The 110,100-nt window shown below is 40.4% G+C and overlaps 1 protein-coding gene across 3 annotated transcripts; it reads right to left on the minus strand.

Moving 5' to 3' along the window:
* Positions 1-28,641: 28,641 nt before the first annotated feature.
* On the minus strand, positions 28,642-101,023 carry SPATA18 (spermatogenesis associated 18). Of its 3 annotated transcripts, none has more exons than XR_012131736.1 (13): positions 100,693-101,020; positions 67,685-67,790; positions 67,450-67,565; positions 65,028-65,140; positions 58,375-58,644; positions 56,564-56,831; positions 54,832-54,990; positions 53,822-53,997; positions 51,172-51,295; positions 49,262-49,345; positions 46,878-46,923; positions 46,453-46,561; positions 28,642-28,834 (listed from the first exon to the last, which is right to left on the minus strand). XR_012131736.1 is itself a non-coding variant. In XM_036998744.2 (12 exons), exons 1-12 carry the CDS (start codon positions 100,777-100,779, stop codon positions 46,554-46,556), a joined length of 1,557 nt encoding a protein of 518 aa, XP_036854639.2. In that variant the 5' UTR covers positions 100,780-101,020; the 3' UTR covers positions 44,266-46,553. The 3 variants fall into 3 exon arrangements, 1 of the variants encoding a protein (XP_036854639.2); XR_012131737.1 differs by lacking the exon at positions 28,642-28,834 and adding an exon at positions 47,814-47,902 and having other exon boundaries at positions 44,266-46,561; positions 100,693-101,023; XM_036998744.2 differs by lacking the exon at positions 28,642-28,834 and having other exon boundaries at positions 44,266-46,561.
* Positions 101,024-110,100: the final 9,077 nt, after the last annotated feature.

Below are 110,100 nucleotides of genomic sequence, written 5' to 3' on the forward strand. Positions count from 1 at the left end.
ACAGAGCCACAGACCAGTGGAACAGATTAGAGACGCCAGACATTAACCCAAACATATATGGTCAATTAATATATGATAAAGGAGCCCTGGACATACAATGGGGAAATGACAGCCTCTTCAACAGTTGGTGCTAGCAAAACTGGACAGTTACATGTAAGAGAATGAAACTGGATCATTGTCTAACCCCATACACAAAAATAAACTCAAAATGGATTGAAGACCTTAATGTAAGTCATGAAACCATGGAAGTCTTAGAACATAGGCAAAAATCTCTTGGACCTAAACATGAGTGACTTCTTCATGAACATATCCTCCCGAGGAAGGGAAACAAAAGTGAAAATGAACAAGTGGGACTATATCAAGCTGAAAAGCTTCTGTACAGCAAAGGACACCATCAATAGACCAAGAAGGCATCCTACAGTATGGGAGAATATGTTCATAAATGACAGATCTGATAAAGGGTTGACATCCAAAATATATAAAGAGCTCATGCACCTCAACAAACAAAAAGCACACAATCCAATTTAAAAATGGGCAGAAGAGCTGAACAGACAGTTCTCCAAAGAAGAAATTCAGATGGCCGACAGACACATGAAAAGATGCTCCACATTGCTTGTCATTGGAGAAATGCAAATTAAAACCGCAATGAGATATCACCTCACACCAGTAAGGATCGCCACCATCCAAAAGACAAACAACAACAAATGTTGGCGTGATTGTGGAGAAAAGGGAACCCTCCTACATTACTGGTGGGAATGTAAATTTGAAGAAATAATTGCTGAAAACTTCCCCAAACTCGGGGAGGAAATAGTTGCTCAGACCATGGAAGCACACAGAACTCCCAACAGAAGGGACTCAAGGAGGACAACACCAAGACACACAATAATTAAAATGGCAAAGATCAACCATTGTGGAAAGCAATATGGAGGTTCCTCAAAAAGCTCAAAATAGAAATACCATTTGACCCAGGAATTCCACTTCTAGGAATTTACCCTAAGAATACAGCAGCCCAGTTTGAAAAAGACATATGCACCCCTGTGTTTATTGCAGCGCTATTTACAATAGCCAAGAAATGGAAACAACCCAAGTGTCCATCGGTAGATGAATGGATAAAGAAGATGTGGTACATATACACAATGGAATATTATTCAGCCATAAGAAGAAAACAAATCCTATCATTTGCAACAACATGGATGGAGCTGGAGGGTATTATGCTCAGTGAAATAAGCCAGGCAGAGAAAGACAAGTACCAAATGATTTCACTCATATGTGGAGTATAAGAACAAAGAAAAACTGAAGGGACAAAACAGCAGACTCACAGAACCCAAGAATGGACTAACAGTTACCAAAGGGAAAGGAACTGGGGAGGATGGGTGGGTAGGGAGGGATAAGGGTGGGGAGGAAGAAGGGGGGTATTAAGGTTAGCATGCATAATGGGGGGGTGGGAGAAAGGGGAGGGCTGTACAACACAGAGAAGATAAGTAGCGATTCTACAACATTTTGCTAGGCTGATGGACAGTGACTGTAAAGGGGTTGATAGGGGGGACTTGGTATAGGGGAGAGCCTAGTAAACATAATGTTCTTCATGTAATTGTAGATTAATGATATCAAAATAAATAAAAAAAGGAGACAGCTGAAATAATAATTTTAGAATGGGGAGAGACTTTTAAGTAGGATATCAATGTCAGAAACAACTAAATATTGCTAGTTTTGATTATACAAAACAATTTCAATGTCAAATTTCTAGACACATAAAAGACCAAAAATAAAACAAAATTAAAATCAAAGGGAAAATATCCAGATATAGGATAGAAAAAAGGGTTACTACTTCTAGTATGTAAAGAGCCCTTAAAAATTCATGTTGGTACACCTCCACTTTCAGCTAGGAGGGAGTAACAAGGGTTAGATTTATCTTCCTACATGAAACAAATGAAAACCTGGACAAATATGAAGCAACAGTTTTCAAGACATTGGACCATGTAACTGTGGGGTAGATGACAGAATTTCCATAATCTCCTGCCTAGCCTTACTTCATTTACATATCAATTGGTGTTTACCACTGCAGAGCCTCTTGTTGATCTGGGGCAAGGGGTGGAGAGAAAAAGGCCATTCTCTCCTCCCCTCCATTCCTGGTATGTAATTGGTCTGATGTCTGTCCATCACCAAGGATGCCGCCAATGGAGTTCCTTCTGGGAGGGGCGGGCAGGAAGTAGAGAGCAAGCTGTGGCTTCAGAGTGCAAGCCTGCTGGTGAAGAGGATGGCACTGAGCCTAGCCAGCAAATTTGAGCAAGTTGTGAGCAATAAAAACGTTTTCTCCCAACCTCTCTTATACCTTGACTCATTTCAGTTTCACCAGTTTATAAGAGATTCGCCCCAGGCTGGGAACACCCTCCCCTCTCTCCTCCCCCAGAGCTACAGGAGCAAAGGCCAGTGATCCCTGGGAGACAAGGAACAAGATAAGCCTTAAAATTTCCGTTGATGGAGTCTCCAGGCTGCAGCAGGGCAGGGGAAAGCAAGGGAGCCCAGAGGATTCTCTGAGTGGAGGAGGCAGCAATGTGGAGCCAGGGACACCAAGGAAGCTGGGGTTTACAGGGGAGAAACCCTGGGAAAAGAGAGGTACACAGGGAAGTCCAGAGGGATGTAGAGATCCCTATTGAGTATGTAGCAGAGGGCTGATCAGTGTATGTCCTTGAGGAAGCTACCTGAGGTTGGAGAAAGAACCACCCAAAAGGTTTCTAAGAAAGAGTACCCAGGGCTCACAGAGGCAATTGTGATCCTTCTTGCCAGCTAGATTGAAAAAGCTCGTAATTCATGGAGTACTGGATAGATTTCTCCCAAAGGTCTTGCCTCAGTAATAAGAATTATATGATGCTATGGTCCTGCCTAACAAATCGTACAAGCAAGACCAAAAGGATCAAACTGCTTCCAATTAACTGCATCTCAAAACAGAGTTCAGGAATGCTTATGTGGGTAAAATTGAAACATTTCCAGAATATCTCGCCTGGCTTTGGTACATCTGCATATCAACAGGGGTTCAGAGGTGGAGAGAAGTATGGCTTTAGTGTATTTGCATCTTTCCTCAGGGTTGGAGAAGTTCATCTCCATATCAATGGGTAATTACCTGGGCAACAGAGGGCTTATCTGTACCTGAGAGGTGATGGGGAAGACAGGTGCGGTTGCTGCTTGAGCAGAGAAGAAAGATGGCCTGGGACTGCAGTTTGTGAGCAATAAAAGGGTTTTAAACTTTATTTCTCCCTTTGACAGTTTTTAGGGGCATTTTGCCCCACGATTTCCTTTCCCCAGACTTACAGCTTTTAAGAATATAAAAATATCCATCACTAATGAGTTAAAATTCAAAAAGTATGTGGCATCTAATAAAATAACTAAGAATGCAGAGGCAGAAAAATATAACCCATGGTGAGGAAAAAAAAAATCAGTCAATCAAAACTGACTCAGAACAGACACAGACAAATGAAATAGCCAAAACAGTTATTATAACTGTATTCCACATGTTCAAACAGCCAAAGGAAAGACACAATATGTTAAGTGGAAACACGGAAGGTGATTTTAGAAAATAAAAATCCTAGAGACGAAAACTAAAATGTCTGAGATAGAAAAATACAGTGGATGGGATTAATGGCATATTAGACATTGCAGATGAAAAAATTAGTAGCCATGAAGACACTATTCAAGGAAAACTATAAACCCACCAATATGAAGTTCAATAAACCTTAAGGTTAAGAAAGAAAACTATACCAAGACACGTCATAATACAATTACTTAAAACTAGTTATAAAGAGCAAATCTTAAAGTAGACTTGACCCTTCAGGGCAGCACCCCAAAGGAGTCTGCCTCCCAGCCTGACAGGTTCAAAAATGTTATTCTATTTGGGTCCCACAAGTCTAGGAACCAGAGTAGGAATGACATTAGCCAAGCTTCCTTTAAGTAAACTAGATGCTCAGAGCAGAACATCTTGTGTAGTTCATCCTGAATAAGCACTGATGGATACATGCTCAAAAATAGCAAGCCTTTGATGTGGGCTGATTTTGACTTTATATTTTGTCAAAATACTAGATCCAGGATTGTACTTAGGTAAATGAATTCTGTGGTCACTTTTCAGATAATCTTTTTTTTAATTCAGTTTGTGAAAAGTCGTTCAGAGGAGCCAGTGGCAAGAATGGTAAACACAGATCCTAAGAGAGTGTAATGTGGTTCCCTGTCCCTTGTTGTAAGTCCCCTTAAAGCACAAAAGAGTTTTCCTCCCTTCTTTAAGAAGGCTAATTGGGCTTGGCAGTATCTGGAGTGGAAGAATTTTCATTTCTTCTGGTGATGCCAAAAGAAGATGGCAGATGCTCCCAAAGTCTCAGTTATTGCAATTAAAGCCTCTCTCCATGGCTAAGGCAGCAGCTGAGTTGACTTTGGCCTGGACTTGGCCCCAGGACTTGAGCCAGGGAACCAGGATAGAGTCACACCCTCTGTCTGCAGGTGGTTCTGCCAGGCCCAGACGAGGTAACGCTGCCAGGTCTTTCCGGCCTGGTGGAGACCCACATGGCCCTCCTGCCCCTGCCACTGCTGTCCTTCCTCAGCCTCCAGCCAAAGTGAGGGAAAAGAAAGAGCCAGAGAAGGGCCTCCGCAGGAACAGAGCCACACACACTCCCATTCCCATGAGGTGGAAAGGATACCTGGTTAACACAGGGCCCGAGAACAACCAATAAACACTCTTACAAATATTCTTCCTTGGCCTTCAGTCTCTCACTGATTTCTACATGAAAGCAAAGCTAGCTCTAAATAGAAGCAGTAGCTACTTCACCTTGATTTTTCATTCATTTATCCCTTCAACAAATATTTATTGAGTGCTTATGAATCAAGAACTCTATTGGGAAGTCAAAGTGTGCAAAACTAAATGTGCTCTCTTCCCTCGTGGAACTTGTAGTCTAATGCAAGAGAAACACATGAATCAAACTACTGCACAAAATGGCAACAGCGATGGGTACAGTGCAAATGGGCATGCAGTGTGGGTGGGGTTGAACAAGTGTGAGTGGGGATAGGACCGATCTCAGTGTTCTCACTTACTGCACACATGAATATTTTATAATACATGTGGAAATAGTGTCTCATGTGATTCACCTAAAACCTTTTAACTTTTAATTGTTTGTTCATGAGATGATATAATACGAGAATTGTAGTCAGCAGTCCTGAATGTGTGTTCTAGTTAGCTGTGTAGATAAGTACTCACAGACAAGTTTTGAGCTCCTTCCTCCCTATGTATAAAGTATAAACACTAATACTATCTGTCCTATCTGTTCCTCCAAAATTACAGATTTGTTGAATAAATAAGATTGCCTTTGTAAAACCACCTATAACTTCTTCATGGTTATGGAAAGATTCTTTTATTCAATGAACATATTTTTAATAACATACGATCATACGATACATAACATTTTGCACTTGTTTTCACATTACACGTTTTCACTTAATAGTATAGGGTGAACATAATACATATCTAAAACTGCATCAATAATATATTTTGGTCAGAACTTCAGAATTTCATTGTTTCATAGAAAGATTCATTTTTATCTTTATCAGTGATGCTTACGTCCCTTGGCTTTGTTATTTTCTAGGAACATAAAGGACAACATGTTCAGGGGATAAATTAGGACTTCTCTCTTCCAGACTGGAGGAACCAATACCAACTCAGTGTGTTCTTTAAACTGAATCTGCTTTTTCTTTATTTGGCTCATAAAATCTGCATCCTTGGGGAAGGCTTGACTTTACTGCATGGAAAGAAACCAAAAGAGGGGGAGAACTGGGCTAAATGCAGCCAGAAGGCTTTGAGACCTGCTGTCCCTTTGCAGTCTCGCTCCCTGCCAAGAGGGCAGGTGTGGGGACCCTTGGGGCCCGAGAGAGCAGCCTGAAACTCCAGGAGAGGAGATGCAGGAGTGTTCCCCTCGAATATGAACCCCACACTGGTCCCAGCTGGGAAATAAAGTGGGTCAAACAAAGAGCGCTGCTCACTCACAAACCAAAGGAAAATTCTCACTGGGGATGTCATCAGGAGCAACCTGGACACCAGCCAAAGAAAAAACAGAGAGGATTTAAACTTCCATCAAAATAAATACACACAAGTAAACAGATCCACTTTCCCTGATAAGAAGATGGGGATAGCAGTACTGCCTGGGCACATTCAGGGCCATATCACTCATTCTAGCACATTTTCCAGGGCAATGATACCTCATCACATGTGCCTTGCAGCACCAAGCATAACAGCTCACTATTTGTTGTACGAATTTAATTGAATCAAACAATTAAGGTCAACAAAAAGAAACCAGTTAATAACTATTTTCTGAGCACATGCCATGCACCATGAACTCTGCTTGGTGTGTACAGGGTATGGCTGTAAATCAAAGAGGCATCCTTGTGCGATTGGTAGGAGCAGACCAGTTACACTATAGTTTCATTTAATGCTTTATCCACACCAAGTCCGTTTTTGTTATAAGAGCTGGAGACCTTACTGGAAGGCAAAATGCCCAAGGCATCAGGAGCCCTTCTCAACCACCTTGGCCTCTATTTCCTGTTCCAGGCTAAAGGTCATCCTACTTTACAAAAGAGGAACTGAGGCATTGTAGCTATGTGAAAGAACTAGGATTCAAACTCAAGTGCATTGCCTCCCAGGGTTATACTGACCACCAGCAAGTCTCTGCCCTAGAAAGCAGAGGGCCTGGGAAGGAGGCCTATGGAGTCCTTTGGCCTGAGAACTCCATCTAAAAAGATCTGAGCACACAGAAGGACAAGTGCTCTGACCACTAGAAAGTGGGACCCAGGTCTCTTGGCTCTGACTTAGTGATGAAGCTGAGGGACCTGCCCATGCACGTCTGGGCTCTGGGGAGTATCTGCTAGTGACCCACTTCTCATACCCACTGCCTCCAACAGAAGTTTCTCCTTCTTGAATATCTCCTTAAGTATCTACAGGTCAGGAATGGCTCCAGCTATGCTCCAGCTATTCCAACATCCAGGAACCAATGACTATTTACCTGGACTGTGTAATCTGATCAGTCAGAGTAATGGGTCACACAGCATCCCTGGAACCAAGGCTTGGTCTGTACTACCCAAATCATAAAAGGGAGGGGCAGGGAGGGGGAGGGGAGGGAGAGGGGGGAAGGAGAAAGGGAAGAAAGGGGATGAGGGAGGGGAGGGGGGAGAGGAGGGGAGGGGAGGGGAGGGCTAAACAGTAACAGCCAAACCACTGGAAGCCATTACTAATGTTCACTACACTGGCTGGTGACTCAGGTATACACAGTCTCACTCTCAGCCTGGGGGAAGATAGCCCAGGCCTAGAAATAGGAATAAAATGAACAGAAACAACAAACTTCCTCATTGGCTTCCACTAGAAGCTAATTCTATCTTTCTTTTCTTTTTTGACTACCTTCAACACTAATAATCCCACTTTTTTTCCTAAAATAATTGTGCAGATTCTGGATTGAAGGTTTAGAGTAGAACACATTTAAAAGTGGCCCATTCCATCTGGGGATAGTGGGCGTTTTCCATTTTAATCAGGTTTGGTTTTCTGTTGCTTCGCATCTGCGACTCGACCCCCGCGGCTGAGGCTGGATGTACTTCCCTGAGCCCACCCCAGCTGGGGTACTGGAGCACAGGCGTGACTGTGTTCTTGGTGGTGGTCACCCATACTCAGCTCACAGGGCAGCAGGAGCTCATGGGGCAGTGCTGCCCTTACACTGGAGCAAATGGAACTCTATTGCAAGCCCAGTTTGTGGGACTCGGTCCTGGTGATTGTTTTCCTGTGCCCCTCCCCGTGGGGCAGGGAACCTCTGAGTCTACCGGTAGATGCCCAATCAGAACCTGAACTACAGCCCCGCTTGTCAGCTGCACTCCCAGCGCCCAGATCCCCAGAACTCCCTGCCCGAATGACTCCAAGGGCATTTACAAAACCTGTGTGGTCCCGTCCTTTCATCCATCCCCCTGAAAGGAGACCACTAGACCCAAAGGGTGGTCAAGACAAGGCTTTGCAGGGGATGTGCATGGTGCTTATATATTCAGACTGATGCAGGAGGAAAAGAGGGATGTGCTGGGGGATCAGGAGCTGTGGCTAAGAGCTACATTTCACTCTATAGAATTCTAACGAGTCAAGAATTCTAAGTTTGAACTTGATCATCCAGCTGATTGTGAAAGCATATTTGTCAAGGAAAGAGGATTTAATGCATTTTATTCGATAGATTATTCATTTGACTTACAATTTATTTACAATTTAAAATTTAAACATGGTTCTGGGCTGTCATCTCTACTCTTGGCCTTTGATGCCAGAGGCAGGGTGGCGAGTAAACCCTCACCAGATTGTTCCTGGGCATGATTTTGCTAACATTTCCTGCCTGTCTCTTTCCTCTGCTGCCTATCTTGTAAACCTCATTCCGTCCAGGACCTCCTTTCGCTGTGCCAGTAATTGCCTTTCAGTGATGTTATTACTTGCTTAAATCACTCACAGTCTACTTCTGTTGAAGGCAACTCTGTATACCCAACAAAATAAAAAACATCTTCAATGGCCTGTGAATTAGCTGAGTGGCATGGAACCTTCTGAAGTAAACTCTCCTCTCCCATTAGCTGCCTCTCTCTAGGATCCTTACTCTCAGTTTTTGAAAAATCTAGCTTTTCTAGCACTCATGTGATCCAGGGAGAGCAAACTGCTCTCAATAATCACAACCACAGTTGCAGGGCCTCTGGGGATTGTAACCCGCACAGCTGTGGGTCTGGGAAATATCGTTCTGACTATTTCCAGTCCAAGTCTTTAGCCTGAGTCACCTTTGGGACTGTTATGCACAGGATCACTCTCCAGTCACAGATCTCTGTGGACATCTCAAAGGTAAAAGTTGAAGAGAGAGATTCTGAAGAAAAAACAATGTATTAGTGCATACCTTGTCTTGGCAGGGACCCCTCCAGCTCAGATTTCAACTAAGGTATAAGGCTTTCCCCATCTTGTGCCACGATACCAAACACATTAAGAATCTCTGTCTTCTGGCATTATAAACAATTCTAGAATTGTACATTATACACGCACACACATTGCATCATATACACACAAACACATACATACTTTATTTATACAGGGGAAAGACAAAGACCATCGGGATAGCTGCCTATATATTCATTGTGATTATTGATTAGTGGTAAGATTACAGGTGATTTTTTTTCTTTATTTTTATATTTTCTACTTTTTCAACAGTGAACAGGTATTATTTGTATAATTAAAATCCAAGAAGCTTGAAAAAGAGAAAAGGAAAACTGGGGTCAGGGGAGTTCAAATCCTAAAACTGAGAGGTTAGATTTTATACATTAAGTACTAGATTAAGGCTTATGCATCTCTACTACTGATAAAACTCAGCCCAAATTTTAGTAGCATTATCTGCTGAGAACCTCAGAATTAGACTCCAAGTTGCCCTGGAATCACCTCCTTAATTATGTGTTAATATTCCCCCAAAAAGATACTTAGTGAGTGTGTCTCTATTTTTGTGTCAAATGTGTTGGCATGAGTGTCTTTGCATTCTGTGGAGTTTCACTGAAGATTCCGGGGCCACTATAAACATGCATCAGTGGATCTCCCAGTAGAGAAGCCTTCCTGCCTGTTCTCACGTATAGGCTGGAGGCTGACTTTTAATATGGACCTCTTTTTCCCTTCTGCTCAAACTTTAGAAATATCCTCCCAAAGAGCTATTTTTTTTCTTTTTCCCTTCCTATTTCAAAGAATTTGTAATCTTTTGATAACAAAACTAGTATGTTTATTATGAAAATTAAGTTTTTTTTATAAATTCTCAACCTAAATTTGCATCATTGTATGCAGTGACAAAAAGGATCCCAAATAAGTGGGTTTTCTGTACAAAAGGAAAATCTGAAAGCAGTCTCTAATTTTATGGAGCCCATAGAGTTCTCTATGTAGTACTACTTATAGGGAGAATGAAAAGTCCAGAAGAATAGATACCTGCAGAGGATGGACATTAGAGAAGGCAAGTCATTTTCCACAGACTCCTTTAAGCAACAGGAGCTGATGGAGAAGGTGTAGGAAGAGACTGGTTAAGACCTGACTTTTGGAAATCAAATAGATCTAAAGGCAAATTCCATTCCCACCATATATTAGTCTTATCATTGTGAAGAAATTATTTAATCCCTCTATGTCCTGAGTCCCTCTTCCATAAAAAGTAATAATAATAGTACCTGTTTTACAGGTTTTTTGTACTCTGTTTGCTCTTACATTTTTTTTGTTGTTCTGTTTTGTTTTTGAGGATTAGCTAAACTATAGCAAGTTGAATACCAAGCACTGTGTCTAGAATGTAGTTCTCAATAAACACTGGCTTTTCAAAGTCTACCTGGGGAATACTTCCAGCCAAAACAGAGTAACAGAAACTAGATTTACCATCCTGCTTAGACAACTTAAAAACTAGACAAACTATAGCAAAACTAGAAGCAAAAATTTTCAAGATATTGGACATCAGGCAACAAAGGACAATGATCCCTAACAGATGAAAAACAAATGAGCTGAACCTTTTAATTTCCCCAGTTTACTAACTGGAAAGTTTCCAGAACACAGAGCAGGGACAGGGAACCTGAGTGCAACCTGGCAATTTCTCTGTGTTGAGGAGATAGCACTGAGTTTCTGGGGAGGTCAAGGAGTCTAAAGGTTCAGGGCCAGTACTAAAGAGGAGACAGCTACACAGAGTAAGAACTCTGGAGGTCTGCAGAGGGTCCCTCAGTGTCCAGGTGAATACTGATCAGCACATGCAATTGAGGAAGCTCCCCACAGCCAGGAAAAGAACCACCTGGAAGAGTTAATGCAAACAGACACTGAAGATCACACCAGGCCAGGAATTACTCTTGTTCCTACTAGCCAGAGTGCAAAAACTTAAAAATTCATGGGCATTAGGTAGGATATGTAGAAAGCTTGTGCCTTGATAAGCAGATAAAATTATCCCTACACTAAATTCTGCTTTGGTATCACCTAACAAAGCTTAAAAGCAAGCCCCAGGAGGATCAACTGTTTACCCAGTAACTTAATTCACATTTAGCTTTCTATTGCTGTATTAAAAATTACCCCAAAACTCGGTAGATTGAAACAAAATCAAATCATCATCTCACAGTTTCTTTGGGTCAGGAATCCAAGAGAAGCCTAGCTAGGTGGTTTCTGTTCAGGCTTGCTCAAGGCTGTAGACAAACTGTCAGCTGGGGCTGCAGTACCTGAAGGCCTGACTGGACATGGACATCTCCCTCCAAGATGACTCAACAGGCTTCTTGGCTGGCGGCCTCAACTTCTTCCTGGCTGTTAGCAAGAGGACTCACTTCCTCACCACATGAACCTCTCCATAAGTTTGCTTAACTGACCTAATGATATGATAAATTTATGCATACTGATTAGGAATATAAAAGAGAAGACACAGATTTCCAATATGAAGAATGAAAGCAGTGATGTCACCAAAGATGCTACAGCTGCACAAGGAATAAAAAGCCTCTAGCCAAGGAATTGAGGCAGTCAGCCAAGAGGCATGTTGAATCATCTAAATAACCATGTCCAGTCAGGCCTTCAGGTTCTGCAGCCCAGCAGACAGCTTCACTACAGCCTCCTGAGCAAGCCCCAGCAGAAACCACCCAGCTAAGCTGCTTCTAGGTTCCTGACCCAAAGAAACCATGTGAGATAATGATGATTTGTTTTTGTTTTAAGCCACTAAGTTTTGGGGTAATTTTTAGCAATGAACACTATACCAACAAACTCAACAACTTAGACGTAAGAGACAAATTCCTTGAGAGGAACAAACTACCAGTGTTCCCCAGGAAGAAATAGAACACCTAAACATCCCTATAGCTATTCAAGAAATTGAATTTTTAATTTAAAAAATCTTCTTAAGAAAACTCTAGGGCCAGATGGCTTCACTGAAGAATCTACCAAACATTTAAGGAATAAATAATTCTGATTCTATGCAAACATTTCCTGAAAATTTAAAGGGAGAGAAAATATCGCAACTAATTCTATGAGACCAACAGTACTCTATTACCAAAAACAAAGATATATTAAGAAAAAAACTACAGATAAACATTCCACAGGAACACAGGTGTAAGATTTCAGGAAATAAAAACTAAAAATGTGTAAAAATAATACTATATCACGACAAAGTGGGATTTATCACAAGAATGAAGATTGTTTTGACATTCAAAATCAATCCATGTAATTCACTGTTCTTTCAAACTGGAATGAAAAAGCATATGATCATTTCAACTGATGAAGAAAGAGCATTTGGCAAAATCCAACATATTCATTCTTGATAAAAACTTTCAGCAAGCTAGAAATTCAAAGAAACTTCTTCAACCTGATAAAGGTCATCTACAAAAAGCTACAACTAACATCATACTTAATGGTGAAAGACTGAATCGTTTCCCTCCAAGATCAGGAACAAAATGAGGATGTATGCAACTTATATTCAACAATTGTACTGGAGGTTCTAGCCAAGACAATCAGGCAAGAAAAATAAATAAACAGCATCCAGATAGAAAATAAAGAAGTAAAATTATTTTTATACATAGGCAACATGATTATGGTCATCTATGTTAAAAAATTCTATGAAATATTTTGAAAAGATATACCCATAGCTCATTTTATTGTTCTTCATCTTAATGTGCTTTGCAGATACTGCATTTTTTACAAATTGAAGGTTGTAGTAACCCTGCATCAAGCAAATCTGTTGGTGCCATTTGCCCAAAAGCATTTGTTCACTTCATGTTTCTGTGTCACATTTTGGTAATTCTTACAAAATTTCAAATGTTTTGATTATTATTCTATTTGTTATGGTTATCCGTGATCGGCGACTATAACTAACTGAAAGCTCAGATGATGGTTACTATTTTTTAGCAATAAGATTTTTTAAATTAAGATATGCATATTGTTTGTTTAGACTATTAATAACAATGATGCTATTACACACTTAATAGATGACAGTACTGTGTAAACATAACTTTTATATGTACCAGGAAACCAAAAAATTCATTTGACTTGCTTTATTGCAATAGTCACTTTATTGTGATGGTCCAGAACCAGACCTGCATTATCACAAAAGTATGCCTGTACTAGAAGGGACAAGGGGTTTTTGCATGGTTGTAGGATTCAAGGTCAATATTAAAAATCAATTTTTTTCTATATACTAGTAAGAAATAATTGGAAATTGACATTGAAATAATTGGAATTGATGTACAATAATATCAATGACCTTTTTTTGAGAACTTTCTCCTAGTTTTTTAGACCTTTTGCTGAATTTCATAAGGCTTACTTCAGTTCCAGTTTTCTAATGTATCCTGATGAATATTTTGTCTTGTAATCCCTTCATAATATTGATTAAAACTGTTGATAACTTCATAATGTATATTCAAATTCTTTTTATTGGTGTATTCCTAATGGATAATGATCAACTATTCAAGACATTTGTGGGACATTTACCTATTCCTCTCTTTCTCTGCTTCTCTCCCTCTTTCCAGCCCCTGTCCTCTTTCCTCTGAGGTCAAATATTAAAGACTGAATGTAAAAAGTCACTGGCAGGAAATTAAAGAAATAAAATAATTGTTATTTCAAACAATAACTGTTTAGTGCCAAAATCCATTTGAAAATGAATGATTAACTGTGCTAATATTATTAAGTTAAAAAAGAAAGGCTATTGAAAGCATCATACACACAAAAATAAAGTGATTATTAAATCTCATTTACAGTAAAATGAAATCTACACAATTCAGCTGAAAAATATTTGCCCACAGAAGGCTGCCTCATTGTGAGCAGATGTTGCTTTCAAAGAATTTTAGACAAATGGGTGAAGAGCATTCTAAATATAATTTAAATGCATATATGTGATTTTTATATTTACATTTATGTAATACCCAATGGTCTAGTGGCATAGATCCATTTTTTAACTGGGATTCAATTTTCTCTTGATTGCCTTGATTTGTCTATAAATTTCAAGTAATTGTGACCTTCACCATATCCCCAAACTGAATGAGTTTGGCAAGAGATAAATAGAACTTTGATTTTCTCTTATTTCACTCATCAAGGTTATTATTTGCTATTTGGTTCTGTATTCCTCTGGCTCAAAATCTGTTTCACTGGAAAGACATGTATCATGTGGAGGAATTTAAGCCAGAATTACCCCTAGCAATCAGCAACCAAAAGAAAGTATTAAATTTGTCTGTTGTTGATGCCTTAAAGAGCATTTGGGGAAAAGAGCCATTTCTTTGTCTTATTTGCAATAGAAAATGTAAAAGTGGACCCTGAAAGAATCATCTCCTATTGAGATTTAAGTTTTAATTTCTCTGTGAATCTGGTAGAGATTGCTATATTTCAGCTGAGATGGCCAAATACACAGCATTGTGAAAGACAATTCTGAGTTTATTTTCTTAAATGGGTTTATTCTTCATAAATAGTCCCCTCTTTCTTTTTTTTTATTTTTTTACTTTTTTTACTTTGGTATCATTAATCTACAATTACATGAAGAATATTATGTTTACTAGGTTCCCCCCTTCACCAAGTCCCTCCCACACACCTCTTCACAGTCACTGTTCATCAGCGTAGTAAGATGCTGTAAAAGGTCTTCTCTGTGTTGCACAGCCCTTCCTGTGCCCCCCACACACTATACATGCTAATCATAATGCCCTTTTTCTTTTTCCCCTCCCTTGTCCCTCCATTCCCACCCATCCTCTCCAGTCCCTTTCCCTTTGGTAACTATTAGTCCATTCTTGGGTTCTGTGATTCTGCTGCTGTTTTGTTCCTACAGTTTTCCTTTGTTCTTATACTCCACATATGAGTGAAATCATTTGGTTCTTGTCTTTCTCCACCTGGCTTATTTCACTGAGCATAATACCCTCTAGCTCCATCCATGTTGTTGCAAATGGTAGGATCTGTTTCTTTCTTATGGCTGAATAGTATTCCATTGTGTATATGTACCACCTCTTCTTTATCCATTCATCTACTGATGGACATTTAGGTTGCTTCCATATCTTGGCTATTGTAAATAGTGCAGCGATAAACATAGGGATGCATCTGTCTTTTTCAAACTGGAGTGCTGCATTCCTAGGGTAAATTCCTAGAAGTAGAATTCCTGGGTCAAATGGTATTTCTATTTTGAGCATTTTGAGGAACCTCCATACTGCTTTCCACAATGGTTGAACTAATTTACATTCCCACCAGCAGTGTAGGAGGGTTCCCCTTTCTCGACAACCTCACCAACATTTGTTGTTGATTGTCTTTTCAATGATGGCGATCCTTACTGGTGTGAGGTGATATCTCATTGTGGTTTTAATTTGCATTTCTCTGATAACAAGCGATGTGGAGCATCTTTTCATGTGTCTGTTGGCCATCTAAATTTCTTCTTTAGAGAACTATCTTTTCAGCTCCTCTGCCCATTTTTTAATTAGATTATTTGCTTTTTGTTTGTTGAGGTGTGTGAGCTCTTTATATATTTTGAATGTCAGCCCTTTATTGGATCTGTCATTTATGAATATATTCTCCCATACTCTAGGGTACCTTTTTGTTCTATTGACGGTGTCCTTTGCTGTACAGAAGCTTTTTAGCTTGATATAGTCCCACTTGTTCACTTTTGTTTTTGTTTTCCTTGCCCTGGGAGATATGTTCATGAAGAAGTCACTCATGTTTATGTCCATGAGATTTTTGCCTATGTTTTTTCTAAGAGTTTTATGGTTTCATGACTTACATTCAGGTCTTTGATCCATTTTGAATTTACTTTCATGTATGGGGTTAGACAGTGATCCAGTTTCATTCTCTTACATGTAGCTGTCCAGTTTTGCCAGCCCCATCTGTTGAAGAGACTGTCATTTCCCCATTGTATGTCCATGGCTCCTTTATCATATATTAATTGGCCATATATGTTTGGGTTAATGTTTGGAGTCTCTATTCTGTTCCACTGGTCTGTGGCTCTGTTCTTGTGCCAATACCAAATTGTCCTGATTAGTGTGTCTTTGTAGTAGAGCTTGAAGTTGGGGAGCGAGATTTCCCCCCACTTTATTCTTCCTTCTCAGGATTGCTTTGGCTATTCAGGGTCTTTGGTGGTTCCATATGAATTTTTGAACTCTTTTTTCCAGTTCATTGAAGAATGCTGTTGGTAATTTGATAGGGATTATATCAAATCTGTATATTGCTTTGGGCAGGATGGCCATTTTGACTATATTAATTCTTCTTAGCTGAGAGCATGGGATGAGTTTCCATTTGTTAGTGTCCTCTTTAATTTCTCTTAAGAGTGTCTTATAGTTTTCAGGGTATAGGTCTTTCACTTCCTTGGTTAGGTCCCTTCTTTCTTTTAAAAAACAAATTTCATTGGCTTTTCCAGATGCAAGAAATTGTAGCAATATAATTGTACATGGATTCTTCCTAAAATTTGTTAGTTTCTGTAAATTGGTTCCAGGGCTGTCTTCATGGAGGTGTGATCTATGCAGTAGCATCAGGCCTCCATGCTGTAGGGCTCAAGGCTTGGTTTAATGCTCTGCTTTTATCATCTTGAAATTCTTAAAAATTACTGAACAAGGGAACCCACATTTTCATTTTGTATGGGGCTCCCCAAATTATGTAGCAGGTTCTGTTCAGTTCATGTAATCAATCATCCAAGTTCAAGTAGAAGAGTATCATGGGCCTTACAGATATAATAATAATAGAGAACATTTGTTGAACATTATGTACTATTCTAAGAACTTTATTAGTCTTACCTCATTTGAGTCTTAAGAAAACCAATACAAGATAAGTATTATCATTTGTCTCATTTTACAGAAGTTAGTGAAATTAATCACTGACTCAGTTAATTGAAGCTTCCAGAATTAGATCCCAGACAGCCTGACTCCAGCTCTTGCTGTGTTAAAAGTAGTGAGAAATTTCTGAAGAAAACTTCAGAATCACCTGGCTTCCATAATAACGTCTCTACCCTCATAAACCGTAAAGCCAATCTTGTTTTGTGCCTCTATTACCTTTGTCTTCCCTACCCCTACAGTTTCAGACTTTATCTGGGTAACCTGTACATGGCAGGCACTTTAATTAGCAGAATTTATAGGATTCCCCCATATCTTTGATCCATGAAGTATCCCATCTGGAGTATATCCATGGACCAAAGGATCACATTTTAATTCTTCTGGGAGCATCTGCCATTACCTTCAATGCATCAGGGGGCTCAAAGTTGATTTCCTCCATGTATTTGCTGACCCAGGAGACACTCTTACTTTTTACTTCTTATATAAAATGGGCTCAGTTCCTTGGCTGAACTAAAAATGCATTTTGCCCCATAAAACTTGCTCCAGCAGACTTCTAACTAGTTTGCCTTCTGTCAGCAATGGGGAAACTGGCTTCTGGACACTAATATTTTTCAGGCAGGGAAGGTAATAAAGTCTGGCAGTCAGCATTTATGAATAAAAACAAAGAAAGCAGAAAGGAATTCCCAGTTTGTGAGACATGGTAATAACTCAAGGCCAGAACATCTATGTAGTAAGTGATTTATTTAAAAGTATTTTTAAACAAAGAAAAAAAGGTGTAGCATAAATGCCTCATTGGAAAGAACATGGCAGATGATAGGATTATCGACATATGCCCAGTAAATACAGAGAGAAGAGTTCAGCCTGGTGGCTATGAGTTCTGTAGCCTGAAAACTTAACTTTAAGTCCTGGTTCTACTTACTAGAGAACAAACTATTAGGCAGTTTTCTCATATATAAAATGAATACCTACTATATGCCAACTGTTATGCTAAACTCTGGATACATAGAAGTGTCTGAAAATAAACCAACAAGACACCTGCCTTCAAGGCACTCATGGTCTAAAAGGATGCTGTAGTGGAATACTACTATTTTCCATGTATACCATAAGTATAGAAGACATACAGTGGGTTCTAGTATCACTCAAAATGTTACCTTTCTGAGGAACAGGTTATAAGCCTTCACCTAAGGCTGCAGAATGATCTGCACTGGGATGTCAATTCTGGCTTCTGAGACCCTCCTTCCAATGAAAGAGATCTCTTTGCTTAGGCACTTTTCAGGAAGGAAGTCTTCACTTCTTTCCAATATGCTCTGCAAAATATTCACTATGGCTTTATGGTGCTACAACTCACTGTGCCTCTAACTTCAGTGTTATTGTGTCTGTGTTCTCTGAGCAGGGAGCAGCTCAAGTGACCTATAGAAATGGAAAGGTACACTTAAATGCCTTTGTTGACAAAAGTCACTTTCCAATGAGAGTCCAAGCTAAAAAATGATGCTGCATTGTGAAAACACATGTCACTTCTGTTCAATGTCATCCCCTCATATGTGCACACTGCCTTAGCAACTGTACATATGATACCCAATATCAGGCAGACACATACCCTCTAGGAATTTAAGGTGTACCATGAAGACATGAAGCCCCAAGAAGACATCTCCCTGAAGTATCAATTCACTCAAAGATCTGGGAGGGGAACGTGCATTTGGCAATCTTTTCTTCTTATATATACAAACCTTGATTATCAAATTCTGACATCAAGACAATACAAAAAACACCAAATGCTGACCTGATGGGCAGTGTTGGTTCACTTCGATTCAGCCCAGTTGCCCAGATTCATACATTTAATATACTATCTCATCCACTAACCAGCAGGACAAGTAGGAATTGTTTTGGGGATCTGAAGATACAGCTGGAGCTCTCAAAGTTTCATGCTTGTAAAAGTATGCTTTCAGCTACTTTTCCAGACTGGGTAGGCATGAGATGGTAGGATAACATGTTAAATCTTTCTTATGCCATTAGATGTTTCCACAAAAAATATGAGAAAAAAACTGATCCAGTTTATCTTCATGCACTTTGGGGATTTTTGATTCTCGTAACACCAAAGAAGTTAACAAGTAGAATTTTTGATCTACAGGAAACTTTAGAAACCATCTCATGGTCTTCAAACTGTACTTAAGGGCCACAGCCAAAGTATAATAGAGAGAAGACAAGTAGTGACTCTATAGCATCTTACCACACTGATGGACAGTGACTGCAATGGGGTATATGGTGGGGACTTGATAATAGGGGGAGTCTAGTAACCATAATATTGTTCATGTAATTGTACATTAATGATAGTAAAATGAAAAAAAATTTTTTTTAAAGATAAGATGGCCCAACAACAACAACAAAATGAACCACAGCCAAGGCTTAGTTAGGTGAGGTCAAGAGGGAACAGCTCAACCTTCTCCCATCTCAATCCCTCTGTCATTGCCCCATTCCCTGTCAGCCACGTCAACAGGATTCACTTGGATACAATTTCTATTTGTCTATGATTTCTAAGTAAGATTTCATTTAAGGAAAAGATTTCATTTCTGGGGGAAAAAAAGGTTGAAAGTAGCTGATCTGATCAACTCTCTTATTTTTGTTAATATTGTTAAAGTTACCAAATGTCCCAGTTCTGTCCTTCCCATCCTGAACTGAAGCCAGTAAGCACCAAACTCTAGGGATCCAGAGTAAACCCTGCTTCAGAGGCTGAGCAAGAATCTCCAATTTCATTTATGTAGCTCTCACTAGGACTCTTTGAGCAAGCATATGGCCAGTTAGCAAATTGAGTGAATTTAAGAAAGTATTGCTTCCACTGTTATAGATGGATATGGGGGGAAAGGCTATCAGAGTGAAAGATAACTATCCCCAAAATATATTCAGGGATGGGAGAGATATACACAGTATATCTGATGTATAACAAAGTATTGCTTCCTGTTCATTTGTTCAGTCGATGTATAATTTTTCAGCATCAGGGAAAGAATAGGTTTGGCCCTTTTTTCCTTTAAAAAGCAGCCAACACCTTCCTACCCCTCCCAGGCTCCATCCAACTTCAGAGCTTAGACTCAGAAAGGATACAATAAGCTGAGTGTTTTTCATAACTCCAGTCATTCACAGCCCCTTCTTAGGATTTTCATTATATCAACATACCAATTGCTTTTTCATTTACTTAATTTTTTAAAAAATCAGTTCACATTTTAGTGTTAGCCATGCTCTAAAACAATAATAGCCATTAAATCATGAAAAAGTTTGTTTTATTAATATACCTTAAGATAAATCCAAAATCATTAAAATAAAAATGTCGATTTTCTGGGCCAAATCATCTCGTGTAACATTTTTTTGGAAAACACTGATCTAATTCAGTCATTCAGCAAAAAGTCCCTGCATCCCTGTTCTCTGCCTGACAGCGTGCTGGGAGTGAGATATACAGAAATCAGTAAGGGACTGTGCCAAGTTTGTTTTTCCTGGCTAAAGTGATGTAAATGGTGCTGAGGTCCCAGGGCCTAGAGAGGCCATTTGACCCCACTTTATGGCCAGATGAAAACCCGTGCCCTTGAAAGAATCCTTTGCAGTGTTGTGTGTGTGCTGCTTTGTGGATCAGTTTGGTTTGGTCAGGTTTGGGTTTGGGCCAAGGCATGTTTCCATCATCCACAGCAAAGAGCCATTGGCATCAGAGTCCCCTGCTCAAAACGAGAAGGGTTTACACTCCCTGAAAGCACTTTTGCAGAGAAAGTGATGCCCAACCCATAAGACAATATAAGTGGTTGTTATGGGTTGAATGTTTGTGTCCCCACAAGACTCATATATTGAAATCTAAATGCTGAATGTGATGGGGTTAGGAGGTGGGCCTTTGGGAGGTAATTAGGTCATAAGGACAGAGCCCTTATGAGTGGCATTAGTGTCCTTATAAAAAAAGACTCCAGAGAGCACTCTCATCTCTTCCTCCCTGTGAAGAGCCAGCAAGAGGATGGCCATCTATGAACAGAAATCTGGCCCCACCAGACAGAATCTTCTGGCATCTGATCTGGGACTTCCCACCCTACAGAACTGTGAGAAATGAATGTTGCTAAGCCACCAGTCTGTCTATGGTGTTTCTGTTATAGCAGCCCAAATGGAATATGACTATGGCCAAAATGCCCTGTACTGGCCCTACTTTGATGTACAATAGCATTTACCAAACTGTTCAAAATATTAGATAAAATAATAATAATAATAATAATAATAATAATAATGTATTATTGCTATTAAAAAGATTCTCTGCATAAACAAAAATGGGAAACACTACATTATAAAACAAAATAAATGTATTTCTTTACTGGGAGCTTTTATTTGCTCTCATGCATTGCAGTTTTCTGAGAAAGGAATACGGTTTGCATTGTTTCTCAGAGCTACCTGATAATAGAACCCTTCTTGACAATCATTTCATCAGACTTGTGTTCCATGGAACATACTTTGGGAAAATGTCATTCTAGGAGCATCTTGCCATGTAAATCAGCCCAGACGGAAAGACTCAGGAGAAGAGAGGCAGCAGCTTTAGCACTGGTCCCATCGCCCTTTCCACCAGCTGGCAGACAACCTTCCTATAGCTGGAGACAGAACTTTGTTAAGAGTTAACCCCCAACCCTGGTAGAACTTACGAGAGGGGATAAGGTAAGGGAAGAAATGCTAATGTACACAACATACCCAGAAGCACCTGGGAGAGAGAGCTTAGCTCCCTGCAAGGACTCTCTCAGAGGCTGAGTCATGTGAGGAGAGATGCACGGAGGTCAGCCACACACTGGCAGCTGTAGACTCAGCGCTTGCCTTCAGTAGCTGCTGGTGTTTGGGTTTCTTCCACTAGAACGTTTAAAGCACTGAGTCAATGAAGATGATTCTAAATATTTTCTTAGGACTAAGACTATAAATTCAACTACAAAACTGGAAATTGTTCAGCTCTGTTTCCCCATACTGTGGGTGTTTAGGGTTTTTCAAAAATGCTTTTCCAGTAAATTGCACACTGCTTGCAGCAGCCCAAGGGCAGATGGTGAAATCAATGGCCCTCCATGCCCCAATTTTAAGAACATTGCTCCCTCAAACGTCACTGAATTTCAGCAACCAAGTAAAGCACAATATGTGTGTCATATTTAATCCCAGGGTGGCTCTTATACTTATTCCCACCAGCAAAGGTTATGAGTCAGATTTAGGTGTCCTAAAGCTTCGTAAATTGTTGTAAACAGAGTCAAATTTTCTTTTTCCAATGTAATTGAGCAGCAAAAATCATTGCTCTTGATAACACACAATTAGAGTTGTTGACATATGCTCATAGGGCACATGACAGATTTCTGGGTCCCTTTCACAAGATTTCACATATTTTAAGGTCTATGTTTTTCCAGTGCAGACTTCGGTGCTGAGTTGAATAATTTTTGTATTCCTTTGTCTCTCCTTCAAAATCCTAGACTCTGGTCAAGTTCAACTTTACAATCCAAACCTCCAACTAGATAAAATAAAAAGTGCCAGTATGGGCAACCAAATCTGGATGAAGACTGACCTAACAGGGATGGATCAGAGGACAGCTTCCATTATCATCAGTTTGGTAACATGGTCTGGCAAACAAAATGGTTTCGATTATTCCTCTTCCTGTACCCGTGTACCTTGCAAGGCAGTAGTACAGCTCCAAAATCAAGAGATGCAGCATGTTTCCCCAGTCCTTGGATCGGGGGTGGCCTGGAGACTTGCTTTGGCCAACAGAATGTGGAAGAGTCAGTGTACAAGTTCTTGCACACTTCCCCTCACTTTGACCCTTGACTCCACCCCGTGATCGAGCTTGGGCTAGCCTGCTGGAGAATGAGAGAACACATGGCCTGTGGTCAGTCATCCTGATTATACCAATCATGATCCCCAATGATCTGTGGAACACTGGTACATGGTCCAAGAGTCCCATGTGATAAAGTCTAGCCCCGATGAGCTTATTGATCTGCAGCCAACTGTAGATGCATGAGCAAGCCCAGCTGAGATCAACTCACACTGATCCAGATCACCAGAACCACCCAGCTGTCCCACTGACTTGTGAGCCATAATATATAGTTACTGACTTAAGCCACTGAAATTTTGGGTGGTATGGTATGGGTGCAGCAGTAACTAACTAATACAAGCATAATCATCATAAATATCTTCACCATCAATAACCCTCCTTTAATTGAACATTTTTTCCATATGTCCTTTTCCCTACCCTCAGTTTCCCCTATTATTAATACTTTGCATTAGTGTGGTAATTTTGTTACAATTGATGAGCTAACATTGACACATTATCATTAATTAAAGTCCATAGTTATATTAGGGTTCACTATGTTTGACAAATGTATGAAATGCATCTACCATTACAGCATCATACAGAATGGTTTTACTGCCTTAAAAATCCCCTGTGCTCCATCTATTCATCCCTCCTTCCCTGCGGCTGAACTTCTGGAAACCACTAACCTTTTTATTGTCCCTATAGTTTTGTCTTTTCCAGAATGTCATGTAGTTGGAATCAAAAAGCATGTATCCTTTTCCGACTGGCTCATTTTAACATTTTCTGTGTGTCTAGCACTGTGCTAGTTTTCCTAAATCATCTCATTTAACCTCATAGGCTGCTACTTTTATGCTCAGTTCACAGATGAAAGAACTGAACTCAGAAGAGATCAATTCATCGGCCCAAGGGCACACAGCTCCTAAGTGCTGGAGCTCTGAAGCCAGGCCTTTCTCACTTTGGAGATAGAACTCTTAGTTACCACAGGAAAAACTGCAAAGTGGTGACCAGAGGCCACAATCAGCCTACAGCTTTGTTTCATTTGGCTCACCTACTGTTTTAAATACAAGAAAATTTTAGCTTTTCTTTAGAAAATTGTGGAACACAGCCACTGCAGACCTGTGTTCTCACACAGCAGTTGTCTTAGTCAGCTCAGGCTGCTGTAATGAAATACCATTGACAGGGTGGTTTAAGCAAGATGTTTTATTTCTGACAGTTCTGGAGGCTGGAAGTCTCAGACTAAGGTACCTGCAGATTCTGTTCTTACTGAGAGCTTTCTTCCTGGGCTGGAGATAGCAGCCACCTTCTCACTATGTTCTCACATGGCATAGAGAGGGACTCTGATGTCTTTTCCTCTTATAAAGACTAAGTACACGGTGGGGCTCCACTCTCATGACCTCATCTAAACCTAATCACTTCCCGAAGGCCCTGGACTCCAAATATCATCACACTGTAGCCTAAAACTTCAGCATATGAATGGGGAGGGGATTTGGGGGGCAAACATTCAGTCCCTAACAGCAATAACTGACTAAAGCTAAATAGTAGCCATCTGTTGAGGGCATGAAATTTCACTTTTCCAAACTTCACCTCTCCCTATTGTGGACCTCATCCTGCTCACTTATTGACATACCTGTCTGGCTTCTGTAGTGATTGAGTTTTCACTGCACTCTCCCCAAGAGATGCCATTGGCTCTGGCTGGGTCCTGTAGCACAGTGTAAACTTCAACAGTAAATATAAAGTAAGCTCATCTGGGACTTGGAATAAAATCTTGGCTATCTTGTTGACACAGCACAGTGCTGAACACATGGGAAGTCCTGACCAGGAGCATGGAGGACTTGAAGCTAAATAACTGATCAGCTGGACTTTCTTATATGAAAAACTCCTTTTCTGCAAAGACAATATCAAGAGACTGAGAAGACAAACCCCAGAGTGGGAGAAAATATTTGCAAAAGATGCATATGACAGGACTCCTATTCAAAATATACAAAGAACTCTTCACACTCAACAATAAGAAAACAAACAACCTGATTTTGACAAAGACCTTAACAGACCCCTCACCAAAGAAGATATACAGATGGCAAATAAGCACATGAAAAGATGCTCCACATCACATCATTGGGGAAATGCCAATTAAAACAATAGTGATATACTACTACATACTTATTATAGTAGCCAAAATCCAGAAAACTGACAACACCAAATGCTGGTGAGTATGTGGAGCAGCAGGAATTGTCACTCACTGCTGGTGAGAATGCACAGTGGTACAGCCAATTTAGAAGGCGATTTGACAGTTTATTATAAAACAAAGCATAACCTTACCATATGATCCTGTAAGTGCTCTCATTGGTATTAACCCAAAGAAGATGAAAACTTATGTCCACACCAAACCTGCACATGAAGTTTATAACAGCTTTATTCATAACTGCCCAAACTTGGAAGCAACCAAGATGTCTTTTAGTAGGTGAGTGGATCCAGACAATGGATTATTATTCAGTGCTTAAAAACAGAAATGAACTATTAAGACATGAAAAGACATAGAGGAGCCTTAAATGCATATCACTATGTGAAAGAAGCCAATCTGAAAAGGCTACTTGCTATCTGATTCCAAGTGTATGACATTCTGAAAAAAACAAAACAATGGAGACAATAAAAAATCAGTGGTTGCCAAGGGCAGGGGAAATATCAGTGGTTGCCAAGGGCTGGGAAAGGCAAGATGAATACACAGAGAATAGAGGATCTTCAGGGCAATGAACATGCTCTGTATGATATTCTAATGATGGATACATGTCATCAAACATTTCTCCAAACCTATAGAATGTCCACCACCAAGCGTGAACCCTAAGGTGAACTATGGACTTTGGGTGATTGTAATGTGTCAGTGTAGGTTCATCTTTGGTAACAAATGTGCCATTCTGGTGAGTGATATTGGGTAGACTCTGCATGTGTGGGGATACAAAGTACATGGGAAATCTCTGGACATCCCTCTCAATTTTGTTGCAAGCTTAAGACTGCTCTAAAAAATTATCTTAAAAATCATTTAAAAATACAAATAAATAGAAACTTAGCACTAGGGCAGGTCACCAGACTGATGTTTTGGGCCTGAAGATTCCTCCCAAATGGGTGTGGGTTTATAGGACATGTCTACTCTGACCATCAGCAAGGTCAACAGATCACCTTGACTCTGACCTAATGCAGAGGCCAAGGGGCTGGCATAGACAAGCTCTGGTCTCTGAAAGGTCACCTCAAATGACCTGTCTACCTGCTCCTAATCCAGAGAGAAGTCTCTTCTTAAAAACCTCCTGGGAAGTAATTTTCTGAGCTTTGCTTCAGAATATACTCCAATATTCAAGAGTCCCTTCACTTTCATCACATCTGCTGCCATTTCTAGTTTTCAGTGGTCCTGGGATAATGACCCATCAGATCCTAATTGCTGTTGGTTTTGAACATGAAAATGTTAATCAGATTCATTCTTGATTCCTTAGGAATTGCTGTCATCTGTGACCTCTTTCAGGTACATCAGAAGAAAGAAATGCTCTTAAAAATTCTCAGCTGCCTTGTAAGGAGGATGCTTCAGCTAAAGGAGTGACACTTGTACTCATTCACCTGGATGGATTCTGTACCTGAGAAGGTGAGAATCTGAAGTTGGGTTTGGAATAAGGGTTAGAGAGAAATGGAGTCCCTGGGAGCAATTCAGGAGACATGTGGGTGAAGGGTAAAGAAAGAAAATTAAGAGAGAAGAAGAGCTGGCAGGATGGCAAGAGGCTGGGGCTTGATATGGTGTGGCAGAGCTAGTGAGAGATGCTGGTGGCCACAGGTGTCTTAAAACAATATTTAAGGATATGTGTTGGGCAGGATGTGGAGAAACTAGAACCCTTGCACACTGTTGGTGGATATGTAGAACTAGGTAGCCATCATGGAAAACAATACAGATGCTTTCAAAAATTAAAATAGACTATTATGTGATCCTGTTACAGAAAACCGGAAAACCTGGACTGGATAGATGATGGAAGAACCAAGCAGCCCTGGGAGGTCTTGGAAGGTGAAGGTTTATTTTATGCTGGTGGGCTCAGAGGAGAGTGATCTCCAAAGGTCTGAATTCTGAGTACAGCAGGGTCATGCCTTTTATACATTTACTACAAAGCTAAGGAGGGAGTCAGCACCCAGAAACTGTTGCAGTAGGAGCCATTAGGTTACTATAGGTGTATTCAGGATGCTAGTTATATTTTAATCCATTTCTGCAAAGGTTACCCAGATATCATATTATAAACTAACGGGCTTCCATGACTATGATTAACAAGCTGTTCCATACCACTAAGTCCCAGTGGGGGTGGGGGCATACATTATTGCATTGTTTCAATCCCAAGCACTCAAACACCTTGTGATTCTTCTACATTCCTGAAGCCTCAATAGAAACCCTGTTTCCTTGGCTTTCTTGGCTTCTCACCATACCTGCTAAGAGGGGGAGGGATTTGAGAACTTTCTGACTATTTCCTCATCAATCCAGCAATCCCACTCTTGGGTATACAAAAATCTTGAAACTGAACATGGAAAATATCTACACCCCATGTTCACTGCAGCAGTATTCACAATAGCCAAGATATGGAGACAAACTAAATGTCCACTGACAGATGAATGGATATAGAAAACATGGTATATATGTACAATGGAATATTATTCAGCCTTTAAGAAAAATAGGAGGAAAACCCTGCCATGAGCAACAACATGGATGAGCCTAGGGGACATTATGCTAAGTGAAATAAGCCAGTTACAGGAAAAATATGGCATGATACCACCTATATGAGGTTCCTAAAAATAGTCAAACTCATAGAAGCAAAGAATGAGTGGTAATTGCCAGGGGCTGTGGGAGGGGAAATGGAGAATTGTTTTTCAATAGGCATAAAATTTCTGTTCTACCAGATGGATTAATCCTAGAGATATGCTGGACAGCATGGTACCTATAGTTAACCATATGGTATTTTGCACTCTAAAATACGTTAATAGGATAGATCTCACGTTAAGTGTTTTTACAAAAAAAGAAAAACACAAAATCCCAGAAACACAAAAGAACACAAGGAAATTTGTGAGGTGATGGATCTATTTGGTACTTTGTTGTGGTAATATCACAAGTGTATGCCTATGTCCAAGTTCATCAAGATGTATATATTAAATGCATACAATTTTTTGTGTATCATTTATACCTCAGTAAAGTTTGAAAAGTGAAACTAATACATAATTTTACGGTGATTACTATTCAGTGCTGTGATATGAATCTCCCCTGTGGTAATCCATAGACTTTTAATAAATCCTCCCATAGTCTGCAGCTGTGTATTCAGTCTGGAGAGAAAGACCAAGAAGACCTAGGTCTGGAGTAATATAGGGCAGAGAAAAATGAAACAGCACTGAGATATGAAGTACAAGACTTTAGAGGACAGAGGAAATCAGAGAGAGCCAGAGGGATAGCGAATTTCAGAATCTTGGGTGACACTAAACTTTATTTGAGATTTGTATTTTGAGGCCTAGGCCACCCTCATTCAGATCATTAGGGTCCAGGAGACCCAGGTGATATCTGAGTTACACAGCCATTGTGCTTAGTCAAGAATTTCCCACTGAAATCTCTCATCTGTTCCCTTCACCCTGCCCCAGGGAAATGCAAACCACACATATTTAACCAGAGTTGAGGAACAAGGTGTCCAGACAGGATGAATGTGTGAGCCATGGTGTATGTATTTTCCCAGCAGCCTCTGCAATTAGAGCATTTGTAACTCAAGATCTGTGTGAGTAGCTGTATGAGAGAAAATGGAATCTGCTCAAGGTTTCTAGATGAGGTAACATAAATCCTCAACTTGCACTGAGCTTTTGACTTTTAAAAGTATGTGTTCAGAGTGCAGGACATTTTGCCATCTTGACCTCATGGAAACTTTGATCTCAAAGGAGTTGACACTAAGGATTTATACAGTTTAATCAGAATGATATCAACACTGATGAATTTTCATAAACCAATTTTCAGAGCAAACATAGTTAAGCCAGCAAATCAGTTAGGAATTATAATCAGCTGTGAGTAAAGGGAGACCTGAAAAAAATGGCATATTGATCACACAAGGGTTAATTCTCTCATGTAAAAGAAGTCTGGAGATAGGCACCCCTAAGGGTGATGCTGGGTTCTATGACATCATCAGGACCCATACGTCTCTTGTTCTTCTACTCTTCCATCTGCAGCCTGTGGCTTCCATCTTGAAGGACCCATTCTGGTCTGAAGGTTTCTGGGAATTACTATGATGGGAGGAAAAAGGAAGAAGAGGAGCTGGTTTCCTCTTCTTAATGAACCAATTCAGAAATCCCACCCATAGCTTTGCTTACACATCACCGGTCAGATCACAGACTTACGGCTACACCTAATAGCCAGGAAAAGTAGGAAATGGAGTTTTTCAGCAAGGCACCTCACCCAGTGTTCTGCTGAGAAAGTGTGGAAAATAGATACCAAAAGCAATCCTCACTCTGATGACATCACTTCAATTTCTTGATGAATTTTCTATTTGGCACAGTTCAGAACTTCCATTTTTTTCCTTTTTCATTTTACTGGAATTATTTAATTAGTATTAATTGCTTTTTATTTAAAATTTACCATAGAGATTTCAGTCCATATCAAATTTACCAATATATAGTTTTATGCCATTGTGAGATTTCTTTTATGTATATTATTTTGACTGAAGTTAAATTTTCTGACATCAATTATTGAACCTTTAAATTGTCTCAAGAAAATTTTATTCTAACCCTATTGATATTGCAGAAAGAGTAAATATAGTATTTCCTATGATTTGGAAATTCAGACAGCCCAGAATGTTTAAAATTAAAATTCTCACACCTAAATGCTTTCCTCAGAGGTAACCACTATTAAACATTTCTTGTGTGTCTTTCCACAAAAAAAAAAAACCATAATGAACATTACATTTATTTCTTAGCTAATTCAGGAGAAAATAGAGAACTTGGCAAATGAGAACATTATAGAAGTAGAGAAGAAGAGACTGCAGAAGTAAACACAAGGAAGCCCAAGCAGACAAGAGGGTAAGTAAAAGAAAAGCTTAGAAGGATTCTGAGATAAGGCCTGTAAGACTGTGCCTGGGAAGACAGGAGGTCAAAAATGTACCCATCTCCCTGCTCCTGACTTGGGGAAAGGTGAGTGGCCCAGTTGGGAGGAACTCTTAGTTTGTAGGCTATTTGCAACTAGCTGCTGACCACTATGCAAGTTAACCCTATACCTAGTGTGGCCTACAAGACAACAGAGTAGAAGTTTCAGGCAGACAGGATTCAGTTTGCACTCCTGAGCCCCCCTCGTTTTCTGTGTTTCATGAATGCTCTGTTGAAACCAGCTGGCCTGCCATTGTGTCCACTCTCCTATGGGAAACAAGTACATCACCTGGACCAGAAGGGTGCAGACCCATGGCAGGGACTCCCACAAGAGGGTAGGGGCAGGGGGAGACAGGGAGGAGCCTCTAGACGCTGACCTGTCTGAGAAAGACCAGAGCACACATGTAGAACCCGCAAACAGAGATGCCTGCAGAATATGCACAGACAGGACCAGACTAGCCACAGCTTAGGGAACACCAGCTGTGCACACCACAAGTCTGGCACAAGGTCAAAGACCCCTTTCCTATAAGACTGTGAGGAAGCCACCACATTTGGGCACCATGTTGGAGGAAAGTAGGGGGGAAAAGAAGAAATCTGAAAACAGGGGGAAATTATTCCCCTAGATACTGGATTAAACCTGAATAGCTTTAAAATATGCAATCAGACCAAGTTTTAAACTGGACTGGGCTAAACTCGTTCCCACTCCCCAAGGGAACTAGAGGTGAGAGGAGTTCTGAGGCAGAGCCTCAGTTATACATAAACACAAAGGTTTCTTTGCATGTTGCATTAGAGAGAGATCGTTGTTACTTCACCAGAATGGCTAAATTCTTTGATAACTTAAGGGTCAGAATGTTCTGTTTCTTTCCATAACTGCTGTCTCATGCAAGGTCTCTCTTGAGATAGGTCTGAAGACTTTATTACCCCCATTGCACCAAGAAGGAAAGAGAAAAGGTGTGGAACATTAACTAGGAAGTGGCAGGACTGGAGGAAAGGATCCAGTTACTCCAGCTAGTTCTCTTTCCGTTGAACAAAGGAAGGCGAGAGGCTCTGGATTCACAAAAGACAAAAAACAGCTTTTCGGGGACAATGGGCACTGCTTTCTAGACATACTGAGGTTTCTGCCTCCAGCCAAAGAGTACATTTTTGGACAGTAAAGGCCCCACACGCCACTGGATAAACAACCCAGCTGTGTTCTGTCTCCATGCCGCATGCTCCCTAAGCATCCACAAAACCCTGTTCAGTCTCCAGACTCCATTTCTCATTTCATTTTGTGCCAAGGACAATTTATTTGCAGAGTTCCCAACTCCCACGAGGCTTTACTGTAGCTGTGTTGATCTGATTTAGTTAAAATCAAGTCTTGAAATAGCTCACACACAGGACTTGGCTTATAACAATCAGTGTTTTCCCTGCTAATTTACCGGTCCCATAAACCCCGATGAACCAATCTGACTGCAGACCCAACCACATGATTATCTACAAGCTCACCTCTCAGTTCCTAAACTAGAAATACAGCCAGATTCAGATTCACATGAAGCCCCAAAATCTCATACAACCTTTTCAGGGTCTAAAGATTTGAGCTGTGCTCCCTTTAAAATGGACTGGCAATCTAGCATTGAAATGATGTTTCTGTCTCTCAGGCAGGCTATGGGCTCCAGCGGCTCAAATTTCATGAGGATGACTTCTCAGGGCCTTCAGATCTTATTTCACAACAAGCTAAGTCTGGTCTTGATTAGAGTTGCAGTCAGGAAGCATATGGCAGGCAGAGATGCTGAGGCTGGCTCATAAGCCCCTGCAGGTTCGTGCTGAAGAAAAGTACAAGCCCATAAACTGTCGGCCGTTCCCTGGGGTTCGGCTCTAAATGAAACGCGAACCTGCACATTCCCTGTTTGTATATTTTAGTTAACTGAGTTTTTAATTATTCAAAGTGAGTCAAGCCAGGCAAGGGATTTAGTGAACCAAGTATTAAAATAACACATCACTGAGGCGAATTTTCTCCAAAGGCCTCCTAAGACACTGAGTGTCCTGTATGCTGTAACAGGCAAGTGGGGGAGACATGAGACCATTCCCATTTTACTGAGCTTTTACATCTGCAGAGTGGAAGGGATAACAGCACTAGCTTTTGGTTCCTGTCAGGACTAGACAAAACACATCTTCTCGGAAGCATTTCCACTTGCTGCAAGGACTAGCCAAACAAAGAGGAAATGGGACATGTCTCCCTGCCATCAAAGCCCCAGGCCAGACCAGAGCAGAAATTACACCAGCTGCCTCTATAGCATAGCATGGGGATAGTCTTTGCAGAGAGGTCTCATTGCAGAAGGAATCAGTTCACCGTGTTTGTCCTAAATGTTCAGTTCTTTATGCTGTAGTGGAAAACCTTTAGAGGTCAAGTTACCCTACTTTATAAATGCTTTGCTTTTTTACAACAGTATCTAATATTTCAAAATTGATGCTAGTAATGCTGCAGGGTGCTCCTGTTTTTAAGATGTCTGCTTCCTTTTCTGTTAAAACAATGTTCTAGTCTGTCCTTTTTCTTATGGACAATTCTTAACTACTACTTTTCAAAAATATTAATTCTTTCTGAAGAAACAGCAGTGATGCGTTTCCACCACAGCCCGTAAGGGAACCAAACTTGACCTGGTGACCCATATGCTCTATAAGAGGCTTTCTTGGCTAACATAGCATCCCACCTTCACCAGCAGCTTCTCCCAAGTAAAATCACAGATTCCTAGAAGTGCCCACAATGAACCATGCCTAGGAGAAAAAGGCTGGAAACCTGAGAGCCTGGGAATCGGAGAAAGGAGCTGTGGCACTGTGAGAGGAAGGGAGCCGTGCAGAGAAGTAAAATGCTCAGCTTCTGGAGCAAGGGCCAGCTTAAACTTTACAGCTATTTCTTTGATGTTCTATGTAGATTCGGGTTCTCAGTATATTTACTTAGCACCTGCTCTGCATTGTTTCATATTAGTTCTCACAAACATTCCATTTTATCCATCAACAAAGTGAGCTGCTAGGAAGTTAACTGACTTGCTCAAGTTCACAAAGGAACTGCAGGCAGAGTGGGGATCCCCACCCCAGGGTCCTGAGGCCAAGTCCTGGGCTCTAGTTCCACAGGTCAAACAGCCTGATAATGCTGCCCAGAGGGTTAAGATTTGGTTCTCCTTGAGTGATGGAGCTCTTCAGGGCTCAGCAGTTCTCAGGAGCAGGTGTTGGGGAAGAAGACAGGAGGAAGCAGACAACTGGCTGCTGCCTCCTAGGTAGAAGCAAACAGTGAGACCCCCAGGCCTACCCAGTTATTTGGTAGGTACTAACCACTCCTTTTATCTTCTATTTCCACTCCTACCAATCTTTCTCTCAGACTGACACCATATTACATTCAAGATGGTACCTCAGCAGGAATCAGAGGATCATTCCCAGTCTTCCCCCTATACCTGGTGATCCTGAAACATCTCCCTATGAGGCCCTGAGCCCCTCTACAGAAACTAGGCCCTGCAGAGCCCTTGCTCGTGATGGTGCCCTAGCCCCAACCCAAATGGAGGCAAAGCCGTGTGGATAAGGGTGCCCCTCCAACCAGACAGCCCCTGTGGGACAATGGGAGAAGCTCTCACCACCTAAATGTGTCTGGGGGTGGAGATTCAGGGACTTGGGGTGAAATCTCCCAACCCTCTGAGATGTGGGACTGCCCATCAGAAACCTCCCAAACTCCATACTGGGCTGCCTGCATACAAACCAGCTCCTGAGCAAACTTGTACTGGCAGGCATGTGAAGCCCAGTCTCACTTTTCTCCTGGGAGGAAATGAACCATCAGATCACCCTGAGAAAGCCGGAACACCCCCGGCCCTTCATTTGACATGGAGGGGGCAAACCCCAGGAAGATTTTTTTCTCTCCCAGGAATCACTGCATCCCCCTTCTGAAGTTTCTGGCCTGAGGGTTATTGTAAAACTGGCATCAGGTTAACTCTAATACCACTCTGAGAAGGAGCAAATATTTTACTTCATGAGCCATGAGTGATTTTTGTTCAAAGACTCATGGCCCAAGGAGAGTCTCTGCGGCTGATCTGCAGCTGGGAGACTTTTACATATGCTGAGTAACACTACCCACAGCCACGTCTCCAGCCTTTATCAGCACATCCTTGTATTTGGTACAGAATGTGCATCTGTGTACTTGTGTGGGATGGTCGGCATCTCCCACGCAGGTGGGTGCTGGAAAGCCTGTGTGTTGGTCAGAAACAGACAGGGCAGCAGCTGGGGAAGAAGCAGTGTCTTTGCACCAGCTGTGCCTCCCTCCTAACTTGAGCCCTGCATTTTGCAGAGAACATCAGCCATCCACTGCTCTCAAAGTCAGAGGAAAAGCAATGAAGTGATTATCTTCTCTCAATAAAACCTGGAGTTTTGTTTATGGAGACAGCACCACACACGTTTCTCCTTCGCCTTGCCCATGTGTGGTGTGGCCTCCCATGGCTCTGGGACACCAGGGGAAGCTGCCTCTGCCAGAGGCCATGGAGCTGGGGCTGGCTCAGGGGCAGGAATGGGCAGGAGACAAGGGCAGCCACAGGACACCAGGACCTCTTTTCTAGCCAGAGGGTAATAAAAAGTAGGACACCTATAGGAAATTCTTAAAAGAGATGAGCACAAGGAGGTGGGGCCCATGCTGGCTGATCATTTTCTCTAAAGGCCTCAGCTGACAAGCTAGTTTCATGTTCTGCACCTGTACATGTTGTTTCACCTTCAAAGACCTTAAGTCTTGAAGAAATTATGACGCCGCACCCCCGCGTCCATTTACAATTATGTTTGTTTTCAGTCTAAAGGCTTAAGGCGGTCTGACAAAATTCACATTTTTCCTAAAGCTGTTTTTTAAAAATAACAGACTTTTTTAAGTACTTCGTAGAAAGAACAGACACTAAGTTGTTTATTTGGGAGTGACCTTGCTGTGCTGATGATACCCTACTTCATGTCCAGTCTGACCAGAAGCAGCCGGGGATTGGTTCTGGTTCTCTTTACCCAATTTTGAAAATCAAAGCAGAGCATTACTGCTTGTCTTCTGGGTTACACGCATATGTAAATCTTCATGTTCACGTGAAAATGAAAAATAAGCCTTCTTCTGTTTTCAATAACAATTAAGAATATTTAGAGATTAACAACTTCGTTTAAATGTATATACTGTTTTTGGAAAGGGGTGCTCCCAGAGAGGAGACTTATAGGACATCAGGGTGATCTCTAAGAGGAATGCCTTTCCGACGTCTCTTCACAAAGTTCTTCCAGAGATCACCCAAGTGCTAGTGGAACACTACACCATCCTGGGGTTGCTAGAAGGTTAACTCTTCCTGAGACAACTCTCCAGTGTATGGAGACTAAACAAGACACGTATTGCAGAAAGCTGCATCAACAAAAGCACAGTGGAATCACATCCAGTAATTAGCAAAGCCTCATTAACTTAGGCTTTCCAGAGAAAATGTCCATTTTACTGACACAAGATATTCTACTTCAGTTGTCAGTCTTCTCTCTCAGAATGTCAGAGATTTTATTTTGCTCAAATAAAACCATGCCTGTGTTGTTGAATCTGTTTAACTTTTTATTCACTATACTCTTGATTGAAAGCGCTTTTTAGGTCAGCCCTTATATCCACTCATCAGACTGGCAATTCCATCCCATAGGCCACCTTGGTCTGAAACACTTCTAAGAATAAAAAGGAAGTGTGCTGATCAGATCTGTGTAACACAGCTCATGTGAACAGTAACTGAAATTGGGCAAATCCTCATCATTTCTTAGATTAAGCATTTTTCAATTTTGTGACTACAGAGAAAAGTCACTGACAAATGCAATTTCATCTGCTACAAGAAACTTGCTACCTTGGGATTTGTTTTTTTCCGGTCTGCTTTACTGAAAAGATACAGATCACAATGAGACTCTGTCATCAAAGCCCAGTGATAACAGTCAAATTGAGCTAGTTTGCAGACAATTCAGAGCATGGATTCAGAACCCAGAAGAGTGTGTTATTAGGATCATCCTTTCTTTATTTAAAATGCTGACACTGTTCATTATGGATTTTTTTCATTAACTTTGATTTTTTTTAATATTGCATTAAAATATTATTTTATTACTGAGTTTTTTGTACCCACTACCCACTACCCACTTCACTCTAGAACAGATCCTGGCACATGCTTTTTTTCCTAAAGAATCTCAGAAGAAAGGCAGAATTCCTTTTTGAAGAATGTGGTTTATATTCCTTCAGCAGGAAAATAGCAAAAATGGTTCTGATCATCTTTTCTTATATAAGGTTACCAAGAACTTTGAAGATTCCACTAACCCAGTACTAAAGCCTCCTCCTCTTATGCAGGTCCACTGCATGCTATTGGACAATGAACATTTTCAGGGACACTGTTCTCACATCTAATCAGTGATAGTCAGTGCCCCTGCCAGTCCATGAGCTGTTGGTCATAGGTCCACTGTTAAATAAGGAGCTTGCATCGGAATTTAAATCTACCCTATCCCTAAGCACACTGTGTAGTGCAGCTGTTTTTTTTTTTTCCATAGCAAGCCTTTCTCAATGAAGGAAGCAACATGTGACCCTTGAACAAGGCAAGAGTTAGGGGCACTGACCTCCCACACAGTTGGAAATCCACATAAAACTTTTGACTCCCCAAAAATGTAACTAGTAATAGTCTACTGTTGACCAGAAGATATACCAACATCATAAACAGTCAATTAACACGTTTGGTATGTTGCATGGATTATATACTGTATTCCTGCAAGAAAGTAAGCTACAGAAGAGAAAATATTTTTTTCAAATTGTCACAAATCTCCCAAAACACCTCCAGTATATTTATTGAAAACAATCTGCATATAACTCATTTTGCTCAAGGGTCAACCGTACATTCAAGTCTGAGCTCCTCATAGCCTGGAACTTTGAGTAGCAGGGACGCGAATGAGAGGTGCTCCCTGCGATTTTGAAAAACAAAATCTGCACAACTGAATGTGGACCTCTTACCATCTTGGTGAACGTGTCTCCAGTAGCAAAACTAGCAAAGAGATCTCTTCAGCACCCTCTTTAATCCTCACCCCATCCTTAACAGCTTTAACGTGCAAAACTTTTTTTCCCTCTCCTGGCTTGGCAATGAGGCAAAGGTTCTGTTACACTCTTCTAGTGAAGAGAGGAAGGTACCTTACCTCGTAATCCTGTAATCCCAGTGACATGGATAATCAGCAACAATATCCCAAAACTCACATCTCTGAGGATGTCGGAGAAATTGGGGATTGAGCCCCTTGCCCAAAAGTCTGACCGAGATGGTAGAAAGCTTAAAGAGCTGGGTTGAAGCCTCCATGAGGAAACAGGGAGGAGAAAGTTCTTCATAAAACTTTGCTTGGGAACTAGCATATGAACTCAAATTTAGGTCTGTGGTCACTGGCAGAAGGGATATTTCACTCATCAATTCACTGACTGGAAAGACATCAATTTTAAGATCAGTGTTCTCTGAAGATTTTCCCGGTTAAAAAGTAAAATAGAGAAAAAAGAGCCAAATCAGGCCTAGAGAAGCCAAAATAGAAATCTACAGTTTTGATGGGAAACATTTCTGCTTCGGTAGAGTTTTGTGTTTTTTTTAAAGAAAGAAAATAGTTATTAATGCTATAAATTTTCCTTCCTCTCATGCAGAATTGTGTTTTTTTCAAACTTATCAATTTTACTGTGGTGAGTCTTACAATTTCTTAGCAGGGTTTCTTGGCAATATTATTTTTAAAAGAATAATATGAGTTTTTTAGCAATATTATTCCACCTTCCAGGTGAAAAGTGAAATATTCTCTTGGAATAACTCTAAGGATTTCTGAAACTGAGCTCCCTGCCCAGGATCTATTGGGCCATGTAAACATGCTAACAATTTGAAAAGTCTTGGAAATTTTAGAGGATCATTAAAGAAACCTCTTTAATCATCAGCATCTCCTCTTCCTTATTTAAAAGCAGAGAGCTAAGTTCAAAACACTTATTAGCATTCTGAATTATGTCTGATTAAAAACTCTCAGTTGACAAGATGATGGTGTTATGTTGCAGAAGAGCATTTTAAAATTAACACAAAAGAAATTTTGTTCTCACAAAGGAATTGTTTCCTGAGACTTGGGGACCAGATGCATAAATTCTTTATTAGGTATAATGGCATATAGTTACGTAACATTTCACATTTTCTAACACCCTCTTTGTATTTTATGCGCCATTCTCCATCTATTTAAGTTATTCTCCAAATTTATGGAAAGCAGTAAAACTAGTAATTAAGCTATAGAACTTATCAGGAATTGCTATTTCCTAGTTTGAGTCATTACTACCAGCATCCTCTCACTTCTTAAACAACATTGCCATCTCGTGGCTAAATCCATCCATTTCCTAGCAAAAACCAAGCCTCAGTGAATTTAAGAGACCCTATAGCCCCAAAGATCGTAACTAATTTATGTTCTTAGAATTTCCTCCAATTGTGGATCAGTTTGGTTAGGGAGACAGAGGTCATACCAAGAAATTTATAACTTTGGTTTCTAATAATGAATGTTGTTTTGTCTTTCATTACCACCTTTGGCTACTCAATGACAAAAAGCTGAAATCAGACAAGGAAAACATTAAGAAAAAATATGTACCATTTCCATCAAAGCATTGCTAATAGAACTGCTAGCCCAGGTATCTCTGATCCTGGCACATTCAAATGGGCGTTACACTTGGCCCCTTGTATCAATATTTCCTTTCTGGAGCTTTTTATAACCTGCTTTTCAACGTAGGCACCTAAATGATGAGAGATTGTATTGGGCTCTGAAAACAAAAGAAGAAACATGCTTCAGTTTTCAGGAATGGAAATTGAAACAAGTTCATTTCCACTTCTCTTTGGAACATTTGTTACTTTGCAAAGTAAACAGAAAAAGCCAAATTTCTCTGTTTAATGTTTGGAAAAATTGCAGTTACGGGAGGCCACCTGCAAGGTCTAGTATTTCGATGTCAGTTTCACTCTATTTTAGATTTTTCTCTAGAGACTCATATGAATAATCATAAAGATGTTCCTAAGGCTGAATCATCCAGGTGACCAGCTCCATTTGGCAGACAACCATGACTACACAAACTCTGGCCAAGAGGGACTCATTACTCTAACTGTGACTCTGACTCTTAGTTCTACACAGTGAACATACATCTGTAGGTGGAAGGGAATGCCTATGAGTTTAGTAATAAATTCTTATTCTGAGAGCTCAACAAAGAAACCATCCAAACATGAAACATATAACCTCTAGGGAAGAAAAATTAAAATTGCTATTTGTTTTCATCCTTGTCTTTTATTGAAGATCTAATTGCATAGCCTATAATTGGTCATATTATATATGTATGTATGCAGATAAAGAACACATATACTAAGTTTTCAGTAATTTACCAATTACTGGAGTGTAACAAATAATTTAACATTCTCAGGGGCTTTTATATTAATACATTATTTTCTATTTAGAAAGTTAAGGGTAGCATTATATATGCAATAAATTATTTCTGCATTATTTTGCTTGTGGATCACTAAAGCCAGATCTAAACCAGTGTTTTCAAACTCTCTGCTAATGTTAAAATACAGATGGCCATGGAGATTCTGATTCAGTAGGCTTGGAGTGGGATACAAGAACATGATTCTGATAAATAAGCCAACTAATTTTCATCTTCAGATAAATTTGGGAAATACTGGTCAACATTTTTACTAAAGTGACTTAAGAGGTAAATATAACCACAGCTCAGACTTATTGGAAGTTTAAGTATAATTTAAAGGATTGTCACTTTCAATAAACCCAAAATTCAAAATTTTAGATTTGAAATATTCATAAAATTAATGCATTATATGAGTCAGAATATAAATGCATCTTCATATGGAATACTATTCAGTATATTTTAATTTTGAATAATGTCCATTTGTCTCTTTCATCAATTCATAATTACATTAAAGTTTAGGTGCCTGTTTTTAAGAAATATAATTAAATATGCATTAGGGAAATTAACCATGGAAACAGAAACCCTGAAAAAGAAAGTGGAAGAGCACTATGAAGAGAAAACAGAAGTGAAGATGCACAGGTATAACATGGTAAGGAATGTAAGGAAAAACACAAATGCTGGAAAAATGACCCTGACATAAATATTGGGCTCAAGGGAATTTTATTTTATGACACAATAAATGATGGAAGGGTAAAAAAATAAGACAAAAGGAAAAGATAAGCACAGGTAGAAAGCATCAAGATAACTAAGAGATTCCTACTTGGGGACTTTTATTTAGTAACTAATTTGGGGGGTGAAAAGTCTTATCAAGTGATACAATCTGGATTCACCCTTCACTTGTAAAAGTTACTAAAACATAACTCCCAATAGTCAACTGTAATTCTGAAAAATAAATAGGACCTGAGGAAGTGTTTCCTGAAATGGGTCTTCTAGAAAAGCACCTGTACAGGAGCTCCATCAATAAAGGGTTCCATGGTGCTCTGACGTTGGAGAAGGCTACATGTTGTTCTCCTTGAAAATTTGCCATGAGCAGCATAAGATGAAGGGCTCAGCAGAGTCCTTCAGAGAAGATCTGTTCAACTCACAGCTTAACTCTTTATTTTCCAAAGCTGTAATAGCCACAGGATACTTTTTTTCACTCCACATGTTATTCACATCCTGCAAAATCAGTGAAAAAGAGTGTGGGCTCTATGTAAGAATACCTGGGTTAGAACTTTTGTTCCAACCTTTACTAGTTTTGTGACCTGAGGTAGGTTACCTAATAATGACCTACTTAGCTTTTCCATCTATAAAATGGGTTTAATAATATAAAGTGCTTAACACAATGTCTGGCATATGGTAAATGTTGTGTTAAGTATAAGTTATTAGTATTCTCAGAGGATATTCCAGGAAACTTGAGGTCTTCTTAAACTTTCTGTGAAATTATCAATATAAAGTATATGCATTAAATTACACCATCCTTATAAACTGCATAAACCACTTATAAACCCTTATAACACCCAGCAGAAATTTACTTTTCCAACCAAAGAAAACCTGGAAGTTTTTCTTTTATTTTTTCTCCTCACCCCCCCACCTTTTCCTTTTCAGTTAGGTAATTGCAGATCAAACCAAGAAAAGTCAGGAATCCATCACAATACTTCGAGGCCAGTGAATTGCAGCAAAGAGGTTATACAGAACAGGTTATATGTCACATGGTTACATATGGGTCTCGGATCAAAGATAACCAAGGTCTCTTAGTCTTTGGGCTAAAAATACCACAGAGTGGGAGGCTTAGACAACAAACATTTATTTCTCCCAGTTTGAGAGGCTGTGAAGTCCAACATCAAGGTGCCTGCAGATTTGGTGTCTGGTGAAAACCCTCTTCCTCTTCACAAATGTCTGTCCTTTTGCTGTGTCCTTACATGGCAGAAGAAGTGAGGAGTCTTCTATAAGGGCACTGATCCTATTCATGAGCATTCTGCCATCATGACCTAGTGACATCCCAAAGGCCACCTCCAAATAGCATCACATGAAGGACTTGGTTTCAACATATGCATTTATCCAGTCTACAGCAGCCATTTCTAAGATGAAGCTGCTTTCCTAAAGACAGAACTCTCACTGGCCGGTAAGACTGCGCTCATGCCAAACACAACAGTGGAATAGGTGAAACCTGCTTTTCACGCCCTCGATCATCCCATCTGAAGGGAAACCCTTTCCATTACATACTCTGTTAGCCCTAGTCATTACTCAGGGCCCCAATAGTTCCTCTTGTCACCCTCTCTCCATATGACTTTTAGGAAAGAATCTGAAACCTCATTCCCACTATGGGATTACTGCTCCAAGTTATTTACATTTGCATTCTAACATCCTTCAAAGTCTTGCATCTGGGTAAAGCTCTGAAAGTGACATGTCAAGAGTTTGTTAATAAACTATGAGTGAGTGGGGAGGCCTCTTTGGGGGGACTCCTAAAATTACTTCTGTGGAAAGTAGACTCTGCAACCTTGATGATGTGTCTTCTCTTGTTCTCATTAATGCCTCCTTTCTAAGAATGGGTACCAACTCCTTTATGTCCTGCTTGCCATTTCCAGCCCATTATTTAAGCTGTACATGTTTTTCTCAGATCATTCTCACCATATGTTACATTAAGCTGGGAAATCTCCCTGAATAAATTATTATTCAGTGTCAAGTCTGGGCTTCCCGGTGACCATACCATGGAAGACTAATTCAGCCTACTATCAACACAATGGACTTAAGATTATCTCTCAGGAAGACAAGTAGTGACTCTGTGGCATCTTACTATGCTGATGGACAGTGACTGCAATGGGGTGTGGTTGGACTTGATAATATGGGTGAATGTAGAAACCACAATGTTGCTCATGTGAAATCTTCATAAGATTGTATATCAATGATACCTTAACAAAAAAAAAGATTATCTCTCAGACAAGATGTCAGTCACTGTCCCATCTTTCAGAGAAATCATAGACCCAACCCATAGGTACACAACACAGCCAAGCAATGTGAGAGTATTCTATCCACAGCTGAAAGTCCTACTCACTATTGCATCCCCAGGGCCTAATGCAATACCTGGAACATCATTTAACAAACTTTGGTCAATGTTCTTAATGGATGAATGATAAATGAACAAATAATTTCCTCCATCCTCACTTCAAGTTGTGACCCACAGAGCAGAGACAGTCCCAAAACCTGTTATTCTGAAGACATGGCCATACTACTTGTTCCCTGGTCTAAGAAGATAGAAGTAGAAGGGAAATGTAATGCCCCAACCCAGCACCCTATCAGCAGAAGTCAATTACTAAAGGGTCTGCTTCATCAAATGGCACTCCAGAGCTTCTGACAATTTACTAAAAACCTTTTCTAAAATATATTTCACATCACATTTCACTACACAATTTTGGTTGTATCACTCAAATTGTGGCATAAGCTGTATTGAAATAATGTGCCCGTTTTTCATATCCTTTTGTTGCTCAACCAATAGAAAATAAAGCTGGCTGTATAACATAGAGAAGACACGTAGTGATTCTATAGCATCTTACTACACTGATGGACAGTGACTGTAATGGAGTATGTGGTGGGGGCTTGATAATAGGGGGAGTCAAGTAACCGTAATGTTGCTCATGTAATTGTACATTAATGATTCCAAAAGAAAAAAGAAAAGAAAGCTGGATGCCCAGTTTTGATATACTAATTGCCAGGGATACTATGGAAAATACGATGCTCATGCTTGCACCCAGTGGGCAGTTTTTTAAGCATGAAATTTTCTCATCACTTTTTATTTTGAAATAAGAAAATTAATTCCTGCTTCATTTTCAGGGTCCCTGATTCGCTCACTATATTAAAGCCAACACACCTCACTGCTTTGGTATTTAAATGGCAGATACCAAATGTCACTTACCCATATGTTTATCCTGCATTCACATTTCAATGACCAAATGCAGTTTGTAATACTAGTTTTCTAAAAGCTCCATAACACTTTACCCTTAATCATAGGTAGGATATTATGCAAAGTCATGCTTCTAAGAAATTTTCCACTCAACGCAAACTTCATAGATGTTACTGGCAGCAATCTGCCTCATGAAGGATTTGTGGGGTATATCTAAAGGTGAATTAGAATGGTCTGCAAATTGCCCTATTACTTGGGAATATAGCAGGTGGAGCATGTAGCTATGGTAATAGGAAGTGTTAGAATTGATCTTATGAGCTCTCCTCCCAGCACTCATTTTTAAATTAATGATACTAGGATCATAGGTTTAGTAGACATTTGTTAAAAGGCTAATTGACCTGTGGATGATGTACGTGAGTCACACTGAGTCCGTTTTCCTGTGTACATCACCACGCTTCTATTGCCTTGCATGACTTTCTTACATATAGGTATTTCCCACACACATATTGAATGAAAATATTTAAATTCTTCAATTGCTATGTGACATTCTTTCTTTTAAATTTGCTATGCTGCCTCCATTTTTTCCTTCTTCCATCACATCTGCTCTCTGTGACAGGAAGATCACCAAAGAATGAAACTGGACATGATATTAAGTTCCATAAAAGCCAGAATCATCCACCACTATATCCTAGTAGTACATACTGTCTCTAGCACATATACAAGGTATTCACTGAGTAAGTATTTATGAGCGTGTGAAGGAATGAACCAATATGCAAAAAAACTGGTACTGTAGGCCATGGCAGAACAAAAGAAAACAGGATAGGATATTATTCTGAAATAAGAAGCCTTGGCATAAGCCTGCATGGTGTATTTGATGAACAGGTTCCCTACAGGTAACACTGAAGACATGCCTAGATTGGTGGGGAGCTCCTGAATATGGAGGTGAGAGAGCTCCAGGAAACCATACAGCACTACTCTGAGAGTATCTTCATCATGATGACAATGGATTGGGAATCAAAAGAGCCTAAAGCTGGCTGTTTAGCTAGGACTGAAGCAGTCACAGGGTCAACCCAGAGCAGCAGTGCAGTCGATATATACTAAATGAATTCATGGCACTGGTTCAGGTCTTACAGAGATAAGTGAAGGATATCACTGAACTTGGGGGTCTGGAAAGAAAGCATGTCATTGCAAAGAAACTGCAGATAATGGAAGCACATTTTTTCTTGACTTTATTATTAGATGTTACACAGGTAATACAGAAACTGACTTTTATCCAGGTTATGAAGTAAGAGCTTTTCATTTTCAAATTATTAATGTTAAGATGCACACCCAGATGAAGTAAGTACAGGTCAGCCTCCTTGGGTTTTGTGGATCCTTTCCAAAAATTATTCTTGACTATTCGCCACTCCCTTTGTGGTTACAGTTCAAATCAGAGACTTGAGAAATGGCAAGTGGCCAGACAGGGTACAAAGCAAATGAACTGAGCTACATGTGACTTTTTTCCAAATCAGGGCATGTATTCAGACATTTAACTCCTTAAAAAAAAAAAATTCTGACATGTAGGCATTCCCATTACTTAGTGAGATTTTAGAAAAGACCTTTTAACATAATGCAAAGTAACTGTTGCATGGTTTTAATGTACTCTGACTTTTCCAGGAATGCACATACTAGGAAAATCAAGGCATAGCTAAGTTTTTTGTTCAAAACTTTATGAAGAGTTGTTCACTATTTCAGAAAACCATACCCAATGACAACATTGTTTGTGATGTTGCCAGTGAAACACACATCTGATGTGCATTTGTTGCTCATGATTCTCCAAACAGGTACAAGCACCTGATGACTTAATTTTATCCCTTAGGATGGTTATACTTAACTTTTTTCATTGAAATACATTTTATTTAAGTGTTCCCCTTTTTTTCTGCTTTGTATTAGTTACAGTACTATATCCATTGTTGAAATATATATATGCATATATTTCATACTAACTGTGAATTTTATTTCAGAATAGCTGGAATTAAGCATTTCTTATAAAAGGGGGCCTTGAATCTAGGAAGGTTGAGAGAACCACAGATCTCACCCAAAGAGATTGCATAACCTGCTCAAACCCAAGAAGCAAGCTGACGACCAAGTTTGGAACTGGACTACCTGTGCACCAAATTCTCCTCCCAGCTTGTGATGACATAAAGGCACAGAGGGAGTAATATTAACCTCACACTTTGGAAGGAGTTGGTGACTATTAGACGCAAGGGACCGGAACTGAAAAGGTCTCTTCCCTGGTCTCTAGCTCCCAGAACAAGGGAGGACATACTTCAGAGAAGTGTTCCTGTTTGTTTGTTTTTTTCACCCAAAAAGCCTCAGATGCTAGTTTTGGCACTGAGCTTATGCAAACCGAGCTATGGCCAATTCAGATATTCTCTCTAAAAGGTACACAGTGAAAGTAGTTATTTGTGAGGCTTATGTTTAAAGCTGGCCATTAAAGTGGAAAAAAGCAGAAAGAACATTACTTGTCTCGAGAAAGCCACATTCCATTATTATTTTGAACTTGAACTTTTTCAACAGTATTTCAAAGTGAGGAAATCAAGGGATAGACAGTCAATTTAAAATCAGTAAATTGTTCCCCTAATTTTAAGCCTTGAGTATAGGTTTTTTTTAGTTAGATGGAGTTCTTAGGAGGTCTGAATTTGTAAACAACTAGGTGGAATAGGTAAAGGGCACGCCCAGGTAGCTTTTGTTTAACACGTACATAAAAACTGTATGGATCATCCCAGGAGATAAACACAAAGTAATTAACATTTATCTCAAAGCTGACTTCTATCCAAATCATTGCTCCACATTTATGAAGCAAGAAAACTCTCAAGTAAGTAGCTTCAATATATGGTACCCGACTTAACCAAACTGGGTCTTCACAAAGTAGGAAAAGAGCAGCAAGCCAAGGAACCCTGTTCTCTTAAATCAGCTCCGTTGGCACTTAGCCTGAAGTCACTGCCACCGCAGGGCTCCCCAACCTGAGATGAGGGCTGCCTTCCAAACAGTAAAAGAAAAGTAAAACACCCAATATTGTTTTCAAATTAAAGCTAATTCCAGCAATTATAATATTTGTGATCTGGCAAACTAGAATGACTCCTCTTGTTTTCTGGACTGAGCATAGTAAAGATTTTCCACTTTAGCTTGTGTAGTTGCTGTAAAAGAGTCTAGTATTTCAGGATGAAAATCCTGAGCCTACGTAAATGGACTTTGCTTCAAATGAATAAGATCCTAAATACCTATGCAATCTCTTTTATCAAATTAATGGAATTAGTATCTATAAAATAAAATAAAATGCAATACATAAGTTACAGATGTGCTAAGCCAAAACATTTAACTTTCTGCATGGAGTGATACACAGAATTGCCTTCTCACATTATCCTAAGTGAGTTGAGGTGAACACAGCAGGAGATGGAGGCACTGGGGAGGCTGGGTTGCTGCAGATGTGCTGTGACAAGAGAACATGCCTGGTGGTTTTAATATCCTAGAAAAAAAGATAAACAGGTCATTATTAGGGTCACTTTTTTGGAATTTCCTGCTGAAGGACCTAAACAAAATCAGGGTGGTTAATCTAGGTTCACATCAATAAAACCAAGATCTCAACTGAAGGCTCCTCCTGAGTCACCCATGGGACCTGCTTGGGTGTCATCAACGAGAGGACCCAGAAATGAAGGGTGGGAGGTAGAGACCAAAGATGCTCCCTGGGAAGCAAAACATTCATTTTGATGCACAATGTCAACTACTAAAAAGAGCACTTTTGAAATGCAGAGAACTTGGCCCATCTAAACCACCTCACTTACTTGGCAATCCACATCTTATTGGAGAAGGGCTTCGACTTCGAGATATCTGGAAAACATAAAAGTGTAATGTCAATTGCACAGTAGATGGAACTCAAAGAATGAATCCTTTTGATACTTTTTTTCCCTAAAAACAGCAAAATGGTTGCTTTGAGGGAACTGTCACTTTTTTCAAACCTAAGTTGAGCACTTAGATTCCTTTTTATACTTCCTGAAGTAAATGGGCACTTAATTTGTTAAATTTACATTGTTAATTAAAAGCTGAGCTTAGTGGCCTAGTTTGCTGTTCCTGTTTTACTGGCTGCTAAAGACTTTGAGATTGGGTGTTCCATGGCTATACTGAATTCAATGCTTTCCAGAAAATAATAATTATTATAATGATAATTAACTAATTAAATGATCAAATACTCTCTGGCAGACCCTTTATATGAATTATGTTACATGTCTGTGAATTATTTTAGGTGTCCAAAACCCTACTCCATTAAAGAGGGTCACTGGGAAGCCAGAAAAGAATCATTTTTCAACTCTCACCTTTGCTTTCACTAAGCAAAAGCCACCCCTTTACCCTCAAACAAGTTACAGCTCAGAAATAACTAACTACAGTGTCACTCTTGCTCTGAACTCTCAAAAACTTTAGATAAATAGACATTAGCAAAGATGAAAGCTGTTGAATACATCAAGACCTCAAATAGCCAAAAACAAAACAAAACAGACTAACCAAAAATATTTACATTTTATTTTGCGGTGTACCCCATCTTGTAAGGAGAGGCTGGTGGAAGGGACAGAAACTGAGCAGCAAGCAGTTTCATCTTAGAGAATGTATTTTATTCTTATCTAAAGTTTAAAGTACATTGTTCTCCCTAAGCACAAAGCGGGAAATAGGAGGTGGTTAAACATGTATAGGAGCTTATTACAGAGGGATGTTGCCCATCAATAAACCTTTCAATGAGAGTCCAGAGGTAAAACCGCCAGGGCTAAAACACAACAGGTGTCTAATCCTGCTGTTTCTTCTGACAAGCCACTTCCTCCTAGAATGAAGACATTGTGATTCTTCCAGTATAAAACTCTCAAGATTTCCTTTTAATTTATCAGTCCACTAAATGCACTATCCTTTTGCTTTTACTTACTCTAAATACTTATTCATGAATATGGATAATTAAGGTATATTCAAATCTCCAAGAGGAAAAGAATAGACACATGCCTTGTCCATTCTCAATGCACTGAAATTCTATCCATTCTAAAAGGCCAGATCAAATACAACTCCTCCGTGCACCCCTTCCTCACTACCACATCTAGAAGGAATCTCTAACCTCCTCTGACTGCCCTACTCCTTTGTGGCTCTCTTATGGGCTGTATCATATACTACATTCAGTTACTTTGTTTAAATCATATTGCCCTTCCTATATTGAAGAAGAGACTATCTTTTCATCATTTCTGTGTCCGTCTCCAAATCTAGCATTCGTCAGACACAGAGGCATGTTTGATTAAGGAGCACGCTGAAGGAACAAGATGCTAGCTAAACTCAAACAAACATGAGTCTTACTAACTGTGGGGGTTTTGGTTTGGTTTGGTTTGGTTTTGCTGAAAGGGTTTTAGAAGATTAAGGCTAGAGACACATGGCTAGAAAAAATTTCAGATAAGTGGAACCCTGCCAGGTTCTCCTTCACCACTCTCTCTAAAACAAGGTGGAACAAATATTTTAAGAAATTTTACTTGAAGGAACAGCAAATTGTTAGCCTATCTGCTGTCCACATGTCTCGGTCCAGCCCTGTATTCAAAAGGCATTGACTAAATATTATTTGTTGAGTAAATGAATAGTGGTGAATCATAATGATGCTTTTAGTTTCCAGAGATGGTTTTGCTGTGACTTTTTTCTTTGATCAAAGTATTGATAATGATCCCAAGAACTAATACACAAAGACTAATTTTATTCTTCCTACTTTGAAGTTTGGAGGAAATTAATACCTGCAATTCCCTTTATACAACAGTGAAACCCAGACCAGTTGAGCAATTTCTCCAAACTCATACAGTAAATTCTAGAAGAACCAGGAGTTTGTGCCCAGGTCAGTTGACTAAGGTGTCCTGTTGTCTGTACAGACAACTAACTGATATCTAATAGCCTATTTCACTCACAGATAAAAATAAAACTATGAAATAAGTAAAGTCTATTACTCTTTCAATTAATTTTAGAACACTCCCTCTACTTCCTTCTTTCTAGAACGATAAATTCCTTAGTCTAAGGTAGGATAAAAATCAGTTTGGGGTTATTTCAACAGATTCCTTCCCTACCTATAGACTTATAATCACCTCTTTTATAGATGATTGCTGAAAAAAAAAGTGTCAACCATAGGATGATTTTGTGTAAAAATTATTAAACAAATACATACCGTGCTTAAACCAATATGGGTGCGGGGGCAAATGGGACTTAAACTCCTGCTTCGGCACCGACGTATGGATCGCACAGAATTCCACTAAAATAGAGAAAAAAAGTCGGTAGTGTGTGAAAGCCCACGTGCCTTAAAACAATGTGCATGCTACATAGAACAAGCGGTTTTCCAGATATGATGACACTTGTTCATTACTGGCCATCAGCGTAAGGGACACTTTTCATTTCCTAGAGCTGCTCAGCACGTGACAGGAGCATTCAGGCAATTCGCAAATAAAACCCCACTACAATGAACTTTGGGAGATTTGAATTCTTGGGGCCATAGAATTTGATGCCTAAGCTGTTAGGAATCCCATTCAAGGTTGCAAGTGCTGAGTAACGTAAGCTTCACGTGTGTGGGCAGGGATTTGGCTCTCTTTTATTCAGATGAATTCCTACCACCTAAACACAGGGCTTGGGCCATAAATAACTACTGAATCAATAAATAGCATGGAATGAAATGAATTAATGAATAAGTCTGTGAGTGAATCACCACTGCTACCCAGATACTCTCTAAATTAATGAATAAGAAAAAAACTATATTCACTAAAATGAGATTTTACTAGTGAAATCGTTCTTATGTATTTCCTTTTATTCAACCCTTTCCTTTTTCCAAGTTCTTCCTTTTAAAGTACTCTCATTTTGTTTTTGGAGTTTAAGCTTTGGTAAGTGTTGTTGATATAATTGAAGGGAGAGAAGCAGGAAGTTAGAAGGTGACTACTATTTGGCATAGAGCACACAAACAGCAGCTCTTCCTCCCTTCCTTCCAAATTGTACTGCAAACAGTCTACAACAAGGGTTCCTTAACAGAGGGTGGTGGTGTAGGGGCCAGAAGCATGTTTTATGAGCTTATTCACTGTAGGGCATATGTGACTGTCAGATCAATACATCCCAGTTTCTATGGGCTCAGCTTTCATAGCACAAAATATTTTATAGAGATACTATTCACTATAGTGGGGTGTTTAAGCTACAAAAAAAGCCCTTTCCCTCAGTTCTTTTAAAAAACACTACTCCCCTCCTCCTCCACTGTATGTGTGAAAAGCTGCTGTAAAGCACTTCCTCATTCTCAGCTCAAAGAGAACAGGAACTGAAACCACCCAGGCGGTGGCTTTACCCTGCCCTGCACAGCTTCATTTCAGAATTCACTTTACTCTTTCTAGGAAGGGTAGGAGAAAACTCCAGAATGTGAACTAAACAGAATATCGAAGCACCAGTGACCACCCACTCCCCACCACAACACACACACTCACATACTTGCATACCTCAGACTCCATTTGGAAGGCTGCTCATTTACCATATTCAAAACATTCTTAAATGTCCTAAATACAACTGCTGTATTTAGGAAGCAACCCTTCCAAAACAGATTGGCTCCTCTGTCCCATCTGTGCCCTCTTTTTCTCCATCCCTCCCCTCCCTATGCATCTTACCCAGGAGAGAAAAATAAGGTATATTCTCATTTTCCAAAATGGAGAATTGTCAGTAAAAATTTGGCCAACTCTTTTCTGAAAGTTAATTGATCAAATTTAAATGCTTAGAGTTACAGAGAGCTTCCAATAAGGTGAGCTCAAAAGGCTTTGCCCTTATAACAGCATAATACTTCTAAGATAGAGGAGGCAAATATGACTAGTCCCATCTTGCAAATAAAGTAACAGGCAAAGAAATTACTGCCCGAAAACTATGAAGAATCATGGAAGAATCAAAGAAAAGACTTTGTTCTTTCCCAGTCTCTTTCCTCTCCTTTGTATGAAATCTTATCAAGCAACTGTTTATGAATTTCTTCTATAGAATCTTAGAATCTCTGGGTTTATAAATGTTCTCAAACTTGTGAATCAAACACTTGGGATGAATTGTCACTATACAAGACCACCATACAAAAGCCCCTCTCTTGGTGACAGCTTCTCCCTTCATAATGACATTGTCATTCTCCATGAGAGCAGGCCACACGTGGTAGAGGACCAAGGGAGCAGTGAAATCAGAGTCGTAGCTGCGACGGTACCTATTTTAAACAAACAAAAGAACAAGAAAGAGAAGTTAAGCAATTATGTAGCATAACTGTGTTGGGGGCAGGGGAACAGGTAAATTTTCATTTTTTATTATGCCCAGGCCCAGATAAGTATGGATCTTGATTCTGTTATGAAAGAGACAACTGTAGGCTCTTGGAATAGGAACTCGTGGTAATAAAGACCCAGAATGGATTTAGGAAGAACAAGTCATATCACATTAAATTTGTTCCTTCTCTTCTCAAGGATTCAAGAGTTGCAATTTGGGAAATGCTAGAGAATAGACTATCTGAAATCCCATAGGCTTCCTACAAGATTTCTCATGCTATCTTTGTGGACAAAATAAGAGAAATATAGGTAGATGATTAACTTAAGTAGATGGATTAGAAGCTGGGTCAATGATGGTGTCCAAAGTGGGATAACTAATGGGTTGATGAGAACTTGAATGAAGGTTCAGAGGGTTCTCTCTCAATCTTGTGATGAGTCAACATGAAATATATAAAAAAAGCTCAAAGGTGAAGGGTAGCTAAGAAAAAAAAAACAGTTAACAATATCAAAAAATAACTCAACAGGCTAGAATAGGCTGAATACAGTAAGACACAATGTAATACAGATACATATAGGGTCCTGCCATTAAGTCTAAAAAGCATCTAATTACACAGAGGTGATAAATGGCTTAATCACAACACAAGTAAAAATAACAGGTTTTAGTTAACTCAAAATGAGTCAACAGTGTTATACAGCTGAAAAAACAGAAAAGAGACAACTACTACAAATTGGCTGAGGTAACAGATAGAAAGTAAGAATGGTAAGGGTGATTGCCTCTCTAGGGTAGGCAGCCCAAAGCAAGGGACTACATCAGTATGGCCTATTTCTTAAAAAGGAATACTCCAACAAGAATGGGGCACAGGCCAAAGTAACTGACCTATTTGTCAAGAAGTCCTGAACCCTCTTTATATGGAAAAAACCTAAAGCCATGAATCCAGAAGAAAGAAGATTTGAGTAATTGTTTTCAAATATGTGGAAAGCTGCTGGAGGATTTTTTTTTTTTTAAGGATTAAACTCTTTTCTAAAAAGGTCCTGCAAATAGAATCAAATATCCAATCATTATGAGGACTCTAGCTCCAGCTTCATAGCCTTCCAGGCACACAGGCCACAGAGCAACCCAAGAGGCAACACAGTCCCTCTAGTTAAAGGCGTGAAAGCAGAAGATCCACCAGAGGTCTGTGGAACATGCAGATTTCATAGTCTAAAATGGGTGGACATTTCTGAGTGGTACTATGCATCCTGTGAAGGAGAAGGGAATAAAGGCGGTATGTTCTGTAAGGGATTCAAAAACATGAACTGCTATGTAATGTTGTCATATCCAGCTCTTCCATGAGTGGACACAGGCTGGAAGCAGTGATCTGAAAGAATCCAGAAATATGCAATGGCAAGAAAATCTGCCATGCTCTAAGGCAGCTGGAAATGCCATCATGGTGATTTGCATAAGCAAAAGAAAGATAAATGGTCTCCATCATCAACAGCTTTGCAAGATATTGGAATGCCACCCACTCATAACTCTACAGCCTGAACAAAGACCCAGATGGTAACATTTCCTGAGTGCCCACTATATGCCAAGCAGTGTCCTAAGTACTTCAGTTGAATGATCTCAACGAACCTTCCATAGCCCTAGGAAGGAGGTACAATTATTTTCCCCATTTGACAGAGAAGAAACTAAAGAGCAGAAAAATCAAGTAACATGCCCAAGGTTATGCAGCTAACTGGTGGTAGAGCTGGGATTTGAACCCAGGCAGCTGATGCCAGAGCCTGTGTTCTTTACCATTAGTTTGGCCACCTCCCAGATAATCTTCAGCTATATCATAATATCTCATAAAATTTTAGTAAAATTTTTTCAATTAATTAAAAATCTTCTAATTTACAAAGGAAATATTTACCCTGTAAAAGTTGGTAGAAATCTAATGGTCCTAGATAAGAGAGTATAAATCATTCTCAAATGTTAGTGTGCATAAGGAACCTCTGAGTATTTATTCAATTGCAGGTTCCTGAGCCTTGCCCCAGACATACTGCATAAAATATCAGGGTGTATGATCCAGGAATCTGCATTTTTAACAAATATCTTGAGTAATTCTGAGGCAAGTGATCCACATGCCAGACTTTGAGAAATGTGGCCTGAATAGTGCAATAAAAAACAGAAAGTAATACCCATTTGTATTTATAATGCACCTTTCTTTTAAAATGCTCCAGACAGGCCCCACATACTCACTAGTTCTCCTCGAGACCAAGAGGTTCAATGGAAATCACAACATCACTGCTGAGTCACATTTGGCTGAAAAGAAAAATGACCCAAGGAGAGGGCTCTGACCTGTAGTACAGAGAAATATACACCAGGGCCTGGAAATCATGGTGTATTTGTTGATATCCCCACCCAGAGTTCTTTTCCCTAAATTGTTCCCAGGGGATAGAGAAAAGATTCTTTATTTATAAAGAATTCCTCAGCTTCTGCTTCCTATGTCTCTTACTTGCAATCACTAAAAATTTCTCCATCGGCCCCAAATGCAATATCTAGTGGTGGCTCTAAAGTCTGCATTGCAAAGGCAATACAACATATCTCATGGATGAAGTCACTGAGGAGGCAAAAGTCAACTTCAGGAGGGAATGAAATCTTGGGGTTGATATTCATGGCTCGTATCACATCCTGAAAAACAAAAAGAGGGCATCACCTTGTTACTAAGCTGTGTGAGAAACTCTGACATCCAGAGGGCGTTATAACTGATGGGAGGGAGGAAAAGAGCATGTGAGTGAGAACAAATCAAACTAGGAAAGCCGCACATCTGCTCAAAAGAGAGAGACATATTAATAGGGAAAGAGGAAAGATGACACAGAGGACAGATGAAATACTAAAGGCCCAGAGAGTCTCCCCAAAAACTAAAAAAACAAGAACAAAAACAAAAAAACCACATTTAGTGGCTTTTATTATTTCCTTACTTTTCTATGTATATAATGTGTCAACACAGAACTCTGACTTGTTCATAATCTATAATAACAATTATAATCATTATTATTATAACTATCAATTAGCTATGTTAAACACAATCTATAATAATAACAAATACAATTTGCCTTTATTGAGTGCTGCAAGGGCCAAGTCTTGTACTAAGCAAAATACTGGCTTCCTTTCATTTAATCCTCTTAAGAACTCTATGGGTCATGACCACAGTTGCTCCCATTTAAGATTAGAAAACTAAAGCACAAAGAGGCTGAGTAAATGTGCAAGGTCACACAGTTAGCAAGTGGCATTCTGTTTTCCAATCTTAAGACTACCATCAAAAGAATAGAACTATAAAGGTCAGAATATTTTTCCCCATAATATGTCTAAGAAACAGCCAATAATGATTGATTCTATGAAGTAAACTGGAAATAAATGTTACTCATTACATAGAAGCAATACTAAGCATACGATGGATTTCTGAGTTATTAGTATTCAGTATTACATCAGCAGCAGCGACCCAGTCAGAGACCCAACACTTACATTAACACTGCTCTGGGAATCGTAGAGATCAAGATGGCAAATGATATAATCGGAGACTGTGTCCTCAAAGTCATTCAACCCTGCATAAGATGGTGTCAATGATTTCCTCACACGAATCTTGAAATGTCTGAATGCCATTTTAGCTACATGGAATGCCTCCTGCACATAAAAATGCAGCAAATTTATTAGGTGGAAAGTGGGAATGAGGGTGTAAAGAGATCCAAAGCAAGGACTAAAGAATCCTCATCAAAAATTCAACATCTTACAGTTTTCTGATAACTAAGCACAGTTGGTCAAAACTAGTTTTAATCTGGAAGAAAATATGTATCTCAATTTTCAAAGGTACATAAGTACATATATGACTTTGCAAGTTGACTGTCTTCAAGACAGCCAGCCACTGTCCTGGTAATTCTGAGTGCAGGAAGCAGGACCATGCAGAGGTTCAAGGAAATAAAGCATGTGAGGTCACATGGATACTTAAAAAGTGCTAGTTGATGCTATGATACCACAAAAATAACATATTATTGGTCAAGATTAAATTATCAGTCTAGTGTTTATGGTCTACATAGACATACATCAAGTGTCTGGCATGTTTTCTGGCCCATTTAATTCAACAAATATTTATTAAATGCCTGATACGGAGTAGGCAGTGGGAAAACTCAGTTATGCATGAAAGACATGGCCTCTCTCCCCTATAGAACTTTAGCAAACTCAGTGATTCTTAATTATACAAACCATGGGTTGGGAAACCTTTTTCTGTAAAGAGCCAGAAAGTAATAGTTCAGGCTTTGCCTAATATACATAAGTCTATTTTTTTTTACAACCATTTAAAGATGTAAAACTACAGTGACTGTAATGGGGTATGTGGTGGGGACTTGATAATAGGGGGAGTCTAGTAACCATAATATTGCTCAAGTAATTGTACATTAACGACACCAAAATAAAAAAATAAAAATAAAGTAAAACCATTTTTGCATTCTTAACTCTCAGGTGGTATTTTTCTTAGAAATACAGGTCAGGGCCAGGTATGGCCCATAGGTCAGTTTTCTGACCCATTATATATATGAATAAATACAGGATAAAGTTCAAAAGATTCTGATAATTCTTCTCTCCTACCCAATGCTTTGTTTTGCTTTTTAATATTTAACTGTTTTCATAATGGATTCTTAGTATCTCAGTATGATACGCAGAGAATAAATTCATCTGCTTTGAGAATTAAGGATTACATATGCATACTTTTAATGTACCATACTCAAGCAGCTGATAAGATAGCAGTTTTAGCAACTACTCTTCGTATGCAGAAAAGTTAACATAATCATAGCCTTCCAATTTGTCTAAAACTGAAAGGAAATCAGTCAAATGATAGCCATTAGCAATAATATATCCATTGGTGTACACATGCCCATTTTAGAAGATTCGGTGCAAATCCACTTAGTATACACCCATTTGAGATAGTAATGCATTTATGGATACGTGTTCAACAAATGTCTGATCAAATAAATATTAATATATATTAATCGTTACTGGTTGTGAAAAATTATTCATCCCAAATATTCGTTAATGATAGGAAGAAAGGGAGGGACGGAGGGAGGGTAACGAGGACGTTAGGAAACTGCGCTCCCCTCCAGTGAGCTCAGTACCCAGCGGTCTCAGCGGTACTGCAGAGGCCGCCCAGTGCCGTCCGCCGCCGGCCCGCGGGCCCGTGGTGCGCAGGCGCACAGCTGTCACGTACCACTGTGGCGACGTAGATGATCCGCTGCACTGTTTCGGCCTTGTCGATGCAACGCCGCAGCACGCACTGCGCATCCAGGCGGGTCTGGGAATAGGCGTCGCTGAACCGGGATAGCAGCGCAGCCTTGCGCGCCGCATTGGAGAGTTTGGCGCCGTTCGGGGACGGGCTTCGGATCTTCACCACTGCGGTGCCGGGGCTGAGTGACCGGCTGCGGCTGCGACGGGCCGGGCTGCGACAGGCGGGGCTCGGAGACCGGCTCCTGGCGGACCTGGTGGTAAAACAAGAATCAGCCCGGACGGGCTCTGACTCCTAGCCAGGAGCCAGGGGCCTCTGCAAGCAAGGAAAGCAGCTGCCTCCAGAACTTCTCCGCGAGGCCGGTAAAAGGCCCTGCCTCCACTAGGGCTCAAATAAGACTGTGACCGAGAAACAGTACTCTGTACTTGCAGGGCGAATTAGCACCCCCATTGGTCCTTTCAGCAGCCCATTGACTGGCCGTTTTACAGAACTTGAGGCTTGGAAAAGCTGATAGGGCCATTCTAGAGTCACCCATCTAGCAGGAGCCAGAGTTAAAGAAATCAGATTTTCAGGGTTTCTTGCCCCAACCTTGGGTACTAACGTATCACATGAACTTTATGGCATAAAATGGATGAACACTGAACAATGAGAAAAGATCTGTGTTCTCTTGTTCAATGTCATTGAGACTACTTGCAATCACTTCCTCTCTCCAAAGCCTCAGTATTCACCTATATCATTTTTGCTCTATTGGGGAGGGGGTTTGGGGGTGGGAGTGTCCAAGCGAGCTAATACATATGGAAGTCCTGGAGAATTGGAAAGCATAGTTATCAGTGAAATGCCTATTGCTACCAATACAAAGTCACTTATCAGACTAGCTAGCACAAACGAAATGGGTTTTGTAGAAGAAACTGTGGGGCAAATGGTAGTGCATAGCGGACTTGTTGAAGGTAGGGGGTGGGGGAGAGTGAAAGCCCTCATTTACAGTGTTTACCAGTTTCCAGGGTGCAACAAATAGCCCTGCCAGGCCAATCTCAAGCTATTCCTGTGACATCACTGAACTCCAACTTAGGCAGAAATGCACAGAATGGTTCTTGGGAGCCAGAGGTATAAGCTGGCACCGGTGCAACATCGGCAGAATGATTCTAAAAATGAAAGACTAAGGTGACATTTGGGGGAATGAGGACCGGGTGTGGGGTGGCTTTAGTAGCCTGAGTCAGGTCATGATGTGGGACTGGAACAAGTGGGAGAAGGAGGTTAGAACATGGAAAATGCAGACTCAAGGAGAAACATCCTACTTTGTCCTCAGCATTGTCTGTGTGACCTGCCTTAACGTTCTGCCCATTAGTAGAAAGGGATTTTTCACAGGAACACTCAGCTACACACTCCATCACGCAGAGATATACAAAGGCAATACCCTAGAGTAAATGACAGTTGGTCATCCCTGGAGAGAGGACTCCAAGGACTCAGGAAACAGGGCTCTCATATTATGGAACATTCTTTAAACCTGCGTACCCCCACTTGCCCCTCAAATCTGGGTTCAAGCCAAAGAAGTTTCATTTCACATCTCTCTCAGTATCGTTCCTTAAGCTTCAATGTCAGCCCAAAGCCTGGCAATCCAGAAGCTGTTTTCTCTCTCTGGAAGGGTGCAGTTAGAGGAATCAATCCTTTTACAATTCAAAGCTTCCCATATTGCAGGGCTTTAGATTCAGGATGTCATTTTTCTTCCTTTCCTAAGCCAGGCTTTGATCACTAACAAAAGGAATTTAAATGAAAAAATCTGTGTAAATTTGTCAGACCTTCCTTGGAGTACAGATTTTTCCGCAGACAGAACAGCTATCTCGTCCTTCAGAGTTCGGAGCTGTTTCTCGTAATCGGCTATCACGTCCGCGCTGCGCTGGTCTGCGCCCCGCTTGTCGGCGCTGTTCTCATCCAGGCCCCGCGGCTCCGCTTTCCTCTGCTCTGAGCTCCTAGGCTCCCAACCCCGCTTCTCTGAGCTCCTGTGCTCTGAGCTTCTTTGCTCTGAGTTTCTGTGGCGGGATTCCTCTTGGGCTTGAAGAGATTTAAGCCTGAACAGAAAAAAAAATTTTTGTTTTTTAAGAAGAAAGAAAAGAGAGGGAAGGAGGTGTGGTGAAAAGTAATAGGCAACAATTGGCATACTTAACAGAGGGTACTCAGGATGCCATTATTACAATGGAAAACTGATGGAAATACACAGAAACAAACACAAATTGGCAAAGAGCAGAATTGCCAGGATCAGGATGCCATGCCATGTCTGCAGCTGGAAAAAGCCTCCTGAAGAAAGGATACAGTGCAGATCCTCTAATGACAACGGAGTGAGCCTATAGATATACTGACCTATATTGGGCTGGTCTCCACCGGGTAAAACTACAAGCGTTTGGCCTCCAAAACCTAGTCCAGAAGCTGGTCAAAGTTATAATCTCCTATCCTTATTAGTTCTTTGACTCTCTGAATGGGTAGAATATGGAGGAAAACTAGAAATTAAATAACATCCACAATACTATGTGGAAGTGTGGATCCATAAAAGTAACATATTACAATAAATAAACAAAGCTCCAGAAATAAAATTGGCATCCGCATAAAGATACAAGAGGCATGGCCATCATAAAACAAGAGCAAAAACCATGAGAAGAGAATGTACTGTGATGAGGTCAGTGGCGTAAGATAAAATGGTAAGGGGTAAGATTAGGGATGTGGAAGACCTAAAAATGCAAAAGCAGAATTAAAAGCTACACTAGAAATAGTAAAGAACAGAATCTGTGCCATAGAAAATCACTGAGTAATACTATCAAAGAATTTGAGAAGATATATCAAATAGGAAGCACATGATTAAAATGATGCTGAAGGGGAGACAGAAAGTGGAAAATAGAACAGTGCTCCAAGCTAAAATGTATGGGTGCTCCTAAAGAAATCAAAACAATTGGAACATGTGTGAAGGCAACAGAAAGATATTCATAAATAGATAGATGTATTATAATATAACTCCCCCTTGCTCTTTTTTGAGGGGAGGGAATTAAAACAGATCAAGGAAGGTATAACCTTAAAGTATCAGTGTTTACTTTCCCCTTCTAGAAATTTACATTTAGAAAATAATCTGAAATTTAAACTAAGATTTGCCATAAAATATTACCACAGTGTTACTTCCAGTGTTGAAAATTAGTATCAAAGTAAATATTCACTAGTAGGGAAAAATCCACATGATGGGACTGATGCATCTATATGGAACTAAGTTCTGCAGTATTTTTTTCTTAGAAATAGAAAAAAAATGTGAAGTCAAAAGACGGGGTCCAACATTGTGTGCTTATATATTATCTTGCAGTCTTAACTCTATTTTTAATGTATGAATTGGAAGAAATATCAAATGAGAACAGTAACTTGTTCTGGAATTATGAGAGTTTCTAGGGTCCTTTATACTCTGTTGTACTTTGAAAATGTCCTAAAACATAGATAATGTTTTTATAGTAAGAAAAACATATAAAACATTAATAAAAATATTGCTGCTCTTTGATTGTGAGCAGATTTTTCATATTGTAATGGAACACTGAAAAAGCTAAATTCAAAGATTAATCAGAGGCGGCAATAATCCTGTCATTTTTTTCCCTACTGCTTTCTTAGCTTATTTATTTCCTTCTCTGCAGCCAAAAGGGATATGGACGATCTGTTCTTGGTTTCTTCAAGAGTCTTTGCAGGTCCAGCCAGACTGTAAAAAAAATCAGTAACTAAAGACAGATTTTCCAAAACTGGCAGACTTTCTAAATGAAGGCATAGGTTCTCTCAGGAACTTTTGGCATATGATATAAATTCAACCTAAGATCAAATTATAAGACATCTGCATTTAATCAAATGATACTGCAAATATTATGGTGCACTTGGAGGCAAAAACATGCTGCCATGCTTTCTCAATGTCAAGCACAAAGAAATTACAGAACTATTACCCCCAAAAGACTACATAATAATTATCAATATTAGCACATAAAGGATAAGGTAACTTGTGCAGTTCCTCCTTATCACCCTCCTAATTAGTCTACTCTAAATACATTCATTCCCCAGGTTGCCTCTCTCTATAAAATCTCCATGTTCTGCAATACACTGGTACTCATTCTCATTACTTGGTACTGTACAGCTACATATGACTTAATTTTCCCAGACTTCCTAACTATGAAAAAAATTACTTGCCCATCTATGAAGAAAGCACTCCACAATTGTACCTGACTACCAAGTATTTTGTGTCTCCTGCCCCTGACTTCCACCACTTATTGAGCACAATTTTCTTGAGTTTTCAGTATAGCTCAGTCATTGTTAACTTCAAAGTCTCTTCATTGTGGGAAAATTATAATAAATTATACTACTTGTTTAGGTCTATTTAAATTTAAAAAGAACTCGGAGTGTGCTGGATAACATTGGATGAAGACAAATGGTGCTCAATTAAGTTACGTTAGCACAGTAAGAGATCATGAGTGGGCAAAGGTTTCTTGACTTCTCTGATCTGACTTCCTTGGAACATCCAGGCTTTTTCATCACACTAGTCCTCAGGCTGAGAGTACAACTGCTATCTAAACTCACACCAGGCCTCTTCCTTCCCTCTAGACGGGAGAAGGGAAATTCAACACTGGGATCCTCCCCTAAACAGTGAAACAGACTGAGAAATAACAGGCTTGCAGGATCCCTCTCAAGTCCCCACAGATCCCAGCCACTCAGACAGACAACACACAAGGTGATGTGAGCTCCCCAGAACACCATCCCTTCACTCCTCCTCTAATGAGCCCCCATTCTTCCTACAAGTGCCACTCAAAATGCCAACCCCAACTCTCTCAAGCGAACTTTGCCTCCCCTTTTCCTGAGCTCCTCCAACACTTGGTTCCACATTTATAATTTATAAATTATAATTTATAATTGTAAACATAGTGTGAACTACTTTGCTTTATTCATCTCTCTATTCCCAGCACCTAAAACAGTGCCTATCACATAGTAGATTTTGTTAACAGAATAATGAATGAACCAATGAAATGTCTGAAGTCTAAAACAAAGCCAAAGTGGCAACTTCACAATAAGGCTACTAGAAGTTGAAAGGAAACTGCTATGATTTAATTCAAATGTGAATATGCTATAGGTTTTTAAAACCATACATGGGAAAATGAATGTTTTATCAAGAGAAAACTGTAGAAAATTTAAAGAAAATAGACGAAGAAAGGAAGGAGAGTATGAAGAGGAATAAAGCAGTTTTTTTCCCTCTCAAGACATGGCATACATGTGTGAGCACATACATGCGCATGCTAATTAGGTGTCTTGGGTGACATACAGAGAGAAGAAAGGCATGTACATGTGCCGGGCATTGTTTTACACAGGTTAACATTTTAGTTATTTATTTTTGTTACAGATTTATTCATTCATTGAACAAATTATAGTAAATATACTATATACCAGGCATTATGCTGGGTGCTGGAGATACAACAGTGTCAAAATAGCAATACAAGACAGTAACACTTCGGAGCTTCCAGTCTAGTGGATCATAAATATGCAAACAAAGAGTTTTAAGTTCTTAATTGTGGTAGGTGTTATTCTTAGATCACTGCAAAAGAGAATTACAGGAGGGGAGAGGAAAGGCCTTTCAATGTATAGTGATTATAGACAGACTCTGAGAAAGTCACATTTAAGCTGAGACCTGAAGGGTAAGAAAGAGCCAGGCACGCAAAGAGCCTGGGATGAGATGAGGGTAGAGCCAGACCACACAGGGCTGTGAGAGTCCTGGGAAGGAGCTTAGAATTTCTTTCCAAGTATAAAAGGAGGCTTCCAACAGCTTTTAAGCCTCAGGGTGGGGGCAGTGAATTTATATGTTTGCTATATAGAAAATGGATTGTAGTTGAGCAAGAATGAAAGCAGGGAAGCGAGTTGGAAGGCAACTGGCTGAGGCAATAGTTACCAGTCTTGAATTATGGCAATGGTAATAGAATAGAAAGAAAGGGACAAGGGTGGGAGATATTAAGGTGGCAGATTCAACTGGATATTCTAATAGATTGGATATAGGAAATGAGCACAAGTGAGATACACAACCAGAAGCCAAGCATATACTCTAGAGGTCTTCTCTCATCTGGGGTTCACCAGACCTGGGCAGACCTGTCCCCACTAGGTACTGAATTGGGATTTTGTACCTTTGGAACTGAGTCACAACCAAATGGGCCTCCATAAGGCTAGAAATGAGGAATCTCCTTGGTGGGCCACTCATTCCACAAGGTAGCACCTTGGCTTTAAAAATAGGTAGGCAGAGTAAGAGAGGAAGGAAAAAGCTGGCTACCATAGACTGTGGGGAATAGATACCATCATTTGTGATGCCTTAAGAATAAGAACCACAGGGGATTAAAAACAAAACAAAATACAAAACTAGGAAATCCAAGGTCAAGCTGAACCACCTTTCTGTATGCAAGTTTCAAATTCAGGGGAAGGAGAGAGTAGGGAGTGGATATAGATAGAATGTACACACAAATGAGAAAGTAACAGGGCATAAAGTATATGAAGGATACATGGATGTAGTCATTCTCGCAAAGTTTCTGCATTTGAAACTATTTTCAAACAAAACATTTTTAAAAAAGGCATGCAGTCATGGTTTCTTGGTCCATGGTGCCACTTTTGGGTAATTACAGAGCTGTAGTGACTGGAAAGAAAAGTATAAATCCCTACTGGAGCTGATAGAAGTCAAGAATCAACAAAATCTCAAAGTCCTGCCTTACAGGTAGAGGTAAGTGGAGGTCAGCAGCAGTTGCCAGCGAATGCCCCTAACTACACAAGCCACAAATCAGCACCCATCAGCCCAATATTCTAGTATCTGGAAGGAACAAGAACCCAGAGAGCAGTGCCAGACCAAAAGCTCCTTTCCTCTAGCCCCAGAGGAGCATGTATGCATCCCTCTACCCCTAGATGTCAGTCTAAGGAAGGAGGGCGGCAAAGGAGACCCTGAAGAGGGCAAAAACAGCCCCCAACATAAATCTGACCTTGGAATTAACTGCATATCTACAAAAAAAAATGGAGTACAGTAAACCAGGAAAGTGGACAATTTAAGGATCCTTCTCACCCCACTCTAAATCAGGAGATATCAATTGAAATAAGTTGTAGAAAATCAAAGGAACTGTACTTGTTGCACATTATATTTGTAAATTTGGACTGCTGCAGCTATAAAACTGCTCATGGAGGATGATTCCAATTAGAAAAATGAATGAGGGTGTGCAGAGGCAATCATGTGTGTGTGTGTGCAAGCCCACACAAAGAAAAATGTCTGGAATAAAATAGACCAAAATGTTAACAGGATGAGAGAACAGGTGACTGTCATCTTTATACTTGTATTTGTTATATGCATTTTGACAAGGACATTTGTATTACTTTTACAATCAGGCAAAACTGAATTAGTAGAGATGTTTTTCTTGGAAGAAAACCTTATGAGAAAATGAGACAGCATGCCACACCATATTGCATCACAAGCTTTAACTAGTTAACACAGGAATCCCTTGCTGTTCCATACATGTCAGCAGTGAAGCAATGTGGTGGATGGAGAAACACCTTATTGATGGATTTGTTGTTTTTTTTGCTAGGTATGTTGAAGGCAGTGCTCTACACATTTGTTTATCTTTCTCAAGTACAAATGCAAAGTTTGGAATTTCCTTTGCAGTTAGGAATTCAAATGAGCATGCTATTCTGGCTTTGCACAGAGCATACATCTGACATCTGTTGCTGCCTGGCATTGCTTAGCATTTTAAAAATACATTTTATATCTAGTAGTTACCCCAAAATCTTGAATTGTTCATTCTTTGGAGAGTCTGACTCTCTCAGTCAGGTATATTTACTTCCCTAAATGAGCACAACTGACATAGATGCAGCCTGCTACACCCTTTTCTTCTTTCTCCTAATTTTTCTCTTTAGTTGATCTTTTGCCATCTTTAACCCTTCTTCTTCTGCATCTTATTTTCCTCCAAAAAGTAATATTTTCATGAAATGATCACCCTATTTAGAAATGTGAGCTGATAGTGGGCTTACGGAGAAGAATAGAGCCCAGGGGATCAGGTCTTAAGGACCATAATATAATAAATATAAATAATATAAATTATTTTATATGCAATATGTATCTATATTTTATATGCAATCATTTATATATAATAATTTATATATGGTATGATATATGACATAATGAATAAATATAATATAATATAAATAATATAATATAATTAATATAATATAACATAACATAATATAATATAATATAATATAATATATCCTGTCTCCAAATTTAAAGGCATTGACTCCCAACTCACACACATACCCTCTAACTGTTGTCAAATGTTTACATTTTACATGAGTCACTATTTTCCTTCCAAACTTAAAAATTAAATTAAGAATTAAGAGCAAACAATTATTTTTGAGAAAAGATAACTTTCATTCCTCTTACTCGTCTTGAAACTGGTTCAGTTGATTTCGAGTTGAGTTCAAGTCTGAGTCCACTTGATGCATGTCCCAATTCCGAATACCAGACTCTTTCTGTTTCTCCTTATCAAATGTGTCCTGGCATAATACACAAATACAAAAATAGTCTGAGTATGTGAAACAACATGGGTGGTTTGCAAAAACATTATGTTGAGCAAAAGAAGTCAGCACAAAAGAATACATAATGTATGATCCCATTTATAGGAAGTTTTAGTGCAGACAAAATTAATTTGGAATGATAAAAATCAGAAGAGGATTTGCCCTGGAGGTGGAAGGAGGTAACTGGGAAGTAGCCCAGGGGGATGCTCTTGGGTAATGGGAAGGTTTTATATCTTAATAGAGTGTGAGTTACATAGATATGTACATTTGCCAAAATTCACCAACCTATGGATTTCACTGTAGGGATATTACACCTTAATTTCTAAAAAAAAAAAGAGGCATTGAAATATCATCCTATATCTCTATACTAAGAATCTAACACCCACAAGGGATAAAAAAATCCAAGAAATGTATGAAAATCTCCAGGAAAAGATTTGTTTAATGACACCTGACTTTTGTGGGATACTCACCATACATCTGTTGTTTCTGCAAACTTATCACATTTAATTCTCTAAGTAACCCTATTAGGTCAGCAAAAGCCTTTTCCCCATTCAGCAAATGAGGAAACTGGACCATAAAAGGTTAGACAATCTACCCAGGACCATGAAAGAGGAACTAGAATTTTGTCCAGTGAACTCCAAGCAGGAATCCTTCATCCACCTCCCTAAGGCCCTAATACTTAAAACAAACAGCCTGCTCTAAATGTTTTAAGTTTAGAAGGGAGTTGATGATGAAAATCCATATAAACATTTAAAATCAGGGTTACTAGTGATTCTATAGCATCTTACTATGCTGATGGACAGTGACTATAATTAGGTATGTGGTGGGGACTTGATAATAGGGGGAGTCCACTAACCATAATATTGCTCATGTAATTGTACATTAATAATAGCAAAATAAAAAAAATTTTTTTAAGACCAAAACAAAAAAATATCAGGGTTGCTAACAGTTTGCTTACCCAGACATAATGATGCCAATGCCTTAAGCAGGGTCTATGCTCTTTCCAGTCTGGTCTTCAACTGTTCAAAAACTGACACTGTCCCATGGAAACCATCCACCAACCACAAATTATGACACTCTTTGTCAGTCTACTGAAGTAAAGTTTTCTTCTCTTGAAATTTCCAATGCCCCATCTAATGATCCCTTTCTTTTTTGAGCCCCCATGGTACCCTTAATGTCTTGGTGACTAATTTGTCATTTAAAAGTGATTATTTAATGCCTAGTGTAAGTCAAGCAATGTCCCAGATGTAGACCATCACCAGGCCCTTTTTTTCTGAAGGAATTTTTTTTATTGAAGTATCATTGATATAAATCTTATGTTAGTTTCAAATGTACAACACAGTAGTTCAACAGTTACCCATATGAATAAATTCTCACCCCCTCTAGTGCAGTTACTGTCTATAAATGTAGAAAGATGTTGCAGAACCCTTGACTGTATTTCCCTCTCCAACCCCTCCCCCTTGGTAGCCACTAGTTACTTCTGAGTGTCTATGAGTCTACTGCTGTTTTTTTCCTTCTGTTTTGCTTTGTTTTTATATTCCACAAATAAGTGAAATCATATGGTATTTGCCTTTCTCTGCCTGGCTTATTTCACTGAGCATAATACCCTCTAGATCCATCTGTGTTGTTGCAAATGGCAGGATTTCTTTTCTTTATATGGCTGAATAATACTCCATTGTGTACATGTACCACATCTTCTTTATCCGCTCATCTACTGATGGACACTTAGGTTGCTTCCATATCTTGGCTATTGTTAATAATGTGGCAATAAACTTAGGGGTGCATATATCTTTTCAAATCAGGGATTTTGTTTTCTTCAGGTAAATTCCTAGAAGTGGAATTACTAGTTCAAATTGTATTTCCATTTTTAGCTTTTTGAGGAACCTTCATATTGCTTTCACAGCAATTGTACCAGTTTACATTCCCACCAACAGTGTAAGAGGGTTCCCATTTCTCCACATCCTCTCTAACACTTGTCATTTCTTGTCTTTTGGATAGTGCACCAAGCCCTCTTTATAGCTAAGGAAGCAGAGGCTCACTGATTTGCCTGAAGTCACATCACCAGCAAGCAGGCAAAGCTGAGATCCGAGTGCAGGCCTGTCTTAAGAGAAGACCAAATCCATGTGCCACATACTGTTGTAAACAGAAACTCACCTTTCAGACCTGTGGCCCAGTTCCCTAAGTAGAGTTGTGCCCCTCACCAGGCAAAAACCATATCTTACATATGTTTGATTTCCCAGACGCTTTAAGCCCATGAAAAGTCAAGGGTGATACTTTAGCATCCCTACCTGTAGAGATGGGACCTTGCTGTCAACAGATTTTCCCAGGGAAGCAGCAGTAAAGGAGGCCTCCAGCCAAGGCAAAAGGCGTGATTTGATTATTTCCACACCTTCATTATGTCCTCCTAAAAGAATCCAGAAATCAGGTCAATGAGGGAAATCTAGCCATACCAACTCAATCAGAGAGTGCAAAGAAAAGCAAAAAGAAGGGAGAGCTGGATGGGACAGAACTGGCCACCCTCACCTTCTTGGGCTGCTGTAGTGAGGATCCTAAAGAGTTGTCCCTGCACTTTGGCAACTTGTTCAATGAGTTCGAGGCAATGATTTAGATTTTGATCACATGAGTTCATCTGCAAAGCCAAAACAGGAAACATTAGTACCAGCCCTTCTCTCTGGGACACGCTGCAGATAGACAAAGGCTTCCAGTTCACAAGGCAACCTGGCTCTGGCATGATCCCTGGGTGGAGGCTCCTGTGTGCTCACCAAAACATATTACCCTGTGCTCCTGGCACATAGCTCGACTGTTTTCCCCAGCTTCCTTAGCAGTTGTGCTGCCATGTAACTGAGGTGGGGTCAATGGGATGGGAAGTGATGTGTGCCACTTCGAGATGTGACCCAGAGGAAAACCTCTTGAGTGATTTGCTTCTTTCTCTCTCTCCACATCTGGCATCCAAATGCCAGCAGAGGTTCCCAAAGGCATAAAGGATGGCAGAGCCACAAGATTTGGAAGGCTGTTAATTAAACACTTGCAATGACTGAGACTTGGTGGGTATCTAAAGAGCAGTAACTTGACTCCCTACTCTACAGACCACTGAAAAAAATCTTCTTAAAAAGTAAAGTGGGAGCCAGGATGGCGGCGTAAGTAGAGCAGTGGAAATCTCCTCCCAAAACCACATATATCTATGAAAATATAACAAAGACAACTCTTCCCAGAATAAAGACCAGAGGACACAGGACGACATCCAGACCACATCAACACCTGCGAGAACCCAGAGCCTCGCAAAGGGGGTAAGATACAAACCCCCACCCGGCGGGTCCCGAGCGCCCTTCCCCCAAGCTCCCAGCAGGAGGAGAGAGGTCTGAGTGGGAGGGAGAAGGAGCCCAGGAATGCTGAACACCCAGCCCCAGCCATCTAGACCAGAGCGCAGACACAGTGCATGCGCGGGGCCCTGGATACTAGGGAAACGAGGCAGCAAGACCAGCGAGCAGGTATCAGAGACTGGCGCTGGAGAACAAAAGAAATGCGAGCGGCCACCTTTTTTTCTTTTCTTTTCTTTTTTTTTTTTTTGTTGTTTTGTTGTGGCAAGTGCTTTTTGGAAGTCTTAAAGGGACAGGGACCCCAATACTAGGGAAACAGGGCAGCAAATCCGGTGAGTGGGTGCCCAAGGCTGGTGCCGGAGAATAAAGAAAAACGAGCGGCCTTTTCTTTTTTTTTTTTTTGTGCTCATTGTTTTGTTTTGGGGGGTGCTTTTTGGAAGTTTTAAAGGGGCAGGGCAGGACACTTAGTCCAGAGGTAGGGAATCCGGGGATCTCTGGGCACTCTAATCCCCTGGGCTGCAGGGAGCAAGGAGGCCCCTTACAGAGATAAATAGCTTCCCGGCCACTCCCCCTCCAACGCAACTCCACCACTTTGGAGCAGCAGCCCAAGCCAGGCCAGCAGAGATAAACTCGATAGCAGCCGGGCAAGAAGCAGAAGCCCTGTCTGCACAGAGCTACCCAGCACAAGCCACTAGAGGTCGCTATTCTCCCAGGAGAGGAAGGCCACAAACCAACAAGAAGGGAAGTTCTTCCAGCCGTCACTAGTCCCAGCTCTGCAAACTATCCCTATCACCATGAAAAGACAAAATTACAGGCAAACCAAGATCACAGAGACACCAGAGAAGGAGACAGACCTAACCAGTCTTCCTGACAAAGAATTCAAAATGAAAATCATAAACACGCTGACAGAGATGCAGAGAAATATGCAAGAGAAATGGGGTGAAGTCCGGAGGGAGATCACAGATGCCAGAAAGGAGATCACAGAAAAGAAACAAACTCTGGAAGGATTTATAAGCAGAATGGATAAGATGCAAGAGGCCATTGATGGAATTGAAACCAGAGAACAGGAACGCATAGAAGCTGACATAGAGAAAGATAAAAGGATCTCCAGGAATGAAACAATATTAAGAGAACTGTGTGACCAATCCAAAAGGAACAATATCCATATTATAGGGGTACCAGAAGAAGAAGAGAGAGGAAAAGGGGCAGAAAATATCTTGGAAGAAATAATTGCTGAAAACTTCCCCAAACTTGGGGAAGAAATAATTGAACAGACCACGGAAATACACAGAACCCCCAACATAAAGGATCCAAGGAGGACAACACCAAGACACACAATAATTAAAATGGCAAAGATCAAGGATAAGGAAAGAGTTTTAAAGGCAGCTGGAGAGAAAAAGTTCACCTATAAAGGAAAACCCATCAGGCTAACATCAGACTTCTCGACAGAAACCCCACAGGCCAGAAGAGAATGGCATGATATATTTAATGCAATGAAACAGAAGGGCCTTGAACCAAGGATACTGTATCTAGCACGATTATCATTTAAATATGATGGTGGGATTAAACAATTCCCAGACAAGCAAAAGTTGAGGGAATTTGCTTCCCACAAACCACCTCTACAGTGTATCTTACAAGGACTGCTCTAGATGGGAGCACTCCTAAAAAGAGCACAGAACAAAACACCCAACATATGAAGAATGGAGGAGGAGGAATAAGAAGGGAGAGAAGAAAAGAATCTCCACATAGTGTATATAACAGCTCAATAAGTGAGCTAAGTTAGGCAGTAAAATACTAAAGAGGCTAACCTTGAACCTTTGGTAACCATGAATTTAAAGCCTGCAATAAGTACATATCTTTCAATAGTCACCCTAAATGTAAATGCACTGAATGCACCAATCAAAAGACACAGAGTAATAGAATGGATAAAAAAGCAAGACCTATCTATATGCTGCTTACAAGAAACTCACCTAAAACCCAAAGACATGTACAGACTAAAAGTCAAGGGATGGAAAAAGCAAACAATGGCGAGAAGAAAGCAGGGGTTGCAGTATTAATATCAGACAAAATAGACTTCAAAACAAAGAAAGTAACAAAAGATAAAGAAGGACACTACATAATGATAAAGGGCTCAGTCCAACAAGAGGATATAACCATTCTAAATATATATGCACCCAACACAGGAGCACCAGCATATGTGAAACAAATACTAACAGAACTAAAGGGGGAAATAGACTGCAATACATTCATTTTAGGAGACTTCAACACACCACTCACCCCAAAGGATAGATCCACCGGGCAGAAAATAAGGACATGGAAGAACTGAACAACACAGTAGAGCAGATGGACCTAACAGACATCTATAGAACTCTACATCCAAAAGCAACAGGATATACATTCTTCTCAAGTGCACATGGAACATTCTCCAGAATAGACCACATACTAGCTCACAAAAAGAGCCTCAGTAAATTCCAAAATATTGAAATTCAACCAACCAATTTTTCAGACCACAAAGGTATAAAAGTAGAAATAAATTCTACAAAGAAAACAAAAAGGCTCACAAACACATGGAGGCTTAACAACATGCTACTAAATAATCAATGGATCAACGAACAAATTAAAATAGTGATCAAGGAATATATAGAAACAAATGACAACAACAACACAAAGCCCCAACTTCTGTGGGCCACAGCGAAAGCAGTCTTAAGAGGAAAGTATATAGCAATCCAGGCACACCTGAAGAAGGAAGAACAATCCCAAATGAATAGTCTAACATCACAATTATCTAACCTGGAAAAAGAAGAACAAATGAGCCCTAAAGTCAGCAGAAGGAGGGACATAATAGAGATCAGAGAAGAAATAAACAAAATTGAGAAGAATAAAACAATAGCAAAAATCAACGAAACCAAGAGCTGGTTCTTTGAGAAAATAAACAAAATAGATAAGCCTCTAGCCAAACTTATTAAGAGAAAAAGAGAATCAACACAAATCAACAGAATCAGAAATGAGAACGGAAAAATCACGACAGACTCCACAGAAATACAAAGAATTATTAAAGACTACTATGAAAACCTATATGCCAACAAGCTGTAAAACCTAGAAGAAATGGACAACTTCCTAGAAAAATACAACCTTCCAAGACTGACAAAGGAAAAAATACAAAAGTTAAACAAACCAATTACGAGCAAAGAAATTGAAATGGTAGTCAAAAAACTACCCAAGAACAAAGCAGCCGGGCCGGACGGATTTACCTTGGAATTTTATCAGACACACAGAGAAGACATAATACCCATTCTCCTTAAAGTTTTCCAAAAAACAGAAGAGGAGGGAATACTCCCAAACTCATTCTATGAAGCCAACATCACCCTAATACCAAAACCAGGCAAAGACCCCACCAAAAAAGAAAATTACAGACCAATATCCCTGATGAATGTAGATGCAAAAACACTCAATAAAATATTAGCAAACAGAATTCAACAGCATATCAAAAGGATCATACACTATGACCAAGTGGGATTCATCCCAGGGATTCAAGGATGGTACAACATTCGAAAATGCATCAACATCATCCACCACATCAACGAAAAGACAAAAACCACATGATCATCTCCATAGATGCTGAAAAAGCATTTGACAAAATTCAACATCCATTCATGATAAAAACTCTCAACAAAATGGGAATAGAGGGCAAGAACCTCAACATAATAAAGGCCATATATGATAAACCCACAGCCAACATTATACTGAACAACGAGAAGCTGAAAGCTTTTCCTCTGAGATCGGGAACTAGACAGGGATGCCCATTCTCCCCACTGCTATTTAACATAGTACTGGAGGTCCTAGCCATGGCAATCAGACAAAACAAAGAAATACAAGGAATCCAGACTGGTAAAGAAGAAGTTAAACTGTCACTATTTGCAGATGACATGATATTGTACATAAAAAACCCTAAAGACTCCACCCCAAAACTACTAGAACTGATATCAGAATACAGCAAAGTTGCAGGATACAAAATTAACACACAGAAATCTGTAGCTTTCCTATACACTAACAATGAACCAATAGAAAGAGAAATCAGGAAAACAATTCCATTCACAATTGCATCAAAAAGAATAAAATACCTAGGAACAAATCTAACCAAAGAAGTGAATGACCTACACTCTGAAAACTACAAGTCACTCTTAAGAGAAATTAAAGGGGACACTAACAAATGGAAACTCATCCCATGCTCTTGGCTAGGAAGAATCAATATCATCAAAATGGCCATCCTGCCCAAAGCAATATACAGATTTGATGTAATCCCTATCAAATTACCAGCAACATTCTTCAATGAACTGGAACAAATAATTCGAAAATTCATATGGAAACACCAAAGACTCTGAATAGCCAAAGCAATCCTGAGAAAGAAGAATAAAGTAGGGGGGATCTCACTCCCCAACTTCAAGCTCTACTATAAAGCCATAGTAATCAAGACAATTTGGTACTGGCACAAGAACAGAGCCACAGACCAGTGGAACAGACTAGAGACTCCAGACATTAACCCAAATATATATGGTCAATTAATATTTGATAAAGGAGCCATGGACATACAATGGCGAAATGACAGTCTCTTCAACAGATGGTGCTGGCAAAACTGGACAGCTACATGTAGGAGAATGAAACTGGACCCATTGTCTAACCCCATATACAAAAGTAAATTCAAAATGGATCAAAGACCTGAATGTAAGTCATGAAACCATTAAACTCGTGGAAAAAAACATAAGCAAAAACCACTTAGACATAAACATGAGTGACCTCTTCTTGAACATATCTTCCCCGGCAAGGAAAACAACAGCAAAAATGAACAAGTGGGACTATATTAAGCTGAAAAGCTTCTGTACAGCAAAAGACACCATCAATAGAACAAAAAAGGAACCCTACAGTATGGGAGAATATATTTGTAAATGACAGATCTAATAAAGGCTTGATGTCCAAAATATATAAAGAGCTCACATGCCTCAACAAACAAAAATCAAATAATTCAATTTAAAAATGGGCAGAGGAACTGAACAGACAGTTCTCCAAAAAAGAAATACAGATGGCCAACAGACACATGAAAAGATGCTCCACATCACTAATTATCAGAGAAATGCAAATTAAAACTACAATGAGGTATCACCTCACACCAGTAAGGATGGCTGCCATCCGAAAGACAAACAACAAATGTTGGCGAGGCTGTGGAGAAAGGGGAACCCTCCTACACTGCTGGTGGGAATGTAGATTAGTTCAACCATTGTGGAAAGCAGTATGGAGGTTCATCAAAATGCTCAAAACAGACTTACCATTTGACCCAGGAATTCCACTCCTAGGAATTTACCCTAAGAATGCAGCAATCAAGTTTGAGAAAGACAGATGCACCCCTATGTTTATCGCAGCACTATTTACAATAGCCAAGAATTGGAAGCAACCTAAATGTCCATCGGTAGATGAATGGATAAAGAAGATGTGGTATATATACACAATGGAATACTACTCAGCCATATAGGAAGAGGGCAAATCCTACCATTTGCAGCAACATGGACGGACCTGGAGGGTATTATGCTCAGTGAAATAAGCCAAGCGGAGAAAGAGAAATACCAAATGATTTCACTCATCCGTGGAGTATAAGAACAAAGGAAAAACTGAAGGAACAAAACAGCAGCGGAATCACAGAACCCAAGAATGGACTAACAGGTACCAAAGGGAAAGGGACTGGGGAGGATGGGTGGGTAGGGAGGGATAAGGGTGGGGAGGAAGAAGGGGGGTATTAAGGTTAGCATGCATAATGGGGGGGTGGGAGAAAGGGGAGGGCTGTACAATACAGAGAAGACAAGTAGCGATTCTACAACATTTTGCTAGGCTGATGGACAGTGACTGTAAAGGGGTTTATAGGGGGGACACTTGGTATAGGGGAGAGTCTAGTAAACATAATATTCTTCATGTAAGTGTAGATTAAAGATAACAAAAAAAAAAAGAAAGAAAGAGAAGGGGGATTACTCCCTGATAGGATTAAACTAACTGTAAATCAACAATTAATGCATGCTTTAAATATCCTTAATTTTGATCACTTAAAGGGTGTCAGATGATTGGCTATGGATGTACACTTTTCTGATAATATTCCTTTCCCTCAAAAGAAGAAAAAAAAAGCAGTTCCTGTGTGGTGACCTCCAATGAGTTCCACACAAGGGTATAAAGGGCATATCAAAGTGTGGGCAAAGGGTCTGTGTTTATACAGAGGATCAAAGCCTAATTTGGCTACCCAGAAAATGAACTAAGATACGATATGAAGAAGAATTTCCAACATCAGCACTCTCTGGAAGAGACATACCAGAAGATGATCATCAAAAAACCTCAACAAAGATCCAGGCGATGCTGCAGTTGTAGCTGCATTCATCCCACCGGTTCCTGGACTTGCCATTGGAATGAAGAAGGAGATATCTAAGCTGGCCTGTTCATACAGTAAAACAACAAATTTGACTGGATCTATACTGTTGGAACTCAACCAAGAATTAGGAGAAGTGCAAGTTGTAGCACTCCAAAATCTTATGACTACAGACTATCTACTGTTAAAAGAACATATGGGATGTGAACAGTTCCCAGGAATGGGTTGTTTTAATTTGTCTGATTTCTCTCAGACTGTTCAAGTACAGTTGGACAATATCCATTATATCATAGACAAATTTTCACAAATGCCTAAGGTGCCTAACTGGTTTTCTTGGCTTCACTGGAGATGGCTGGTAATTATAGATCTGCTTTGGTTATGTAACTGTATTCCTATTATGTTAATGTGTGTGCGCAATTTAATTAGTAGTTTAAAACCTATACATGCTTAAGTTACTCTACAAGAAGATATGTCAAAGAAATAATCAATCTTCCCATGTTTTCTTCCGTCTGCTACCTCTATAACTTTTCTTCTTCCTTCCTAATTACAGCCCTTAAATAGAATTCGTGCCTCATATCGAATTCACCGAGTATCATAACTCCTCCAAGTGGTAAAGATACCTCAAGACAAATGCTGGGCATAGAAGCCACAGGGCATAAATCTGCAAAGAAGTAAAAAGCTAACCTTTTCAAACAATATGGCTTCTCTCTCACTTACTAACTTTACATTTCCCTGTATGGCCCCGGATGATGACTGGTTAGCCAGAGACGGGTAAGATTCCTCAAGGGAGGAACAACCTAAGACAGGCACAGTCACAGGGGGACCATCAGGTGAGAAATTGGGGATCAACAGAGGTGAGGCTTAGAACCTCACCCCCCCCCCCGTTTTGAGAGAAATCTTCTGCATCCATGGATGTATTATTGCCCTTGTCTAGCTTGGATTAACACATAGTCTACAGGCACACACCTGATCATCTACATTTGCTCTCTTACAACACTAAACTATGTTTTCTACCTTTATCTTGCATCTACCTATCACTTCAGCATTTTATTTAAAAAGAAGAAAAAGAAGAAGAAGAAGAAAGGGAGAAATGTGGGATTCACATATAAATCAAGTATAAAAATCAAACGAATATTCATATTTGACCTGATTGTTTATAGTTCATAATGAGTGATCAAAACCGAAAGGTTTTGTGATGACTGCCCTTGTACTGTTCACCATGTAAGAATTTGTTCACCATGTAAGAACTTGTTTGTTATGCCTCAGAAGATTGGAGACTGATGAGAATTAGGCTGGGGGTGGATTAATGATTGTGCATTGAGCATTGACTCCCCTATACAGAATTTTATTGTTGTTAACAACCATTTGATCAATAATATGAGAGATGCCCTCTCAAAAAAAATAAAAATAAAAATAAAAAATGAATAAAAAATAAAAAATAACAAATAAAAAAATAAAATAAAAAAAAAGAGAACTTCTGTAACACAACACAAATCACTGCTTCCAAATTTACTTGCTTTATTGGTTCTTGTCCTTTACCTAAGTCCAATATGTGCATAAAGAACACTACTTGTTAGCAGTAAGAAGTTATCAATGGGTTGAGGATACAGTGAAGACACAGACAGACAAGATGGCCTAGGCCATTTGGCACATACACTAGTAAAAGAGAGAGAGGAAGCAAAATTTGCCTACTGTAGAATAATAAGTCTTATTAGAGGGTGAGCCCAAGGTCTACTCAGGAACCCCTTCTCTTGGAATGTCAGGGAAGAGTTATTAGAGGAAATGAAATCTAGGTGAGGGAAAATTAGGCAGACTAAGAGAAAAGGGTGGTTTGAGGGTTGTAGAACATTTTAAGCAATAAGAACATGACACAAAACCAAGAGTCAGCTTTTAGACTATCTGCTTCTGTCATCTCTTTGGTGAGCTTTTATGGTTACCTCATTAGCCAAACCACTAATTGATTCTAATACTAAAGGAACACAACTGCAAGCAACAAGCACAATAGTGTGAGTATAAAAATGCTTCGAGTTCTGATGGACAGTGACTGTAATGGGGTATGTGGTGGAGACTTGATAAGAGAGGGAGTCTAGTAACCATAATGTTGCTCATGTAATTGTACATTAATGATACCAAAATTTAAAAAAATTAAAAATGCATGGAGTTATAGTCATCTCCAGCCATAATAGGACACTAGCAGCAGGTACCTCCTAGGTACTAGGAATCTCCAGACAGAGAGCAGGGCACAAGAAGGATAGAAGGTAGAGGAAGAGGAAGAGTTCAGATGGCCTCTAGGCAAAAGTTTGTAAGTAAAATGCATATGTGTCAACAAGGGCAATGGTTCAAACAGGCAGTAAGCTCTTGGGGCAGAGGCTCTGCCTGGCCTGTTCACTAGTGTATTCCCAGCCCTTCATTCTATAGTTTTTATACATTCAAAGCCAACATGTACTGAATAGATGAATGAAAATGAGATGATGCACTCACCTTGCATTTACTACATACCTCCTGTGTACCTGCACTATTAATGCTTTATGTATTATACATAAAAGAGGTTAAATAACTTGTCCAGGGTTACTTGGCTAGTAAGATGTCAGAATTGAGATTGGAACCTGAGCAGCCTGGTTCCAGAGCTTACATTCTTAACTACTATACTGTGCTGACTTTTGCATCATTAGTAGTGCTGGGGGTAGAGGGAGGACTGGACAATATGGCCAAGTGAATGGGGAGGGCAGTCAGGAAGGGCCTCTTTGAAGAGGAGACCCTGAGTGAAGTCCAGGATGCAGGGCACTAGATAAAGACCATGCCAGGCTGTGGGAAGAGCAAGGGCACAGGCCCCACAGTGGGGGCAGGAATGTGTTTGGCAACCCTGAAAATCAAGAGTAGGTGCATGTGGCAGAAGCAGAGAAGGTCAGATCCTGGAAGGCCTTGCAGGCTTGGCAAAGCATTTGGATGGAAGGGACTCACCGTAGCCTAGGTGGGGCGCTGGGTGAGTAGTCCCTGCTGCCAAACTGTGTTGCAGAGCTTATTTATTTCTCTGTCCCATTCTTCTATCCCCTTTTTCCCAAAAGACTGTAAGTTCTTTTAAAATATTACTCTGTCTTTCTCCTGTTTATATCAGTTGCCACTAGTATCCATGATAATGAAGCACCCCACAATATTTGATGGGTGAATGAACGAATGAGTGACTTTCCAGCATGATACTAACATGATATTGAACATTGGAACCCACAGCCTGAACAGTACCTCCATTCCTTCCTCATTGAACCAGCAGCTCCTCACCCATGCCACTTTACCCCTGCACATGCCAGAGCAAACTTCGATTACTCACAGCTTTTCGCCCTCTGGCTAGCTCAGGCCATATGCTAACTGGACAGAAAATGGGCTTGGAAGTCAAGCAGACCTGAGTAGCTCAGCTCTGCCACTTGCCATGGTTCTGTAACCTGTATACATCACAGCTGACTTAACTTCTCTTTCTCTCCAGGAAAATAGGAGTGAATAATGCCCTGCAGAGTGTTAGAAGAGTTAAATCAAAATAATGCATACCAGTACTTCAGCGACAGAAGGCATTCGGCAATTGGAATCCATAAGGTGATATGCGGTACAGAAAAAAGCAGTGGGCTTGGAAATAAGGCAGATCTTAGCTCAAATCTGCTCTCCACTTATTAGCTGCATTCCCTTAGAAAAGACATTTTAAGTATGAGCCTCTGTTTACTCGTGTTTAGGAGGTGGTTGGTCTCATGAGCTAATTTAGGTGCAGAGTAGAGAAGGTACATAATAATTAGAAATATTATTGTAGGATTATTCCTATGTGCTCCTATGCCTTGCCCAGTGCCTAGTACAAAGTAGGTGCCCAGAGGAATGTTTGTTAAATGAGTTTGTACACACAACTTAAATAACTGAAGAGAATATACTATGTCAGACAGTTCCTGTTCCCAAGACATGTTGCAACACGCTGCAACTTCTAACACAAAACATTGCACAAGGTGCTCGAGCTGCAACAGGGTCACGTGATTCTACCAATTACACAAGATAAATAGAGCAAAGATATGAGCTAAGTATATTGTCTCTAATTGCAAAGCATAGACTCCCAAAGCTCATTCATTCATAAATGACTTGAGTTCCTATTATTCTTGAGGTCTTGGGTTGGCAGCTCAGGAAACAAAGGCACATTTTTTAAAAATATAAAAAGTTGCCTACTGTCAATGAGACCAGTTGGGAATTGGGGTGGACACAGGGAATAAATAATTACTCTAAAGTTTATTAAGTGCTCTACGTGGATAGGAAGCTAGAGACGGAGCATGACTCGCTCTGGTGAGCCACGGAGGGTAAGGGTTTGGGCATTCCAAGGGAAGGCTAGCAGGCAGCAAGGCAAGAAGCACAGGAATGCTACATGGAAAGTGGGATACAGGGTCCAGAGACTTCATTCACCACACAGAGTCTGGGGCCTTATCCCATCACTGCAAGATAAAACAGAGCAAGTAGAAGAGGGCGGGTATGACATGCTCAGAGCTGTTTGCCTTTTACAAAAATCACTCCAGCAGAAACAGATCAGCTGGAGTTTGGATTAGAGAGCAGGTCTGGCAGGAAGGTAGGCTGAGAGATGCTGAGGGCTGTGGAGATGCCAAGATCCCTTAAGTGTTTCCCAGTGCCAAATCACATCCGTGCCAGCCAAGGTCCCATTGATTCAGGCACTACCAAGGAGGAAGTCAAAAAGTTTGGAAACAGGTGAGAGGGATGATGCTGTTTTCAGATGGTCACCTACTATATGCCAGCCAGGCACTGTGCTAAGAAGTTTAAATACACCATTTTATCTAAACCTCAAAACATCCCTCCAAACTGGATACTATCCATTATCCCAAATTCACCAATGAGGAGAACAAAGATCTCAAGTAATTTGGAAGAGAAGGAAGCAAAACCCATTCCTGCAGCCTCTTGACACTGGAGCTAAGCTCTCCAGTGTGATACTTTACCAAAAGCATTTAGAAAATAATCTGTTTCTCAGAGGAGAAGTGGGAGTTGAAGATGCAACTTTGGAAGCCTTCAGCAGGAGCAGCAAGTGGAAGCCTTACGCACAGATGAGATCGCCAGGGGAGTACAGAGGAGGGAGAGGCAGGCAGGGCAGAGGGCAACTTTGCTATTTCAGAAGTGGACTTAGGAAGAAGGGGCCAGTGAGTGAAAAACAAAACAAGAGCAGTTAGAAATAAGAGGACAGCCAGGAAGAAAGATGAAGAACCAGGAAGCCAAAGAAAGAGATGGTTTATTTTCTGCTTCCTTCATGCATTTATGCTGTTAACACATCTTTATGGAAGGGGTTACTGTGTGTTGGATGCTAAGCATTCAGTCTCTTGCCTTCAAGGAGTTTTATGGTTTACCTATAAATAGGTAAACATGTAAATAAATGCAACACCAGGGACTACATGCTATAACAAAGTAGGTACAGATTTCAAGGTGAGGCCCAAAGGAGGAAGTGGGAAGGAGCCAAGAGGATTCAGGAAAGCGTCCAGCTTGGAAGCACTGTGGGCTCCCGCTCCGTGAAATTCTAACTGCTCTACTGTAGGGCCAGAGCACTGAAATTTTTTAAAAGCTTTCTAGATGGTTTTTATGTGCAACCAAGATTGAGAACCACAGTATTAGCAGATAAGTTCAATTTAATGAGTCTCAACCAAAACCTCCTAAAAAAATTAATGAAACAGAAAACAGAGTATATCACAATTACTAGAGGCAAACATTTTTGTGAAAGCTTTTCTTCAGTGATATATGCATAAGGGTGTATGTGTGCTATATGCTGTGATGTAAAACGTATTGACTTCTGTGGTGAGTTTTCAAAACACTGCCCTAAGGTACAGCACTTTGCCCATTCTGAGAATCGCTGGTATGGGCAAAAACAATCCCACAAACATCTGGGTAAAAACTGGATAGGAGGTGGGCATGGAGGAAGGTAGGGAGGTCAACAGGAATATGCCACATTACAGGTGTAGAACTTGAACTTCAAACTTATTCTACAGGTTACATGCAGATAGGATAGCAAGAGTTTGGAGAATAAGGAGGAGAATATTCAGGAATATAACTAGTAGCATTATTAACATAAAGAAAGTGTCCTTTTAAAGCTACCAACCCTTGTACAACAGAGATGGGCTACTACTCCTTTTGTAACCATGATGGCTATTAAAAGACTGAGTTCTGTCAGGGGCAGAATAGTCTGGACAGAAGTTTCTGTGCCTATGAGACTTGTCCCCATAGCTGTAACAAAGTTCACCTGACATCTTCCCTAACTGTGCCCCAGAAGCTGGTTTCTCCACACTTACAAGAATGATGGAAGCTTGAATAAGGGTTATAGTAGCTAAAGGAGGGAAGTGGGAGATATATGGCAGATATTTAAAGGCAGAATCCCCAGGGTTTGATGAGCCCATCTGTGAGGCATGATGGAGAAGGCGGCGGCCCAGGTTTCTGAGTTGGGCCGCCGTGGGCATTGTGATTCGATTGCCCAGCCAGAGGCCAGAGGCAGAGCACCAGCACGACTGGAGAGAGGATGACTAGTCCTGTTTGGTTCATGGAGGACATGGAGCATCTACATGGAACTGCCTGGAAGGCAGGTGGCTACCCAGGTCAGGAGGTCTGGAGGAGGAAGGCCCAAGCTGGAGATAGATTTAGGACTCCCTAGCATCTAGGAAATAGCTGAAGCCATAAAATTTGGCAGGATGTGTCAACTGCTGCTGAGAAATCAAGGAGATAAGGAATAGGAGGAAAGGAACTGGACTTGGCTGACATCAGGCAGCCTCCAGGGACCGTTGAGTAATTATAGCATATGGTGTGGCAGTACTTGATTTATTTCCATATTGCGCTGGGTTGGGGGACAAATGGGAGTGGAAGAAGCAAAAGCAACGAGCACAGATTACTCTTTCAAGAGGTTTCATGGTATGGGGAAGGAGATCAGCAGGTGGGGGCTTTGTTCCCGTCCCTTCAATGCCACCACTCTCTTGCCCAAACAAAAGCTCCTAATAATGTCGAGCCTAATGTTGCCTAATTTCCAAGGTCCTTCATAATATGCCTCACATGACTTGTCCAGCCTTACCTCGCCCTGGTGCCCCTCCAGCCACTCTCTCCCCTCCAGCCACCATCCTGCTTTGCCTGTACACCCGTTACGTGTGCACCAGAATGACCATCAGTCCTTGGATCCCTTTCTCTTCCTTCACTTCTGACCGTACTAACATTTCCCCTCATGCCAGCCCAGTCATCTAAGCCTCTACCAATGGTTCTCTCATATCTACTATTCTATTCCTAACCTTGAATCACCTCCACAACATGAAAAAGAAAATTTTTATCACTAAATATTTTTCATCAGTTTGTAAACTTCAGTTTAAAAAGCTATATCAATCTCTCCATTTCAACACAAAATAGTCACTTCCACTTCAAGAAAATGCAGTCTCACACACACAAAATATACTTCACATACATTAGATAGGAATTAGTAATACAAAGGGATTCATCACAATATTCCTTAAAAGTATTGATGCTATTACAACATTAAGTGATTTACCTGGATTTTTTTAAAGAACTTTTTATTCATTTTATATACAACAAGAATACCATTCTGAGCCTGTCAGAGAATTTATAGATGAGTGAGGAAAAGAAATGATCAGCAAGTAGGTAGGTGGAGACTAGTCTAAGGGGCAGTATTTTGCAGCTCCTTGCAGCTGGCCATGGAAATTTGCACATGGAAGACAAAAGCCCTCATTTCTACCTTCTTTTCTTCCACTGTCCAGGGTATGTATGCTGGAGAAGGGTGAGAATGTATGGCAGGAAACGGACACTGCAGACACAGGGAACATTCTCACTCCTTGCCTTCCTCTGTAGGAGACAAGAGAATGGACTTGGCAAGCCAAAGACCTAGTCTCAAGTCCAAGTTCCACCCTTTCTATTGGAGGGATCTTGGGCAGGTTAGCTGCCCTCCTGAGGTTTGGTTTTCTCATCTATAAGATGTGGAAAATAAAACCTGCTATTGCAAAGGTTCTTGTAAAGTTTAAAGGCATTAATGCATGAAGAGTGCTTTGAAAGCTTTCAGGGTCTATTTATATGCTGGTTATAACAGGCAGTGACCAGTCTTCCAGGGAAGCGGCAGTCCATATGTGGGCAGTCTTTCAAGTAGCTCTGTTCCCCAAACCAACCCTCTGTTCCACATCATGGCTGCCTTTGCCACAACATCACCACCTCCACAAGATTTTAAAACCAAAATACTGAATTTTAGATAAAGAAAAAGTAGGCTTACATAGGCCCCAACAATTTAGCAAAAGCTTCTACTGAGGCTTCTCCACTAGATTTTAGTGTCTTGACATTTAGTTAATATTCCTATTGGATTTCTATTGTTATTTATTCTTCTTAAATATGAAACAATGATGACATCTGCATTAACAAGTTTGTCCAAGATGAAAATAAGAAAAGTCAAATGAAAAAGTTGATAGCCCCTCTATTAAAAATAAGATAATCTGCCTTAATCACTTGTCAATAGCCATGAATTCATCATAGTAACTGTGCCAGAAACAGTAGCACCAATTAAATATTCCATGTGGTTTCCAGTTCTCAGGCTCCTTTACAATTAGACTGCAGCCACATAAGTAAACCTGGCCAAGGGATGATGAAAGTGATGTGTGTAATCAAAAGCAGTGCAAGCTCTTTGCTCTTGTCCCCTGCAGACCTTCGAGGACCTGTGATGAGATGGTTGCTTCACCAGACAGAGGGGGCCTGAAACCACACCAGTGATGGAGGAGAGCTGCCATCAGACTTTGCATGAAAGAGAAATAAATCTCTTTTATGTTGAGACACTGAAATTTAGTGTTTTATTCATAACTGCAGCATAGTCTGGCTAGTAAAGAGAGAAAGGAAGGAAAAATGTTTTCTATACATTTACTACTGAGATTGAATCCTCAAGAATGTAGAACTATGTTGACTAAGGGGGAGGGCTAAAGGCAGCCCGGGAGTCTGTTTGAAGACACCATAGCAACTATAGCAACCTTTTGTACTAAGAATCAGGCACACTGTGGCATAGAGGCAGCCTCTATTCAACCACAAGATCATTATAAAACAAACAAAGACACCTCTTTAAGATCTCCCTTTTATATGCTGTTTTCACTTGTTAAAGTAAATTTTCATAACGAAAGAGGAGAATAATGCAAGAGAAAACATTATTATGACCCCTTTCCTGCCCCCAATCCCCACTCACATCTCAGATAATCAAAGTTTCCAGACTGTAATGTTCTGGTGCCTATTATTTTACTTTAAGATATGTAATCCTATCCTATCTTAGGGAAGGGGGTTATTAAGGGTATAGTAAGTTCTCACCATGCCCTACTGTGATTTCATAGAGTGCATTTTAAAAAGTAATAAATCTCAGAGCATCTGACCAAAGGTAACTCCCTAGTCCTCAGGACTCTGAGAGGAAACAAAAGCATCTCAGAGGTAGGAGAGTTCCAGAGGTGACCTTATCCAGGTACTGCTAACACTGGAAGGAGGTTAATTTCTATTTTCCTGTTAACATCTCTATGGAGCAATCAGGTAATCAGAATCTAGTTCTGCATAGGTGGTTATCTGGCCCTGTTACAGAGTTGAACAATAAAACATACAGATATTTCATGATAAATTGTGGGCATTTGGGGAGCAAACTTTTACATGAACCATTCTCAGAGTCTTTGACTTTGTTTACTTAATACACCAATGTAGTTTACAAGAGGCTAATTCAAATAATCTCTTGCCTAAAGTATTGCCTAGCCCTGTCTGTTCTCCGTAGAGTTTCCAATTTCCTCGTCATGCAACTACTAGAACAATCTTCCCAAAACATAATCCAAACATGTGTCTCCCTACATACTGCTTTTAATTTCTCCCCATTTCTCCCCATTGGACTCAGGATAAAGTCCAAACTTCATAACATACTACCCAAGGCCCTCCACTTCTTGCCCAACCACCATACCTCCGAAGCCTCATCTCACATTCACTCTCTGCCTTGAACTAACATTCACAGGCCCAAATATGCCACCTTTCTCACACCTCCCTGCTTTTTGCACAAGCTGTTTCCTCTATCCTTTATCCTCTTCTCCAATTGGAAATTCATCATTAAGATCCAGCTGACATTTCTATTTCCAGCACCTAACATAGACACACCATAAGCTCTGAAAAAATATTTGTTGAATGAATAAATTAATGAATAAATGTACACTGCAAAAAGTGTAAATATAGAGTGTCTAACCCAAACCTTCACATATAGCACAAGATAAGTAATCACTTGCTGAATGAATTGTTAAGCTTTTATTAACTGGCTCAGTTCTTGAACAAGAAGAGATTTTCTATGACTCTTTCACCATCCTTCTCAATAACAACAAAGGAGGAAACCAATTCTGAAAGTTTTGTGTCCACACCAAAGTGTCCCTGAACAACCAGTGGAATTCAAGTTTTAAAGGCCAAGTAATGCAGTATTTCAGCACCTCCTTAATACCTAAAAAATCACAAGGCAGCAATGTTTGCTGTTGTTCTTATGATTTGCTTCAGAGGGAGTTTGAAAAATACTCCTTCTTGGAATTCTTTAAAATAAATTTTAAGTAAGCTTTTAAAAAATCAAGTAAGGTGAAATAAGGCAGGCAGGAAAAGACAAGTACCAAATGATTTCCCTCATTTGTGGAGTATAACAACAAAACAAAACTGAAGGAACAAAACAGCAGCAGACTCACAGACTCTAAGAAGGGACTAGCGGTTATCAAAGGGGAGGAGTGGGGAAGGGTGGGTGGGGTGGGAGGGAGAAGGGGAATAAGAGGCATTATGATTAGCATACATAAAGTAGGGGGGTCACAGGGAAGGCAGTATAGCATGGAGAAGACAAATAGTGACTCTATCACATCTTAACTACACTCATGGACAATGACTGCAATGAGGTGTGTGTTGGGGGGACTTAATAATATGGGTGAATGTTGTAACCACAATGTTGTTCATGTGAAATCTTCATAAGATTGTATATCAATGATACCTTAATAAAAATAAATAAATAAACATTCAAAAAAAATCAAATAAGTAGTAGTTTTGCCTAGGGCCCAGAAAATTGCTAGGTATAGTAAGATTAAAAACAAGCCAACAAATTTTTTAGAAAAGACTTTCAGGGAGAAAATTACATTTTTAAAGAATTTACTGCCTCTGACAACATATATAGGACATAACGAAATAGGCTATTCATGAGACAGTAGTGAGGACCAAATTAAGGCAGAGGAGATGGGAATGGATAAGAAGGAAACTATATGAAGAAAAAGTAAATACAATGTGTTAGTCCAAATAATGGCTGGTTTGCAGAAACATCAAAATTTTGCATTGTGTTTTAGAATTAATCTGTTCAAGTCATTCATCTCTTTCACTTGAAAATAACTCTTTCCCAGGAAATAACTTTAATCATTTTCTTAATTCTAGAAGAGTATATATCGTCTTTTATTTTGCTTGAGTTAATCAGAACTAAATCAATGTGGTCACAGCAATATCAACCTGCCACAGCAAACATAATTTAAAGCCTTTAAATGAACAAACACAGTTCTCTATAACCAACACTTAACAAATGAAGTTCGCTGCTATGAATATTCTTCATCTTAAGGTGCTCAAGGCAGAAGTCCTTGGAACTGGTAAAGCAACCTTGCAGTGTTTCAGGAAAGCTCTTAGCAAGTGACCAGGACCCAAAGTGTAGATGACAAGATACTGAACAAGTCTGGGTGTAACCTAACTTCTGGAAGGTGATATGTAGATATTTTCTCATCCTTTCTCTTAAGCTACAAAACACAAATGAACAAACAAACAAAACTGTTTTAAAAAATCACTTGCGGAGGGAGCCAAGATGGCGGCGTGAGTAGAGCAGTGGAAATCTCCTCCCAAAAACACATAGAGCTATGAAAATATAACAAAGAAAAATCTTCCTAAAATAGAGACCACAGGACACGGGACAACATCCAGACCACATCCACACCTGCAAGAACCCAGTGCCTTGTGAAGGGGGTAAGATACAAGCCCCAGCCCGGCGGGACCCGAGCGCCCCTCCCCCCGGCTCCCGGCGGGTGGAGAGAAACTGGAGCAGTTTTTATTTTTGGCGAGCGCTTTTTGGAAGCCTTAGAGGGACGGGCCCCCGTTGCTCGGGAGGCAGGGTGGCGGGACCGGTGAGGAGGTGCCTGGGAACGGCGCCGGAGGACAAAGAATATCCCGCGTTTCTCCCTGCGAGACCTGGGGGCGGGTGCCTGAGACCAGTGCCTGAGGACGGAGGAGGTCGCGCGTTTTTCCCCTTTTTTTTTTTTTCTCTTTTTGGCAAGCGCTTTTTGGAAGCCTTGAAGGGACGGGGACCCCAGTGCTAGGGAGGCACGGTGGCGGGACTGGTGATCGGGTGGCTGGGACCGGCGCCTGAGGACAAAGAATATCCCCCGTTTTTCCCTGCGGGACCGGTGGGCGGGTGCCTGAGACCGGCACTTGAGGACAGAGGAAATCGCGCGTTTTTCCCCTTTTTTTTTCCTCTTTTCTGCGAGTGCTTTTTGGAAGCCTAAAAGGGACAGGGACCCCGGTGCTAGGGAGGCAGGGCGGCGGGACTGGTGAGCGGGTGCCTGGGACCGGCACCTGAGGACAAAGAATATCCCGCATTTTTCCCTGTGGGACCGGTGGGTGGGTGCCTGAGACCAGCACCTGAGGACGGAAGAAATCGCGCGTTTTTCCCCTTTTTTTTCTCTCTTTTTGCCAAGTGCTTTTTGGAAGCCTTGAAGGGACAGGGACCCCGGTGCTAGGGAGGCAGGGCGGCAGGACTGGTGAGCGGGTGCGTGGGACCAGTGCCTGAGGACCAAGAATATTGAGCGTTCCTTCCCTGCGGGACCGGTGGGTGGGTGCTTTTTGGAAGCCTTGAAAGGACAGGGACCCTGGTGCTAGGGAGACAGGGCAGCAGGACCAGTGCGCGGGTGCCTGGGACCGGCACCTGAGGAAAAAAAAAAAAAAAAAATCGCGTGTTTTTTCTTTTTTTTTTCCTTTCTGTTCCCTCTCTCATTGTTGCTGTTGTTGTTTTGGTTTGGAGAGTGCTTTTTGGAAATCTTAAAGGGGCAGGACAGGTCACTTAGACCAGAAGCAGGGAATCTGGGGATCTCTGGGCACTCTAACCCCCTGGGCAGCAGGGAGCACAGAGGCCCCTTACGGAGATAAATAGTCTCCTGGCTGCTCCCCCTCTAACGGGGCTCCACCATTTTGGAGGAACAGCCCCAGCCAGGCCAAGCCCACAGCAACAGTGGAGATAAACCCCAAAGCAACTGGGCAGGAAGCAGAAGCCCTGTCTGCGCACAGCTGCCCAGCACAAGCCACTAGAGGTCGCTATTCTCCCAGGAAAAGGCTACAAACCAACAAGAAGGGAAGCTCTTCCAGCGGTCACTTGTACCAGCTCTGCAGACTATCTCTATCACCATGAAAAGGCAAAACTACAGGCAGACAAAGATCACAGAGACAACACCTGAGAAGGAGACAGACCTAACTAGTCCTCCTGAAAAAGAATTCAAAATAAAAATCATGAACATGCTGACAGAGATGCAGAAAAAAATGCAAGAGCAATGGGATGAGATGCAGAGAAAAATGCAAGAGCAGTGGGATGAGATGCAGAGAAAAATGCAAGAGCAGTGGGATGAAGTCCGGAAGGAGATCACAGATGTCAGGAAAGAGATCACAGAAGTGAAACAATCCCTGGAAGGATTTATAAGCAGAATGGATAAGATGCAAGAGGCCATTGAAGGAATAGAAGCCAGAGAACAGGAACGTATAGAAGCTGACATAGAGAGAGATAAAAGGATCTCCAGGAATGAAACAACACTAAGAGAAATATGTGACCAATACAAAAGGAAAAACATTCGTATTATAGGGATACCAGAAGAGGAAGAAAGAGGAAAAGGGATAGAAAGTGTCTTTGAAGAAATAATTGCTGAAAACTTCCCCAAACTGGGGGAGGAAATAATCGAACAGACCATGGAATTATACAGAACCCCCAACAGAAAGGATCCAAGGAGGACAACACCAAGACACATAATAATTAAAATGGCAAGAATCAAGGACAAGGAAAGAGTTTTAAAGGCAGCTAGAGAGAAAAAGGTCACCTATAAAGGAAAACCAATCAGGCTAACATCAGACTTCTCAACAGAAACCCTACAGGCCAGAAGAGAATGGCATGATATACTTAATGCAATGAAACAGAAGGGCCTTGAACCAAGGATACTGTATCCAGCACGACTATCATTTAAATATGATGGTGGGATCAAACAATTCCCAGATAAGCAAAAGCTGAGGGAATTTGCTTCCCACAAACCACCTCTACAGGGCATCCTACAGGGACTGCTCTAGATGGGAGCACCCCTAAAAAGAGCACAGAACAAAACACACAACATATGAAGAAGGGAGGAGGAGGAATAAGAAGGGAGAGAAGAAAAGACTCTCCAGACAGTGTATACAACAGCTCAATAAGCGAGCTAAGTTAGGCAGTAAGATACTAAAGAAGCTAACCTTGAACCTTTGGTAACCACGAATCTAAAGCCTGCAATGGCAATAAGTACATATCTTTCAATAGTCACCCTAAATGTAAATGGACTTAATGCACCAATCAAAAGACATAGAGTAATAGAATGGATAAAAAAGCAAGACCCATCTATATGCTGCTTACAAGAAACTCACCTTAAACCCAAAGATAAGCATAGACTAAAAGTCAAGGGATGGAAAAACATATTTCAGGCAAACAACAGTGAGAAGAAAGCAGGGGTTGCAGTACTAATATCAGACAAAATAGACTTCAAAACAAAGAAAGTAACAAGAGATAAAGAAGGCCACTACATAATGATAAAGGGCTTAGTCCAACAAGAGGATATAACCATTCTAAATATATATGCACCCAATACAGGAGCACCAGCATATGTGAAGCAAATACTAACAGAACTAAAGAGGGAAATAGACTGCAATGCATTCATTGTAGGAGACTTCAACACACCACTCACCCCAAAGGATAGATCCACCGGGCAGAAAATAAGTAAAGACACACAGGCACTGAACAACACACTAGAACAGATGGACCTAATAGACATCTATAGAACTTTACATCCAAAAGCAACAGGATATACATTCTTCTCAAGTGCACATGGAACATTCTCCAGAATAGACCACATACTAGCTCACAAAAAGAGCCTCAGTAAATTCCACAATATTGAAATTCTACCAACCAATTTTTCAGACCACAAAGGTATGAAAGTAGAAATAAATTCTACAAAGAAAACAAAAAGGCTCACAAACACATGGAGGCTTAACAACATGCTACTAAATAATCAATGGATCAATGAACAAATCAAAATAGAGATCAAGGAATATATAGAAACAAATGACAACAACAACACTAAGCCCCAACTTCTGTGGGATGCAGCGAAAGCAGTCTTAAGAGGAAAGTATATAGCAATCCAGGCACACTTGAAGAAGGAAGAACAATCCCAAATGAATAGTCTAACATCACAATTATTAAAACTGGAAAAAGAAGAACAAATGAGGCCTAAAGTCAGCAGAAGGAGGGACATAATAAAGATCAGAGAAGAAATAAACAAAATTGAGAAGAATAAAACAATAGCAAAAATCAACGAAACCAAGAGCTGGTTCTTTGAGAAAATAAACAAAATAGATAAGCCTCTAGCCCAACTTATTAAGAGAAAAAGAGAGTCAACACAAATCAACATAATCAGAAATGAGAATGGAAAAATCACAACAGACTCCACAGAAATACAAAGAATTATTAAAGACTACTATGAAAACCTATATGCCAACAAGCTGGAAAACCTAGAAGAAATGGACAACTTCCTAGAAAAATACAACCTCCCAAGACTGACCAAGGAAGAAACACAAAAGTTAAACAAACCAATTACAAGCAAAGAAATTGAAACAGTAATCAAAAAACTACCCAAGAACAAAACCCCGGGGCCGGACGGATTTACCTCGGAATTTTATCAGACACACAGAGAAGACATAATACCCATTCTCCTTAAAGTGTTCCACAAAATAGAAGAAGAGGGAATACTCCCAAACTCATTCTATGAAGCCAACATCACCCTAATACCAAAACCAGGAAAAGACCCCACCAAAAAAGAAAATTACAGACCAATATCCCTGATGAACGTAGATGCAAAAATACTCAATAAAATATTAGCAAACAGAATTCAACAGTATATCAAAAGGATCATACACCATGACCAAGTGGGGTTCATCCCAGGGATGCAAGGATGGTACAACATTCGAAAATCCATCAACATCATCCACCACATCAACAAAAAGAAAGACAAAAACCACATGATCATCTCCATAGATGCTGAAAAAGCATTTGACAAAATTCAACATCCATTCATGATAAAAACTCTCAGCAAAATGGGAATAGAGGGCAAGTACCTCAACATAATAAAGGCCATATATGATAAACCCACAGCCAGCATTATACTGAACAGCGAGAAGCTGAAAGCATTTCCACTGAGATCGGGAACCAGACAGGGATGCCCACTCTCCCCACTGTTATTTAACATAGTACTGGAGGTCCTAGCCACAGCAATCAGACAAAACAAAGAAATACAAGGAATCCAGATTGGTAAAGAAGAAGTTAAACTGTCACTATTTGCAGATGATATGATACTGTACATAAAAAACCCTAAAGACTCCACTCCAAAACTACTAGAACTGATATCGGAATACAGCAAAGTTGCAGGATACAAAATCAACACACAGAAATCTGTAGCTTTCCTATACACTAACAACGAATCAATAGAAAGAGAAATCAGGAAAACAATTCCATTCACCATTGCATCAAAAAGAATAAAATACCTAGGAATAAACCTAACCAAGGAAGTGAAAGACTTATACTCTGAAAACTACAAGTCACTCTTAAGAGAAATTAAAGGGGACACTAATAAATGGAAACTCATCCCATGCTCATGGCTAGGAAGAATTAATATCGTCAAAATGGCCATCCTGCCGAAAGCAATATACAAATTTGATGCAATCCCTCTCAAATTACCAGCAACATTCTTCAATGAATTGGAACAAATAATTCAAAAATTCATATGGAAACACCAAAGACCCCGAATAGCCAAAGCAATCCTGAAAAAGAAGAATAAAGTAGGGGGGATCTCACTCCCCAACTTCAAGCTCTACTACAAAGCCATAGTAATCAAGACAATTTGGTACTGGCACAAGAACAGAGCCACAGACCAGTGGAACAGATTAGAGACCCCAGAAATTAACCCAAACATATATGGTCAATTAATATTTGATAAAGGAGCCATGGACATACAATGGCAAAATGACAGTCTCTTCAACAGATGGTGCTGGCAAAACTGGACAGCTACATGTAGGAGAATGAAACTGGACCATTGTCTAACCCCATATACAAAGGTAAACTCAAAATGGATCAAAGACCTGAATGTAAGTCACGAAACCATTAAACTCTTGGAAAAAAACATAGGCAAAAACCTCTTAGACATAAACATGAGTGATCTCTTCTTGAACATATCTCCCCGGGCAAGGAAAACAACAGCAAAAATGAGCAAGTGGGACTACATTAAGCTGAAAAGCTTCTGTACAGCGAAAGACACCATCAATAGAACAAAAAGGAACCCTACAGTATGGGAGAATATATTTGAAAATGACAGATCTGATAAAGGCTTGACGTCCAGAATATATAAAGAGCTCACACGCCTCAACAAACAAAAAACAAATAACCCAATTAAAAAATGGGCAGAGGAACTGAACAGAAAGTTCTCCAAAAAAGAAATACAGATGGCCAAGAGACACATGAAAAGATGCTCCACATCGCTAATTATCAGAGAAATGCAAATTAAAACTACAATGAGGTATCACCTCACACCAGTAAGGATAGCTGCCATCCAAAAGACAAACAACAACAAATGTTGGCGAGGCTGTGGAGAAAGGGGAACCCTCCTACACTGCTGGTGGGAATGTAAATTAGTTCAACCATTGTGGAAAGCAGTATGGAGGTGCATCAAAATGCTCAAAACAGACCTACCATTTGACCCAGGAATTCCACTCCTAGGAATTTACCCTAAGAACGCAGCAATCAAGTTTGAGAAAGACAGATGCACTCCTATGTTTATCGCAGCACTATTTACAATAGCCAAGAATTGGAAGCAACCTAAATGTCCATCTGTAGATGAATGGATAAAGAAGATGTGGTACATATACACAATGGAATACTACTCAGCCATAAGAAGTGGAAAAATCCAACCATTTGCAGCAACATGGATGGAGCTGGAGAGTATTATGCTCAGTGAAATAAGCCAAGCGGAGAAAAAGAAATACCAAATGATTTCACTCATCTGAGGAGTATAGGAACAAAGGAAAAACTGAAGGAACAAAACAGCAGCAGAATTACAGAACCCAAAAATGGACTAACAGGTACCAAAGGGAAAGGAACTGGGGAGGATGGGTGGGCAGGGAGGGATAAGGGGGGGGAAGAAGAAGGGGGGTATTAAGATTAGCATGCATGGGGGGGAGGGAGAAAGGGGAGGGTGGGCTGAACAACACAGAGAGGACAAGTAGTGACTCTACAACATTTTGCTAAGCTGATGGACAGTAACCGTAATGTGGTTGTTAGGGGGGACCTGATATAGGGGAGAGCATAGTAAACATAGTATTCTTCAGGTAAGTGTAGATTAAAAATTTAAAAAAAAAAAAAAAAAAAAAAGAAAGAAAGAAAGAAAAGGGGGATTACTCCTTAACAGGATAAAACTATTGGTAAATCAAAGATCAACGCATGCTTTAAATATCCTTAATGTTGATCACTTAAAGGGTGTCAGATGATCAGCTATGGAGGTACTCTTTTCTGATAATATTCCTTTCTCTTAATTAAAAAAAAAAAAAAAAGCAGTTACTGTGTGCTGACCTCCAATGAGTTCTGCACAGTGGTATAGAGGGCATGTCAAAGTGTGGGCAAAGGGTCTGTTTGTCTCTACGCAGAAGATCAAGGCCTAGCTTGGATACCCAGAAAATGAACTAAGATACGATATGAGGAGGAGCTTCCGGCATCAGCACTCTCTGGAGGACTCGTGCCGGGGGATGATCATCAAAAAGCCTCCACAGGGATCCGGACGATGCTGCGGTTGTGGCTGCATCCAGCCCACCGTCTCCTGGACTTGCCATAAGAAGGAGGAGGGAGATGTCTAGGCTGGCATGTGCATACAGTGAGACAACGAATTTGACTGGATCTGTACTGTTGGAACTCAACCAGGAGTTGGGAGGGGTGCAAGTTGTAGCACCCCAAAATCTCATGACTATAGACTATCTATGGTTAAAAGAACATATGGGATGTGAACAGATCCCAGAAATGGGCTGCTTTAATTTGTCTGATGGTTCAAGTACAGTTGGAAAATATCCATCATATCATAGATAAATTTTCACAAATGCCTAGGGTGCCTAAATGGTTTTCTTGGCTTCACTGGAGATGGCTGGTAATTATAGATTTGCTTTGTTTATGTCACCGTATTCCTATTATGTCAATATGTGTGTGCAAATTAGTTAGTAGTTTAAAACCTATACATACTTAAGGTACTATACAAGAAGATATGTCAAAGAAATAATCAATCCTCCCAAGTTTCCTTCATATGCCACATCTATAGCTTTTCTTCTTCCTTCCTAATTACAAACTTTAAATAGAATTCGTGCCTCATATCGAATTTACCGAGTATCATAATTCCTCCAGGTGGTAAAGATACCTCGAGACAAGTGCTGGGCATAGAAGCCACAGGGCATAAATCTGCAAAGAAGTAAAAAGCTAACCTTTGCAAACAATATGGCTTCTCTCTCACTTACCAACTTTACATTTCCCTGTATGGCCCCGGAAGATGACTGGTTAGCCAGAGACGGGTAAGATTCCTCAAGGGAGGAACAACCTAAGACAGGCACAGTCGCAGGGGGGCCATCAGGTGAGAATTTGGGGGTCAACAGAGGTGAGGCTCAGAACCTCACCCCCCCTGCTTTGAGAGAAATCTTCTGCATCCGTGGATGTCTTGCTGCCCTTGTCTAGCCTGGATTAATACTTAGTCCATAGGCACACACCTGATCATCTGATCATCTACATTTGCCTTCTTACAGCACTAAACTATGTTTTCTACCTTTATCTTGCATCTACCTACCACTTCAGCATTTTATTAAAAATAAAAATAATAATAATAATAGGAGAAATGTGGGATCAACATATAAATCAAGTACAAAAATCAAATGAATATTCATATTTGACCTGATGGTTTATAGGTCATATTGCATGATCAAAACCGAAAGTTTCTGTGATGACTGCCCTTGTACTGTTCACCATGTAAGAATTTATTCACTCTGTAAGAATTCGTTCACCATGTAAGAACTTGTTCGTTATGCTTCAGAAGATTGGAGACTGACGAGAATTAGGCTTGAGATGGATTAATGATTGTACATTGAGCATTGACCCCCCTATACTGAATTTTATTGTTGTTAACAACCATTTGATCAATAAATATGAGAGATGCCCTCTCAAAAAAAAAAAAAAAAAAAAAAAAAAGGAACAGAGGAGTGGACCAGTGGCTGAAGAGTTAAATGGGGGCATGTGTACTACAAGTAGAAGACTTGGGAATGAGTTTATGTATTGAGGGAAATGATGCTGGAGGAAGGGAGAAATGGATGATGCAAGGGACGTGGACTTGTGTGGCAGAAGCAAGCTCTTTGGGACAGAGAGATGAATGGGATCTGGAGCACAAGAGGAGGGGTGGCATTTGAAAGGGGCGGGGACGCTTCATTCATAGAAACAAGAGGAAAGAGAAGATGGGTTCAGAGGAGCCATCTTTTTGGTATGGAAATCTGAGAGAATGTCTATCTGGTTGCACCTAATTGCATTTAAGCATGAGATAAGTTAAGGACTGTGGCTGCTGTGTATGGGTATATGCGTAAGTATTTGGGGGAAGGATGTAGGAATTTTGAGTAGAGACTAGAAGGTGGTGAAAATGGTCATTTTGAAGAACAGGTGAGTGAACTTACTTGGAGGGTGTAGTGGGATTGCCCGGCAACACGGAGTGCCAGCTTGAGGTTTCTGGTCGTGAACTGGAAGTTGGATCAGTTATCACATGAAAGTGTGCTTTTTCTGGCAACATGGAGCAGGGTGGAGAGTCAGATCTAATTGCTCTCAGGCCTTTCCCTGTGAGGGGAGAAGAGGCCAAGGTGGCAAAGGAACTAAAGGGGTTTGGGGGAGAGTGATTATAATGACAAGGCGTGCAATCAAATAAAGATCTGGAGAGTCATGAGGACCTGAGGGGTTGACTGGGGGCAAGAAGCTGCAGGGGCTGTCGTTTAGAGGCCTCAGTGAGGCCACAGAGTTGCTGGAACCCGAGCTCTGGTGTGGCTAAGCTGGTGCGGTAAGTTGCCGTCAGAGGAGATACTAGGAGGCAAGATTTCTCAAAGATCACGCAGCCAATGGTGACGCTAAGGTCAAGAATGTACCTGTGGAGGCGGGCTTCTGAGGCAGCTCGGGCAAACCACCCATGTGGGGTTGGCAGCGACTGTGAGTGAGGGGTCACGTGTTAGAGAGGACACAGAGACAGGCGGGCGGGGTTGGCTGAGGCAGGGCGACGGGGAGGGCCGCACTGGGCCTCAAGGACCTGTGCGTGTGTGTGTGTGTGTGTGTGTGTGTGTGTGTGTGTGTGTGTGTGTGTTAAGTGGGAATAGGTATGGTCAGGAGGCAGCGCTCGGGAGCTAGGAGGACAGCGACCCTCCTCTCAGCCCTTGAGTGTAGGCAGAGGTGCAGGGGGAAGTGCTAAAATGGGCTTCGGTCTGGACGAGAAGAAGGGCATCTTCAGAGAAGGGATGTAGTTGGGGTGTCTCCTGCCCATAGACTGCTAGCTCCAGAGGGTACCACACAAGGGTGGGGGGGCTATGAAACTGGGTAAAATTAGGGGATCTGCAGAGCAGTGAGGGGGTGAGGATCTGTGATGAAAGACCCCAAAGGGGCTTGGGCTTTAGTGGGGACCAAGCTGAATAGGGTGTGGACCTCATGGGATTGGTCTACGGTCTCTTGGGAAGAGATGGGTTCACATCAAACTCTCCTCTCCTGAGGTGTCACGGTGGTGGTCAAGGAAGTGGGTTGAGGTGCAGCCTTGTGTAAGATTAAACTAAGTCTAAGAATGAACTAGTTTTAGAGTAGGGGTGTCAAGGGTCCCCAGGTCCAACCATTGAGGTAAACAAGAGAAGCAGGATGGGCCAAAATTTGTGGGGGACCAGATCAGTGCTTCTCAATCTTCACTATATAAACAAAGCATCTGGGATCCTGTTAAAAGCTTCTGATCTGGTAGGTCTGGGGTGGCGCCTGGGGTTCTGCATTCCTAGCAAGCTCTCAGGTGGTGCTCATGTGGCTGGTCCATGGACCAGACTTTGAACAGCAAGAACTGGAATCCACGGTCTGCTAAAGGCCACAGCTGCTTCTTTCCTGTACCTATTGTTGTCATATGAGAACAAGGCTCACTATTATCTTCTCTTCTTTTTTATTTTTAAAGAGAAGCCAGAAAACTAGGTTTTTATGTAAAAGAATTCCATTTAAAAATGCCAGTAAATAATAAAAATTTTGTAAAACTCTGGTGGACCAAAAAAAAAAAAAAAAAAAAAAAAAAAAAATCACTTGCATCCTCTCACTTGTGCCCCTAATTGTAAATCATGATTTCTGGTTTTAATTCAATTTTAATAAAGGCTGAATTAGAGGATCGTTTTTAATTCTACACTGGATATGATGTTTTAAGAAAATAAATGAGCCCAAGAAACTGAGTGTCTGGGAGAATGGTGGTGGCATACAATCAGTCATTATTTATTAAGCAACTAGTGAGAGACAAGCATTAGTATAAGTGCTGGGTGACGAGCAGTAAAAGGGAGAAATCTCTGCCCTCTGGAGCTTACATTTTAGAGGGAGGAGGTGCAAGAAAAGACTGAATAAAGAAAGTGAAAGAGTGAATAAGTAAAAATTAGAAGGTGTAGCTATTGTGGAAAAAATAGAGCAGAGAAAGGACACAGTGAGTGTCAGGTGAGGGTACAAGCCTGCAGTTGTAAGTAGGATGGTTGACTGAGAAGGTGACGCTTAAGCAAAGATTTGAAGGAGGCAAGAAAGTAAAGATGTTGGTATCTTGCTGAAATATCAGCAGGTGAAAAGCCTTCCAGGCAGAGTGGCATAGCGAAATGCACTGAAGCAGGCATGGCTGGCATGTTCTAGAACTGTTCTGTTCCCTACAGTAGCCACTGGCCAAATGTGACTATTTGAATTTAAATAAATTTAAATACATTTAAATAAAAGTTAAAATTCAGTTCCTCAATTGGTATTTGCCACATTTCAAGTGCCAAACAGCCACCATATTAGTGCAGATCTAGAACATGTTCATCATCATAGAAAGTTCTATTGGACACCTTTGCCCTAGAAAAAGCAAGTAGGCCAGTATTGCTAAAAAGGATTCGGTAAGGGTCAAAGTAATGGATGAGGTCACAAAGTTTAAAGGAGCACAATTGTGTAAGAGCTATTCTGAGTTAGGAAGTTTGGAGAGTTTTACCAAAGGTGTAACTAGAACTGACCAGACATTTAGAATAATTACTTTGAGTTATTTTTGTAATAATCCAAATGAAAGATGATCAAAGATGGATAAGGTGTTAACAGCAGAAGTGGTGAAGAGTATTTAGGTTCTATGTGAATTTTTAGGTTGTTACCAAACAGATTATGCTGGTGAAAAAGTGGAGTGTGTCATGATAAAACAAGTTAGGAGAGAAACCAGTGTTTGCAGTATAGGAGAGGCTAAGGTAGGTTTTAGACTGACCTGATTTTGAGATGGCAACAGCGAGCTGAAATGCCTAATGGGCAATAGGAAAAGTAGAGTTCAGATGAGAACAGGCCCTGAATACAGATACTCACTGGCATACATGTAAGAGATGAAGCAGAAGTGAGGTCATAATCTTCAGAAGATTCCTAAAGACTGGTCCTTAAGAAACAGCTACAAGAGGGAAGTGGGTAAGGCAAGGTGACAAATGACAACTTATCACAACCTTAGAAGAATGGGAGTGTCAACAGTCACCTGTGACAGAGGTGCTCAGGAGTACATTTGGAAAGGACCTGGTCTCTAAGAGTGCAGTCCTTACCAAGGGGTGGGGGTGGGGAGGCAGGGACAGAGGTTGGAATGCAGGAGAGAATCTAGATTGAAATGGTTTCCATGAGAACAGAGGACTGGGATGGACCAATGTTACTCAGAAAGGGAAGTGTTAACAAACTTTGGCGTTTAAACAATCGTTTAATTTGGTCCAGCCAAATGGTAGTGTCATTTGTGTTAAACGTTGTCTTCAGACAAATTGAATATGCATTTTAACATTCAGAGTTTATTTTAGGCCACATGACAATAACAAAAAACGTCCTAAGAAATAGTTTTAGGAAGGATGAATACATGGATGAAGACCAGACCTGAAGGTTGTTATTTTCAACCTTCCGGGATGAGGTAGCAAGTAGGCACTTTTAAAAGTGGGAGCTGGGGGAACCCAAGGCTTCTGTGATAAAGAGCTAAATTTTAATTATTCTACAACCTCGATGGAGAAGGAATAGTCCCAGTGCTGGTTCTTTCAAAGTGGGCAAAGGCAGTAAACACTAAACACTGGCAAGAGGGACAGAGAGAAAGCTATAGGTGTCCTTTGAGCTCCCTTCTACCCCAGAAGCCCTGGTTAAAGGGTGAAGGAGAAGCTCAGAGACTCAGGACGGCAGCCAGTTGGATTTTTCCTGGTAGGATTTCAGAAACAAGCTGATCTAGACTCAAAAAATTGAGATTCAAAAAAGAACTTTACATATCATCTGGTCGAATCTTTCTCATTTACCAGATGAGGTACTTAGAGAGGTTAAATAAATCGCCCCAAGTCATGCAGCTAGTTCTAGGCGGAGCCAGACCTAGAACCTAGGGGGCTGATTCCAGGTCCCTAAGTCCCGGGCAATTTCTGCCTCACCATTCCACTTGTGTTAAGAGAGTGGGCCTCTACTACTGAATGCGGACGGAAATGTTGTAAAGCAAATTCAGCACTCGAGTTCTAGCGAGGGTGATAACAGAGTGAGGGTGGGGATGAATGCTGTTTTGAAGAGGGCTCTTGGGTTTGGTGAAAGAATGCTGGCTTCTTACAGATACCCTGGCAACAGGCCTTCTGGAACCTGCCCCGGTGCTGAAATTGTGCCTTACTTGCCATGCTGAGCAGCACCCAGAGAAATCCGCTACGTTGACAAGTGTCCATTTCACTGACCTCTGGGTAGTAACTCCCGCGTGTATTTTTATAAAAATCCATTCCGGTACAGCCCCTGGGTATCTTCGGAGTGGGAGGACAGGAGACAGGAAGAGGGGTGTAGTAGAAAGTAATTCGAGTTGGGAGTAGGGAGGTGGACTGCAGGCGGAGCGGAGGGGGTGTGAGAGAGGAGGGAGAGTGGCAGGCTTGACCAGACCCGAGGCCCTTGGCCCGGGCCGCGGGCGTCCTTGGACCCCGCGGGGAGGAGCGCACTCTGGCTGGACTCCGCGCCCTGCGCTCCCGGCCGCGCCACCCCAGCGCCACCTCGTGCCTCGGGGAGAAAAGGCACCGGCCCTTCCTTCCTTGGCGATCCCTGTCTGAGGCTGGGTGCCGGTTCGGAATCACAGCCGCCGGGGCTTTGCAAAGCGGCCACCCCGACGCCAGCCCTACGAAACCCAGCCCAGGGCTGTGCAAGCTACTAGAGGGAGGGTGAGCCCCAGGGGTCTCCCACCCTAACTCACGTTGTACTCCCTCAGCCAGCACTCCAGTTTATCGTGCATGGCTCGTAACGATTCGTTACAGACCAGTTTCTTCAGGTTGTCAGCCATCCCTCGCTTTTCAGCTCGGCCCCGCTCTCGGAGATGGAGACGTGGAGGGGACGAGGTGTGGTCTCCGCAGGACGATGGGGTGTTAAGGCAGGAAGGGTGTTATCTTCCTGAGGGGCTCAGAGCGCGGCTGGTTTTTCCATCGTCCCCCTCGGGTCGCACCGGGCAGGATTCGGGAAGCCAGTGGGGAGGTGCCCTGAGCCACAGCCGCCGAGCCTCATCCGCTGCCCAGCGCGGTCTCCCGGCTTCCCGGCTGCTTCCGGGCGCAGCAGCCGTAAATACCCCTGCGATTATTAAACAAACCTTGACGTGGGCGGGCAGCTGCTAGGGACGCGCAGGTCCACGTGGTGGCAACGCCCGGTCGCCGCCCAGCCCCCGTTGCATCCCCCCATACATCTGCTCCCCCAGCCGCCCCCTGCATCTCCGGGGGTCCCGGGTCCTTCCCGGGTGCGCCGGGTGGCTGCTACTGATCCTGCTGGTGCTCCTCTTCCTCCTGCTGCAGCTGCTGGTGCTCCTGGCCGAAGGCGAGGCCGCCGGATGCCGCTGGGACTCTCGTCGGGCCGGGGGCTGGGGGACCCTAGACAGCAGGTGACCTCTGCGTGAGCCCCTGATGAACCGAGACTGGAGCGCTCTGTGACCAGAGGCAGCCAGAGGCAGCCAGAGGCTTCTGGTCTAGAAAAGCTTAGATTGTTTCTCCGTGGAGGCTTTTCGTTAGGCTCTTAGGTGGCACCTGTTTGGCTCCTTCCTTTATTCTTTCATTTCTCAGGTCTTTAATTCTTCATTTGTAGCGTGTAGGGTTTGGTGCGTGCCCAGGTAAAAAGATTTTAGCTCCAGAATGTTCACAAATTAAAGTTAACCCCTCAGATTTAGACAAGATATGGTGTATTTTTAGAATCATTGAGCGCTGTAAAGTTTCGTTTAGTTTTGAATTGTCAAATTGAGACTTAGTTCAGACTCTGTTTGGCACTATTTTAAAAGGATGGATTAAGCCACAGTGATAGCTTGAACCATTTAAGAAATGAAACCATTTCAACTATCATCAAGCACTTTAGAAGCCCTTATTTTATACGCCATCAAGTGACAGTGCTGACTGCAAATCATCCTTGTCTATTCGTTGAAACAGTGGGGATGGAGCAGGGCCTCAGCTACTTTAATTTAGTTCTATTTTCTAGGTACTTGAATATATATGAACATTGCATATGTCCAAGTATGGTAAAATTCAGAATTTTCACCACCTCTTTTTTTTTTATTTCTCCTAATTACAGTGGCTTTACTGTCTTCTAATACCAATGAGGCTTATTTGTGCAGCTTGTATTCCTACTGTTTTCTGTGGACCACAAAATCAGGACTATGTAAATTCTCATCACAAGAAAAAAAATTGTAACTGTGTGGTGATAGATGTTAACTAGATGTATGTGTTGATCATTTCACAATATATACAAATCTAAAATCACAACGTTGTACATCTGAAATTAATATGTTTTGTATCAATTATGACTCAATAAAAAGAAAAGAAAAATAATGACTAGAAGGGTACATAACATATTACTTTATCATAGGAGAATAATAATTACTAAAGTAAAAACAAGCCTTCCCTTCAGAAAAATCCTACTAAATGTTCATTACTTTCTTCCTTTAAAAAAATAGCAAATATATATAGAGAGAGAGATAGGAAAGGAATGGATAAAAATATCACAACTTTCTTAATTTGGAGCCAATAATTGCACATTTCAATAGGCAATTGGAATCTTTGAATAATCCTATTTACTTATTCTTAAAAACAAGTTGGAATATTTACTTATGTTAGATTAGGGATTAAATCTTCTTCCTACCTATGGGTACTTTAATCTCTAGTCCTTGGTAATATCATCTGTAAACAAAAGACATTAATTCTTATTTCACAGGATTATTATGAGACTAGAAACAATAATCATGTAAATTACTTAGCATATACTGTAGTAAGTGCCTCATAATCCTGTGGTCATTTTACTATAAATGTTGATGACAGCATTATATTTAATAGAGAAAACTAGATTGGAAATGATCCAAGTCTACAACAATACAGTAATGGCTGAGCAAATCATCCAATGAAACGTACAATAGAAACCTTGTTATTAAAGAATATCTAGATCTAAGAACTCTCACTATGTAATGTTAAATGAAAAAAGCAGGACATCAAGTTAAATATATTGTGTTAGATTGTGCAATATTAACACAAGGTTTGATTATGGTTGATTTCAATTTGCTTCTTTATACTTTTGTGATTTTCAGAATTTTTACCATAAAGACAAATTGCTTTTATGAAAACTTATTACAAAGCAATGTTGCCCACAAACTTTACCACACTCAGAAATATGTTATCCAAAATATCAATATTTAAGCTAACTTGAAACAGAATATATTTTGACCAAATGTCCATATTATTAATTTAATAAAATCACAGATTCTTAGTGTAGACTGCATCTTTAAAATCACCTTAGACTATTAGACTATGCTGCATCATGTTATTTATTCTCTACCTAAACTCTAGCCCTACCACTAGATTCAAGACCCTCAAGGCCTGCAGTCATTTCATATACCTTTTGATTTCCCTAGAACTCTGGAGTATGTGTTGTGAATAGCAGAAACTGTGTGTTTATTAATAATAAAGAAATATAACCCTCAATGACTCAAAACAAAGGAAATATTTTATGTATTTATTAATTATTTACTCCCCCACCAATACTTCCATAAAAGGAGAGGTGGCTTAGAGTAGAAGACTTGTAGAAAATATCACTATTAGATTAGAAATATTTTTGAATGGAGTAAGAAAATATGCTCCAAATTTAAGCCTCTGTACTAAGATGGAGCCTCATTTAACATGTAATCTGGACTTTGTGGAAGCCGAGGCAGAAAGGAAAATTAGTTTTGTGATTATTTATTATTTGATTTTTAAAAGTACACAGAACAGTTCTTTGAAAGGAAACTCATTTTTCTGATACCAATTCTAAAATATGTTTATCGTTTTCCAAAGAGTATAAAACAACACAGATAAAAGTGTCTTTAATAACTCCCCCTTTTTTATGTAGACTGTAGAAACAAAATGTAGAAACAATCTTGATATGACTGTTTCTTGCAGTCACCTTTAATCAATGCCAAGGGGTTAACACTAGAATATATCAGAAAGAGAAAGCCAAGCAACTGACACCCCATTTCTTGGATCTCTGGTGGTTACTTGATAGAATCTTAAAACTCTGATGCCTGTAAGAATAAGTGGAGATCATCATAAGTGCCCTTAATGATGATCCCCTTTGCAGAACCTTTGTTGGGTGCTGGATAGCAATCAGTCTGAAAGCTAGAAATTGCAGTGTAAATGCTGATTAAGGAAGAATCCACATGATTCAAGTTATAAACATGCAGTCCACAAGGTTGGGGCTCTATTTTAAAAGCCTATTTTTTTGTGTGTAATAAAAGAAAATATCAGATACATAAAGGTTCTATTTGGAGAATATTTTGATGGTCTAATTTTGTCACAATATGATCATTTTATGATATTATCAATTAAACAATTATCTGAAGAGAAAAGATAAAAGACCTTTCTTTTGTGGTACACTAGCAGGTTTCTTGAAGAAGGTGAAAGAATATTAAACTTGGAATGTGGACAATCTTCCTTTATCTCACACTGCTGATTAGTGGTTTCTCATGACTTCACGTAAGTCTTTAATCACTCCTAGCATCATTTTTTCCATCTATATAATGAAAAACATGGACTAGATGAGCTCTAAGATCTGTTGCAGTTCTGACATTCTTCAGTGCTATTCTTTGATTTGTTTGGTTTCTTAATACACAGGTTATGGTTCAGATTGAGCGGATCATGCCCTTTTTTTCCATTTTTGGTTCACAGTTCAGTTTGGGTCAAGCTGATTCTGAGAGCATTAGCCAGTCACCAAAAACCGAGTATCTTTTTCAAGGACAATTTATTTTGCAGGCTTGTTAGAATAACATAACTAGCCTCCAGGAATTAAACAAGGGCTTCTGTACAGTTGCCCTTTAAAAAGTTTAAACCCAGCTCAAATTGACAAAAATCTTTCAGCTCTCCCAAACCCCCAGAGCTCATCACTCTCTTCAGCTTTTGGACATGTTGATACTGTTGCAATCATCACACTGTATTATACTCCTGTTTGTGAGCATATTAAAAAAAATAAAAGGACAGAGGCTTGTTTAGCTTTATATCCTCAATACAGCAACTGGTACATTCTAGGCCTTCTATAGGCACTTATTAAACTGAATTGTTAAGAAAAAGAGAAAGGAGTAAAAGAAAGAAAAAAGGAAAGAGATGATTGGCTGCTTTATATCTGATGTCATAATGAGGTAAAAATAAACAAATTTAATAGCCAGTTGGGTGTTCTTATGTCATAATAATTCTACCACCTAGCCAGGAGCCATTTGTTCTGGAGAAGTGTAATGTGTTAAACATCTGAATAGAAAAGCCTTTCTTAATTTTGTCCACTCTGAATTCTACGTTCATCAGTCAATTGGATAGATTTTTAATTTGGGATTTTAAGAAGCCAACAAATGATAAACTGAATTCACACAGTGTAGAGAGAGGTGTGTATGTAGTTTCATGCTACACTAAACAAATATATGTGACAAGCTACAAGGAAATACACTGGGATCCTCCTCACAATTTCCAGTTCCTCCTCACTTAGGACAGTTGCAAACCCTTTGCCAGTGTAGTTAAAAGAATAATCTGTTCTGCTCTGGCATGGGTGCTTTTCAGGCGCCCCAATCCCCTTCCGTGAATGCCATGCTGTTCTTATCCTACAGTTGGCCATGTTAGGATCTTGCATCTTTGGGTCAGGACCTATATTACTACTGAAGAAAATCTTTTAACCTTTGCTGACCCACTTGCATTAAGAGTCCTTTAGACCCAGTTTTTACTGGTGGTATTGCTAAGGCACTTCATCTCCACTCGCAGGTAGCAAAACACTAATTTGTCCATTAACTCTAGTGTAATGATGCGTGTTTGCACTTTATCAGCTTCATTTGGTCCTTTTTGTTCTCTGCCGCAGTGAAGGAATGGAAAAGAGTAAAATAAAAAACTTGTTAGATAGAGAACTATATGGTTGGGATCTGAGCTGGAGGCAGATTCCTCCACTGGTCAGAAGCAGGTAATATCAATAAGCATTCCCTGCTCACATCATCAGTTCAGAATTTTTCTGCAAAATTATTTCATGCCAGCTATTGGTTAAACTAAAAAACAACAGGAAAATCTTAATACACCACAATTGTATCACCTTAGCACCAAATTAAGAATATTTATGACAACAATAGATTAGAAAGGGAAAAAAAGTAGATTGAGTGTGACTTTTGAGGGCTGCAAGATACCCCTCCTATCTTAACTTCCATCATTATTGTGATGGAAGATTAAGGAATCTTTACCCTCCATTTTTTCAGTTCTGCTAGCTAAATGCAATGGCAAATACCTGGCTCTGTGAAAATGGCCACCAGAGGGGTGAGAGCAAGACGTATTAGTGCTGCACAGTGGGTATAATCTACATTGTAAGATAGCCTTAAGCTTGAGGGCAGTCCCTAGGATGAAAGGTGTTGAAATACATCTTTTCAGCATATTTGATGGACATTTACTGACATTCTAGTGTGACAGAAACATCTGCCTTAACTATAAGGCAAAATGAGACTCAGTCCCTGCTCCCTAGCATCTCACAATGTGTTCAGAAGAAAGATATGCAACCATAATTCAATGGGACAAGTTACAACAACAGATAAAAAATTCTATGGAAACAGTGACCATTCCCTTACCTCCTTCTCCATCCCTCTGAAGAAAGGATCAGGGTAAATTATGGAGGAAAGTGACTTTAGAGCCAGACCTGGAAAGATGGAGAGGAGTTTACCAGGAAGGGAAGGGCAATAGAACAGATGGACAGTAGCAAAGAGGCACAAAATTGCATGGAGAGTCAAGGAATGGTGAATATGTGAGTCCAGTATGATGTATTCAGCAAATCAGAGACAAGACTGGAAAGAGAGTCCTGGGTTCAGTTAGGATGCATCTTGTCTATCAGACTAAAGAAATAGATCATTATTTTGTAGGCAATGAGAAGAAGCAAAGGTCTGTAAAAAGCAAAAATGGTATGTTTGAGTCTCTTTTTTATATCACGTCAGAACTCTTAGAGGCCAAGTTTGGAATGTGTAGGACTGGACCCAGGAAAAGCACTTAGCAGATACAGAGATAAGAGTTAATGAGGATTTTCTGTGGGGTAATGCGTGGTGAACATTAGAATGTACACATGTCAGAGACACAGGTGCTAGTAATATTTTTTACCCAATAGAAAAAATTAATCCAATATTCACTCATCAAAATTACTAAATACATATTGTTTACTTGGTTCCTAATATGTTCAGGACTTGGAGCAACATAGAAGTAGTAAAACACTGCCCTTGCTTTGTAATGACCTTAGTCTACTCAGCAAACTGTATATGCATGAAAGGTGAAACAACACAGGTTAATGTGTTATTAAGGATCAAATGGCTGTCATAGCAAATTGGTGCAACAATAGTTAAAAAGAGAGACCAATAATGATTGGCTGTAATTGTCAGGAGAAGGTGAGACTGAGCTTGGTCCTTAAAGGTGGGTGGAACTGGGGAGATACTAATTCATAGACAAGACAAAGTAAAGATGGGCAAGTAAATAAATTTCAGTGTGGAAGAATTATTTTTACAGTAGAGGCATGCTTGAGGCTCACAGAGATGAGTGCAGAAGTCCAAAATTTATGATGAGAAGAGAGATTAAGAAGGATTTCCCAGAAGTGATATCCCTTGAGCTGAGTTTTGGTGGACAGGTGGGGGACTAGCTAGCTAAAAAAGAAAGTATCCCCATGCAACAGCACAAAGACTTTAAGAAGGTGGTGTATTTAGGCAAGCAGCTGGGCAGTGCAAATATTGCACATGGCTGGAGTGAAGGATGAGTTTGTTGAAGTGGCAGGGAATGAGACTAAAAAGAGGTAGATAGTAACCAAAAAGTAAAGGACCTTATGTGCTAATATAAGGAGTTTAATTTTTATCATGAAAGTTATTGGAGGCTTTTAAACTTCAGGGTGAAGATGACATAATCAAATGAATATTTTAGAAGACCACACTAAAAATAGTATAAAATGATCAGATTTCTGACTGGATGGTGGTGTTACTCACCAAGGGAATACATGAAGAGCAGATTGGTGGGAAAGATTTTGAGCTCAGTGTGTTGAGCTTGAAGTACATATTAGTTTCCTAAGGGCTGCCATAACAAATTACTATAAATTTAGTGGCTTCAAACAACAGAAACTTATTCTATCACAGCTCAGGAGGTTAGAAGTCAAAATAAGTAGTATTAGTTCCTTTTGAAAGCTCCAAGGTCAAATCTGTTCCATGCCTCTCTCCTAGCTTCTGGCCACAAGTCTTGGCATTCCTTGACTTGTAAATTACTCCAATCTCCACCTCTGTTTTCACATTATCTTCTCTGTATCTCTGTCCTCTTCTTCTTTTAAGGACACCACTCATTAGATTTAGGGTCCACCCTAAATTCTGGGTGATCTCATCTTGAGATATTTAACTAGTATCTGCAAAGAGCTTTTTGATGATATTTCCAAATATCATCACATTCACGGGTACCAAGGATTAGAACTTGGATGTATCTTTTGGGAAGCAACATTATTCAACCCACTATAAAGTGAATGAAGGGATAACTGTTTTCATAACCTAACTAGTACTCTAGCCTTGGCTGGCACTTCTAAATGCTAATAATATAAAACAGGCAAAGGAAATGTAGAATTAAAGACTTTTTTATATGGTAGAAAGAACAAAGACTTTAGGCAGATGGACCTAGGTTCAGTCCTGGCTATTAACTGAAAACTTGGTTAGCCTTGTCACCTCTATGATTTTTTATTTTTTCACTTGTAAAATGGGGATAATAGGACCTATCTCATTACACTGTTGGGAGAATTAAAGAGCATTACCAGGTACACAGCAGACTCAAAATATTATTTCAGAAAAAAGTTTGAAGATAATGTATTTGGGAATGACCCACATTAAAGATGTGGTCATGTGAATCTCTTTAAAGACTATAGCAACTGGCATCAAGAATCACAGTGAGGTGTCCTGTCATAGAGATGGAGATCAACAAGTAGCAATCCAAGAGGTGATGTTTCAGACAGCCAAAGGGACACTGGCATCAGGAAAATCAGTTATCAGGCATCTTACCACCTAAGTTGGTGAGGCAGGACCTTTAACCTTAGAAACTGGGATATCAGGCAGATGTCTATAACATATTTATTAAATTCATTACTATGCTAGGTATTCGGGTAAAAGCACAGGTTAAGACATGGACCTTCCAAACAGGGCACACCATCTTCTAGATGATGTCAGGCAGGCAAACAAGATAAAACACAGTGTAATAGAAAGCTCTACAAAAGACTAGTAGAGTTAAGGGGACAGACCTGCTAAACAGCCTGTGGGAACCTGGGAAGGCTTTAGAGAGAATGTGTCATTTGAATGGATTCTTGGAGGATGAATAAGAGTGTGATTGTGAGAGAAAAAGCGGACTTTCCAAGCAGAAGAAGAAGACGTAAAGTATTGAAAGCAAGGACCATGGTACCAGAACTGGACACAGAGACTGAGGATCAGTCGAAAGCCTAGTTATCTGAGTTGATAAACAGGACCAGAGCTAGACTATTAACAGAGACTTAATGATGACTCTCAAAGCACTGGGCTGTAAATTAGTCTTCCTGCCTAAGTTTGCTCTAGAATATGGGCAGGAGTGAGCCTAGAGATGTGAGTCAAATGGTTCTAGCATTTGGGAACAGTCTGCAGAGATCCATAACCAACTGGATAGTGCCATTAGCCAAAATCAGGGGAAAGAAGGGAAAAGCTCATGAGTTTATTATGCGACAGATTATCCAGTGTAAACTTCATGCCAAATCCTCTGATGTTAAGTAGGCAGAGCAGTGAAATAATGGTTCCAGTCATCAAAAAGCAAAAGTGACCTAGTTCCTAGTTCCTAGAGAAATAAAGTTTAACCAGCTGGTCACAGGTGGCTTACTAGAGGTGGTTTCAGCTTCTAGAAAGGAAACAGTTCCTGTACTTTGGTTGCTACTGCCTCACTCACGGCATTTTTTTTTAAAGAGGATTTGGGGATTATCCTGACCACAGGGAACAAGTGTACTCATGTTACTTGTACACTTGGGTGGCTTCCTGGTGTGTAGTAAATATCTGTTAAATTAGGTTCTCCAGGGCGTACATCGACACTACCTCGAATACTAATTGGAAAATCCACACCAACACCACAGAAAAAGC

Source organism: Manis javanica, chromosome 5, assembly GCF_040802235.1.
Source record: "Manis javanica isolate MJ-LG chromosome 5, MJ_LKY, whole genome shotgun sequence".
NCBI lineage: Eukaryota > Metazoa > Chordata > Mammalia > Pholidota > Manidae > Manis > Manis javanica.

Bases quoted from the DNA above. Each gene is read 5' to 3' on its own strand.
- SPATA18 (XM_036998744.2), bottom strand. From the start codon at position 100,779: ATGGCTGACAACCTGAAGAAACTGGTCTGTAACGAATCGTTACGAGCC. The intron at 49,346-51,171 runs GTATGGTGGTCT...TCTCTATTTTAG, and splicing joins TCACCAAGAGAGGGGCTTTT to TGGAATTCTGTGCGATCCAT. The intron at 46,924-49,261 runs GTATGTATTTGT...TATGTTTTCCAG, and splicing joins CCCATATTGGTTTAAGCACG to ATATCTCGAAGTCGAAGCCC.